At 32.0% G+C, this 106,259-nt stretch overlaps 11 protein-coding genes and 1 long non-coding RNA gene across 16 annotated transcripts; 6 read left to right on the top strand and 6 right to left on the bottom strand.

The window, feature by feature from the left end:
• Positions 1-5,030: 5,030 nt before the first annotated feature.
• On the top strand, positions 5,031-18,793 carry LOC101220442 (golgin candidate 6). The gene is made up of 20 exons (XM_004142735.3): positions 5,031-5,175; positions 5,318-5,433; positions 5,563-5,615; positions 5,727-5,854; positions 5,943-5,995; positions 6,262-6,408; positions 6,539-6,612; positions 6,707-6,776; positions 10,515-10,568; positions 12,703-12,798; positions 13,444-13,494; positions 13,581-13,667; positions 13,767-13,880; positions 13,966-14,037; positions 15,467-15,649; positions 15,787-15,890; positions 16,064-16,112; positions 16,260-16,325; positions 16,538-17,302; positions 18,040-18,793. Exons 2-20 carry the CDS (start codon positions 5,410-5,412, stop codon positions 18,583-18,585), a joined length of 2,736 nt encoding a protein of 911 aa, XP_004142783.1. The 5' UTR covers positions 5,031-5,175; positions 5,318-5,409; the 3' UTR covers positions 18,586-18,793.
• Positions 18,794-20,210: 1,417 nt separating this feature from the next.
• On the top strand, positions 20,211-23,657 carry LOC101220205 (glucuronokinase 1). The gene is made up of 6 exons (XM_004142734.3): positions 20,211-20,604; positions 21,011-21,160; positions 21,556-21,744; positions 21,824-21,940; positions 22,399-22,559; positions 23,191-23,657. Exons 1-6 carry the CDS (start codon positions 20,383-20,385, stop codon positions 23,432-23,434), a joined length of 1,083 nt encoding a protein of 360 aa, XP_004142782.1. The 5' UTR covers positions 20,211-20,382; the 3' UTR covers positions 23,435-23,657.
• A 1,269-nt stretch (positions 23,658-24,926) lies between these two features.
• Positions 24,927-29,383, top strand: LOC101215528. 3 transcript variants are annotated; one of them, XR_004216751.1, is made up of 10 exons: positions 24,927-26,038; positions 26,211-26,266; positions 26,362-26,444; positions 26,707-26,785; positions 26,918-27,014; positions 27,264-27,374; positions 27,771-27,880; positions 28,379-28,462; positions 28,621-28,658; positions 28,886-29,383. XR_004216751.1 is itself a non-coding variant. In XM_011657087.2 (9 exons), exons 1-9 carry the CDS (start codon positions 24,991-24,993, stop codon positions 28,954-28,956), a joined length of 1,680 nt encoding a protein of 559 aa, XP_011655389.2. In that variant the 5' UTR covers positions 24,940-24,990; the 3' UTR covers positions 28,957-29,383. The 3 variants fall into 3 exon arrangements, 2 of the variants coding, with proteins under 2 accessions (XP_031741429.1, XP_011655389.2); XM_011657087.2 differs by lacking the exon at positions 26,918-27,014 and having other exon boundaries at positions 24,940-26,038; XM_031885569.1 differs by lacking the exons at positions 26,362-26,444; positions 26,707-26,785; positions 26,918-27,014 and having other exon boundaries at positions 24,934-26,038.
• A 1,532-nt stretch (positions 29,384-30,915) lies between these two features.
• On the bottom strand, positions 30,916-35,645 carry LOC101219968. Its single transcript, XM_004142733.3, has 15 exons — positions 35,309-35,645; positions 34,792-34,966; positions 34,570-34,681; positions 34,303-34,455; positions 33,842-33,946; positions 32,763-32,846; positions 32,585-32,700; positions 32,378-32,479; positions 32,192-32,305; positions 32,015-32,071; positions 31,814-31,880; positions 31,674-31,727; positions 31,514-31,588; positions 31,407-31,442; positions 30,916-31,331 (listed from the first exon to the last, which is right to left on the bottom strand). Exons 2-15 carry the CDS (start codon positions 34,809-34,811, stop codon positions 31,218-31,220), a joined length of 1,209 nt encoding a protein of 402 aa, XP_004142781.1. The 5' UTR covers positions 34,812-34,966; positions 35,309-35,645; the 3' UTR covers positions 30,916-31,217.
• A 2,146-nt stretch (positions 35,646-37,791) lies between these two features.
• LOC101219725 (probable methyltransferase PMT9) lies at positions 37,792-42,392 on the bottom strand. Of its 2 annotated transcripts, XM_004142732.3 has the most exons (8): positions 41,949-42,391; positions 41,695-41,859; positions 41,407-41,589; positions 40,606-41,200; positions 40,287-40,399; positions 39,935-40,155; positions 38,880-39,213; positions 37,792-38,218 (listed from the first exon to the last, which is right to left on the bottom strand). In XM_004142732.3, exons 1-7 carry the CDS (start codon positions 42,186-42,188, stop codon positions 38,898-38,900), a joined length of 1,833 nt encoding a protein of 610 aa, XP_004142780.1. In that variant the 5' UTR covers positions 42,189-42,391; the 3' UTR covers positions 37,792-38,218; positions 38,880-38,897. The 2 variants fall into 2 exon arrangements, with proteins under 2 accessions (XP_004142780.1, XP_031741924.1); XM_031886064.1 differs by lacking the exon at positions 37,792-38,218 and having other exon boundaries at positions 38,879-39,213; positions 41,949-42,392.
• Positions 42,393-46,122: 3,730 nt separating this feature from the next.
• LOC116404057 lies at positions 46,123-48,515 on the top strand. The gene is made up of 2 exons (XR_004216984.1): positions 46,123-46,371; positions 48,150-48,515. It is a non-coding gene; the product is annotated as an uncharacterized LOC116404057 (long non-coding RNA).
• LOC101219488 (E3 ubiquitin-protein ligase RGLG2) lies at positions 47,232-53,321 on the bottom strand. Of its 2 annotated transcripts, none has more exons than XM_004142731.3 (12): positions 52,956-53,321; positions 52,024-52,286; positions 51,620-51,704; positions 51,388-51,528; positions 51,195-51,311; positions 51,013-51,110; positions 50,045-50,124; positions 49,835-49,940; positions 49,528-49,655; positions 49,022-49,229; positions 47,787-47,843; positions 47,232-47,672 (listed from the first exon to the last, which is right to left on the bottom strand). In XM_004142731.3, exons 2-12 carry the CDS (start codon positions 52,264-52,266, stop codon positions 47,592-47,594), a joined length of 1,344 nt encoding a protein of 447 aa, XP_004142779.1. In that variant the 5' UTR covers positions 52,267-52,286; positions 52,956-53,321; the 3' UTR covers positions 47,232-47,591. The 2 variants fall into 2 exon arrangements, with proteins under 2 accessions (XP_004142779.1, XP_011655385.1); XM_011657083.2 differs by lacking the exon at positions 52,956-53,321 and adding an exon at positions 52,416-52,573.
• Positions 53,322-60,996: 7,675 nt separating this feature from the next.
• LOC101214804 (metalloendoproteinase 1) lies at positions 60,997-61,884 on the top strand. Its single transcript, XM_004142795.3, has one exon. The coding sequence runs from the start codon at positions 60,997-60,999 to the stop codon at positions 61,882-61,884; it is 888 nt and encodes a 295-aa protein (XP_004142843.3).
• A 7,063-nt stretch (positions 61,885-68,947) lies between these two features.
• On the top strand, positions 68,948-69,654 carry LOC105435522. The gene has a single exon (XM_011657081.2). It carries the CDS (start codon positions 69,066-69,068, stop codon positions 69,528-69,530), a length of 465 nt encoding a protein of 154 aa, XP_011655383.1. The 5' UTR covers positions 68,948-69,065; the 3' UTR covers positions 69,531-69,654.
• A 4,297-nt stretch (positions 69,655-73,951) lies between these two features.
• On the bottom strand, positions 73,952-81,875 carry LOC101219009 (pre-rRNA-processing protein ESF2). Its single transcript, XM_031886163.1, has 9 exons — positions 81,846-81,875; positions 81,670-81,758; positions 77,049-77,667; positions 76,820-76,883; positions 76,590-76,657; positions 75,672-75,761; positions 75,454-75,584; positions 75,097-75,249; positions 73,952-74,232 (listed from the first exon to the last, which is right to left on the bottom strand). Exons 3-9 carry the CDS (start codon positions 77,665-77,667, stop codon positions 74,215-74,217), a joined length of 1,143 nt encoding a protein of 380 aa, XP_031742023.1. The 5' UTR covers positions 81,670-81,758; positions 81,846-81,875; the 3' UTR covers positions 73,952-74,214.
• Positions 81,876-85,148: 3,273 nt separating this feature from the next.
• LOC101215045 (cytochrome P450 724B1) lies at positions 85,149-89,706 on the bottom strand. Its single transcript, XM_011657080.2, has 9 exons — positions 89,395-89,706; positions 88,436-88,760; positions 87,485-87,637; positions 87,105-87,359; positions 86,703-86,789; positions 86,179-86,257; positions 85,936-86,042; positions 85,542-85,663; positions 85,149-85,462 (listed from the first exon to the last, which is right to left on the bottom strand). The coding sequence occupies exons 1-9, from the start codon at positions 89,625-89,627 to the stop codon at positions 85,363-85,365; spliced, it is 1,461 nt and encodes a 486-aa protein (XP_011655382.1). The 5' UTR covers positions 89,628-89,706; the 3' UTR covers positions 85,149-85,362.
• Positions 89,707-97,729: 8,023 nt separating this feature from the next.
• Positions 97,730-102,930, bottom strand: LOC101218780 (probable tRNA N6-adenosine threonylcarbamoyltransferase). Its single transcript, XM_004142729.3, has 4 exons — positions 102,585-102,930; positions 99,416-99,992; positions 98,624-98,779; positions 97,730-98,395 (listed from the first exon to the last, which is right to left on the bottom strand). Exons 2-4 carry the CDS (start codon positions 99,968-99,970, stop codon positions 98,048-98,050), a joined length of 1,059 nt encoding a protein of 352 aa, XP_004142777.1. The 5' UTR covers positions 99,971-99,992; positions 102,585-102,930; the 3' UTR covers positions 97,730-98,047.
• Between the last annotated feature and the right edge of the window lie 3,329 nt (positions 102,931-106,259).

Below are 106,259 nucleotides of genomic sequence, written 5' to 3'. Positions count from 1 at the left end.
TTATGATGGATTTGATAATAATCACATTTAAAAAAGCGTCCAAACCAAATAATGAAATTGTGAAGTCGTAGAACTCACAGCGTAAGAAATAAACGACTTGATTCTTTTTAACCGTATGTGTGGAAACCACACAAACAATTTAGACCTATAAAATAAAACATTAAATGAACCTTATAGTCAGAGATGGATCCACGTGGGACAAGCGCGCACTACTCACTTCAACTGATCCAAATTAAACTTGTTTGGTAGTTTTATAAAGATTTATTATAATTTTGTAATTTAATATTACTTAATTTTAATGTTATATATATCGGTGTATTTTATATTTATCCAAGTATAAAATTACAATATTAATCTCTAAATTTTTAGTCTAAGAACGACATTCTTCTATATTCAATTGTTGTAGGTCTGTTTCTTTTAGGTCACACATGTATTACTATAGGTGTTAGGTAGTTTTCATTTTGTCCGTCCATTTAAAATAATCAATTTTGTATTTCATACAATCAACAATGATTCAACATCAAATTTATAATAAGCAATAACCATAAGACTTGGAATATTATAAGACTTCTAAAACATAATCTAACTAATGGAAGGACCAATTTCCACTCAATATTTATATTTATTTTCCTTTAAATTTCAAACTAACTTTTCATTATAGATAAACATGTCTTCTTAGAAGCACAAAAGACCTAAAAATTATTTAATAAGCGAAAATCAGCTTAATTTATATATAATTGGCATGATTTTCTATTCCAGTAGTCGTATGCTCGATCTTCCACGTTCTTAATTGTTATAATTAAGAAATTATTTAATAAATTTTGTTGAAAGTTATATTAACGCATTTTTTTTTTTACTCAAAAAAGAGTCAAACTTCTCATCTTAAGGTTGGTAGTATAAGTACATATCAGTTGCGACTACTGAGTTACGTTTATGTCAATAAAACACTCTTTTATTGCTTTTATCTATGTTTCTTGATCGGTTTGTAACCAATCATTAAATATAAAAAAACGACATCATAAATTTAGATTTTTTAAAAAAAGAAAATAGAAAAAATTGACAAATTATTTACCCTCCATAGAACAAAATCATTAAAAAAACAAAATTTATTACACTTAATTTTTGTGTATGACGTACAAATTATTGTCAAATGTTATATTCTTCATTATTTCCTTTCAATATTTAATTTTACCCAAATTGAATTTGATAATCAAGTGTTGAACCTTTATTATTATTATTTTTAAAGTAACAACCATATACCATCTCACACCACTTATTTGTAATTATAAAAAAACTAAATAAGTTTTTCAAATTCTAGATAGATAGAATGAAAGAAAAAAATATCCAAAATTTACTTTTTCTTAGAAAAAAAAAATCAAATGTAATATAAACACAATTGAATTGGTATAGTGTTTGTATTATCAATTTAATTTTAGTTTTATATTATAGTTATCGAGATTTTTTAAGAATACAAATATGACCGAGTCATACAAACACCCATGTGACGTTGTATTGAATGATGTATATATAAAATTATTAGCTTAGCTCTATTTTAAAAGAGTCCAATAATATCTCTCATTTAATTATGAATATAGACAACCATATAAACTTGTCAAATACGTGGAGTCATTGTCTACTTGTCTCAATTAAATGAAACCATAGGATAAATTGAGATAAATTGATATTTTGTGGAAACTAATTTTTTCTATGCTCATCAAAGTTGACTTGTATAACATCTCCACGTACAAGTATACAACCTTTCAAGTCTTTAGAATTACAATTTAGAGAGTATGTTTGAATTGATTAATTTAATTATATATATATATATATATATATATATATAATTAAAAAAATGTAAAATTCATTGATGATAAAACAAAGTCCTAAAAGATATGATATTTATAAGTATTGAATGTAATGGATATAGATGCATATATTATATAATAATAATACAAGATGTCACTTATCAAAAATTTCTTTATCAATGACTAATTTTAATGAACATAGTAATCAATATAATAGGTCGAAAAGAGAACCATTTCTGAAGAAGAGAGAAGGGAATGAGTACAAAGAAAGAATTAGAATTGAGAGGGCAATATGAGTTTGGAATTGAATCATTAAATGGGGTGAAGGGGATTTGAGAGAGAAATTTAGAATAAACCAAATAGTATCTAACATTATACCTTCCCATAACCACACATATTTTAACTTTAGAATCTTGCATATCTATAAATGTGTAGTCGTGACAAGTGCATAGATAAGATTATCGATAACTTGGCTTTTTAGACACAATAATTGTGGAAATGAGATTTGAAGTTCGAACTTCTAAGGATGTAGGCCATGTTAATTATTATGGCTTATCGAAATTTACTTTAGCTATTTAGATTCATTATATTTTTAATTCTATTGATTAGTTATAATTATAAATAAAATATTATTGGATTTATATGTTCTCTCCTTACAATGTCGTCTATGTTGTTGTAATCAAGGGCTCCCTTACATATAGAGATATCCACAGGGTGGGGTCGGGGTCGGGGTCGGGGTCGCCATTCCCCATCCCCACTCCCCATTTCTTTTTTGGCACCATAAAATTCTCCATGGGGGCAGGGATTCCCGATAGGAAATTCTTAGAAATTTTTTCTCTTATTTTTCCGTTGAAATGACCAACTAATTTAAATCGTTAATGTAAAAAAATTGTTTGTTATCCTTCGTTTTATATCATAATTTGAATTTAAAGATAATTAGTCAAATTTTGACCTAGAAACTAATCAACTTTTTGGTAGAATTAGAAATGAACCTTAATCAAATTATTCACATAGGTCCAAATTTAAAAATTAAATTTAAACACACTCGTTATCTTGACCAATAAGTAATCAAACTTGAAATTTAAATCTATTATTTATATAATAATAACAACATAACCATTCATAACCATACTAAATAAATAAGTAAAGTGTAATCGGGGCGGGATTCTCCGTTCCCGTTTAGCTCATGAGAAATTTTTTTGCCCACTCCCTCCCCCCATTTCCCACTTAATCGAGGAACTCCCGCCCATTCGGGATAGGTTGCCGTGGAAAAATTAGACATCTGTTTACTTGCATATATGAACTATTATTGGCAGGTTTCTATCAACGACGATAATTTTGTATTAACTATTATAATTCTATCAAGGAATTATAATAGTTTATAATGGTGGCGCATTATCATCGATATTTTTATATTGCTAATATGATTCTACCAAAGAAATATAACAATTTTCTTATCAATGATAGTACACTGTCAATGATATACCTCTCTATCACCGATGTTTACTGGTAACTCATTTATAACACACTATCGATCGATAGACTTTTATAACTAATAAACTTCTACTAGTGAAAACCTATTATCTTGATTCACTGATGATAAAAATTGATAAACAATATAATGATTTTATCACTAATATAAATGTATCAATGATAGAGTTTATTATCGGTAAGCTTCTATTAGTGGTTGAAGTATATCCTTAAAACCATATTAGATCGATCCACGATTTTGTTGAGTTTCAACTATTGGTGGAAATTAGTCTCTAATGCTTCTATCTTTGATAGAAGTCTACCTATGATAAACGTTTATAATTGATAAGCTTATATCAAGAAAGAAAATAATCGAAAAGATATTAGAGTTGTTTATGGCTTTGTTTAACTTCTACTTCAATTATTGTTTGATAGAAGTAGATTAGTTATTTTCTTGATATGCACATTGGAGGAAAAAATCTTATGGTTTTTATACATATAGTAACTAGTGTTTGGACCCATTTTTTTAAATGTCTATAATTTGAAGTGAAAGAATTTGAACTCGAGACTTCTGGTTCTAAAAAACGTACAAATGTCAGTTAAGTTAAGTTAAGTTCATATTGACGTGTTTGGACCAAATTTTCAAATAATCTCATGGCCCGCACAAAACAAGTCACCTGGCTTTATAACAAATGGGTATCAAGGAAACTTGTATAAGATTAATTTATAGTAATTAAACACACATACATCAACTTTGTGGAGAGAAAGCCGACAATGATTATTATTTTAAGTTCTTTTAAATTTCTTTTTGTGCCATTGATTGATTGATTGTTTTTTTGTTTTTTCATTCCTAATGTTTGTAAAGTTTAAAATTGTTTAACTACTCAACATTCATAACTTTATGTAGTTGTGCAAGAAATGTTATCATGATCGTTTACCCTACAATGTCCTACATGTTCGTTTAGCTTTCTATAAGATCGTTCAACGTCTTACACAAATGTTTAGTTTTATATATGATCGTTTACCCTCTTGTGTGATTCTAATATGGGTTAATATGGATAGTCCGGAGGACCTAACGGAGTTGAATTACGAATTAGCGGCTCGATTGAGATGGAGGAGAGGTGCAAAGAATATTGCGTCACCGTAGGTAGGAGTCTTAAGTCCGGAACTTTATTTCTTACACAATTGAGTAACTTTTCTACAATTTTTTACCCTCTTACACAATCATTTAACTTTCTATACGATCATTTACTATCTTGTGCGATTGTTAAACTTTCTACCTTCAAATGATCGTTTACTTCTTACACGATTGGCTAACTTTCCATACGATCGTTTAATAAAATAATCATAATTTTAATTTTCTTAAATAAATAATAAATAATATAAATATAATAAAATAACTTTCCATACAATCCTTTAATTCGACTTGGATTGGATTGAGTTGAACCAAAATTTTGAATCCAATCCAACCAACATTTTAAACTAAACAATATAATATGAGTTGAATAGTTGAAGTTATGGAGTTATTGAGGTTGGATTTAGACGGGCGCAAACACTCTTTGTCTTTAAGAAACCTTTTATTGGGTCATTTGTGTTGTTAGCCCGAAAAAAACGTTTCTGTGTGTTTTATATGGGCCGGTGAGGTGTTTTTGTGGAGACCCAAAAACTCAATCACAGGCCTGAATACGTGGGCCTTGGTCGTGTCGTTCCTACCGAAGCACAGCTCTTCCGATCATAAATCCACAATATATAGCAAAAAAACAAAAAACAAATAAGTAGAGCTCCGAATTTCCGTTTTGGTCAAGCGGAGAGCTCGTGAAAGCAAGAACAATACACACTCAATCGCTGTCAACCGAAAATCGTCGGACCCCGAGATCAGCCACTCTGTTTCGAACTTAAGGTTCGTTCCTTTTCCTCTAATCGGATTTCTGTTCCCTTTTTGCCCGGCTATTTCTTCGTTTATTTCTGCCTAACGCTTCATTTCATATGAAATTTCATCTCTCTTGGATTTTCATTGATTGGATTACACCTCTCACTTTTAGGGATTGCGTGTATAACGTTTACAAGGTTTGGATTGGTTTCGGAACGATTGTGTTGGCTTCTGATTCTGGATTCTTGATATTCTTAGTCGAATATGGATTTGGTTTCTGGTTATAAGGTGATCTCTCTCTCTTCTCTGCACCCGAATATTCATGGATTATGAGATTTTGAATAGTAATGTGATGCTTGTTTGTAGTTGATTATACAATTTTTAGCATTGTTTTGTTTATCTGTGAGTTTCTTGCAGGGTGTGGTTGGGCTTGTTTTTGGCAATGAGAATTCTGCAGCCAATGAAGATAGGTAAGTAGATGTTGTGTCCTCGTAAACACGGAGATGGATAAATTGTATGGCATACTCTTGCCCATATATATATATAAATATTATGCTTAATCGTGTGGCCTATTTCCATAGCTATGTTGAACGTGTATTGGATCGCATTAGCAATGGCCAGATTGCGGAGGACAGGAGAGCTGCTATGGTAGAACTTCAGTCTGTTGTAGCAGAAAGTCGTGCTGCCCAGCTAGCTTTTGGTGCTATGGGTGTGTGCTTTGCTTGTCAATCTAACTTTAGTTATATGAATTCTATGAAATTTAGAAATAAAAATGTATGTTTGACTTGGTTTTGCAGGATTTCCTGTGCTCATGAGTGTTTTGAAGGAGGAACGAGATGATGTTGAAATGGTTGTAGTCTATCTGTTTTTTGTTTCCCTTTTATTGAGGAATTCAATCTTGCTTTAGGAGTCTACTTATTTCGGAGCAAAAATTAACGATAATATTATATATTGTAAGTCTAGGTTTGTTTTTAGGCGGAGAGATTTTTAGTTGATGGTATTATTCATTATTAGTTTTAGTTCAACTTTACCAGCTGTGGGAATACCCTGGAAAAAGAAAACTCATTTTAACATTTTTTAGTATGTATAGTAATATGTTTCTCCACTTGAGTTCAGGTTCGAGGGGCTCTTGAAACTCTTGTAAGTGCATTAACTCCTCTGGATCATGCAAAAGGGTCCAGGGATGAAGTCCAACCAGCTCTGATGAACTCTGATCTGCTTTCGAGGGAATCGGACAGCATCTCTCTTCTTTTGAGTCTTTTGGTCAGTTATTCCTCTTATGTTTAAATATATTTTAAATATTTATAGGTTTTGGGGCATGCATTTGCGTAACTCAGTTCTATATCTGATCACATTTCTCCTCCCTTCTTTGTCTTTCTTTTGTGCTTTTCAGTCAGAAGAGGATTTTTATGTTCGATATTATACTCTTCAACTGTTGACAGCTCTTCTTACAAGTTCTCCCACGAGGTATATTTATTTTCTCAGTTTGTTTATTTATTTTGTTTCTATTTCTGTATCTTTTACTATTCTCATTAGTTGAATTGCTGATTTTCCCCATAAGGTTGCAGGAAGCAATTCTCAGCATTCCTCGTGGTATAACTAGACTTATGGATATGCTTATGGATCGTGAGGTATACTTTGGCTACCTCCCAAATTGTTTCTTGGTGAATGTACATAAGAAATGACATTGAGTTACATGGAAACCCTAGTGCAGGGAGAAAAACCACGATAGACCTTTTCTTATTATTTTCTTATGAGTGAAAAAATACAAGGGAAAATAATTAATAGGCAACACGAGCCTTAACAAAAACGAAAGAAAAATAGGGTATGATAATTCACATAAATATAGTACCCTTGGGCTTTCAACATACAACAAGCTCTTACTTTCTGATACTCTCCCTCAAGTTATGGCGTAAATGTCAATAAAACCTCGTATGAGACTTGAAACTAGGTCTGAGAAGCCCTTTGGTGAGAATATCAGCAAAGATTTGAGGGAATGTAAAGAATGCATATGCTATCATTGTCCAGTCTTTCTTTAATAAATTGTCTATCAATTTCCACATGTTTAGTTCTATCATGTTGGATTGGGTTATTGGCGATGCTAATAGCGGCTTTATTATCACATAATAATTTCAGAGGCACCTCATAGTTCTAATGAAGATCAATTAAAACCTTTTGTAGCCAAATTTCCTCACATATCCCCATACTCATAGCCTTGTATTCAGCTTCACCACTGTTTTTGGCAGCAACAGACTCTGCCCAATTTGAATCAGTATAGGCCTTAGTACACCTTCTGTCAGTCTTTCGGAACATCAACCCTTTACTCAGAGTTATTTTCAAATACCTAAGAATTTGGTTAATTACCACCATATGTTTCTTGTAAGGAGCTTGCGTAAATTGACTAATAATACTTACTGCATAGGAGACATTTGGTCGAGTGTGAGATTAAGTAAATCAATTTCCTACCAGGGACTAATATTTTTCTTTGTCAACTGGAACTTTATCAACAAAATTCCCAGTTTAGCATTCAACACAATTGAGATATCAACAGGTCTGCATCCTATCATACATGTTTCCTTCAACAAGTCAAGAGTATACTTTCTTTGGGATACAAAGATACCTTCTTTTGATGTGGTTACCTCCATCCCAAGGAAGTACTTAAGATTCTCCAAGTCTTTAATCTCAAATTCATCTCTCATCCTTATTTCAATTGGACAATTTCAACAGTGTCATCCCCAGATTTTACAATATCATCAACATAGACGATCAATACAACAATCTTCCCAGACTTAGATACCTTCGTAAACAGAGTGTGGTCAGAGTGTCACTGTCTGTAATACCCTTGGGACTTAACAAAAGTGGTAAACATGTCAAACCATGCCCTTGTTGTTTGTTTTAGTCCATACAAGAATTTTTGAAGCTTGTACACTTGATGGTTAAACTAGGATTCATAGCTGGGGACTCATATAGACTTTTTCCTCCATATCTCTATATAAGAATGCATTCTTAACGTCTAGCTGATACAAAGGCCAATCTCTATTTAATGCAACAAACAAAAGGACTCTAATGGTATTTAACTTTGCAACAAAAGAAAAAGTCTCAAGGTAGTCGACCCCATAAGTCTGAGTAAATCCTTTTGCAACTAACTTGGGCTTGTGTCTGTCAAGAATTCCATCTGCTTTGTATTTGAGGGTAAACACTTAATTACATCCTATAGTTTTATGCCCCATAGGAAGGGCACAAAGTTCCCAAGTCTTGTTCTTCTCAAGGGTTCTCATTTCTTCCATGACTACAACTTTCCACTTAGGACACTCTAAGGCAAGATGAATATTCTTAGGTACAGTGGTAGACTCAAGACTAGCTGTAGCCTTTGAATTGAGGTGATAGGTTCTTGTAAAACACACAGTTACAAATGGAGTGCTTTGTGCGGGATTTGGTACCTTTGCTCCGTGCAATAGGATGTCAAGATAGATCATACTCATTAAGATTACTTGAATGATCTTGTTTGGTCTCATCAATTTCAGTTTCCGACACAACTTCATCGACACCGTCCCTTTTAATCTTATAAACACTACCCTGTTCACCCATATCTACTAGATTCAGTCATACCTTGATCTCGCAATGATTCAAAATCTTGGATCAGAGTCGGCTAAGCAGCAGCAGTAAGTAATAATGGTTTGCCAATTTGTGGCTTCATACTGTTGAGGACATGGTACTACGCTTGTTAGAAAGTCAAATTTGTAACGCCCCTCAAGAATCATTTTAACGAAATGAGACCAAGAAAAATAGTTTTAGCCATTAAGCTTCTCCCTTGTAAAGACTCCTGCAGACTGTTCTAGACACATAAGTAGAAGACAAATTAGAGAACAAAGTTACCGGATTCTTAGAATACATCGACAAGGTTGTAGGAATGATAAGACTGGGTGTGTATGTAAAAGCTCCAAAAGTTGCCTCAAATGCTGCAAGTTGATGTCGAAACATAGCCAATTGTTGTTGGGTGGTATCCCACACATTTGGTTTGGATTGGCCTGAGGACTCACCAACTTCAATTTCTGACTGGAGCATGGAGGTTATTGATATCAGGATGACAGTTGGATAGAGTTTCTGGTAGGGTATAATTTTAGGTTGGACAGTGGTGATGAAAGGTTTGGTTTGGCTGGCCTAGGGCTTGTGGTGGCAGTAGGGTTGGCTGGCCTAGGGTTTGCAGCGACATTGAAGGAGGCAAGACGGGTGAAGTTGACGGCTGGTTCACTAGGGTTTGGAGAGACTGGGTGCATACGGTGCTTGGCGGTGCATGTGGCTGGTTGAAGAACCTACTTGGCGGGACTTGCGGTTGAAGAATCATCCTGGCCGGCAGTGGAATAGTTGGTCCGTAGCAGTGGTGATCTCAGTGTCGACGATGGCTTGGACAGCGGTGCAGGCACCGGCTGCTGTCTTGCTGGCAGTGAGGTTCTTCTCTATTAGGGTTCCATTAAGATTCATGTCTAGGGTTTTGTCCTTATCTTGCTTTGATACCATATTAAAAGTGACAAAAAGAAATAACACCGACAAAAAGAAATAACACCGAGTTACGTGGAAACCCTAGTACATGAAGAAAAACCATGATAGAACTTTTCTTGTTATTTTCTCATGAATGAAAAAATATGATAGGGAAGAATTAATAGACAGCAGAAGCTTTAAATAAAAAGAAAAAAAATAGGTTAGGATAATTTACATAAATACCCTTGGGCTTTCAACATGCAACAAGGCCTTACTTTCTAACGTAACTTATATTTAGAACATTGACACTGTATTAGATTGAACAAATTTATCATTAATGCACAAATTATAGCAGCACAGAAAAACAATGTTAAATTGGCTCTTGATTTAAGAATTATTTTTTAAAATCAAAACAATGGAGGCACAATTGTAAATAGGGATAACATATGGTGTTAGCACGACTATGGGCTGTCTTAATGATTGTTGGGAAAGTAAAAAAGTGCATGAATTTTAGTGGACAAATTCAAATCTTGTGGACCTTTCTGGATATTAAAAAACCTACAAGTTTCTGGATAACCAAATATTGTAGTGTGCTGTGAGATTAGGTGAAATGCAAATAAGTTGGTTGGCATACTCGTGGATTTAAAAGAGTATCTAGAGTGTGAGGACTTGTACTCTTCCATTAGAAGAAAAGTTAAAAGGTGTTAGACTGTTTGGAAGCATATATTTTTTACCAGTCGACACACACTCTTTTGCTACTTGTATTCATAAGGATAATAGTTTTTGTCTAATTTCCTCTCTATTGAACTGTGTCACATCTAGAGTTACAACAAAAAAGATATTGCTTATATTAGAATTATTCATTAAAATATTTATTGTTTGCCTTTTAGGTTATACGAAATGAGGCTCTACTGTTGCTTACTTACTTGACTCGTGAAGCTGAGGTTTGATCTTTTCTCAGTTATATTGATCGTAATTATGTTTGCATTGAAATATAAAAAATTATAAGGATTAAACCACCAATTCATCCAAAAGCTTAAGCTGGTGGTTGAGGGCAAATTTAATTATATATCATGGTATCACCAACACTTCCCTTCACTTGTGGGTTTGGAATATTTGAAAGGTCCAACAAGTGGAAATCAATTTTAATCAGAGAGAAAATGACAATGCTTGAAAACAGGATCTCCTTGGACCACCTGCTCTGATACCATATTAAACCACCAATTCATCCGAAAGCTTAAGCTGGTGGTTAAGGGCAAATTTAATTATATATCATCAATAATAAGCATTTGGTTTTCTATAATTTTATTTAGCCGTTAGTAGCACAGTCTTATGTGAACTTTATTACAAAGTTAGATTTTTTTTCTTTGTTGACAACTGTCGGGTGAGAAAAATGAACCCTTGACTTCGAGTTTGTTAGCACATGCACTATGCTAGTTAAGCTTCATTTTAGCTATCACAGAGTTGAATTTATTTTCCTAATAGCACTTTCTTACTAAGATATCAGGCTTTCATTAAGAAATATGAATGAAAGAATATAAAAGGGCATGCAAGAAAACCAGTCCATAAAAGGAATCCACCATCACATTTCTTTTTTTTTGATAAGAGACAAGTATATTCATATAACAAAACAGAACATCCTAAGGGCGAGGGACAAGAGGGCCCTCCCCGGAAGAAGCTAAAGAGCTAGGACATAATGGCCTTCCAATTGTTGAAAATCATAGAAAGGCTATAATTACAAAAGTGTTTGGTGTAATTCGTACTCCACCAAGAGGCTGTGTGTTGAACCACAGTCCAAAAAGAATCAAAAGAATTAAATCTATCTTCAAAAATTCTGCTATTCCTTTGTTTCCAAATGCTCCACAAAAGGGAACGCGACGCACATTTCCATAAGATGTTTCCTTTAGGGCTGTAACCTCTAATATTAAGACCTTCAATCATCCATCTATCAATCCACCATCACATTTCAGAAATGATTTCAATCCAAAAGAATAGAACTAACTAACAATTACCAATAAATTGATTCGTTGAAGCCCCAAAGAAATATTAAACCTCACTACCTCCCAAACATCTTGTAAAGATCTCTCAATCCACTGAAGAGCCTGCTATTCCTCACAAGTCCCACCACTCACAAAACTGCAAAGCAACATGCCTATTAACTGCAAAGCAACATGCCTACCATAATACCATGCCCCTCTTGTAACTAAAATGGAGAGTACATTAAATCTCCTCAATCAAAGAGGGACGTTCCTTTTTACGCATCACCCATGCCATCCCAAATGAACTAAAGCACCGACTCCATAGAACAATATTTTGGACTTATGTTAAATTATTTAGTTAATCAACAATAAACTACTAGCCATTGAATAACATATTATTTTCGACAAACATTGTTTTAATATCATTTTATGTAAGAATAACCTTTTAAATTCACAATTCTACACTTTTAATTAAAAACGACAAACTTGCCGTTGTAATTTAGTACACCTTGTTTGAAATACTTAAATGGATTTTATAATAATAACTGTATTTAAAAGAACAATAATAGTAATAACTTGTCACAGAAATTGGTAGTTAAATTTAAAAAGAATGGCTATTCTAGACTAAATAATGCAGGAGTGCTGGAAAGAAAATCAATAATTTCTTCCCTTGAATCTCTAAATTCATTATACTACATTTTAATTAAAAGATGACAAACTTGTTGTAGCAATTTAGTTTACCTTATTTTAAAATACTTCAAATGTAGTATATAATAATGATGAATAATAATAATTGTTTTGTTTAAGAGAGTAACGATAGTAATAAGTAATAACATACAACGGCAATGGGTAGTTAAATTTAAAAAGAATAGCTAGTTTAGACTAAGTAACACAGGAGTTTAGCTAGTTTAGACTAAATAGCTAGTTTAGCTAGTTTAAATACAACGCATAGCTAGTTTAGACTAAGTAATACAGGAGTAAATCAGTGGACTCTCCCCTTAAATCTCTTTCTCATATATGATGGTTTAAAATTCATGTTGTACCAATGATGGTTTTGAAAGGTGACTTGGCCTTCTCTGATAAAACTATTCAATTTTAGGAAATTCAAAAAATTGTGGTATTTGAAGGTGCATTTGAGAAGGTGTTTAGCATCATCAAAGAGGAAGGAGGTTCTGATGGTGGTGTTGTTGTGCAGGTAGGTCATGATTGAAAACTTCATTTCTTAATTTATGCCACATGTGTGTTTTACTGTTCTGAGTTCACTTGTGAGATTTTTATCATTTTCGAATGTGGTACCTTTTTCTTTTCCCCTTTTCCTCTAAAAGTTCATGACCTTTCTTACACTTGGAAATGATAGATTGAAACTTCTGTTCCTACGAGGACCTGATTTCTGCTAGAAAATAATTATTTTATTTTATTGCTTCTTTTTGGAAATTAAGTTGAAATTTGTGTAAACGTTGCTATTTTAAACCATCTTGGATAAAATAAAAATTGGTAATGAAAATTAAAGAACCCATGGTTTTTTTTTCTATCTCTCCTTGCAGTGTTCCAAATCTCACATGCTATTCAATCTGGCAAACATTTGTCATAATTTGTATTTTTACATTTTAAATTTATAGGAAATTTAATTTATAGACACTGGTTGGTCCTCTTTCTCATTAGTTGGTCTATGAGAAGTTAATATCCTAGACACAATTTAGATTACTCATCTGCTCATTTCCTCAGATCAAAGTTTTCAATTATGTTTGCTGATGTGTTTGAGCCTTTTGATTTCCAATAATATCCTGCTGATGGAAATATATTGAGTTCGTTATGGTTTTAATGGGTAATTCTTAAACAGGATTGCCTAGAATTGTTGAACAACCTTCTTAGAAAAAATGCATCAAATCAGGTGAGCGGCTTCTATCTATTTTTATCTGTTAATACCTTGCCTTCTGTGTCTTAGTTTTTTTAAAGGCTTTAGAACGCTGTACTCAGGTATTGCTGAGGGAGACTATGGGACTTGATCCATTAATATCAATTCTGAGGTCAAGAGGAGGTAACTACAGTTTCACACAACAAAAGGTTAGATAGTTGTGCAATTGTACATCACATGAAGGCATGTTTAATATCATGTTAAAGAAGTCTTACCGGTGCCTTTTTCTGTGAACATCTTGCCAGTAGACAGTAAATCTACTCAGCGCATTGGAAACTATAAATTTACTGATAATGGGAGACCCCAAAGTTGATCCGGGAAAAGATGGAAATAAGCTGACTAATAAAACGACTTTGGTTCAGGTCTGCAATAGAAAACAGTTACTATGTTTTCTTAAATTGAAAGACTGGGTTCTCTGACGAAAATTTTGTCTTTGCCATTGCACAGAAAAAGGTTTTGGATTATCTTCTATTGTTAGGTGTTGAAAGCCAGTGGGCTCCTGTTCCAGTGCGTTGTGCGGTATGTAAGCTAAGCTTACTATTATCAGTCACGTACAAACACAAACACTGTCATCTTATGAACTTATTTTGATGGACTGAAACATGTCCAGAAGTTTGAATAATGTATATTCTTGAAGCTCCTTTGGTTTCTTACCCCAAAGATACTGATTACTATAGTTCTAAGTTCTAATTATTAAAATCTAAGAGTAATTTCACAGGAAATAATTTATTTCACTTCTAATAAACTTTTCAGGTGTCAATATTTATTTTTAGGGGATAATCATTGTAGTGCAGTTTTGCAAAAAAAAAACAAAAAAAAAAAAAACAAAAAAAAAAAAAATTCAATCATTTTCATGAACTAAGGGCTGAAGCCGGACAAATTCTCTCTTTCATGAACTTGAGCTAGATGAGCTATGTCTTATTTCTTGTCACTTTTATAATTCCTGTTTGTATCCATTCTTGCTGGTCAACTGGTATCATCTCATGTACATTATCGATATCATATGACAGTAAATATTTATGATGAGATCTGTTTGATATTTGTTTGGGATTTGGATATTTATATTTTTGTGTAGTTATAGTTTCCCAAAGCTTTTGTGCCTACAAATATGCGCTAGCATATAACTAGATGATGAACAAGATCTGTTCTATAAGTTCACATTTGTGTGTCCTTAAGTTCTGAGATGAAATTTTACTGTTGCCAGTCCTTCGATACATTACTGATTCAACTATATTGAATCTGATAGGCCTTAGCCTTAATTTATTTATCAACAAGTACAGGGAGAATCCGAGAGCTCCAATTCCTCTCCAAGATCTCATACAGAAAACAATTACGAAGTATTTTGGCAAAAAGATAATCTTCCTCCATTGCTCAAACCGTTTCCATACCTCACACCCAAGCCCCTTTAACTAACAATAGTCTCCACAATCTTTATATTTCTCTCACACGTATTACCACCCCCTCTCCCACCCCCTTCCGCACCCTCTCCGCACGCTTACGCACATACACTAGTAATTTGGGGCCCTTCATAATCATAGCACTGTTGTTTACTGCTTTGGTGTGTGTGTGGGCTGGTCACAGTTTTGATAATGGTTATGTGACAGAGGATCTGTTACCTTGTTAAGTATCAAAGTGATGTCAATTCAATAACCATACTATGTCCACTTACTGATGTATGGAACATGACGACACATGTTAAACTAGAGTAACTTTGAGATATTAAATTCAAAGCTGTAGTTGTGGGATTAACTAAGACTTGCATAAGCTGGGGCATGCGACCTAAGGTGTATAGATATGTATGTGCATATTTTTTTCCCCTTTTACTTTACCTAGTCAATGTCTTAGATGGTCCCATTTTCTTTTAGTTTGTTTGCATTTAGCTACCCCTGATTATGAATGGATACCTGCTAATACATTCAAAATGTACTTTTTCTTGCATTATTGTTAGGCACTACAATGCATTGGCAATCTGATCTCTGAGCATCCCAGAAATATTGATGCTATTGCAACTAAACGCCTTGGGGACAATGTGCAAGAACCTGCCCTGAATTCAATTCTTAGAATCATTTTGCGGACATCAAGTACCCAAGAGTTCTTTGCTGCCGATTATGTTTTTAAGTGCTTTTGTGAGGTTGTTTATGCCTTCAACTCACTACATTTTTTTTTCACAAACATATTAAGGACCTTCATCCATTTAATCTATTTATTTTTAATAGTTAAATTTCAAATTCAATTGTGTTGCTTTTTCAAACATGTTTTCTGAATCAGAAAAATTCTGACGGACAAACAATGTTGGCATCCACTTTAATTCCTCAACCACAGTCCATGATGTATGCACCACTTGAGGAGGATGTGAACATGTCATTTGGAAGGTCTATTCACAAATCCATCCTGCACTGTTCTTTTCATGCTTTTTTAAATGCACCCTTTTTTGGTTGCTAATGTAGAACATGGATTGAGATTCCATAAACTTGTAGTTTAAAAATGTTAACTCACAAATTCTTCTATTTGGTTAATGATAATATCTGATAATTTTTTCTTGCAGCATGCTGTTGCGTAGTCTTACTTTGAGTGAAAACAATGGTGATCTCGAGGTAATTTATGTTTTAATATGAAGGAACTGTTGAAGTATATGATGTGGTTTGACTGTCTGCACCACTAAGTATCATTAGCTGTCAAATGTCCCTGGAGGGACAAGTATCATGAATTCTATAATGACAATCTGGCTTATACGATCGCAGACATGTTGCAGAGCTGCCAGTGTTCTTTCTCATGTGATTAAGAACAACAATCAGTGCAAGGAAAGGGTATGTATCGAAATAGATTTCATTCTAATGTTTACTCTTCACAGTAAAACATTGGTTTTTTTAATTTGTTACTAATCTTGCATGCACGACCATCTTTTTCTTTGTTTCCCATATTTCTTTTTTGTAGACAAGAAAGAAGAAAAAACTATCTTGCATGAGTGAAAAGTATCTTGGGTAACTTAATTTTCATATTCTCCCTTTCTATGTTTCAGGTATTGAAAATAAAACTTGAAGCTCCCATGTCTTCCTTGGGGGATCCTGAACCTCTGATGCATCGAATGGTGAAATACTTGGCTGTTGCCTCTTCTATGAAAAATAGAAATGGGAAGTCGGCCTTGAACAACAACTCATATGTTCAACTAATAATATTGAAGTTGCTAATCATTTGGTTGGCTGATTGCCCTGGTGCAGTGCAATGCTTCTTAGATTCACGTCCCCACCTCACATATCTGCTTGAGTTGGTCGCAGATTCATCCGTAACTGTTTCCATGAGGGGTTTGGCAGCAGTTATCTTGGGGGAGTGTGTAATCTATAATAAATCAAGTGATCATGAGAAGGATGCTTTTAGCATTGTTGATACCATAAGTCAGAAGGTTGGGCTTACATCATACTTTCTGAAGTTTGATGAGCTGCAGAAGAGCATTCTTTTTGCCTCCAAGTCATCAGAACCGCGGAAAGTTCTGACAAGGTCTACAGCTGCTAGTATGGCTGAAATTGAAGATGTTGATGAGGACGATCCTTCTAGTCAGAAGGATGAGGAGCTTCCCATTCTCTCATCTGTTTTCGATTCTCATTTTATAAATACTGTTAAGAAATTGGAAGCAGATGTTAGAGAGAGTATTGTTGTGATATATAGTCAACCAAAGAGCAAGGTGGCTGTGGTGCCAGCTGAACTAGAGCAGAGGAAAGGGGAAACTGATGGTGAGTACATCAAGCGGCTTAAAGCATTTCTAGAGAAGCAATGCACTGAGATACAGGTAATCGTTTGCTACAATGCTTATATTCTTTGCCATTGATCCTTAAACAGCTAATAAAACTGGAATACTAAGTAGCATATTGCTAGTATTTTTTTCTATGTTTTTGGCAAACTTTTAGGAGCAATACTTTAGTTACGTAGACTGAAGAAGCACTACCAGCTTACTGTGTTTTCTCCTGTTTTTGGGTCAAATTTTGGGACAAATTTTGGGACTAAAATTTTAGTTAAGTTGGTGCTCTTTTTTTGGATGTGAGTGAATCTTTTTCTCCCTCCTGAACCAATTGTTGGGTGTAGACTCAATTCTATTTGACGTCTACAACTAAAATATAATTTTATCTTCCTATTGCACCATTATTTAAACATAGGAAACGATAAAGTTGTTTGGTAACCATTTCTTTTTTCTTTTTTGGTTTTTTAAAAGTAAGCATATTTCTCTCCATTTCTTAACATGATTTGCATTTTTGTGGAAGGGAAGAATTGAATTCTTAGCCAAATACCCCAACCAAAAAAATGTTATAGAAAACTAACTTTTTAAGATTCAAATTTTGGTTTGGTTTTTGAATATATTGGTAAAAAGTAGATGACGAAGCATGAAATTAGAGACGAGATGAGTGTTTATAAGCTTGTAAGCTTATTTTTAAAAGATGAAAAACAAAAAACGAAATAATTACCAACAAGGCAAACAAGGCCTTAGTAATTATAATTTGATTTTGATCCATTTACATTCTCCATTTCTAGGACCTTCTTGGTCGAAATGCAACTTTAGCTGAGGACCTCTCTAAGATTGGAGGGAACGACTCCTCGAGTGAGCAGAGAGCAAGTGGGCCATCAAACCGAGTCCAATTAGAGACACTTCAAAGAGATCTTCAAGAAACATCTAAACGGCTGGAACTTCTCAAGGAAGAGAAAGTGAAAATTGAATCTGATGCATCTTACTACAAAAACTTAGCTAGTAAGATGGAATCCGATCTTAAGAGCCTGTCGGATGCATACAACAGTCTTGAACAGGCAAACTACCATTTAGAAAAAGAGGCAAAAGCTTTGAAGAGTGGAGAACATTCCATTAGCCCTGATATCGAGGCGATAAAGGCAGAAGCAAGGGAAGAAGCTCAGAAGGAGAGTGAGACTGAACTGAATGACTTGCTTGTGTGTCTTGGGCAAGAACAAAGTAGAGTGGACAGATTAAGCGCGAGGTTAATCGAGTTAGGAGAGGATGTCGATAAACTTCTTGAAGGAATCGGAGACGACCTGGGGATGCCTGAAGACGATGAAGATGAAGATTGATATGCATTCTGTGATGTTCTTGTCCCTTTTCTCTTCCTCGTCATAGGTATGATTGATTATGTTTTATTCTCCATTTGTATATCTCTTGTTGAATTGTACAGTTTGAAACTTGTCTACTATACTCATTCTGGAGTAACAGGAGGGCTCATTTTAAATTATGATATATTTGAATCCAAATTCATTTGTAGTTTGCAACGTATGATACTTACCCACAATATACTTGAGTTTTATAAACAAAATTAATTCTTAAATTGTCTATTGTAGAGTCTGTTAAATGACTTCAGTGCAAAAGGAGCTTTTTCTAGTATTTAAAAACACGTTTATCCATTTTAGAGTTCACTTCAAAATCAATCGAAAATGGGCGATGTAGGCTGTGATGGTTAATTTTCATGAAATTTATCACACTAAAGATACATAGATTGAATTATAGCATATATTTTTTTCTCGTGTTTGGTAATAAATAAATAAATGTATTAACCTTGTAACTCACGAACAGGATTATAGTGTCAACATTGTTGTACATTACTAGGTGGTGTATATGTAGCTCAAAGGCAAATGAAAAAGAAGAAAAGAAAAACTACTACTTGGTTATGCTGAATCAACTATAATCTAACACCAAACTTCGAAAAATGAATGATTTTTTGTTAAAAGAATTTTGCCACCTTTTTTTTTCTTTTTAAAACTAAATACGTGAGTAGATATTATACACTTACACACAATTTTCCCATTTAACATGGTTACCACAAACAACAATTTTCTAATGAGTACAGGAGAGGTAAGAGGTCGATCACGAGCTGACTTAGTTTACTTTTCTTATTCTAATTTATCCCATATTTCTTCTTCACAAAAGTGCTAAATATTCGGAGAATCGTCAAAAATGGTAAAGTTGGCAAAAATATGTACAGTAGATTTTTGTACTTTTGTGAATTTTGGTCGTGAAGTATAAATAATTTACTTTTTTTAGAAGAAATTATCTTTTTAGCTTATAAGTTTTTAAATCTATTTTAAAAATTCAAGTGTTATTGTGAAAACTTAGAAACTAAATAGATCTATTTTTATAAGTTCAAAAGCTATAAATTTACATTTTTAAAAATCAAGGACCAACACACATTCGAATTTGGGACTAAAAAGATACTTTTTTTTTAAAAAAAAATTAAATCTTATTTTGATTCTTAAATTTCATATCTTGTTTTATTTTTGTTTTAAAACTTTTAAATACATATGTTTTAGTTCATGAACCTTTGAAAATAACATATTTTGGTCCTTCATGTGATGATTCTATTAACTCCTTAAGGAAATAAAAAGGTATAATTGCCATACATATTTTGAAAACGTATGTATTAGTGAACGAAAATCTCGAGGTTAAATCTCCCCACTTATGCGTTGTATTAAACTACCTTTCCAAAAAAAATATATAATAATAAGATAACGTGTGTATATATATATATATGAAAGAAAGAAAGAACCATATCTTAAATCATAGAAGTGTAGAAGGCAAAAAGGGGAAAGAAAGATATGAAACTGATAAAACTAATTGAGAATTTGTTGAAGAAGAGAAGAGATGTCTGCCAGTTCATACCTTACTGGGTCCCACTTATATTTATCTAAAAGAATTATTTAACCGAATTTTGTATAATCCATATTACGTCTTCTAAAGCCGACAAGTCGTAACAGAGTTCATTCCGAACGACTCTCGTCGGCTCAAGAAGACGTCGGCAGCGGCAGGAACTGTAATTCTCTAAGAATCAGACTGAGAATTGTCTTGTTTTGAAGAGAGAGAGAAAAAGAGGTATTGAAATGGATTCCAAAACATCCTCTTCTTCCTCTTCTGTGATTGAGCACAAGGCTTATGCCAGAGTGGGACTACTGGGAAATCCGAGCGATGTTTACCATGGTCGCACTATATCTTTTGCTTTTTCCAATTTCTGGGCCTCCGTGCAACTCCGCCCTTCCGATGAGCTTGTCATCACACCCCATCCCACCCACGATTTCGTCCACTTCAGATCCCTCGATCATCTGGTACCTCTTTCTTCACATCATATTGAAGTTGTTCATTCGTTATCATAGATCTGGTTTTATTTGGTCAGCTTAGTATCTCTGCAATGCACCTACATGGATTTACATATTACACATTGCATGATCGAGAATTCAATGAGCTGTTGCAATTTTAGAATGTCTATCAAATTGTGTTGTTCATATTATTCCTATATTTTCTTGTTCTTGTTGCAATTTCGTTTTTAGGGATCTAAAGAGGAAATCGATGTTGAATTGCATTATCGTATTGTGTTGATGCGTTGGAATTATTGAAAATTCATTGAATGAAATGTGAAGACTAATGTTAAGTTATGATCGTGAACTTTTTTAAGTTAGCCAATATGTCCAAGAATCATAGGGAGATTAAAGTTTGTTTTGTTCTGTTTTACAGATAAATCGATTGTCCAGTGAAGGCTACTATGGAGGGGTGCGATTGCTTATGGCAATTTGTAAAGTCTTTTATAGTTACTGCAGAGAAAAAGAGATTAATCTTCATACAAGGAATTTTACTTTGTCTTACGATACTAATATTCCTCGACAGGTATAGTGCATTGTAGATTCACAGTCATTTGTGGTCATTGAAATGGATGCTTTTCTTTTCATTTTGTTAGTTGATAAAATAGCAATGCATTAAGCTTATCAAACCTTTGGTTGTGTTGCCGGTATGGATTTGTGTTCTTTTAATGAGATTGAAAAGGGGTCCCTTCCTGAAATTTTGACTCAATCAATGATTCAATACTCAAATTTATACCAGCGTTCATGCTCAACTTTATTTGCCATAAATGAATGCTTAGATTGTGTCATAGTTCTTATTGATCTGTAATTTGCTCACTTATTTAATTGTGTTTGTGTTCATACTGATGATACCCTTCTTCTGCATCTTGACTTGTTGACAAAATATATCAAATGTCTTAAGTTATAATTTTGACATTCCAGGCAGGACTTTCAGGTTCCAGTGCTATTGTATGTGCTGCCCTGAGTTGCTTGCTAGACTTCTTTGATGTCAGGCACTTGATTAAGGTGGAGGTCAGACCTAAGCTTGTTCTTGCCGCAGAGAAAGAACTTGGCATTGTTGCTGGTCTTCAAGATCGTGTTGCACAGGTTTACGGTGGCCTTGTTCACATGGTATAACTCCAAAAAATGTTGTATTTATGAATATGGAAATAGGTTGAATTTTTAATGATGTTCATTTGTATTTCGGTAGGATTTTAGCCAAGAGCACATGGAGAAGCTTGGGCATGGCATATACACACCAATGGATATTAATCTTCTCCCTCCACTATATCTAATTTATGCAGATAATCCAAGTGATTCTGGAAAGGTTGATATCTTAATGAACTCCATCGTACATTTCCATTCTTAAAATATCCCATATCGTACATTTCCACATCTCCATCATACATTTCCATTCAAGACCACAATATCCAAGTGATGGTCTGCTGGCTTGTTTGTACTTGCATGAATTGTTTTTGACTGAATCATAATCTAATGCATATTACATCAGTAAAAGTACTGGAGAAACCCAATGGTATTCTTCTGTTTTTTCCCCTCTATAAGAGATATATTACCATGGACCTGTCCATTAAATGGCAATATAAATCACAACTTATCATTTTTTTTTTGTGTCAAACAACCTTTACGACACTGCTTTTGACCAAAGCTTGAGAAATTTTCACATTCTTCAAATCTTACAGTTCCTCTGTAGATGGATTGAACCTTATCATTGCTGGAACTGTGGTCTTGAATACTAATCACTGTCATTGATCAATGTGAATTCAGGTCCACAGTACAGTACGGCAGAGGTGGCTTGATGGTGACAAATTCATTATATCATCAATGCAAGAAGTAGCTAAGGTTGCAGAAGAAGGGAGGACAGCTTTACTCGAGAAGGATTATTCAAAACTTGCCATGCTTATGAACCGCAATTTTGATCTTCGCAGGTTAGTGTTTCTTTAGTCAACAAATTTAGAACATAAATTAGAACGACATATAAGCTCTTGAGTAAATCTTCAACTCCAGAACTAGTCGAAGTTGCGTGTATTTTTATTCCCTCGGAATAAGATACTCCGTCTATATGAGAATACTTTGTGCAAGTTCTGCATTATGGGCTACAACTGCTATGCAGTTCGGAAGTTTGTGGAATGGCCTAGTTAGTTATTTGAAATTTCCCTCCAGGATAGGATCACTTCTTAAACCATAAAATTTGGCTGGTTATTGCAAATGTTTGTTCTTAGATTTCGTCTAAGTTTACAAGAATAGTGTCTTCTGAAACACTTCTTTTTGAAGAAGCAACTGACTGCTTTCAAGTACATTTTTAAGAACACTTTCTACAGTCTAACAAAAAACTATGCTCACTCACCCTCACATTTAGACAGAAGATGAATTATTTACTCCTGTTTATGAGAACAAAAACACTTCTTTTATAAGAAGCAACTGATCGGGTGCTTTCTGTATGATTTCCAGTACATTTCTATGAACACTTTCAACAATTTAACCAAAAACTACACTCACTCACCGTAACATTTAGATAGCATATGAGTGTTATTTACTCCTTTTTTTCCCTTCTCACAGGAGTATGTTTGGAGATGATGTTCTGGGTGCTTTAAACATAGAAATGGTGGAAGTAGCCAGAAGAGTAGGTGCTGCTTCAAAGTTCACAGGCAGTGGAGGAGCTATTGTGGTATTTTGCCCTGATGGGCCTTCACAAGTGAAGCTTCTGAAGGAAAATTGCCAGAAAGCTGGTTTTGTTCTTCAACCAATCCAGGTTGCTCCTTCGTGCCTAAGTGAGGTTGATCTTAAAACTCTTTCTTGTTAATCTATGAGAGCTTGGATTGAGTTTAGGTTTGCTGAGGAAATACATGTTTTTTTTTCTTTTTGGACAGATTTATAGGAACTGGTAAACTTGGTAAATTGGTATTAGGTGTTCTGAAATCTCTGAGTTACATACGAACGTTTTTTGATCAACCAATAAATATTGTTCTCTTTCATTTATATTCGTTAATATTCAAATTTCTTAGGAGTTTGTAACATAATGGAAATGCAGTATTTATAATTTTTTTTAATCATAGGTTTTGTTTAAATTACTATACAAATGAACATTAATCTTCAGAATCAATTTGATGATGTTAAATTATAGTCGTTGTGTTCCTCTTTGATGATGTTTAAATTACTATATAAATTATTATTTTTATTTATCAAATGTTATAAATGTAATGTTCTCAATACTCATTGTTTCTTGCCAAATGTGTGCTTGGCTCGGTAGTGGCATTGTTTCTGGTTTATTTTACAAAGTTCAAATTTAAAAAAGAAAATTGTTTACTATCTTTTAGTTCCAACATTTTTAATTTAAAATTTATGATTCAAAATTGTTGTGTTATTGTTTTTTAATAATCTTGATGAGTATGCTTTATAGTGCAGAAAAGAGAGATCAAATCTTGTATCGTAAGAAACAATTGAAATAAGAACTCAAGGGTTGCATTGTAGCTTCTTTGTTTATTTTTGAAAAAAAATAACTAAAATGTGGGAGGACGTTTCTAAGAAGTTTACAAATGATAGGACAGGTTCTTTTTTAGAGTAGGAGATCCAATTTGTAGTGAAGGAGTGCATTCAATCATCAACATTTCATAAATAATAATGATATAATTTCGTACCTTCTTTTATTTTTACTAAACATACCAAAATCTATCCAATTTTATTTAGTACATTTTAGTTTTTTTTTTTTTATATCCAATTTTATTTAGTATATTTTAGTTTTTTTTTTAATATTTGATAAATAGTTCCATTAAAATTTTCATTTAAGGTTTTCTTTTTGCTATACCATTTCTCATAAATTAAAATTAAAATTGAGATTTTATGATTTTAAAAGTTTTACTTTATTCCTTATTATTAATAAGATTGTTACAATTAACTCCCACCTTTAGCATTATTTATATCAAACCATAGGCACTAATTAACTTTGTTCAAAGTAAACCAGGGAAAATCCTAAAAAGTTTGAAAATTAATGTTAAAACTAAAATATAGTAATTATGTTCTAATTCTCCGACGAGATTAATTTGAAGTTTGGTAAATTTTGATGAACAAAATAGGAGAATTTTGTGTTGATGACCTCTTTTGAAGGATTCAAATGAATTTTGGCCCAACTTTTGAAAATGTAAAGTATTATTTACATCATGCTTATATCATTTCTAGGTACAATTATAAAAAAAGAAGGAAGATAAAAGTAGTAATTTGATAGAGTGGTTATATAAAGATAACACCACTATTTCTACCCAATTTATTTTGCAAAGGGCTAATTTTCATTTTGGTCGATCTACAATTTTTGCACAAACATACATATCATATGTATATATATACATAAGTACATGACAATATATGTATATAAACATCTTGCTGCTCATCCATACAACTTCACTTCCAATGGCGAAATCACCTGCTCTGTTCCACGCTTCCCATTTCTTCATCCGCTCTACACTCATGCCTTCTTCCAAATCACTCTCTCTCTTCCTTCCACTCTCAAATCTCAACCATCTTCACAGGTTTGCCTTTCGTAATTCACTCTCTCCCCTATCCCTCCGCACATTCTCCACCACCACTCTATTCCCTCTCCAATACGAATTGATTATCAACCGACCGTCTTATCCTTCTCCGCCCCATCAGAATCCACGAACACCCGCCAGAGTCAGCTCCGACAACTCTCCCGAGCTCAACTCCTCCGAGGACCCCACTTCCGAATTGGGGTTCGACAGCTGGGTCGATCGGAAGCTTATATCCGAGGGTGGGACTGTTTCTGGTAAGGAAGGTGTAGTCATGGATAAGGCTATGAGAAAATACTATAATAAAAGAAGGAAGAGGATGTATGGGTCGGATTCTGATGAAGATAATAGGACGCAGGCTGAGGGATTTGTGGAATTAAAGCCTGAGGTGGTTGAATTTAACACATTGCATAAGAGAGAGGAGGAGTTGTTCTTTCATGACGCTTTTGCGTATCCATGGGAGAAAGATAAGCATTACAAAATGTTGTATCAATTGGAGAAGAAGTATTTTCCTGATGACGGTCTTGACAAAGCTTTTCTGGGACCTGGAGAGTCAAATGTGGAAGTGAATGAACAGACAAAGGGAAGGCAGGGGGTGAGAAAGGCAGGGAGGGTAAAGCCTGAGATGAATGTGGAGGTCGCCAATGGTATGGATGACAAACGGATGGTTTTCTTTGATGAGGGGAAACCAGAAAAGGAGAATAAAGGGTCTGTAGTAGATGTATCAGAGAAGAAGGTGGAGGAGTTCTTCAAGTGTTTGAAGAAAGGTCCTGCTAAAGATTCTAACATTGGTCAGGGGGAGCCATATCTTTTGACGAGGCATATGGAGCTCCCGGCTAAATGGGATAGTCCTTGTGGGACAGTCGTTTTGCTGAACAAACCTAAAGGTTAGTCTGTGGTTTCTGTAGTCCTTTCGAAGGAAATACCCTGTTTATAATCTTAGTGAAAGTTCTGTATCCATTTACATGTCTTCTAGTTTGCTTTGTTCCAGTTAGTAGTAAATTCCTCACTCCTTTTCTTTTTGACGTTTAAAGAGAACAACGTGATTGTTTAACGTAGGGTGGACTTCATTTACGGTATGTGGAAAACTTCGGCGCCTAGTCAAAGTGAAAAAGGTGCATTTTTCAGCTGTTTCATCTGCATTCGACTAAATTATTAGATTACCTGAGCTTCGCTAACTACAATGTTTTCCATTTATGTGCATTGATAGGTAGGTCATGCAGGTACTCTTGATCCTATGGCTACTGGTTTGTTGATAGTGTGTGTTGGTAAGGCAACGAAGTTGGTTGACAGGTGATGATTAAGTCAGCTGTGTAATTGCTACTTTTTTTTGTTTTTTCATTTACTCCCTTTTTATAAGTGAGATATACTTTCGTTAATAGAAAATAATAATAAAAATAAGAGGAAGAAGTAAAGAGTAAGAGAAGACATGATCCCAAGCCAAAGTTAAAAAAGATTTCCAAATCCCTTGTACTGTCATTGTTGAAATGCGAAGAGTAGTTACAGAAAACCTGAGGGTACAACTTTTCTAAGAGGTGGCATGTTTATCTTTTAGATATCAAGGCATGATTAAGAGCTACAGTGGAGTTTTCCGTTTAGGAGAGGCTACTTCAACTTGGGATGCTGATTCACCCGTGCGTGATTTTATCTCTCTAGTCAATTATGGTTTCTTACTTTTAACTGATATGCATCTGTGTATTATATCTGATGTGTTCTTTTGGTAAGTATTATCTCTTTACTATATCTACTGTTAATGGATCTGCCAGAGGAATCATTATTCTAGTCTTAAGGGAGAAGATTTATGGTTCCATATTTTAACCAATCAAATATTTGCCTCTTGCAAGCCCGGTCACAATAGGCATGGTAAGATTTTGGAATTATAATAAATATAAAGGGAGGCTTCATTTTACATGCACCCTATCCATTTTCTACATCATTAGCATAATGTTTCTCAACATTCTGTTAGTTGTTGAGTTATTAGGTTAATTGCAAGGTGAGGTTTTGACTTGTCTTACAGGTTAATTAAAAAAATTTCAAGTGGGTTTATGTTCCTGATGAAAAGTTATTTGTATATCATCCAAATAAAAATCATTTGTCCTAATTATTTTGCAGGTAATTCAGCGAGAGCCTTGGGAGCACATCAAAGATGATGACATACAAAAAGCTGCTGCCTCTTTTTGTGGGGAAATTTGGCAAGTTCCTCCCATGTTTTCTGCCATTAAAGTAAGCACTTCTTTCTATAATTATAACTTTGAACATTCTTTAAAAGGGAAAAATATATATATATATATATATATATAACTTAGAATAGTAGAAACAATGTTGTTAAAAATGCATGTTTCACATGACAAAGCAGACACATTATTCGTTTCATCTGTATGGAATTTTTACAACTTCGTTTAAAAACAAATTTGTTTCTGTGTCCAAAAATATGAAGTTGCAGTTATCTGATTGTGTAATGTTTTTTGCCGAGCCAGCCAATTAGAATGACAGTATTTCATGCTTCCTTCATTCATAAATTATGAGTTACTTTTCCTCTAAAGATATCAAATTGATGTTTCAGCAGATCTTGGATGCACGAGTCCATTTTTATTACACATTTCATTACCTTTTTTTTAGGTTGGAGGTGAAAGGATGTATGAGAAAGCAAGAAGGGGAGAAAGTATTGAGCTTTCCCCTAGACAGATATCAATTTTCAAATTTGATATTGAGCGTAGTTTAGATGACAGGTAGGTTCACTTCCAACTCACACTTCTGTTTCATCATTTCTGTAACCTGTAGCTAGGCCATATGCAAATGCACCGAGCACATGAAGATGTCCAATTTGTTGTTAACAGAAAGAGATTTATCTAGCAAAAATTATGTAATTTCACTATATAAGATAGATCTAGGTGATTAGGTGGCGGGTATAGACACTTCTGTTTTGATGTGAATCCAAGTCTTGAAAGAGTTACAGGAAAAGACTCCAATATCTAATGATTAAACTTGAAGGAAAATCACAAAGGTTCCAACTTTTCAAAAAGTTGGCTGTTAACAACTTGACTCGGTTGTTAGCTTGATGAGCACTGGCTGGTTTGTCGGACAGCTTAAATATACTTGTTAGTTATTTCAAAATTTCAGTCGAAAATGTTGTTTGTTGCACTACTACTATGTGTCAACTTCTTGATTTAGCGAATATGTTTTCTTTTAAAGAATTTAATGTGTACTACCTGATGGGACTGTGACAGGCAAAATTTGATTTTTCGAGTTACATGTTCTAAAGGAACATACATTCGGTCACTTTGTGCAGATCTTGGGAAGACTCTTGGCAGGTATTTATCTTCCCCCATCCAATCAGCCTTCATTTCTCTACTTTCTTAATCCCTTATTACCAAGAAATGCTCGAAAGAGAAAACCTGTGTCAAGCTTCCCGTTTGTTTTGATCCTTTCTAGTTTAATTTTGACAATGTAATATTCTTGTCTCGTGCAGTTGTGCTCATCTAACTGCTCTTCGAAGGGATTCAATAGGTCAGTTTAAGAGTCTTTATGTATCTATTTTTTTAATGAGGCTCAAATGTGATCGGAAAGTCTCAATGAGATTTTAAAGGACACCATCTACTTGGTTATATTCTTTCAATATCAAGTTCAGAAGAAAGAAAAAACTTTAACAAGCTCAGTTGATCATAACAAAGAATCACCTTCTTGAACTAAATATCCAAGACAATTTGATTTTGACATGAGCCTCCCCATTTCAGGGCAATATCTAGCAGATGATGCCTGGGAATTCAAAGAGTTGGAAGATGCTATTACCAAAGGTTATTTTTAGCTTTAACGATCTCAACATTTTTAGCTGGGGATCGGTATTAAGCACCCACTGACGTTTCTCGTGAGTTGTGTGAATCTTGCACCATCTTCTGATAAAGAAGCATTTTCAGAATGCCATGGAGAAGAGAAGAGGATGAACAGTCTGTTTAGGGGGAAGGAGTTGTTGGACAGAAAATGATTAGATAACATGATTAATTATCTATTTACAGATTAGTTAACCTCTTTGTCACACAATAACGTTTTGGTAAGGATTTTTTTGTTTTAATTTTTTTAAGTTTTGATAATGTCTCTTATCAAAAAAAAAGTTTTGATAATGTCATGTATACGTTGTTCAATTAAAAGGTGATTTGTTATTAGGAACTATAGACGACTTTTAAGAAATAATGAAATAACATCACCATTCTTTCGTAGAAGTGGGCTTACTTTAATGCCGATTCTCATTTGGAAATTGTTTTATGTTATTTTAGATTCTATTGTCACAGTTAAAACAGGTTCTTACATGAGTACTAAACTTACGGATTGTTGCCTACTTAACGACACCTCCTATCTCACCATCTCAAAGGTGAAAGGTTGCATCTTCCATTTCTTCGTACTAAAAAAAGTTTTCTAATTGTTGGATTGTCATGCACTTCCTTGTTTGTTGTTAAACATGTGCCTATTTATAGCGGTTATTGATTAATGAAAAATTGGACAAGTTAATCCGTGCTTGAACTTTATTATAGTATCATATGAGTTTCTTTAACTTTTTTTCAGTGTACGTCGACGGTGGCTAAATGTTCTTCAATTACTGAACCCCTTTCTCACTTGATTGTTATCAGTGTTCCAATCCAATCAATATCTTTTTGCACCATTTAGATAAAAACTACTTTTGAAGCAATGCAATGATTCTAGGTCTCACGATCAAAAACAAGTTAGGGTTCATTGATGGAACTCCTTTGCAGCCTCAGGAGTTCTTGAATCATGGATCATTTGCGACAGATGTAGTACGATTATATCGATTAAATATACTTAAGGAATTTTCTATAGAAGTATTATTATGATGTTGGATCCAATGTTTAAAATGTTGGAATTGATAAAATTATATCGATTTTAACTAGACCATGTTGATGGATACTTTTGAAAAAGAAAAATCAGAGTTTTTAAAACACATTTGAATGAGTAAATAAACCGATTCTAATTTTTAAACATTTTAGTGTCTTTAGTGATATTTTATTGTTCATATTTTGTACATTACGTGAACTTTTCTATGATAAAATGAAAAAGTCAATTTGATCTCCTATCTCATGTTAGTCCCATTGAAATGTGAAAATACCACAACATTGATGTAATTCTACTACCAACGGTTGGAACAAGTTTAAACTATCATCCTAATCATTTCTTTATGAAAAGCGTTTAGGAGAAGGCATGTACAGCATAGATAAGAAACAATTTATTGATCAATGAAAAAGAAGAAACCCACAAGAAAACATTTCTAACTGAGGACTAAATAAGGCAAGCTAATGTGATTAGAAAGATGCTTATTCTTGCACCAACAAAAAGCAATAGATAAAACTTTATCCCATAAATCGATTAAAAGAGGAAAGAAAGCAAGCTTAAATACACAATCGTTGCGCTCGCACCAAGAATCCAAAAGAAAGCATGTAGAAGAGCCAACCAAATCAATAATCTATTGTTACATCTTCTATGGATGATTTTTATGTTAGTCTTTATACTGTAAGTTACTTATATGAAATCCTTTGATTGAATATAAAAATCAAGGTGCCCACTAGTTCACGAGGCTACATACATGGTTTTATCAAAGAAGTTTTCTCCAGCAAAGTAAAACTACTGATGGTTGAAGAATATGTTCTTGTTTCTGTTTTTAAAAAAAAAGTTGGTCGAAGAATATCTTCTGGGGTTGTCAGGTTTGATGCAAAATAGTTCAGTTGAGCTAAATGGGAACCGGTCAACGTTTTAGAGATTTAGAAGGCATGGTTTCCATAAAGATCTGACATGTCTAAGCTAGCTCCTTTTTAAGGGAATTTGTGTATATATATAAACAGGAGATTTTATCCATTATATAGCTATGATCTAATCTAATCCATACTAGTCCATACGTAGACGTATTCTCTCTTACAGGAAGTATTTTAGGAGCTTCAAAAGATTGAGCATTAGTATTATTTCTCCTATAAAGTGTACTCAAGAGACAAATGAATTTACCAGTGCCTCTTCACACAAAGATTTCTTCCAGTAGAAAGGGAAAGAATAGTTTCAGCAGTTTTCCTACACTTCAGTTGAATTTGGTGGATCAATCCCCACACCATTGTAGTAAGCTTTCTCTGCGTCAGCCAACCGGCTCCGAAAAATTTCCCATTCTTTTCTACACCTCTCTCTCACCTGTGAATGTCCATATTAAAGTTTTTAATATTAATTCTAAATAAGGTGGGAAGTGAGGGGGTTTGGAATACTTACCCCTTCCCATGGTGCCCTCCCATTTTCTGCTTTTCCCTGTTGGAGTAGTGTGAGAATAAGATCTTTGTAATGAAACAGTAAGGGTAATATCGAAAGCATCAGATTACCTGGTTACCAAGAGAAGGAACACTTTGGTGCACAATCCACTGAGCATCTACGACCCCTATTTTCTCATGGGCGGGCTGTTTTAAAATACCAAGTAGTGAATTTAGGGAAGAAATGAACATGTGAAATATAACTCAGGAAATTGAGATGTTTCGTACTTACGTAAACACATTTTCTTAGTGCAAAATCGAGTCCCCAACCATGAACCAAGTCATTCTATAATATCCACGAGGGAAAAATATTTTAGAACTAGCTAAAACTAGGTCAAGGCAATAGATCAAACTAAGCGGAAGAATCCATACTTGAATCAAATGCCAAACACAGCGCCATGCATCCCGGGAAAATACAGTTGCCATGATTTCAACAAAACTACATGCATGTCAATGTAAAATAAAAACTTTAGTGTTCCTGTTAAGTGTTAAGTCCTACTGAAATAGTATGAATTAGAGAAAAAAGGTGAAACAAGTACAAAAACTAAATAGATAAGATCATTGGTTGCATACGCTGCACAAGGTGGAAGATGTGGATCAGTGCACCAACCAGGTTTCTCCTCTGTCTCCCTGCATTTAACCAAAGAGAATCAACGATGAATCATGGCGGTATTTCAATAAAACTTGGATGTTTAAATGAACCATAAACGTGGAAGTTTTTTTTCAATTAAAAAAATGTTTTCCCCTTACTTGTGAACTTCACTGTCGCCTCTTCTTTTAGTCATCTGCCATGTTAGCCCTTGATTTGGTTCCAACCCAGGTTGCGAGATCTCCAAACCATGTTTCCTCACAAGTTTTATATATCTGGAATGGCCAGGAGATTCTAACTTAGCTTGGTTTTTCTCAAAAAATTAGAGACTAAGGTTTCAAACATACTCTTCTGCGTTAAAATGTTCTACTCCAAGATCCTCGTCCCAAACAAATATGTAGTCATATGATGCCACAATATCAGGATGTAGAAAACGTTTAGCATACCACCTAGGAAAGGAGTGTGCATAGTTAAGATGAGATGTACCAAATATAATTTGTTGCTACCTTCTATGGAAGATTATTTTGGTAACTAGTAAGGAGCTTAAAACTGACCATTTAGTTTGCTTGTATACACTCACGTGGATAGCCCGCTTCGACCACTCAAGATCTTCCCACTCACTTGCTCGTCCATCATAGTGAAACAACAGGATCGTGAAGTTCTCTGAGAACTGTCAACATATGTCAGATATGGAGAAATAAATACAATAAGACGCACCCCTTTTCAACTAACCTTTTTAACTGCTGCATCAATATTCTTTTTCTGATCAAAACCAACTGTGAATGTTACCAGATACTTTGGTTTGATGGCCAAATCCTGTACGTGAGGCCAACAATAATGGAATAATGGATTCAGTTTGAAAACTAGAGTGGGAATTTCAATTAACAGATGAGTGAAATATTTCACCAGTTAGATAAGGTCACACATGACGTCGCTTTTTCCTATTGATCTGATAGATACGTAGATTAGTGCTAAGGGTAGTTGGTTATGTAGGCAGTTAGATGGTTATAAATAGGAAGCTAGGGAGGGAAGAAAAGGGAGGATTAGTTTTGTGGGTAGTTTTTCTAGACTCTTCCTTGAGAGAGAGGATAGGCAGAGAGGGGAGTCTTTTATGTGTTCTTATTCAATTGATATAAACTCACTAATCCTCCCTTTTCTTCCCTCCCCAGCTTCCTATTTATAACCATCTAACTGCCTACATAACTAACTACGCTTAGCCCTATACTAATCTAGGTATCTATCACGATCTTATTTAATCATAATGATATCGGATGTGATAATCTCAAGTCTCAAGTTAATGCAACAAACATCCTTGTCTAAAAAGGAAAACATGCTGATCTTTTGTATTCCAAGAAATGCATACGCCAAACAGGAAACAGAGAAAAATATAATTCAAATTTTATTATTTAGGGGAAAAACTTATTGGGGGTCAACAATACTCTTTGATGAAATTTCCAGTCATTTCTACCATTGCAAAACACACGTTCACTAAACAAGTAGTGTTGCAGTTAAAAAAAGGTAGATTCGTGAATGGTGTCAAGCAGCATTCCACACACACACACACACGTATATAAATAGTAAGTAAATCCAGACCAAATTGGTCACTGTTTTGGCACCAATGAGCAACTCAGTCCTATGCCATAGTTCTCCAGTCTTTGTCAAATCTACATTTGGACTATCAATTCATTGGTCGAGTTTAAACCATGTAAGCTAATACAAGCGAACTACATTAAAGCTGTTCATGAGTTTCACACAGAAGATTATTGGGCAGGTAAGAGTTGCAAAGCTTTTGTAGTGTAGGGAACTAGTACCTCGCTTGGCATACCCCACAGACGCCGAAGGTTAAAATCAGATTCAGGCTCAACAATACCAGGTGGTAATCTTTCAGCTCCTCGGGGATTTGTAGGAACCCATATCTGCATCGTCGTCAATATTTCAATAGCCAGTTCTACCAGAAGAAATCAGAAAATATATACAAAAAGTTCTCAATAATGTCATCTCATGTCAAAGTAAATAAAGATATCCACAGTTATCCAATTTCCTTACCTTACAAGAAATCTTAATTTCTTCTCTAAATTTCAAAAAAAATAAATTAGTCAGTGTACCCCCATAGTTAACATCTTGTCAGTTTTACATCAATAATACATTTTTTATAGAACACAGACCATTAAACTTTTTCTGTGAAACAAATCAGAAAAATCTGATAAGTAAACTAACGAAAAAAATCATGCTTGCATTCTACAAGAAAACAATGTTTAGGTAAAAGATGCACCTTTGTTTCGTTCAGTGAAAATTGTGAGGAGATGCCTCTATTACCCTTCAAAGAAGACCAAGCATTCAAGAATGCTTCAGTGGAGAGGCCTGAGTACTTGTCCTCAATGTAAGTGAGATCAATAGAAGGAATCAGGCTGGATGGGAAATTTAGCTAACAAAATAAAAAATACAAATAATAAGGTTTCTTGTCCTTCAATAATATGCAAGCCAAATAATTATGAATGAAATTGAATGTATACCTAACACCGAAAATAAAATGTTCTACCTGGGATAATGAGAGCGTGGGAAAGGATACTCCTAAAAAGAAACCAAAAACACCTCCAACAAATGTTGTAACTAGAATCCTCATTATCTCATTAGGTTTTCTCATGTTTCCACTGCACAACATTACAAGTTGAAATAAATATTCTAAATGGGAGGAAAAAAATGTGTAAACCATCAATAACTACAATAAAAAACGAATATAAGAGCTTAGTTATAATCTAACCCGCGTATTGGGTTCACCATGATGTTCAAAAGCTTCAAGTTTCAAGCTAAATAAGAATATCTCTCTGAAACCTATTTAGTGTAGAAACAAAGAATGACATCCAGTATTAAATTTTGCAACTTCCAGAACTCCAAGCTTGGATCGGATGTCAACACCTTTATTAAAAGAAGCAAGTCTGAAAAGATAAACAAAGAGGGAAACTAACGAAATGAGCCAAAAAAAGCCAAATAATTAAACAACAAAAAGTTCGCAACAAAGCATCAAATTCACTTGCACCGCCAAACATTAAAAAAAAAAACTAAGATTAACTTCCAAACCGAAAAACGCAACAACAAAACCAGAAATAATCAACATACACTACCAAAGACATTAAAACTAATTCGGACGATGAACAAATCGGGGTCATCTGGGCAAGAAAAGCAGGAATTGACAAGCTCCATAATTAGAAATGAGAAAACATGGGCGAAATGATCAGTTTCTACAAAAAGAAGAAGTAAAGCAGGAAGAAGTGGGTTACCTGAAAATGGCGATCTACGTCGAGGAACAGGAGAAAGAGCGATCTGAATCTTGAAAAATCTAGAAAGCCATGAAAGGAGTGAGTTGTCGGTGAGAGAATTACAGGGAGGGGATGCAAATTTAGGAAATGATATGTTTAGAAAGGGAATTGAGAGAAATTATAGGTTTAATCTCCGAAGGAATCGAAGAGAATAGAGCTGAGAGACACTGTGGGAAGAAGTTTGAATTCGTCTTTTTTGTTTGCCTTAAAAATAAAATTTAGTTTTTGTTTTTATGTAACTCTTTACGTTAGCTGAGCTGTTGGAGGAGACGATGCCTTTCCATATCAATTCTCATATTCATAATAACTATATATTTTTGTTTACTCCTTTCAGGTTTCTATAAATTTGATGAACCCTCAACATGTAACTAACTATTTTAATTTGAAAATGAGAGAGTAAAAAATGATGAACGTAAAACACTAAAATTTGTACCAAATAATAAATATCGTAGCCTGTAGGTAGTTATTATAGGTTTAAATAATATTAAATGTTTGCTTTGTACAAAACTATGAAAATAGTACACCGAGAAAAGCATATATAGTTGAAAGAGAAATATAAACAAAAACAGAAACCTCTAACCACAATAAATGGAGTGATGAGAGGAGAGTTAGTGTAAGACCCCAATTCATAAATTGTGATAAGTAGGTATGAGTAAAAAGAGAAGTTATTCAATAATTGTCCAAAACTTTAACATTGTTTACCATTGAAATTAGTTGTTTATACTAACTTATGAAGTCTGTGGGTTAGCTTCAACTTTTTTTCAATTACAACTATCGAAATGTGGATCGAGTCTTCAACCTTTGGAGAGAAAATGTTATACTCTTATTACTTTCCTCCATCAATTTTCAGATGTAACATAATATGTTTTTAAGTTTTTTTGGACTAAATTATTAATTTAAAAGATGACCTTAATTAAACTTTGTACATAGTCTAAGATATCCCCAAGTTTTCAAAACTTTTAAAAATATCTTTAAATTTTTAGAAAGAATTTGATATCTTTACCATTAGTATCGAAACAATTTTCATCCAGAGTAATTTTTAAAAAATTTAATAATATTTTTGAAACTTTTAACGAAGGAGAAAAAGGGGTATTTTGAATAATTTAGCAAGCTTTTAAATTTTTAATCAAGTTTATAAAGTTTTTAAGTTATTAACTTTTAATAAATCTTAAAATTAATTGTTTGTACCTAATTTTTGTTTAAAAAATAATTTAGTCCCTACCACCCTTTCCTCAATTGAGGAATATATTTACTTGGTGTGTTTTTCCAAATAGAAACTATTGTTATTATTTTATCAACGTCCACAAAAATTGACTTCAAAGTTTCATTCCAACAAATAAGTTATAATTTTAAGAAATATCAAAAAACTCATAATAATAATAATAATGGTATATATAAAAGAGATGATAATAATAATGAAATTGTTTGATCAAGAACATTGATTTCATTGAATGAGAAGTAAAACCGTAGAATTGACTTTCTTGAAAGATAGAGACTGCATAGAAAAGCATTAAAGCTTAAGAACAAGTTAAATACCTATTTCAAACTTACGGAGTATCAAATTTTTATTCTCCTTAATAATTTATTCATTTTCTGTTTTTAGTAACTAATTCACTCTTTTTTTTTTAACAGTAAATTTGTTTTCTAAATTTTGAAGGAAAACTTAAAAAAAAAAGAGTCAAGTTACCAAAGGTGAAGTTAGCAATTGACATTTTAGGTGTTGCTTCAATCTTTTGCTCATTCTGTATTTTGAACCACCAGCTTTCTAATTCAAGCTGCCCAATCAATTTTGCTAATTTAGGAGATCTATAGATTTCTTTATTTCACCGTAGATTACAACCTCATAAAATATCCTTATTTAACCATAAATGATAATTTATTACAAACCTTCCAGTTGATATAATATTAGATTTTAGTTGGACCAAATAGATTTTCATTATATTAGTAATGACGTTAATTTTTAAGTTTATTTCTTTTTATTATCTACTATTGTTTCTATCAATCTTGGGTTAAAAAAATATTGAGTTCTTGACCAAATTCCAAATAAATAAAAAAAGCTAATTTTTTCAGTATTAGAGTTTTGACTTGATTTCTGAAAACTTTATTAAAAAATAGATAACAAATTAAAGATTTTGAGATAGAATAAATGTTTATCAAGAAATCGAACTGAGGTAGTTAGATTATCATTTACAAACTTCCCTAACAAGAATATACCAAGAAAGTTGTATGCGAATATTTACTCATGGATTGTGCAAGTTCTATTTTGGTTCATGATTTATTGTAATTATATGGTTCACCTGATGAAGAGATCAACTTCAAGAAACAGTAAATGGTCCTTTCAATGCACATAATAGTTTCGTTTATAATCATCACTGTAGGAATTAAGTTTAAGCTTTCTCAATATGTTCTTATCAATAGTCTTCTGACCTATATGAAGACTTTAGTTCGTTCAATAAACTCCAACCTCTATTTATAAATATTTATTACCCTATATGTTGTTTATTTTGTGCAATGACAAAATAGTGATGTAGTTGATCCTAAAAAAATTGGGGAAAAAAAACTTCCAGCCCACTCTATAAAAAGTTATTTGGTAAAAAGTGAAATTTCACATTAATCTTCTTGCATGACGAAAAAAAGAAAGTTATTGTCAATGTATCTCATTGATTTCGTGCATTCTGTCAAAAATGACTATCTTCATGGCAGTTGTATCGTTCCATCTTCATCTTCAGCAACGATCACCGGGGAAAGTCAATGGGAAAATGGCCACCGCAGCAAATATAAATATATTATCTGTAGATCGAAGCTTCCCAATCTTCATTTTCAACTGGGAGCCAAGGACTATAAAAGTATGTAATACTTGGTTTGGTTTTCCTACAAGGGTAAAAGTTACGTTTTACAGACCAGGTAAACAACCTTCAACTATAAATCCTCAGTAACCAAAAAGAAATCCAACTAATGAGGGAGAAAAAAAGAATAAATAGATTCAAGTTGAAGTGTTTTCCTTGAACCCCACCTCAATAAAAGTGTCTTTCATCTAAATAAAGAAACAAAATTTCTAGATGCGAAAGAAGCTAGAGAAGTGTAACTGTGAGAAACCTACTTAGAGAAATAGTAGGATTATTAGTAGAATACTAGGAAGATTATTAGAAGGGGCATGTTGGTAAATAGTTAGAAAGTTTGTTAGAGCTCTTAGTTATAAATAGAGGGAATGGGTTTGGGAGTAAGGTGTATAAAATTTTGTGGAATTTCCTCTGAGAAATGTAGGAGAGACTAGCCATCTTGAAAAGCTAGGTTATCTTGTTACTTTTCTTATGATATCATACCATATTTTCAGATATTTTAGTATTCAAGTGTTTGATCAATGTTTGTTCTTGAGTGTGTTCTTGTTAGGAATCTTAAAGTCTCTAAAGTGAAGAAAAAAAAAACAATTCTAGATTTGAAGTATAGGCCAATAAACTAAGAATGAGACTTGAGTCAATGCAATAAGATATGAGATGCTTCATTCACAAAAGGGAAATAAATTTACACCTACCTGAAAAATGCAGCAAAATCAAACAGTTGCTAATTCTTTCTCCCACAACTTCTTTCTTGCAATTAGAACTCTTTCTTCTACTTTGGAAAGAGCATCAACCCTAGGTTCCACTTCGGATAACCATCCATCCCATCTTAGGGCTGTAAAATACTTCCGTATGTAGTTTATGACAGAAGGAACATCTCGTATAATGACAAAGCCATCTGGCCTTAGAATCCGATCCATTTCAATTAATAGATCCTCCATACTGCATCCACGAACATTAATATCCGAAAATACAGCCCAAGCATGAAGAAGATCGTAGGTGCGAGGATATGTGGAAAATGCTTCACACCTGTAAAACAAAACCAAGGAATCTGGGTAAGCGAAGAACACAAACAGGATGGTAGCAAATATAAAGCAAAGTCGAATTACAAGTGAATACAACTTCCCAAATATTAAAACGTGAGGCCTGATGACTACAGACATTTTCAAATTAAGGAATAAGTGGATGCAACTACTTAAACAATGAAATGTAAAGCCTGATGATTGCACACACGTACATAAATCAGCTTTATCCAGGTGTTTCTCTTAAATTAGATGCTTGGCATATGTATTGTGCTTGCCTTAACTTGCTTTTCTAACGGTGTATTTCGGGTAAGGAGTAAAATTGTGAGGAGTAGTGAGTTATGTAGTCTAGGGATTTGTGAACTCATGGACCCACAATGTAAGAAGTTGATAAGATATAAAATTGATAATTTTTAGTAGCGGGATCCACCAACTCCTTGGGCCAGTTCACAATTTCTACCTCTTAACTTATTAGACCAAACACAATGTCAAGTGCAAGAAAAATCCAACAATTTTCAGCATTTAAAAATAATCAGGTTTGTAATTATGCTATAGTATGACAAGATCAAATCAGTCAAAATAACATATCGACTGGCAATGGGAGATACCATTATTTTAAATAATCAAGAAAAAGTTTAACACTACTAAATCCAACTAATATCATGGAAAAAGAAGTAAGAAGGAAAATATCAAAGTCAATTTTGAGAATGAGCGGGTAAAGTGCATACCAGTCATGAACAGTTCCTAATAAGCCTCTATCATAAACGATCTTCAACTTTGCAGATGAATTGATAGGAGCAACATTCATCACCCAGACATCTTTATTAATCAGTGCAGCAGCAAACCCCCCAAGATTGGAATTCATATCCATCACATTTCTGATGGAGTCCCTCTGTATGACTAATCTCATTTCTTTCCAATATTCTGCCACTCTAAGCTGCCAAACAGTCTGCATAAATTGAATCTTTCCATTAGGTTTCTAAAATATGAGGAAAAAAGTAAATAATGAAACATCATTTGTTGCTGCTAATGCTTAGAAACCATAGATGAGTTGACAAATGACATCTACAAAAAACTTACACTGTCTTCTTTGAATTCTTCTGCACTGACACCAACTTCTTCAAGACGTGGTGGAGCTGAAGTAAGTCTCTGTGGCCAAGGAACTAGTCCACTTCCTTTTTGCTTGTGCATCTCTGTTCCATTGATATGTTAAAAAAAGAATAATGTGAAAGAACGTCCAGGTGCACACAAGAAGTGAGCGAGAAGCTTGCAAAAAGAAAAGTGAAATAGACATACTAAGTTTATAGAAAAATTAAGGCAGAATATGGGAGGATCATTTAATGAGAAAACTCTTCAAAGAAAGACTAAAAGAGTGTGGCTAGAAAGCATTTGCACTCACTTGCAGAATATCGGGATATGCATGCTTGCATTGACACATTCCAAGTCAAATCTGAATCATCATCCAAATTACACAAGGGTGGAAGAGTTCCTGGATCTCTTTTCAAGTAACAGCTATTACTCATTGGCTTTCCCCATATGACAGTTTGATCTTTTTTGGCAACAACTTTCCAGCACATCCTTTTCAGGATATCATGCATAGCCATTCCAATCCTTCTATTTTCTTGATCATGTGCATAAGCTTCAGGAGAGGAGTACGCAAAATAACCTCCAGGTCTCAGTAACCTGTCAAGTTCTAATAACAGGATTCCATCTCTCTGTAGCCAATCAATTCGACAACGAGAGCAATGAGCCAACTCAAATGATCTACTTGGATAGGGGAGTCTCTTTGTTCCCAAAACACCAAGAGTTGATGGAATCCCTCTCTCAAGTGCAAATTGTATTTGGTTCTCGTGCACGTCATTAGGAGCCAGTGACATAGCAACAATATCATGTGAAAGAAGATATGCTCCAAAACTTGCAACCCCACAACCAACATCTAGGACATTCCGCAAATTTCCACCATTGTTGAGCTTATCACCAGGAAACTTAAGCATCTGACAATACTCACAACAAGAATTTAAGCATGAATCCATGTCCACACATTATTCATTTACTTGCAGAAAGAAGACTAAGCATAGAAATAAATTTTGACAGTTGGGAAGCTATCAAAATACTCGAATTTGAGACTACATTGAACTGTATTTGTCACTCTCTCTTTCAGTACAATACATCAAGGATTGACAACAGAGAAACAACTCACCCTTGCAAGTGCAATGATATACTTATCAGCTCCATAATGAAAATGAGTTCCACCTCCAGGAAAATTGATCTTATCCCCATTCACAACCATCCAGTTCTGGTCTGATTTTTCTTGTGCAAGGTGTGTATGAGGTATGTTAGCCTTCCACACTTCATCCCTGCTATTTGGCCATCTTATTGGGATCTGAAACTCTAGTTATAATTTTGTCGGGATCAAAATTCAAAATAAGCTTAAAACCCATCAATAAAAGCACCAAAATTTCTTCCCCTAAGTACATAAATAACCAACCTTATAACCAGTAGGAGGAGGAATAAGACAATTATAGCGGCGTTCAGGAGGAGGGCAATGCCGTTCATAATGCTCCATCAAACTCAAATTGAGCTTCAATTTCAATTGGTAAATAAGGTTTCTATCTAAACAAGGTATCAACTCCGAAAACCTTTCATCGCAGATCTAAATTAACAAAACAAGAATAATATCAAGCAAACAAACTTCTAAACTAAAAAAAAAAAAAAACAACCCACAAAACTAGTGATACTTACAGGTATAGACTGAGGGACTTGAAGACTCAGGTCTCGATGAGGTTCATGCAAATCATCGAAATCATGATTGGAAAGGTCACCAGCAAAAAGAGGATCAGAATCTTCCCCATCAGATCTGCGGGAGCTGGGAGCGAAAGAGGATCCATAATAGAGGCAAAGGAGGGCGAGAAGGATGATGAATCCGAGAAGGAGGAGTTTGAGTAAACGAGTGGAGGAAAGGGAGTGGGTTTTGTGCTTCATCACTGCAACAACAATGGGGGAATCAATAAGAGTGAAGATTCAGAGAAATGGAAGAAGAAAAAGGTGAAGAGATTCAGATTGGGGAAGAGATTGGGTATCAGCTAAAGAAGATTAAGAAGAAAGTTAATTCATAGTGTCCATCGTATTTTCGGCATCGCCAGAGGGCCCAGAACTGTTAATTACGTCAAACTTTTCATTAATTTCTTCTTCTTCTTTCTTACCATATCATTATATAAATTCAAAGTACGGATCTATTAGTGGCAACCACATGTCATATCTCAAATTCGGCTACTCACACCATCTATGCTAATCTCTTCCACAACTCTTTATGTAGTTCCTATCTTTCTTCATTTTTACTACTAACTTAATTCATCATTGTTGAACTACATTTCTTTTGATTAAGTTTTTCTTTTTAATTTTTAAATTATTTATTTGAGATTGTCGCATATTTAACAATTAGATTCAAAATAATTAACTATAGATCAACATTTTAAAAATTTTATAAATATAACAAAATTTACCAAATTCTATCCATCATAAAGTCTATTTATTATTTACTTCTTAAACTAAAATAGTTTACTTCTCATATATATATTATTATAACTTAAACTAAAATAATCTACGTACAAAATTGTTGTAACCTACCATTATAATAATCAACATTTTGCCCCTAAACACTCTCTCCGTGTTTATTTTGATCTGTACTTTTGATAAAAAGTAATGTTTTGATTCCTTAAAATGATACAAAAAAATTGAAAAAAAAAATACTTTTAAAAAGTAGAAAGAGCAAAATACTTAAAGTTGAGGATCCAAATTAACCTTTTGAATATATATATACACACATATATACATCCAATCAATCAGTTTAACAATTTACCTAAAAATTTCATTAAATTTTAATAATATTATTTACCATATATACTAATAAATTACCATAAATGGTAAAATAGTTAATGGTTGTATTTAAAAGTATAAGAATTAAATAGTTTAAAGACTAAATTAATTGTTACTATGATTAGTTTAGGCACACAAAATTATTTTTTGTTGACCCTCTGATGAAGTACATTGAAGCTACACCCACCCAACATTCTCTTGATTGATGATAAACATTTAGATTAGTTGAGTTGAAAGTAGTTTTAGTTTTTAGTCCAATTATAAAAAATCAAGGAAACATCGTGTTTCCAAAGGAGAAAATACTACTCTAAATATTTTATTTAGTAAATAGCATGTAGTCTAAATGACTAGAACACTTATAAACCTAAATGTTGTAAGATTAGGTAGATTGTTTGTATGCGTAAGTTCAACCTAAATTTATAGACATAAAAAGAAAAATGGAGTGTAGTCCTTCCCTGAACTCAATTTAGTGTACTCTAACCAAAACATGAATAAAGTTTAATTAAATTAGAGTGATTATTGGTTGAATCATAAGTTTGTTCATAAATTTTAAGGGTAAAAAATACCTAACCAATCTCTATCAAATAAGTTTTCAAGCTTTCCTCAATCTGAGGATAACATTATTATCTCAACCTCCATCCAAATGGTAGAAGTCTTAATTTTAATCTCCACTCATTATTAGAACTAAAAAAACCAAAATGGTGTTTAACATATATTTAGCATACTCAATAACTTTTAAAAACAATAAATCTTATTAAATATAGTTGTGACAAAAAAACTTATACTACATTATTATTGTAAATATTTCATAAATTATGGATCAACCGAATTCTCCAGTTTGATCTCACTTTTTGAGTTCACTTGTGTAAACATTACTTACACTTGTATTGTCATCTCGAAGCAACTCCTCGTTAGGTGTCAGACGATGGCATGAAGTAGATGGACATCATCCTCCTCTAACGACACTTGATGACTCTGCTTACCCTGCTCTTTAAATTAACGTTAAACAAAAATATATAACCTGCTGGATCAATAAAAATGTAGTATATTCTAAGACATGCAACATCAGACTCAACCTATAGACAAATTGGATTATTAAATATGATATAAACATGTAAAATTCGGAGAAGACGACAATACCAAAACTACTACATACAATCTTAGCTCACTTAGTTATTTACTAGTCTATTGCAAACCACAACTTTCTTAGCTCTTCACTGTCTTAATCAAAGACCGAATACATGAATGGAAATGAATATACACAAAATAATTCAAATTTCTAGTAGAGTAGACAAGATGTAGTTAGGCACTAGAACCACGATCTCCACTTGAAAAAGAGAAACATATTGAAAAAGTGAGCTATAAAGTTCCATACCTTTAAAAACAAAACTTGCATATAAATCATCGTGTAATAGATAAACTTAGCAAAACATTTTAAGTTTCTCAAACTTGTTTCTTAAACTTCTCTTTTCTTTTCTTCCTATACTCTAACTACCTTCATGATGATAACAACTCTAGGCATCACAATGCCTTATCTTGTTATAATTTATCTGAGATATGGGAAATCTAGACGTCCATAGGGCCCTCATCTCTATCTAGTCTAGGTGATAGAAACTCTAGGCATCAACTGGACACCCTCATCACAAGACCTCTATGCATAGGACAAACTCCCCCATAGAGTTACTATAATTCCAGAATATCTTAGAAATAGACTAAAACATACTCAACAGTCTCGCACATGAATGACTATACTAAACTAGAATAGCATGTTTATATAAATCTTTTACGTTAAGCAAGTTTCAAATTTGTAAAACTAGTTTTGCTAGCTAAAAGATATCTTTTAACTCTTTGAAACTTATTATAACATGTTGGCTTATAAATTCATTAGTAAACTCATGCTTTAGAAAATAATCATATAAATCAAATATAGCTTAAACATTTATTTCAAAGCATGTTCTATACATCAACTTCGAAAAACGCGTTTAGAACTTAAATTGAAATTCATTTTTGTCACTCATAAACTGATAGCTAAATCCTTGGTCTACATATTCACTTGATTTCTTCTTGGCCTGTAAGTTCAAATCACAACCAAGTAGTCAACTTTCTAGTTTTTGTTAAATAAAAAATATCTTTATGCAAGAAAATCAAACTATGCGATATAGCTATGATTTAAACGCTAATTCTTTATGTAATGCGAGAAAACTAAGTTATGCGATATAGCTATGTTTTCAACGCTATGTAAATAAAAACTTAAGAGTCCTTCGTGCTTTAGCTTTTCAACTATGTAATATTGATCATGACTATGTGATAACATGAGTTGTGCGAGATAGCCATACGAAAGGTTATAACATCTCACCGTATATATTAACATCCTAGACGAGATGGTCAAATATGATGAGAAATATTAAAGTCATGATTTTTATCACATGATTAAAAGAATCAAACATTTTATTATTGTTTAGCATTTAATAAGTCAACATAACCCCTCCATAAATAAAATAAAAAAAAGGTTATAAATTAATTTCTCAAAATTAATTTTCAATTGATTTCCTCCCAATATATATACTTTCCTCATTCTTTCATTGGGTACGCGCGCGAGAAATTTTCATAACCAATAAAAAATTATCTCTAAAACTTATTCTTTGAGTTTACCGAGCATTAGTAAGTGTTTATTTGAGTATTGAGATTTCAATTGATTTCTATGCAAAATCTATTGGAGAACAAAATATTGTTTTATCCTAGAAACCGATGGGGCTATAATTTTGTTTGCACAAAAGAGGAGAGCCGTAAATATTTTAAAGACAGTGATATGCGACTCAGCCATCTTCTAATCAATTTCTGTTTTTGAAGCTTTACGATCACTAGGCGTTTTGTCAACTTGGCAAGATAATCAATACGCGATTTGATCACATGAGGAACGGTACATTAAGCGAGTTAAAGGACAAAGTGCAACAACAGTTTTCCCCGTTCATTCTATGATGAACGTTAATGGCATACATAAGATGTCATCTCAAATTCTAACTTTGAGGGAAATCTTCCATTTAGGTTTTACTTCCAGATTAAACCTCCAACAACAAAAATTCATAACTCACTCAATACTTGACCAAATCGAGTGAAATTTGTGGCAAACTCTTTGTTTTTAAATTCTTTACAACTCATCTGAAGTTATGAAAACCTAAAAGCGATGGATTTTTCCAAAATTTCCTAAAAACAGAGACTGCTCCCAATTCTGATTCCTCTTCTTTGGTTCAAACAGGGAACTTCTCCAAATTCGTGTATAAAACCAGTGGTATGTCTTTCCCTTTAATTTTCATCACTTTCTCATCAGATTCAACTTAAGATTCCTTCATAAACTTTGTTATTAAATTGTAACATCTTTCTAACCTGATAAATTTCGACTTCTAACTCCTCTTCTATAGCTCAGAAGCATAAAAAAGATAGACTGGTATTGGAGGATCTAAGCTTTTGTTGTGTTTGCTAATTTTTCACAAATTGCTTCAGCTTCCCGAGCACCAATCCTCAAGGCAACTTAGAACCACCTTCTTCAAGCTATTTCCTCCATTTTCTCCAAAGAAATCAAATGAAAAAGAAAAAGATGTGAAAAAGAGTCAAATGAATGCCCTAAAGTTTCTGCTCTTTTTCTTCTCTTTTCTCCTTTCTTCCTTTCTCTTCTTTTTTATTTCCTCTTTTCTTTTCTTTTCTTTTAAACATCCATGCCTTGTGATTCTCCTTTCCTTTTATTTTTATTTTTCGGAAGAAAAATCAGAGTTTTCCTTTGAAACTTACTGATGTGATACTGAGTTAGCCATTAGTGCAAAGAGTGTACAATTCCAACTTAGATCAGAACTCTTCTTCCAAACCCACTTCCCCTTGAGATTGTCAAATCCTAGGTTAACATTTTGTCCTCTTAATCATGCAAATTGACAAAATATTTCAAAGAGAAAAAAAAAACTATAGTTATTGTTACATGTCAATTTTTAGTTCTATCTATAATGCTCTAAATTTCCAAATTTATTTGCATTATGTCTCACAGTCCATTTAAAGATTCAATTTCACCTCTATATAAAGAAAAACTTAGCATCCTAGACGAAAGAGGCACACTTCCAAATTGAAACCACAATTGAACACAGCCGAATTATAGAAAACAAATAACAAAATAGAAATTGCTCCCATTGTGTTAGCCTGTACACGTTTATACTAAAAGAAAACTTTGTACCCATAATTTTTAAAGCTTATTTGGATGGACGACTTCCTAAGGACTTAAAAAAATGCTCTAGAAAAACAAGTTTTTTAAACACTTAGAAGGTCAGAAGATCAGTAAGATGCAGATCAGTAAGATTGCATCGTGACGTCAAATTTGGAACTAGAGTTCTTCAAATTACTCAACTATGCAATTCAAGGGCCAACTCAGATGGTATATTTGAAGAACATAACCCAAACATCTATGGACAAATGGATTCAGACTGGACATATCAATTAAGGAATAAATTACAAAGAATTTTAGCGACTTCAGTAGAGCTTTATCCTGGTGTGAATGGTGCTCCTGCATATCGGACATGTCTGGAGATCTTGTCCACATTCACAACACGTCTGTAATGAAAAACAAGCACATGAACATTCAGTATTCAAAGCATTCAAACTTGGATTTGTTGATTCATGTTGTCTGTCCATAATAGTTAAAAGAAATTGCCATATAGATCTCACCTGGTGTCCACAGCCAAAAGCCATGTCCTTTGGATTGGTCAGGCAAATGGGGCAGACCTGTTCAAGATCAGTATAATGTTAGCCATTTCACAGCGGAAGGGTTTTTGTTGGCAACTTATCGACTGCTATTGTTGGACTTGCACATATTCAGAAGAAAATGAGAATGAAATTGCATTAAAATATCAAAAGAGAACTATTAAAAGTCATAACCATTCTAGAGTCTTCCCTCCAGTCAAGAGACTAAACCATGTTTAACCAATTGAGCTATCTTCGGGTTAACATTTGAGAGAGTTTTCTATTTTGTCTCTATGATATTGATAATTTTTCTAGTTTTCCTGATCTTAACAGTATCCTTAAATTCAGGGGATGAAGGGTCAGAGAAGGAATCAAGCGGTAGCACGACCACAGCTGATCGTGCTGAACTTGGTTGAGGAAACAAGTTCAGAAATCTAATGTGGGGAAGCCAGGCTACGGCTTTCATTAGTTGGATTGAATGATGGGTAGACAAACTTCATGCATAGTTTAACATCTAATTTAGATTTTTAGAAGCATGCCTACTAGATCACTCTGATGGAGTAGTTTGGCTCTCCATCTCAACTTTTCAAGATAAAGATTTTAATCAAGCTAGTTATTGTTGCTGTTTTTTTTTTATATAGGAGTTAATTTTGCTATTCTGTGGAACTATTGGTTGCAAAAAAACGAATGAATACATTCTAACGTCTCTCTTTACATGGGTGTTAGTTCTTTGTACAGTTTCGTCACCCTTCATAGACAACTGCTTTTTTCTTCATATACATATACACACACACTACTCTGAATCAAAAAATAAAATTAAAAAAATAATTGCCAGAAGGCCCAGAACACAAACACCTTTTACACGTTAACAATTATGCTATATCTAAACCACAAAATCTAGAAACTAAAAGGAGGAAAAAGAAATATACCCGATGATGGGAACTTATGCATATAAATGTCTTGAACATGATATTAAATAACATCACAAAAGTTTCTTGCAAAAACAAATATACTTAACACCAAAAACAGTAAATTGTTGCACAAGGCGAAGCAACAAGAATGCACAATTTGAATTGAAGTTGAAGTGCAATTAGTATTCTTTTCGCACTATTCACTTTTCACGAAAACGTCCTTTTCTTTCAAGCTAGAAATTACCCCCACTATGAAACAACTATTGCATTATAAGCTAACATGTCAGGCAAGATTAAAATTTAACCGACCTGATTGTCATAAGTTGAGCTTGCTACAGGAGGTGCGGTACTAGTAGGAGTAGGGTTTCTGTTTACAGAGAAAGAAGGCACACTTGGCTCATAACTGGAAGACCAGGTAGGCTTTGAATTACTAAAAGATTTTGAACTATTAAGAGAAGCTGCACCGTAGACTGGTGGAGGAAGTGCAACTCTCTGAGGAGATACACCCTTGCGACCACTGTTCCAGTAAACAAAAACGTTATTAATGGAAAAGAACGAGAAACATAAAGAACATTTCTGAGACCCATTTCTAAAACATTCATAAATAGGGTCAAAACTGTCTCCATCTAGTTTTATATCTGCTAAGGAAAGATAATTTGTAATTCTGTATTTATCACTTCTTTTCATTTCATTAAAATAAAATTCTCTTCTCATAAATTTGAGTCAAAATATTAGAAGATATCAAAAACCTATTGACGAAAAAATAGCTTCGGATGAGCCAAAAAAAAGAAAGAAAAGAGGAAGTAGGCCCTTACCCCAAAATATCAAGTTCTATTGTAGCTTTGTACTGGGAAGGAATCTCCATTAATGCTGCAAGAGCAAACTCGGTTTCTTTCCGAGACGTGGGTATATTCTTTGACATAATTTCTGTGAAATTTACAAACTAGACACACAGAGAGAGAAATGATAAAATGAAACAGAACCTTGATAAGAGAGGAAGACATATCTGCAATGTAAGCATCCATGAATACGAGTGTATGTATACATATATCATTTGCATATGTGGGCACACACAAATAGGTATATCTGTATGCTATGATGGATCCAAGTAATCGTACTAACCTGAAAATTATCAAATGCACGTGATGGGATATTGTCATCAAATTCTCTCATCATATCCCAGGGGCCATCTCCAACTCCAACTAAAACAATTGAGAGAGGGAACTTGCTGCAGTGAAATGAATGCATATATTATTATCATCAATCGAACACAAGTGAATAGAGCTATAGAGTAACTAGGGGAGCAGAGGAATGCAAGAACATCATTTTCACCTTGCTTCAACAATGGCATCAACAGTCTTCTGTTCCTGTGGACTAAGCCTCCCACGTTCTGTATCTACACTTCTAGTCACCTGAGCATATGGGAACACATTAAGAAGACATGAAGAAGCAAACAGATGATCTAATCCAATGGCTTAAACACAAGTCTAAGCAACAGTTAGACGAGGCAAGAGCATAGAGATTATTGGGTAACACTAGGATTCTTTTTCCCTTTTTCCTTGCATGTCTGCTAGAAAGACGGAAATCAAAGAACCGTTCCCTTGACATTCTACAAAGATGGGGTAGAGCTGGTCCAAAGGCTCGCATTAGCATGTTCACCACCAATGTAAGAAGAAAATTATGAAAGGCATCTATAATCTCAAACTCGTGAAGAGATAGGTAGTTCTATTTGGCTCACAGGCGAGCTTGTGTAAATTGACCTAAAAAATGTGGATTTAAAATGCAAGTTTGCTCAGTCTAAGGTATGGTTACTTAATCTTATAGGTTACACAGACTCAAGTTTAAGATATCCACCCTTTATGGTACACACTAGTTCACAAACGCACAAACCAGACACAGGGTTAACTTATTACGTGAAAGACTCAAGACATTTCCGACTTAAGCATAGTAGACTTCATAAGCAAAACATCCCAAGAATGTTGTCGTTCTATTAATTTTTATTATCATAGAGCTCTGTACATGCTGACAGGGACAACACCATATTCTTTTGGCTCTAGGGACGTCCCTCTACATTTCATTTTCCACCCTACATTTTCCTTATAGAAACTACAGAGTAGCAGCAGCCAGTAGTGATAGTAGTAGGAGTAGAAGAAGAAGAAGAAGAAGAGAAGAAGAAGAAGAAGAAGAAGAAGAAGAAGAAGAAGAAGAAGAGAAGAAGAAAAAAAGGTGCTCGTTTAACCCCTGCTGTCCTAATACCTAACCAGCATATCAGAAGCAGGGAATCGGACATTCAGACCTACCTGTCCATCTGCAATTATTAGCAAAACATGGTACTGGCCACCACTCTGCTCGACAATGGTCATGGCCATTTCAATAACAGGTGCAAATGAAGTTGGACCTATCACAAAACCCGGATTAAATTCCATATAAAAGAGAGAGGTCCTCAAATATAAGAAAGACGCGATAGATGTTCACAACAAACCTGCAAGTCGTAGATGTGGGGCAATTTCTTGATAACGATTTAATACTTCTTCAAATCCATTGCAAAACCTCTCCTCTTCTGGGAAGAAACTGAAGACGTCTTGATCATGAGTTGACGCTGCCAATTCAGAAAAGTGAACACCAAAGTTCTTTAATGATAAAAGAGCTTTGCAAAGAAAAGAAAAGATACCAACCATCTCCAAACCCAAAGCAGGGAATTAAGTTATCATCATCAAAAGCAGCTAATGTCTTTCCAATAATTGATATTGCCTGTTGATAAGGATTTGGCTGGTCTCCAATGTGATGTAGACTTCGTCTATTAAACGACCTTGCGCCTATTTGAAAATATAAAGGTCAAACTAGAATGTCCCACCGCAAATAATAGGTCATATTTTGCAATTTTGGGCACAAAAATTAATACTTCACCTGTCCACTCATTGCTCTTGGTGAAATCAATGCCAACAATAAGATTGGAAGACTCAAGGCCAGCACGCGCAAGAGCTTCTGTTACCTGAAAGGACAGAAGATTAGAGGTGGGCTCAGTACGATGACGCCTTTATTTCTAAAAATTAAACTTTTTTTTTTTATCAGTATCTCCTATTCAAGGAATACTTTTGAAATCTGAGCTCCAGAAGATGAAAAACAGGTTTCTCGAAACTTGTTTTTTATTCAGTTTTGAAATTTGGCTCGAAGTACAAAGCTAGTAAAGGAGAACAAAAAACCAAAAGCACAAAGCTTTCCCTTTCCCCCAAAAAATCCTATGCAAATCCATCATTCTCCATTCCATAGAGGTAAAATATGTATCAAACCCTAAACCATTTAGAAATTACCTCTTCTAAAGAATTGTAATTATCAGCAATCCGCGAGTATCTTCTATCCAACCTCCTGCCATTATCAACATTCCCATAGCACTCTTGAGACGATGTATAATACTGCTGAGAAGGATAGGATTGCTGAGGCACATAACTTGGCGTCTCATGTCCATATGACGATTGAGCATACCCACCACCACCCCACGAGGAAGAAGAAGTTGAACGATACGGCGAGGCCTCTTTTGAACTTTTGGCCCCCATCAAGCAGAATAAAGAAGTTTCTGCAAAAGAACCCAACAAAACCCTTCTCTATGAATATCAATGCAAAAATATAAAAAGAAATTGTATGCAAATTAAAAAATTCGATCTGCAATAAATTGTTACAAGTTACAGAAGAAGAAAAGGTATACATCTCCACTGCAGACGCGTGTAGGAATTGAAGGAAATGTCTGGGGAAAAATTGAATTGGAAAGAACGTATTCAAAAATCAAAACAAATGGCGGCACCTATGACTTGTTCACGCAAAACCGTGAAGCCAAGCCGACTCAAAAGATAGACTTATCTGTTAAGTTTCTTCAATACCAAAGTCTATAGTCTGCAGACAACTCAGCCATATCCCTTAGTTTACCAACAACGAAAACAGCCAAACATAGAAAGTAAATAAACACAAAATTCACTCACCACGAGCGCAGCACAACCTAAACAAAAGTAAAGAAACCCCCCAAAAAATCATTAGTGGGCTTGTCTAATTTTTCATCAAAATTGAGCTTTTCTCCCAGCATTGCAAATTTTCAATCACTTCAAGCCTATAAACATTAGATAATCGAACCCCAAATCCCAAATTCTAAATAGTTGCAAAAAAAAAAAAATGGAAAAAAAAAGAAAGATGCATTACAATAAACACCTTATGGGCGATTTCTCAGATTCGATACAAAACATAACAAGAATACCTCAGCAAGAAGGAGATGGAAATAGAAGCATCTTGAAAGAGAATAAAATGGTTGAAGGGGTTGAAGAGCTGGGTTTCAATGGCGGATTTGAAGCAAAACAGTGGAGTTTTGTGGGGGTTTCGGTTTAAGCGGAGCACATGATTGATTGTTGAATGTTGCGTCTAAAAATTAAAGAAAAATAAATAAAGAATTAGGCATTATTGAAGACATCCGACGGCTTTATAATAAAAAGTTGAGAAACTTTAGCGCAATTTTAGCTTCGTTGAAGTGGGTATTACCCCATTCAACATGCTTGCCACCATGAGATCTGCTGATTAGGACACTTTGGTCCTATCAAAGTCTTCCTTCCTTTGGAGATACCCTCCCAACAATATTTATCTTGACAGGGAATCTTAAAAGATTGATATCCAAATATCATTCTTAAATTGTTTTCTTTTTTCCAAAACCTTTTCATTCTTTAACTTAAATTTTCATATAAAAAGTGTATTTAAAAGTATAAATTAAATATTAAAAATGTGTTTAAAATTATTTTATAGTTATTAAAATCACTCAATCTTTTACTCAAAACACACGTGAGTCATTATTTATATCCGATACATTTTTTCTGTTTATAACATGTCGATCGTTTTATTTTGTGACAACAATGATGCAGTTGTAAAATTTATAGTTTAGATATTTTCTTTAAAGAAGAAAAACACTTCTCTTCCATTAAAGACTAATTCATTAAATTTTGAAAATAAGAGTTTGACTAATTTCGACCCATCACGAAATGTCACTTCATTTTTTAAATTAATGACGATGTTAGAAATCATTAAATTTGAGACTGATTTTAGGTTGATATGTGTTCCAAAATAAAATCGAAAACAATAATTTGTTGGATATTCTAATAATGTAAATTGTCTTCACCACAACCATGGGATTAATTAACAAGCTAAGTTCGGTTCGTAATTGGTACCCTCAAGTTTAGATAGTTCAAGGGTTTGATGATTCAAATATTACTAGATTTCAACAAATTGATCATCTCTTCACAACCTACAAGCAAGAGGTTGATTCAAGCCGGTCAACATAGATAAATCCAAGTTGATCAAAAAGTCGTATTTTGATTCAAGTCAACAACCCTCATGATTGTATTTTATGCATAATATGGAAGAAATCAAAGGATAATTTTTTTTTATATTACACGTCAATAAAATTAAGTTCATTTTCACAAATTAAATTTGATTGTCGAAGTCTCGTGTATATTTCTAATTAGTTAGAAAGGGTTGAAGTCAAATTTGAAAAAGGCATTTGACTTTCATATGACAACTATAGTAAATTTGTAATTTGGAAAAAACACCACTCACAAGATAAAAAAATGGCCAGATGAATGAGATTCTTATCACACAGGTGTTGCCACGTTCCCGAAACGACACGGAGCGGCCGATGTCCTTAAAATGGTTAGTTTTAAAACAAAACAGAAGTTGTCATCAATCTTTTTTACCGTGTGATTGAACACCAAAATAAAGTAAACAATTTTTGAGAACATACGGTCTGCGAAAACTAGAGATGAGTTCGGGAGTCATTTGTGTATGAAAAAGATATTAGCACCCCCACAACACCTGTTTAGAAAATGGTAGCCAAATTTTAAATCTTGAATTGAATTGAAAATATTCTTTAATTTCTTTATAAAAAAATCTTTAAAAAAAATCAATCTCTTGTTTTACTATTCATTACTCCAATATTTGAAGCAACGATCTCATCAAATAAGTGGAGAGCATTACATCAATTGGATTATATCGAAGAAAATTTTCTCACATCAAGAAAGTGAAAAATTATTACAATTTTCCGTCGTAATTTTAAAAACAAGATTCTTGTTTTAAAAAACGAAAAAGTGATACGTGTACCAAACACACCCATTTTTTAAAAAATTAATTTAAAAAAAAAAAACAGAAAACAAATTAGTTACCAAACATTCCCCTAAAATTTGGCTTGGCATTTAGGTCATCATTATGGATAATTTACAAATGAAGAAATTCGGGAGGAGAAAGCCGTGTCTATAGCTTAATTTTCAAAAACAAAAACAAAAATTAAGCATATATATATATATCTCAAGAATCGATTCAGATGTGATAATAAAAATATTGAGCAGAAACATTATGGATGGGTCAATTTTAAATTTATATCCATAAACTTTATAAACAAATATTAAAATTTGAATAGTCTACTTGAATTAGAGTATTTTTAAAAGAAAAATATACATATTATTTAAATATTTTCCAAATAATATTTTCTCTAATTGGTCATTTTCATTTATTTCAAATGTAATATTCAATGTCCTGAGAAAAAAAAAAGACAATAAAGATTAATTAGTGTAATGAACACTCAAGATCATGAATAGTCTTCAAAGACTTAATAAAATAAGACTAAACCCAATCAAAGGGAAAATAATATATATCATTTTATTTTATTGGGTAAATTACAAAAAAGAAGAAAAAAAATGCCTCCAAACCAGTTGCAATTACATGCTTAAACTATTTACGGTAAAAGTTGGATCCTTACATATTTTTTTCAAAGTGTTAAGTAAAATTAAACCGTTTGAATAAGAAGTTTGGGACTAATCACAAATTATCATGTTATTTACTAAATTTATGACAAAAAATCAAATAATTAAATTTGGGACTAAATAAAAGTTGACATGTGTCCCAAACTAAAAATGAAGACATAAATTGATCAATTTTAATGATGTCACATGTTTTCATTATGACCATTGGATCATATTAATTATTTTGGTTCAATTAAATATTGTTTTCTTAGGCTAAAGTTTAGTTTGTGCAAAAAAAAAAAAAAAAAAAAGCTTTCATTTAGTCCAAATGCTAAATAACTCAAATTCATGTGGTTGAACTCATTTATTTGATCCATGGACCAAATAAGTACAAGCTCACAAAGTCTACCAAATAACTTTATAAATATAAGAGTTTACCGAAAGTTTTTACTCTAGAAAGTTTGAGAAAATTCTCCTAAGAGCCAGAAGACTTCCTAACTCCTAAAATGAATTGCCCTCGAAGGTTGAAATTCCTTTAAAGATACAAGAACATCACATGTTTTGTTTTCTCAAATCAAGCGTAAGCATCTAATCGAAAGAGAATCGGATAATCAAATTCTAGAGATTGAACCACATCACATCAAATCAACATAAATATAACATCAATACAAGTTCTACTCTACGAATTAAATTTATCCAGAAATCTCGTATGAACATAGACCTTTAAACTTACATAATTATATTAATTGTAATATTTGTATAAGTTCGTGAGTTTAGTTTTATCATTGATGAGTCCAATTTCTACGATTATTGTAAGTTTAAGGTTCAATTTTTACAAACTAGGTGAAATTATAACTACCAACATGCTTGAGGAGTGAATTTTACAACTTATCAACTTTAAATGATAAAGTTATGTCAATTACTATTTTATAACTATGTTTGTTTTAACTTTAAAATAATAGATAAGATCATATTGATAAACAATAAGTTAATGAGAAAACAATTCTAAATATACATACATACTAGTATATAACCATATGAATGGGGAGAAACTTTTTGTTTCCAATTTTGTAATATTTTAGTTCATTTAGTCGCTTTTCTATTTTGGTTTTATTGTAATTTATATTTTAACTTTATTTTTAAATTTGAAATTACTTATTAATAATTACTAAACTTATTGTTTTATCTTTCAATTTTGTAAATTTCATTTTTAGGGTTCACACAATTTAATTATTAGTGACAATTTTAAATCTACCTACAATTTGTCATTACCTAAATTACCTACAATTTGTTGCAATTTTCTTTTAATTTAGTTTTTTTTCTTTCTTTTATCATTTACGTTTTATTAATAAAAATGATTTCTAATTATTAATTATCCTATTATCGTTAAATATAATCAAATGGGGAGAAAGTATAATATCAAATGTTTTTATCTATTTATTTTTAAAAAGAAAACCACTATAGAATTTATGATTTTATCTTCCATTACAATTGGAACTTTAGTAATTTTGCAATATATTTTCTAAAATTTGTTTCCTCTTGATCTTTTTTTTACACAACCTGTTGCTTTCAAAATTTATTTTTTAATTTAAAGAAGGATAGATAAGATTTTCATATAGAACTCATTAAAATCTTAGGTTTTAAATACAAAACAAAAATCTTTAACATTCTCATATTTCCCCTTTTTCTTTTTATGTTTAGAATTATTTTCAATGTTTATTAATTCGTAGTAAAAATTTATTACTTTTATAATAGGAAAACTAAAACTAATTAAAATTCTCACTCCTGCAACTAATTACTATATATATAATAAAAGCAATTGTGTTTTATTTATTTTTCCTTATGTTGAGGTTATGTTTATTTTTTTTTTCCTCATTGTATTTTTTCTTCTATATTCAATGATATAGAAACAAATCTTTAATAATTAATCTACCTTTCTTATATCCATTCTATTATTTTAGCATTTTCTTTTTACTTCTTTTATTATCTTTGCCTAAATTTTCAAAGAGAATCTAAAATAATAATAATAATAATAATTGAGAGATGAATGTGACAAATGATGACAGTAGAAAAAAAGTTTGAAATATCATGTATCACATGCATGTGTTAAGTACTAGTATATATTTGCTAGTTAGTTCCTAATATTTTATTTAATTGGTTTTTCAATTTTGTTTTATTATTTGAAAAGTTTACATTTTCAATTATATTGTCACACACTCATGGGTGAAATGTTAAAGTTGGCTTTATCATAAGCTTTTATTATATGGTTTTTGGTGTTTCCAAAAATCTGTGTATAAAAAGTTTATGTATGTCAAAATTAAAGAAGAAGAGTAAAAAATTCTACCAACTATTTAAAATGTTTCTCCAAACATACTCTTAACACTTTACATTTTAAGTTTGAATTTCTTTTGAAAATTATCTATATAATAATTCATTTTTTACGATCTAACATTGAATAATGGACAGAGTTTCCGCCAACGGGAGGATCACATGCAACTGATTTCTTCAGTACAACAGTTTCCAAAGTATCACCATCAGCATTGACTACCACGATCTCAATATCAGTAACATCTCTTGAAACCAAATAGGAAGCATCCACATACACCCCACAAACACGTTCAGGAATCCCAAACACAACAGAAATATAAAGTTGAATGTTTTTAAATTGCTAATGATACAATATTCTTGAAATCTAAAAATATAAAGTGCTATTAAAAATAAAATAAAGAAATAATACATAAAACTAAAAAACATTGCAAGTTCATCTACACATTTGCAATTTTCGAGTCAGCCGAATGGATGGCCCAAAACTTGGGGAAAATGCAGAATTACCAGTGTTTTTGAAAAAAATTGTCGAATAACTCATTGGTTGACATCAAATTTAAATAAAATTACCAAAATACATTTGTACACACAAAAAAAGTAGTCTCACTATAGCCCGTCTAACTTGCTTTCACCCTTCTTGCTCATCTCTCTCAATCTCGAAGGGTTGGGTGTTGCTCTTGCTAGATCTCTCAATCTAGTAGAGTTAATGTCGCACCTCTCTAAGCCTAGTTTGGTTGGTGTTGCTTTCATCCATCTCCGATTGGGTCTCTAGTATGAAAAACGGTTGGTGTTGCTTTCATCCATCTCCGGTTGGGTCTCTAGTATGAAAAACCTAAACTTTGAAATTAGAAGCTTAATTGGTGAACTCCTAATATTAAATTCTAAAACCTCCGTCAAATTGACAACAATGTTGGTTTTTTGGTCCTCACTCTCAAATTAATTAATTAATATTCCGATGATAACAAACTTGAATAATTAATTAAGTAATTAATGTCTTGATGATAACAAACTTAAATTTATTTCTTAATAATTTTAGTGTTTCGAAGTGTCTATCATGTAGAGCTCGAAACAACAAATTCAAAGCAATATGGATTATAAACAGAAAAATATCAAGCCCGTAAAAACATAATTATCTAAATCGACCCAATCAAAGAGTTACATTTGGAGCTGAAGTGTGATACTTGATTAAATTTGGTTGGTTTTAAAAGTATTTTTTTGGAATTTAATTGGTTTTATTAAAAAAATGAATTGAAAAAGAAAATATAAATCTAATATTATTTTATGTTTGTGTCTCGATGCTAGTTTTTTTTTACTAAATTAATTTTGATTTCAAAATCTTCTGATCTCTCTAATTAGCTTATCAATGATAAACTCGTATTCTAGTCCATCAGTGATAGACTCTATCTTTTATCAATTTTATGAGTGTAACATTAGAATGATAACTGTACATTATTTTTTTAAAAATAAATTCATAATTATGATTAATCAATGTTACAAGTGTAACAATACCTCTAGTTTGCAAGCTTGAAGCAGGGCTACAAAAACAAATAAAAAAATTGATTGATGAGAAGGAAAGTAACTGATCAAAATGTAGTTATTGTCGTCATGCTGGTCACAATAGTAGAAATTGCACACTTCCACTATTTTTCAATGATGTGACATGTTGTTGTTGATAAGAATTATTTTGCTAAAAGAGTGACTTTATTAAGTAATAATGTAAAGCAATGGAGTTTAAATTTTAAGAGATAGTTTCTATCAACACTAAGTAACATCACATAAAAAAACTACACATTAAACTAAAACATCTACTAACAATTCAACACAAACAAGTTAAACATTCTTCAAGTTGATAGAAACGTATCACTAATAGACCTTAAACAATAACATATAAAAAATGTACATTAAATTAAAGTATCTACTAACATTTCTAATGCAAACAAAATTAAACATCCTTCAAGTCTATCGGTGATAGAAACATATCACTAATACACCCTAAGCAACATCCCACAAAAAGTGCACATTAAACTAAAGCTTCTACTAACTTTGCAAGTCAAACAAGCTAAACATCTCCTAAATCTCTATCAGGGATTGAAACATATCACCAATAGACCCTATGCAACAACTGATAAAAGATGCACATTAAACTAAAACATCTAATAACAATTCAACACATATCACAGTGATAAACAATGTGGACGATGAAACGAATGTATTAGAAGACCAAATAAAAGTGGAAGATGGAAGGAAAACGTAAAGCGACGGAAGCGTGAATGCATCAAAATTGGGAGAAGAAGAAATCGTAGAAAGTCTATTTTAAAATCGGAATACGAAGTGGTGGAAGAGTGAAATGGATCTTCTTCTCCTCGTTCTAGGGACATTTTGGTCTTTTATCTTGAGTTGTATTTATTAAGATTTGCCATATTTGCAATTTTTTTAAACTTTTACTATATCGTTGATTAATTTAGATAAAAATGTTATATCCTCCCGTCTTTTTTTTTATACTCTCAATCTAACCTATGAATATTTTTTTTTAGTACTTATTCATATAGGAAATTCAAAATGCAGATAATTTAATCTAACAAAACTGGTTTTCGTATAGGAAAGTAACTTCGCATTTATATGTGAAAACATTAAAATAAAAATTGCTGGATATATTATCTATACTTCCATTAACAAATTCAAAATATGGTTAATTTTACTTAATATAGCACAATTTGGCTAAATAAGTAAACAAAATCTCAATAAATTATTGATGATCTCATATAAAAAAAAAAAAAACGTATTTTATCAATCTTAATTTATAAGTTCATGGTGAAAAAAAATGGTAGAATATTTATTTAATTTACACATATCTTAATTATCTATAACCCACTATTATTATATTTTTCATTAAATAAGAGATTTTATTTCTCTTTTACAAGAATATCGCTCAACTAAATTTAACCGAAAAGTTAAGTTTTTGTTTCAAAAAAGGTATGGTTTTTTTCTCCAAAAAAGGAAGAAAAAACAAAGAAAATAAACGTAATTTATTTATCCCACAAAAAGGAAAGAGTAGGTTTTACCGAATTCCAATTTCCATGCAATGCTCAATATAATTTTGTTCCTTTTCTTCTTCATGCAGAAGTTCTCTATAAAAAAAAAACCCTAAAGTTCTTTTCCTTCCACATCAATACAATTTCTAAATTTTTCTTAGCAATGGCGTTCAAGTCTCTCCAACTTCTCTTCCTTGTTCTTGTCACCATTGCATCTCACGTAAGCTCCAAACACAACCCAATTCTATCTCCTCAACGTCTCTATGGATGTCGTAAAGGCGACAACGTAGAAGGAATCCATAGCATTAAAAAATACCTTCAACGTTATGGTTACTTATCACACAACACAAGTATTGATTCCCATATTATTGAACTCAATAGCAACAAGTTCGACGACTCCTTAGAATCTGCCATTAAATTATACCAAAAATGGTCTCACCTCAACGTAAGTGGGATTCTAGACCAAGAAACATTAGATCAAATGTTCAAACCACGATGTGGAGTACGAGATGTCTTCAAATTTAACTCAAATAAGAATCTTGAGGATGATCTTGAAATGTCATCCCATTATACTTTATTCCCCGGCAACCTAAAATGGCCAGATTACAAACGCCATCTAACCTACGTATTTACCAACAATTTTCCAATTGACTTTATGCCATCAGTGACTGAGGCTATGGCTCGATGGGCAGCCCAATCACTATTCACATTCTCAGAAGCTTCGGATGCCCAAAGTGCTGACATTAATATCAGCTTTCAGATAAAGGATCATGCAGATGGATTGCCTTTTGATGGACCTGGAGGAGTTGTGGGTCATGCTTTTGCACCAACTGATGGGAGATTGCACTTAGATGGCGACGATACTTGGTCGGCAGGAATGGAAGTTCAGAAGGTTAATGTGATGAATGCGGCACTTCATGAGCTTGGACATATTCTTGGTCTTGCCCATAGCACCCTTCCACAAGCTGTCATGTGGCCCTATATTGATTCCAATGCTTTAAAGAACTTGAATGATGATGATATTGCCGGACTTCATGCTTTGTACCCTTGAAAACACTCGTCGTTACTTAGAGACACATCTTGGACTGTGTTCCAATATCGACAACTCTCTGAAGAGATTTCTTTTTTCTAAAAAATTATATTTTCTTTTAATATTTTGTTTCCTTTGTTAATGAAGTTTGGATTGTAATTGAGTATTACTTTATTTTATGCAATTTTAGAACTTTTAGAATGAAAGATTTAGAGAAAAGAACTAAATATACTATTAAATTTGACTAATGTTCTAAATTAAGATTTATTTATTTTATTAGGTTTTTCTATATTTTTTTTAGACAATTATAACTTTATCTTAATTATTTAATTATATAGAATTTTTAAAATTAAAATTAAATTATTTTTTTATTTACATTAATCTACTATTTTTAAAAATTTTCCTAATTACTTAAATATAACTTTCTTATGTTATTAAGTAATGTATAACTTGATTATGAAAATTATTTGGAAATAGTTTATTAATTAAATATAAAATGAAATCTATTCTAATATGGAATAATTTAATAATTTAATAATATAACTTTATATCATTAAAGGTTAAGAATACCTATTTGAAAAAATGATTAATTAAAAAATTAAGAAAAGAAAACATAAAGTCCACTTTTCTCTTCTTCTCCACGATATTCCCATCTCACATTTTCCATCTGCACAAAAAACTATCCTAAAACCACGGTAGCCATGGCCACGACGACTGATGTGACCTTCGACGACGATCGACGTCTGACGATGACCCACGAAGCGAATAGATTAGCTACAATCGAATAGCTCCACTTGAACGGCTCCACTCGAACGTCTGACGATGACCTACTTCAACGAGGCTCGTGAGCAGTGGCCATGGCTTTCCTGTTTTTGATTTTGAGACATTGCTCCATCAACAATCTACTTGAAGAATTCGAGTACGATTCCACACATCCTATCAATTTGGGGATTGGATTCAAGGAGGATGAAATCCCTAATTTTATTGGATCCTTCTATTCCAAGACGAAAGCTATGGTGAGCTACTGATTTTCATTGCTTCATTGTTGTTTTGTTGTTTCCCCCCTTTTGTTTAATTTTTATTTTCAAATACTTGAAGTTGTATGTTTTTAGTTGCATTGTGGAAATTTGAGTTTAGATCTGTAAGACCAGAGTGAATGGTTTTGTTTAGCAATTGAAATCAGTCATTGTTTTGATTGATATTTGGGATTATTGTAAAAAGAATCACAATTATTTGCTCGGCGTGGAGTAATTTCCCATGGTCGATACATGTAGAGGAATACGAGCAATTCCCATTTCATGATCAATGGGAGCTTCTCGTTTTTATCTCAGATTGATAAACTACCCTTCAAACTTTAATCAATCAATAAAGCAAATGTGATCCCGTGCCGCCTCATCTTTCTTTTATTTATAGTTTTATCTTCTCAATGATTATACAATTTTCCCTATTCAGCTCGTTTAAAATCAACCACTTTTGCTGATTTTTCTATTAGGAAAATAGACGCAAAGAAGTTTCATGGGGTTCTATAACTTTGATTAATATTTTTGAATTCCTTGGCTTTTGGGTGTAGATTTTGATTTTTCTATTTATTTTTTCCAATCCTCAAACAAGTAAGACGAATTTGAGCTTCGAAAATGGTTGCTGCCCGCTTTGGACAGTGGAATTTTCTTTTAAACCATCCTGGGAGAAAGATTGCATATGGTAACCACGAAAGAGAGATTGAAAAAGAGACGAACACAATTTAAAAAGTAGGTAGATCGAATAAGAAGGGGCCGCCGACGTTTTTTGGGATTATAGTCGATGGTGGCGGTGCACGGTGGCTCGACAGTGACGATGTACAGTCTGCCAAATGGAGACATCACTTGGTTGTTATTCATATTTGTGAAGATTTAGGTATTGGTTTGTTTTGACAATGCTACATTGCATGCAGAGCAATTGCTTGACTTAATTTCTGAATGAGTGATAATTCTTGGGTGGTCTGATTTTTTCATTTCAATTGTCCTCTTTAGAAGATGGTCTAAAGTTCAGCGAAAGTTTTCCTGTAATGAAAACATGAGTTGCCAGTACAGCCTCTGACCGAGGTGTAAGTTGTTTGTTGTTTATTTGTGTGCTGGAAACACAGTATAACTATGTTGGTGTTTTTTTTATTAGTTGAGTAATTGAATATGTATGTTTCAGAACGAAATTAGGGGTTCAAATTCAGGGGAAACCTTTGCCCAGAAATTGATTAAGAGACTAGCTAAGCGGAGAGGAATGGTTATGATGTTAGAATTTGATCCGATTGGTCCACTCGGGTAGGTCAAGCTACGAACTTCACCATTTTAGCAAGTTGGTTTGGATTTTGCCTAACTTTACTTTGGAAATTATCATCCAGCAATTAGGTCTCACTTGCCAAATATTATTTCAATCAACTACCTGCAACTAGTATCACATGACTATTGGAGGTTGGTAACAAGTATGTTATTATTATTAGTATTCTCTGGACATCTTATCTTCTTTTATATATATATATTAGACTTTTATTATGTTGTTTTAAACTTTTATTTGGTGTCTTCATAAATTAGTTTTGAATTTAATTAAATTGTTTCCTAATATTTCAATTAATTATGGTATATTGTACTACTAGAATATCATCATTTTACTAACGGCATATATTACATATACTCATCATAAAGTTGCATCATCCATGTTTCTGTAAACAATTTATCGTAAACCTTTAGTTCTACCATATACACTTTATATTATTTTACATATACTCCAGAATCAGAGACACCTTTTTCTCCAAATTAACACATACATTTGAAACAACTTTCATTGTTTTCAATTCTCCGTAACTTAGAAAAGCTCGTTATTCTCTCAAAACTCTCCATTTTTGTTTTATCTTCTTCTTGAGAGAGATTTTATATTGTGATGATTAGTTTGTTAAAGTGTAATTAAGTTACCACTCGAGATAGTTTTTCTCATATTGTTCCTCATCTTAATTCCTAAAAAAACATTTGTTTGTGAGTCTTTGATCTTGATCCATGGAAACGATTGAGTTTGCTTTCGTGAAACTTGTAAAAATAGTGGTGTATTAGTAGTTGGTCTCTAATCCATGGAAAAATCAGTTGAAAGTTTTAATGTTATGCCAAACCACTGTAAAATTACTAGTGTCAATTCCTATTTAGTTTTACAATTAATTTGTTGATATAGTTCATTGCATAAAATTAATTGTTACAATTTGTGCTTGAATTTGTTTGTCACTTTATAAGGCATTTTGATCGTGTGAATGCATTTGTATAAAATTCTTATCTAATTTATACATCTTAGAAAAAAAATTATTAATTTGCTTAATCGGTTCTTCTTGATAAAATGTTTTCATTTATTTGTAAAAATCATATTCACCCCATCTAGAATTGCTATATCAGTCCAACAAACAACTCAAGAGAATGTATTAGATTTCAATTACTCCTTTGATCGAATACCAAAAGATAAAGAGAATTAATTTCTCACTTCAAGTTCGAAAACTCCACAAGCAAGATGATCAAACTTACTTAATGTTCTTGGCATACTACCCTGAATCAAGAATTGCGAAATGATGGCCGCGATGAGACCTTGTCATTTACCAGAAAATTTTCATTGATAGAAAATCCTAAATTTCAAAAACATCAAATCTAATGTGTTAGTATTTTGTTTTCCTACTTTAAAAAATATGGTATGTTTTTGCAAAAATAAAACAAATTACTCAGTTAAATTGATTTTATTGATGTACTCCTACCAATAATATAATTAATGACTAACAACCTTTGGAAACTGGATCTAAATTTTGCTACATGTGTTGAATATATATAATTAAATTTACCTTTACCTTCTAACTTTAATTTTTGTGTCAATCATTGATTTAAATATGATATATAATTAAATTTAGGTTTAAACCCTATTTTAGTCATAAAGATTATATGTTACTATTTTGGTTTATAAACTTTTAAGAATATATGTTTTAGCCTTGAACTTTGCCATTAAGATTTTGTTAACCTTTTCGAGTGAATGATATTATGACTTCTATATTTAGATGACTAGACTCTAGATCTATCATATTAATCAATTTGATTCATCGTGAGAATATTTATATGCAATTTCTTCAAGTTTGTTTTGTATATGAGTTGTTTTTATTTTATTTCATTTTTTCAGACTAGAACAACATATAAGAATCAAAATAATAAAATTTATGATATGTTTTTACATTATGTTATGTGTGAAGGCATGAGTTTGATGAAAGAAATAAAGAGGAATCATGATTAGGTTAATGGGAATTTGCCATTTTATGTGGCCATCACACAAACTTCGAGGAAGATAGAATATAAAATTGCCAAAGATTTTCCGAATACTTCCATTTTCTAGAGGGATCTACGTATGGCGTCAGCAGATCTAAACCTTATTAACCTTATTATCATTTGTCACTGCCCAAATGCAATTTCAAGATATTAATACCTAATTGTCCATTATCTCAACAAAATTTGTTTCTCCAAAAATTGATGCATTCATTTTTTCTTTTTAAATTTAATTCTTTTTAATTTTAGACCTTATATGCACATGCCTACACGAAAAATAATTTGAATTTTGAAACATATAAAATGGATTTAATTAGGTATATTAAATTTATAGTGAGAAACCTTCAAATTAGATGTTGTTTTCTGTGTACAGATTTAAGATATATGGGAAATTAATTTGTTTTCCTAAAAAAAGGAAAATTAAATTTGTTAATTCAGAAAAATCGTTCAATTTTTCAAATTGTTTTATTTTATTCGAACCTCTAAATAATAACATGTTTTTTTTATTTGTAGTATCCCACTTCACATTGAAAGAGTTATCTCATTTTTGTCATATTCAGTTGATCATTTCAACAACTATCTAAGAGTTTTGTTAGATTCAAGTAATTAAAATAAGTTTGTCGTTGTATCTTACTGATGCAATTTTTATAGTCTCTTTGCAATTCGTAAAGAGAATAATTGTTCTTGAGATAATACTTATCAAAGTGTATTTCGATTATTAGACGTCTTTCCAATATTTTGAGATTTTTAGTTATTTTAATGATAAACCCTCCTTGTACAATTATTTGGATTATTGTTTTTAAAATTCTTTTTTGTTTAAAACGTTGTCATTGCATACAGTGTGTATATTGTATCGAGGTATAATTAATTTGAGTAAATCAAATTCATATACATTATTTTACCGAACAATTATCATTATTATTGTTACTTGGTCCAAAATGATCTTATATGGATAATTATCATTATTTCAGTTCATTTCGTGTAGAGTGAATACAATGCTTCAAATAATTTATTTCAATATTTATGTTCATTTTCAGCCTAAATTCAATTTCCCATTTTTTACTTTTAATTTGCAAAAGAAAAAACTTGGTTAACATATATATATTATTAAATTTTTTAAAGAAAAAATGACATTGTTATTTATATTTTTTTTAGAAATATAATGCTATTTTTTATTCTAATTTTTTTAAAAAAACATATCCATATTTTTCATTTTATTTTTCGATTTTGCATATATATATATATATAACACTAAGATATCATGGATATCAACTTCAAATGTGTTTATAGACGTAAGGTTAATTAAGTTACTTTTTACATTTTTTTAGATTATTTTTTACTAGACTATAATGTCCTTTATTAACAAAATCAAACCTCACATATGAAATTAAATAGCATGCAAAATTTGTTTAATACGTAGGAAATCATTCTACTATACTCCATCAGAAAATAATATTAACGAGTTCATGATATTTAAGAAAATATGAATTCTAAAAAACTTATGGTTGTATATATAAAATTTACTCATACGAGTACGAGGGTATTAATATATAGTTGATGTTAGGGTTCCAAAAAGAAACATTATACATATATGTGTTGGTGTGAATGTTAATGCATGGTTGCATTACTTCATTAATATATATCAAAAACAAAGCTAGTACATTTTTTTTAAAAAAAATAAGACGTGTATTGTTATTATTAAGTAATAAGACATGTAACATTGTTGTCAATGAAACATATTTACTCGAAAGTTTCAATCAAGAAGTAATTAGGACTTGTGTTTATATCATGAAAGTGAGTTTTTTTGGAAAGTAATTGATTTTGATTTTTCATCCTAACGTGGAAACTATTATTAAACCAATTAATGCATTTTCTAATACAAAAATTGAAGGGTTAAGAGATTGGAGTATCCACCTCTAAATAGAAAAAGTCAATTACGGTTTATTTAAACTTTGCCTTCACTATTAATTAACCAATTTATGAACTTATTATGTGTTTGATATTTTGTAAAATTATTATTTTATAGTATTATGTAAATTATAAAACATTATATTTTTTTTATTATTTAATATAATTTTATGTTTTAAAATTTTAAATTCAAAACATAGATAGACAATAAAATATTATTATTGTTGAAATCCAATTCTCGAAAGATTTAAGGTTTTTTAATTTACGATCAAGAAAAGAAAATTCCATTTTTATTTTGTATATATAAATTATCGTTAGTGAAAATTTTAGTATAAGTTATGCTTAATAATTTAGATGGATATCATAAACCCATTACCAACAATACATTTCTAATCAACTATTAACTATACACGTTCATAAACACGAATAGACAGGTATGGAATCAAAGCAATTTACCCTCCTCCCACTATAAATTCTTAACCCCATACTCACCCTAATCTACTTTACTTTTAAGTAGTAGTCTACTGATGCATTAAGTTGAAATATAACTCTCTTTTATTTTCTATATTTAATAAGAAATGAGATAAGGAGGGACAAAATTCAAGCCCATCACAATCAACAAAGTCATATCCTAAACTAAACCCTACCTATGTAGTTAGGGACACATTTTAATTAGTATTAATTCTCATCATCAACAAGTTTTCACAAACAATAAATTCATATATACTTCTAAAAAAACAATAATTGAGCACAACCATAATATTGATATGAACATGAATAATCAAAACAAATAAACTTTACTTTATTTTTTTTTTCTCTCACAACAAATGCATGTGAATTTATTTTTGCATTAATAGAAAAAGCAAAATCCCAACTTCCCATTTCCCAGAATCATTAATGACCTAAACCCTAAATTTCTCAACTTCTCTCACTCTTCCTTTTTAAAATGCACTGTCAACTCTCTGTTTCCTTCTAAAACCCGCCATGGCGGACCTCGAAACCGCATCGGCTGGGAAATTCCGGTACCGGAGACTGAGGTACAGCGAGGAGTTTGAGGAGGCGTTTGGTCGATCTAGAGAAGGAGGAGGAGAAGGGATTAGGAAGAGATGGAGGCGGCGGCGGTGGTGGTTCAGAATGAGAATGAGAAAGGGTTCTTCTTCTTTGTCGATTGGGAGGAGGTTGAAGAAACTGAGAATCCCAAGCTTGAGGAAGCTGTTGAGGAGGAAATGGCGACTGGTGAATGCGATGAGAGGATCGATTGCGAAGGTAGTGAAGAGATTTAGAGATGGAGAAGCGTATTTGGGAGATCTTTTTGCTGGAAATTACTTGTTTCTTCAGGTTAATCCAAGCTCTATGAAATGCTTGAAGAATCATCATCATCATCAACAACAACATGGATTTGATGTTCGGAATTTCCCTCAAACTTATTCACTTCCAAGCTTTATCTAATTAGTAATCAGTATAGTTTGGTTTTCTTCTTAATTTCTCTTATAATTGTTGTGTTTTATGTGATTCCTCACTCCCTTTCGAAATTTGAATGTTAATTAATAATCAACCACTGATGAACTGACCATATATATATATATATATATATATATCTTCACTCATATTTTCTAAAAAAGTTATAAATTTCTTCTTATTCTTTTTAGACTTCGATTCTATTTCTAACTTCTATAGCTCAACCCTGACTTAAAAGTTCTTCGAAAAAAGAAAAGGAAAAGAAAAGACTCAACTCATATGCACTTATCAACCTCTAAGTTCTTTATTCCTTTGAAATTTCGAGAGTTTTGTTATTTACCATAATTTTATATATATATAAAATGTATAATTTTTTTAATGTTTAAGATTAGAGTGATATTTAAGTAAAATGAAAATGTTAATACAGAAAACATACAAATTCAATAGAACTTTGTAGTCCTAGTTTGGATACTAAAAATAAAATATAAATATATGAATATAAAAGTTATGAAAATAAGAATTCATTGTTAGGTCCATGAGAGTTGGGAAGAAATAAATGTAATATTTTTTTGTTGCAAAAATGTGAATCAATTAAAGGGTTTTCTTTCATTTTTAATGTGTGGATAAAGAAGAAAGAAGAAGGTGGTTGGTTTTTGTGAACTCAAATTTCTCATGCATGTCTTTGTGTTAATTTTGTGTAGGGCACTCACATCATTTAAAATCATTTAATGCCCAACTTCACAACTTCATGTTAATGATCTTTTGACTTCTTTTTTTACTATGTTTTAAAATATAAGTATAATCTTTTGTTTTGTTATTATATATATCTACTTATTTATAACTTATAAATAAAAGAGATACAACTCATTATTTTTCAAAATTTTCATTTTCATATCATTGTTCTCATTATTATTTTACAAATGAAAAGAAGAAAAGAAAAGAAAAGAAGAATATGGTTAGATGAAAGAGAAAACATTAAAAAGAAATGGACAAAGAAATAGGTATGTGGTTGGAGTTTGAAAGTGGACTTTAATATGTGTTGTCTATATGACTCTCAACCATCCAATTAATGCAAAAATAAGACATCCTATTAAATACAAAGTAGTTTGGTTGAATTATGGCATCCATTTGCTGTCCTCATATCAATTCACTCATCAACATTTCTTTTTAAAATTGATTCTAACATACAAAATTCTAAGTTAACATTTTTATTACTCAATAAATTAATTTAAATCGGTTCAAATGCTACTAAAATTCTACATCGAGTAGATAAAAAATGATCATGGATACATAAGCAAACATACCAATCTTCATTGGTTCATTGGTTTGGTATGGTATGTTTTTAGACTAAAACCAAAAGCTAAACAAAGTATTAAATTAATTTACATCAAAACAATATATATTTAAAAACTTATTCCTATCAAAATCAATATATTATCGATATTTTCATCAAAATTTCCTCGATTGATATTTTTAATCTTTTATTTTACTTGATTTTTAAATAAAATGTTTATCTAATATATATTTAATATTTAATATTTGAAGACTTTTGACACAATTCTTTTTTAAAATAATAAACCTACTTTTTAAAAGGACATTGTTTGTTGAAGTTCCAAGTATCTCATGGGTGTTATCAACCCACAAAAAGTGAATCAAACTTGGTTTTGATTTAAATAAATAATAAAAGTGAAGTATAAATGGAAATTTAAAAATAATTGTTACATTAAAATGATGATGCATTTGCACAAACCAATAGAGCATAGATGGTCTATTTTTAGTGATGTTTTTATTACTTTTATCCCACACAAAGCTTTAGGGGTAGCTTTATTAATAAATAAACTATATGGGAATTGGGAAATAATAACTCTACTTAATGGAATAAGAAACACTCTATAGTCTATTCATACATCTTTAATTTTCATGGGCATCATCCTAAAGTTTCTATTTTTAAATTTGTATGCAAGCATTAAATGTCTTTTCAAAAAAAAAAAAAAGCTCCATTAACATAGATTATTTTTTCTCCTCCTACTTTCAAGTTTGTTTAGTTTTAATCTAATATATTTTCAATTTTCTAATTTTATTCTCTATACTTTTCATAAATCTTAAACTTTCTTAAATTTGAAGTAATTTTCTTAAATTTAGTCTTCAATGTTTGTTGGGTGATTTTTGAAATTCTTTTTAATATCACTTATCATTTTGTTTCAAATTTCAATAAAAGATACACACGCTATATATATATATATATATATATATATTCATTTTTTAATAAATTGGGAAAGAAAATTAATTTTGATAAACTAAATTTAAAATTGATTTAAGTTACGAAAACTAAAATTAGACGGTTGAAAATCTAACGACTAAAATTGAACCAAGTTCAAAGGATGATAATTACTTCAATAAAAATGATATTTTAATTAAACAAAATTTAAAGGAAAATCTAAGCTAAAACTTTTTTTTGGTTAAACTATTATTTTGGTTAATGTGCTTTAACGTTTCGTGATTTATTTTCAATTATCTAATTTTAATAATGTATTTTGAATCAATTTTGAACTTTTTACCTTGAAGGTTTTTATAACTTGATTAAATAATAACTATAATTTTCATAGAAATACAATATGTGGATACATTTACAAAATTTATAGTAAAAATACTTGATAAAAAAAAAAAGCCGTTTTTAAAAATAAGATCGACTAACTAATAATGAAGACTAAATTTAAGATTTATTAAAAGTATAGAGACTAAAGTTGAACAAAGTTCAAAATATAGAGCTCAAAATTATATTTTAACTTCTATATTCACTATTGTTGCATGAATTTAAAAATCTTGTTTTGTAGTTGGTGTTCAGATTTCATATATGCATTGTTATTGTTGCAGGCCCCTCCTCGAGCTTGACTTTTAACCTACTTTTCTTGATTTGGTCTCATTTCCAAGCTTACTCTTCCTTTTAGGGTGATCAAACGAGACTATTGATAGACCCGTCTTCCAACAAAGTTCTATGATTATTGGTTACAAATAATGTAAATGATTATCCAGATTGTTTTCTAAAACTCGAGATTACAGGGAACTAGAATAGGTATTGTAGCTCAACCATTAATTTCTCGATTCGACCAAGCGACCAAAAACTCGTGACAATAACTTTTGTCATTTGGGACACATGTTTTCCTAAGTATACGCTTACAAAAAAAATGTATACTCGGTCCAAGCGTATTTAAATGAAATCGCGAACTTGATAAGTGATAGCACAAAAATTGTAACATCTTGCTACTTAATCCAATTTTGTTTCTAGGTTTTATGTGTTTATTTTATGATTTTGTAGGTTTTGATTACTTGAGATAGAGTTGGACATTAATGATAAAATAGAATTAAAGCGAAGCTCAATTGCATCAATGGGAAAAGGAGTCAAATTGACTCTGATGGCATGGTGCCACTACGCTGCATGCCTGATGCCATGTAGACTTATGAGATTTTGATAGTCTTATCAGAAAGACCATGCATTTTCTTTAGATTTTTTTTCTGTTGAATGTTTATGGTTGTATCTATTCTCGAGGGCGTGTGATCATTAGTTAGGTATATAATTGTAGTTTGATTTAAGAGTAACAAAATTTTAGTTAGACTTGTGATTTATTATCTATGATAAAAAAACATTGTTCTATCCACTTGAGAAGAATCATGTTAAATATGTCATCAATAGACTTTTTCTATTAGATATTCATCTTAGCATAATACCAAAATCTGAATGTGATTGGTTTGCATCTCATCTAATTAAGTTGGCTAATTTAATAATTTGGACTTTCACCTAGCATTTGTAGGTGAGTTGGTTGAATAAGACAATACATGAATTATTTTGATGAATTTATGATCAAGTTGCAAGTTGAGGAATAACTCGAAACTTAAGCTAGCTAAATATTTTAATCAATTGAATTTCATCTCTGTTTACTTTTCTTTGATTTATATTCTTGCAATCAAAATTTATCTAAAAACCTCATTAGCAATCTCATTGGTTATTACTATTTTGTTGATGAACCCATCCTATTGAAATAAATGTAATACAATAAATAAATGAGAAATGAAAATTTTAGTATATTTAATTAGGAAAAAACAGACATACATTACAAAAAAAAAAAAAAGAGAGGAGACCTTAAACACGAGAATTCAGAAAATTCATATTTCAAAAGCTTAAAAAACTCTTAGGATGTTGGAGAATCTCCAAATATGTAGACATCTTACATTGTCGCAAAACAAACACAGTAATCAAAATGTTGATCTATGAAAAAACAAAGAAAAACAAAGAGTCAAACTTATTTGTAGTATGGGTTAACGGACAAAACCTAATTAATTTCTTTAAGATTGTTCATTTGGTGATGTAATTCCATCAAACTCGTTTGTGCCCATTTTGTTAAAACAAATATAAATATAAGAAAAATCCAAAACTTTTTCTTGATTTATTATTCACTACTTGGCCATGCTTTCTGCCAGAATTATCAAATACAAAAAGTTCGATTTAAGTAAACAAATATCAAAGCTACAACTATTCCTTCTACACATTTTCTGTTGTGTAATGAGATAAATAAGTTGAAAGTCAAAGATTGCTTGGCTCTGTCTACAAAAAGCCCGTCTATAAAGCAAATCACTTGTCTTAAATCTCTTTAATTAGTAGGAGTCGGGAAATAGACGACTAGGAGCTTCCAAACACCTGCAGAAGAGGGGATGAAATCCAAGACCTTGATTATAACATGTATAAATAATATGTCACAATGCAACAATCCAATCAAATTTTATGAACAAAAGATGTATTGCAGATAGCCAAGGTCATCATTTATTGAGTTTGAAACGCTTTTAGATAAAATACTTTTGAACAAAGAACTTGTATACTAGGAAGGATATATTGCAAATATTAGTAGGATAGTTATAATCTAGTTAGTAGTGTCTACCAAAGAAAAGGTTAGTAGTGCCTTCGTAATAAATTAGAAAGGTTGGGCACTTTGGAGGGATGTGTAGTTTTGGTATTGTCCTGCCCGCTCCAAAGGCCATTGGTATTGTCTACAGAGGCCATTGGTATTGTAATTTCAGTCGACTGATATTGCAATATTGTTCTCTACGAGTTTTGTTCCTACGAGAATCCTAATGCAGTTGTTGAAACTAAGGGGTTTTGCTCACAGTTTATAGCTCTGAAGGTATTTTAGTATTTTACTTTACTCTAAGTTTATTTTCATTTTTGTATTAAGGCTTGCTAGAGCCTTTAAAGTTGTCTTCTCTCACAATTTTCATTGTGTGTGCAAACAATAAAAAAAGACTCTATCGTGGTTTTTTCTCCCCATTCTAGGATTTTCCACCTAAACCTTGTGTTCTCTTCTCTGCCATTCAACAACATTATTTGCTAAAAATTTCAAAATCACACATTCACACATGTAACTATCCAAAGCTAAAAATCACTTTTTACCATTTTAATAATCATACCGAACTCAACCTAAGGATAAAAATTTACAAGCTAAAATCTAGTTACTAAGGGTAAATCATGAGATGAAGTTTTGATTGTAAATGAAACGTTATTACTTACCCCAGCCAAGACATTTGTAGATAGTCTCGGTTTGTTTTGTACGGCAAAATCTGCAACTGGTTGTGTTTGTGGAAAGCTGCGGATCAACTTTGGAAGTTTCTGACTATCATCAAGTGTAGAATTCATCTCTGAATCTTCTCTCATCTTCTGCTTCTGTAAGCCATATAAAAAAAGGGTAAATTTTATATTTCCAAAACGGGGACAACACATACAAGTACAACAATATGATGAAAAAAATCAACCGCAGTTAAATTTCCAAATCAAATCAATATTTGAGCATATATGTGGATCCCCAAAAACGCCCAAATACATACTGAGACAGTGTAGTGATGTAAGCCAGTAAGGCTCTTCGATTACCTTCTTTAGTCGTTCTTCAATGGAATTCAATGCACGTGATTTATCAACTTTAGCAAGATAGAAATCCCTTTCCCTCTTGGCAGCAGAAATTTCTAAAGCCAGTTTCTGCTCCCGAATGGCGTGCTTGTAAGCTGCAAAATGTAAAATGTTCAATATCAGTAAAAGAGATGTAACTTGTAAGCAAAAATAGGGTAAGACCAAGTTTTTGAGGTGTGTACCAGTTTCTTCCGTGAGATCATCCCACTTGAATTTACTCAAATACTTGATGTTCCAGAGATCGTAATAGAAAGATGACCTCTTCCTTCCTCCTAAACCCATGCACAACAGGTAGAGAAACACAACTTTTATTGAGAAAAAAAATGAAGGACTACAAGCAGATACAAAACCAAGCCCATAAAAGAAGGAGATCCTTCGCAGAAAGGGACTCCAACTATGCAAGGTAGTGTCTGTAGAATAGTCACATAAGGTTTCGAAGTTGAAGTCCATATATAAATATCCTCACTAAGGTTTCTTTCCACCTCCAAATGTCCTACTATCCCCCACCCCCAATTGCCATAAAAATTGACCATTCTCCCAAAAAGAATGATGAACTTCCCAATCATGCTGTCAATGACCCGCCCATGGAAAATACCAAACATCTGGATAAAATAGTCCCAAAAGAAGTTTGAAAGAAGCTCCCAAACTCACGACAACAGAGAATATGGTCCAGATCTTCCTCTACCTTCCTACAAAGGATACACCAAAAAGAACCAATAAGTGATGACAACTTCCTCACAAGTTGATCCATCATATTGCTGAGGGCATGTAAAACTTGCCTTTTTTCTAGGATCTTAATCCTTCAAAGACTGACTTGCCTAGGAGAAGGAAAGGGTCACGCATATTTTGGAAGAGCTGACTTACACAAGAATCCCACCAGTGGATTGAGACTACAAACTGTCACATCCCTTCTCCCACACCTACTACGATGGCCCTCAAGTAAATAGGCCATGTCTATCAATTCCCTATTTGACAAAGAGGGATGAAACCCGAAAGACCAGCCATATGCAATGATTTCCAACATCTCCCAAAGAGAGTAAAAATCATGAATCGAACCAGGATATCAGATACAAAACATGTATACTTAAATAAAAGTTTACCTATTGGTTCGCCATTTAACATATTAGCCACCCTCTTGGCAACTCTTTTATCAGTAAATTCAACCCATCTGCAGAGTACATATACGGACAATACAAATCAGTAACTAAAACCAAGTCATTTGAAAAGCCAAGCAACGTTCTTTATTACTTTATTATTATAATTTGTCACTTGAAGGTTGGAACACAAACAATTAAAACATAAAAAAAATTAGCTGGGCATGTGAGTTTACCCTTCTGAAAAAAACTGTCCTCGAAATCCCCCTGCACGCTTTCGTTGCACTTGACTGGCAGCATCTGAACACGAAAGCATAAATTACCTTGAAAAAGTAAACTAGAAAAAAATAGATTCTAAACAAATTGACAGCAATGGAACAAATGGGAGAACAAATAGGCAAGTAAGATTTTGAAGCAACAGAAACTAAATAGAAAAAATAAATATTATGCATAATTATTCATTACCCTCGGGTGCAAGATAAATTCTTTGTATTTCCCCATGTTGTGAGAGGATCTGACGAAGTTTCAAAGGATCCATGTGTGGAGGAACTCGACTCAAGTAACAAATACCACGCATATCTGCATTAGCTGCTTCCTTTAAGAGCTGCTTCTTCCTCTTAATTTTCCTTTGATTTTTTCCATTGTCAGACTCCAGAATCTTCCCATCAGAGTTTTCTCTAAGTATACTGTCAGTCCTTTCATTCTCAGCATCTTCCAATGCAATTTTCCTCTTCTCGAAAAAAATTTCACTTCCACTATTAGAGACAGGACTAGCCTCTTTCATAAAAGTCTCTGCTCTATTTTCATATTCTCCAGCCTCATCCTTGATAAAGCTCTCCTCTACACGTTGTTGAGTACTCTTCTTTCTCTTTTTCTTCTTTTTCTTCTTTTTCACTTTGTCACTATCAGTGTTCATGTTGCTTTCACCCAGCTGAACAGATCCTACATCTTTCATTTCCATGACATCTACACCTTTTATCAATAACTGTTTCCTTTTGTTTTTTCTACTTTTTGCTCTTTTCTTTCTAGATTCTGGGCTGCAGTCAGTTTTTAAATTAACTTCAGAACTCTCCTCATTGGACATCTTCCTACAAGATACAATTAACAACTTCAAATGACAATAAAAAAAATATATATATATATATTGCCGCTATAAGAAAAATAAGAATAACATCAGGGTTCTATCGCTGTAAGCATGAATTATATACACTGTACAAACAAACTTCATTAAATCACTTCTGAATTTCTTAATCCAACGTTCTCTAAAAACAATTCTTAATCGAACAGATGATCAGTAAGGAGTTCAATTCTACTTCCATATTTATTTACTGAGCACAAGCCTAGCAGAACATGAATAGATAGAGGTTTCAAAACTTAGAGAGAGATTCAGACAATAAAAAAATTTGTGAAATTGACAACTGAAAGCAGGATGTACTGGAACAATATATATACTTGGTTTTAGCATATATGAGGTTGTCTTGGCAATGAATTGTACTTCTTCCTCGAGTCCCCTAATATTAGACTTTCTAGACACATGCTCACCACACCAGTCTTTGACCGTTTTGATCCAAAGCCTTAATCCAAGAAAAGAAGCTTCGGAAGAAAGGGTATCCAATCAAGAAAGATGTTACATAGAGAATAATTACAAAAAAGCTTCAAAACTGAATCCCAAAATGAAACAGGAAACCTCACTAAGAACCAAAACTCACTTGGGTCCTTTTCTAAACCTCTAAAACACCCTATTGTTCCTCTACACCTAAACATCTCACAATAAAGCACACACCCCCTAAACCTCACTAAGGGACTGATAGAACACCAAGTAGTGTGTTCTACTAATTTATTTATCAGCCAAACTTTTACAGAAAACAGTACTAACACAGTCTTGAAAACAAAGTACAACACAAGACCTAATACAAAGATAAACCAAGTTCAACATAAAACAACAAAACAGTGAAGGACTTCACTATAATGGAAATAACTTGCTACAGACTACAGAAACTGAACACTTTCTGCATTCCCTGCTCTCCAGGAAATTACAGCCCTCCACTTCCAGAAACTGACTAACCACCCCTCCCATCCCTTCCTTCTTTCCCTTTTAACTCTCTCCCATGTAACTAACCGTGGTCCCCACCAAGGTGGTTTCCACTTCTTTCTTCATTTCCCTTCTCTTGTTCACGTGCAACTGCTCCCTTTTTCCTCCTACTATATTGTAAAATAATTGGTGGTCTATCACAAGTCTTGCCTTCCTTTCATTTAGACAACTCAGGGCCCCAAACAGTTCTATGCTATCTCCAACCAATATTCTACATTCCTGGGATTAGTCTTTTATGAAAAATATTGTTGCTCTCAAAGCCTTCAAACACTTAACTTTGAAGTTCTTCGTGGGATTATCTTGCATAACTCTCATACCGACGACAATTTCTTGAGCCGAACAAGGCATCATCCGCTCATCAAAGTTCTTCTCAACACGGTTGGCTTCAACTTCAAATTCGTTAGTCCCACGTCTAAACTAACAAGAGCATCACAAGTTCGGTCGTAGACCACAATGAGCATGTTTCCAAGCAACTTACTCATGCTAACTATCTAATGCAAAACCTCTAGATTTCCAAACTCTTGCTCATAACCCTTAGGTTTCCCAAAACCATTCTTTGATACCAAATCTGTCACACCACATTGTAGATTTTTCCCTCATGAAGGTTCTACTCAAAGCACTTGTCAAATATCCTTATAAAAATTTCGACAAAGTCTCCCCTAAGAATGGGCTAACCACACCTAGAATGGAAAGAAAAGGAGAACACACTTCTAACGTTTACAATTTCAAACAAGTTCCAAGTCTCTCACCACACACTCATCAAAATCATCCAAATACCAAACAAAATTTCATGTATAAACTTGATAAAACAACTCTAAAATAAATTACAGTCCAAAAGTAAAGGTATTTAAAACAAACATCCTATGACATTCACTAAAAAATTCAACCTATCATAATAGTACTCTTCAAATACATGTAGTATGATGTCGCAGATGTCTAACAGAAATGAGTGGCATTTGATGGCTTAATAGGCACCTAGAACTTAATCACTACCTAAGAGAAAAACATTTGAAAATGTGAGCTAACGCCCAGTGAGTGGTAAGCTAATAAAAAAACAAGGCATGTTTAAAAAAAAACAAGGCATGTAAAAACATACTTTCATTAAGTAATCATTATACATAGTTTTGCTATTTAAAATAGGAAAGTTTTTTAAACACATTATTATAAAACTGTAACAAGCCTGTCTAGAAATATATTAACCAGTTCATATCCAAGTCGAACACAATGAGCTATGGCAAATACGCGGCAAAGCATAACACGGGCGTGCCAATGTCAACAATGAAACATAAGGCCATACCGAGCTCACATGTATTTACCATGAACCCTGTGTCATATCCGAGTCCACCACAGTAAAGAAAAACACTGAATATACGGCAGAGAATAGCTCACACATGATCCAAAGGGAACATGCAGCCAGACTGAACTCACGCATATTCACAGTCAAATCTGTCCTTATCTCCGTCTACCACAACAAAATAAACTGAATATACAGTCAAGAAGCTAACGCATGTTCCATATCAACAAGAAAACATGAGTCCAAACTGAGCTCACACATATTCAGTACCTGCAACAGTTGCAACTTAATCACAGTTTCGACATCATCGATAACTAGGCTCCTATATGCACATAGAGCTACCCTCCAAGGGTCAATCAAGGCCCGAAGCCAATGCCACAATCTCCATTCACCTCCTCACTTAGATTCAGGTTCCTAGATCTCTACGTTACAACCTCTCTCAACCCTAGAATCCCCTGACAACCGTAGGTGGCGTTATGAAAACACATTCACGTAGCCTATGGGTAAAATCACCATGATACACCAGTGTTGTGCTTCGAAAACAAAACTTCACATTCCTCCATAAACCATCATCTATAAATACATTTCATACCCAATCATTTCATGCAATCCAAAGCTAAAGTAAAGTTTTTCTTAATAAGCAAAACAGAAGCATTCTCATCGATAAATCCAAACTAAATATTTTAACACAAATTTCAAGAACTCAAAATATTAGAAAAACCAAAGCTACTTATCTCAGCTTCCAAATAATTCATCAAATTCATTATAAAATCACATTTGGATCATAACTCACGTAAATTGTAATTAAATCAAACCCTGTTCAAAGACAGATATTACAAATTCACATAACAGAGAATTCATGAAAAACTAGAAACTTTCATTAAAGATCATCATTGATAATACAATTATGTCAAAAAAAAGTTATGCCAAACACTTATTCACAAACCAAATTCAACCATACGTCTAAAATAAATTTTCATATCAAATATTTGAAAGTAACCGCTAACAATCAATAGCTCGATCCTCTAGAATAATACGCTCTCCCCAATTTGGTTCAGAATAGTTATATGAATAATAAGTTATTCCATATGTCAAGGTGACTCAACCATGCTCAACACACCTCATAGGGTCAACTCAAGCTCGTTTATGCTTCCAATGACCATAATCCCCACTTCCTAGATTTAACTCGAATCATTCTCAAATGCCTTAATTTTGTCTAAAACTCCATTTTCAATTTGTTAAACTTGAAATCTAAAATCTTAATACAATGAATATCCAAACTTAATTGGGTCTCTCATGTCAATACGCTCTTATACCTAATATCAATACTTTAGAGATTCAGATCCATTAACAATCTCAATATCAACCTAACAGATCAATAACTTAAGAATTTACCCAAACTTGTCCAAACAGAACTTAGATGTGTTGATCAATGCTTCAAAGTTCTCCAAGTCTTCAATCTTTCATATTAAACAATAAGGGTAACTCAAGTTCATGCCAAAACTAAATGAGTATTAAACAAATTCCAAGAAAACTCATTGAAAGTATCCAAAAGCTTGTCAAAATCATCCTAACTTCGCTAGACAGCACAATAAGGCTTTCTAAACTCGAATTTAGCATTAAAATCATGGGTAAATAAATTCTTACAACAAACCTCTAATGGGTATTCAAGACCTATCCAAGATAACCGAGATTCTCACCAAAAATTTATCTAAATGCCCAATTTCGAGTTCGCTATCAGCTGGGCAGCGGCTCAATCTCTTCCAAGAATTCAAGTCTAACGTCGAAACTTGATGGAAAATGTTTAATTCAAGCCAAAACTTAGTGGGTGTTCGAAAGTTTACAAGAAACCCAACTAAAATATATTAGTTCTTACCCGAAAGCCAAAATTTAGCGAGAACGGCACGTGGTGTTCAAAGCTGCGGCACAAGACAAATATGAGACAATGACGCGAGCAAACAACTAAGCTACTGCCAGATTCGTGGGTTTGGTGTGACGGCGGCGAACGGTGGCGTGCAAGCTAAAACTCCTGAGCGCGGCGTCTCCTGCACACGAAGCTGCAGCGGTCGAGTCGTGCGCGGTAGCTGGGCAGTGACCTGTCGGCGAGGTTGTGTTCGAAGGGGTGGGACGGTTGTGTTCTCTTGGAGAAGATAATTTCTTTCTTTCTTTCCATTTTTTCTATTAAAGAGTACAGTGAAAAGACTAGTGTGCCCTTCATCTTTTAAAAAAAATACACAATTTGCCCATCCTAACTTTTACTTAATTCTTCGGGGACATTTGCGGAAATGGCTTATTTATATAGGGTTAGTGTTACAATAATTCTAGTATTATAATAATGTTCGTATTATGATAGTATATGTTTAGGTCAAGATTTATTATAGGTATTGTTATTATAGTATGCACGTTTGGAAAAGGATTATGGTAGGAGTGTTACGATATTTTGTAATCCAATACACAAATTTCATAAATTTATTTTATTAAATAATTTTACTAGTCGATTTTGGGAAGTACAAATTTTTAGGGAAAATTGCATTATATGACAAATTTTTTTAAAAAAAACAGCTCATAACACCTCTTTTTTGCATATTGCAAAATTGGCAAATATGTCGATAATCTGTTATTAAATTTGCTATTTTTACAATTTTAAAAATATAAGTGATAAATACTCTATTATCATTTTTTTTCCTATTTTTGCAAACTCTCCAAATTTTGCATTCATCATGACGTTTCATGTTTTTTTTTTTCATGCATATATTATTTTGCACGCTCAATTAAAGAAGCTTCCTTAATTAAACGTTCATATTAATCATTTAAGTTGCGATCTTGTGTTCGCACTTTTTTTTTTTCATGCATGTATATTTTTTTTGTACACATGTAGTGGAAAACATATAAAAGCAAAACAACTATTATTAAAATTGCTTACATAAGATTCTTTCTTCATTAAATTTCGGTCTATCTCGACATAATGCTTACATCGATATACTAGTTTAAGCATACATGGCTACTTTTCGTAACTTTGGTACTAAAGCAATGCAAAAGACATTTCAAATTAGCATTTTCACGTTGATCATCCTCCTTAATTATAGCCAAGATAGTTTCTTAAAAACGAGTAAAAAGTGTCTAGGTTTAATTGCTTATGCTCTAGTGGTAAATATTTTTAACGTTTCAAATTTTTTAATGAGTATTAATGTAACTTTAAAAATATCTTTTTTAAAAAAATAAAGTAAGTACTAACTTTTATGTATAAAAAAAAAAAAAACAATATAATCCAATATAGTTTTCTATAATCTAGTTAGACAGCAAGACGGTTATTAGCTTAAATTAAAATATTTGAATATGATAGATAGGAACTCAAAATTGATATGTTGATTTTAGGTTTAATCTTAATTTAATAATGTAATTTCTTGAATGATTTGTTTCATATCCAACCATTGTTTAAGTTGAACTGAAAGAAGAATGTATTAAAATAGTACTTAATTTTAATTTATTCCTGTTTGCAAAAGAAAAAAAAAAACTCTCTTATTATAGATTAATTTAATTGAAGAAGAAGAAGAAAAGAGGGATGAATTAAAGGTTTTTTCAACATTTTATTTATTTATTTATTGGGTGATTATGGGAAGGAGTTTGTGTAAGTAAATGGGGTTATGGGAGATTATGGGTAGGAGTTTGTTTGGGGGATTATGGGTAAGTCGAGAGTTATGGAAACCCTAAAACTAGGTTTTCCATAATATAGGTCCATAACTCACTCTAGTCATCCTTAAATACTCATCGCAAACATTCTCTAATTTTTCACCCACGTCAAATTTATTCTAAGCTTTCTTCTTCGAGTAATTCAACTACAGAGAATAAAAATGCATTCCAAACTTATTTCTTCGTACCTTAAGAAACAATAGAATAACTAAAAAGAGAATGGAATAAGAGCTCACGGGTAGTGGAAGCAAAAACATTGATTTGGTATTTCCACCATAGCAAGGTTTTGAGGTAATAGCGAGAAAGACCAAATTTTTTCGGTAAAGGTGATATGAAAATGAGATTGACAATGTTAGTTATCAAGAACAATTTTGAGTTGCGGGTTAGGAAATCAAGTAAAAACTTGTAGTGTATGATGAGTACACTTGACATGTAAATAGATTGTTCGTGAAACCAAATTGATTTCCTTTTTCTTCTTCATGCATGCTCCACAATTATATATACACACACATCATTTTCTTTATTAGTTATCCAAGAAATAAAATTTCAAACCCAACCATAAAAAATAATTTCAATTTCCTCAAATTAGATTAAATTTATGTAGGTTATCATTAATCCTTAATTTAAATTGAATTCTATCTTCAATGTGTTCAATTTAAAACATCTAAAATTCAACGTACAGATCCAAATAATTGATTTCAATAAATAGAAAAACACCAGAAAATTGAAGAGATATAAAAAACAAGACCAACTTTGATGATCCATACCCGGTATCTATGATTTGTGAGAATGTAAATAAACCCTAATTGCAACCTTATCTTTTTACTTATGTTCCATGACTGTTAAAATATATTATTGTAGGGTTGTTAATTATATTAATAGCTGTATTTGATCTACTTTTAAGTCCAATAGTTATAAATGGAATGGATACAAAAAAACAAAAACTTGCTAAGAACTTGGGAAAGGTGTGTGCAGAAGAATGATGGTAAATAAGTTAACATAAATATAAATACAGTATAGGTAACAGATAGGTTTATTATTTGAAAATAATATATTTGTTTATTTGTTTATTTTCTTATTTTCTTATTTTTCTAAAAGAATATTAATCCGAAACCACATTTTATCGATACTTCCATCTAAAATTTCATAATATTAATACTTTGGATATTTCAAACTTGAAATTGTGAGTAATTGATTGAAATGAAAAACCTCTTTTCCATGATGATGGGTTCGTCTTTTACTATCGTTGATAATACAAACTTTGTGCCCATTGAAGTATATTGTTCTCTCAACATATTTTACTATTTTTAAATGAAAACAAAGGAAGAAGATAAAATAATCACAAATGCTAAATTACGTATCAACCCATCTTCAAATATTTTTTGCAACATTTTTGTACGGTAAGTTTCAAGATTTAAGATTTTAGGATTTTATCGCATAGGCGTAAGATTAGAACTTCTTAATCAAGAATATACATTTTATGCTCATATTAGTCAAAACAAACATTAATTTGACATATATATATATATGTATATTCCAATATTTAAGACATAAACAATGCCAATAAGGTACACGATATAATGGTCGGGGGTCGGGGGTCGAGGGTCGAGGGTCGAGGGTCGAGAGAGTAGATATACAATATAATATTCCCTTAATCAGTCTTTGGACTAGTACATAGATATCACACAACACACAAATGTTGTTCATTTGAGTAGCTGCAAGGGCTCAATCTCAAGCATCAAGTCTCTTTTAAATTTAACATATGGGTAAGCTAGTGGACATTCATCATCTCTTGTCTTCCACCTAAAAACTCACAAAATTTAATAGAATACAAATTAAATAAATTAATGATTCTGGATATAGTAAAATGTAGAGAACTAACCTATAATTAAGGACAAAATGATGAACGAAAAAAGCAATCTCTAGTTTGGCAAGCTCAATCCCTGGACAAAGTCTTGGCCCTCCACCAAATGGTGTCACTTTTTTGTTCATTTCCTTATCATCCTAATGTCAAATAGTACAAAACAAACAATGGCCAAATTGATAAGAAAGAAAGAAAGGGAATTATTAAAGAGAAATTGGATTTATATAAAATTTTGAAATACTATTTTGGTTGAGTGTATCTCAAGTTTGACTCCATTTTAGCTATCATATAGGAATGAACTAAAATATATCACAAGTTGAAAGAGATGGGTAATTTAATAGTCTTTCTCGAAAATATTTTGTTATATTTAAAAATAGTTCTGAAAACTTTTTTATGAAGGTAAATTACATACACTCCATCTGGAAGGATTAAATTGTTGTGGATTTGGATGAAGGGTTGGATCAAGATGAATTGCTGAGAAAACTGGATGAACTTTCCACCCACTGGGTATGACAATATCTGTCCCACAAATCAAATCCAAATTAGAAAAAGAAGAAGAAAAAGCTATCATTTTTATTTGTTTATTTCTAGAGATTAATTATATTATTAGTGATTAGAACAAAAGAAAAGAGTAGAAATGAAAAGGGATAATTACCTTTGAATTTGACATCTGTAATAGCTTCCCTATGTAAAAACTTCACCACATTCCCACATCTCATGGCTTCATATGCCACCTAAAATATATACATATAAAATATTTCAGCCAAAAATATAACAATAGGGTTAAAACACTTAATAATCATATGGAGTTTTTTAGTTCATATAATCATGGATTTTTTAGTTCAGATATGACAATGTAAAGAATTGCAAGCTTTTGACACATCATCGTGATCAATAATTACTGTTTTGTAACATGACAGTTCGATTATATATTAACATGATAGTTGGGTTATACACTTAATGTGAGCATATCTCTACTATATTAAATATATACTTTAATCTTAAACTAAAAAATAATGGTTTAAATTAACTAAGTGTTAATTAATATATTAGCATTTTATTTCTAATGATCTCTATACCTTAAAAATATTATTTTCAAACTTCAATCTCAAATTTTAAAGCTAAAAACAAGATTATAATTATTTTCAATTATATATATATATGGTGTTGTCTTTTTACATTGAATGTGAACTCCATTCGCTTGTAATCTTCCAAATTGAGACATTCTCCCTTTCTTTTTCCATTTCTTATTGCTTGATGTTCTTCCTGCAACAATAATTTCAAATTAAGTAACAACAATTTGGTTAAAAATATAAAGCACTAGAACCTATATATTTTATAAAAGTTATAATTATAAATTAATTCATGGTTAGAGATAATTATTAAATAGTTTCTTAACAATAAAACTGAAAAATAATAAGGGTGTTATAAGAATGAAACATGGCATTCAACTTAATTATAAGACTGCAACGCGATGAAAAACATTTCATTAAAAAGAAAAGTAGTATATATATCGTCATATACGTTGGAAAGACTAGTGGGTATGATAAATATAAGAATGAACGTACAGTCTTATCATACCTTCAATTTTGCAAGAATATTAGGAGGTGAATGAGCAAGAAAATAGACAATCAATCCCAAGAGAGTAGCTGTTGTCTCGTAACTTCCAAGCATTATGTCCAAAACAACACTCACAATTTCTTCATCACTAAGCTTCCAATTATTTGACATTAACACTTGTAGAAAATCATCATCATTATTATTCCCTCCAACTAATCCTCTCTTTCTTCTCTCCCTTATCATCTCTTTCACAATCGTAGAAAGTCTTCCTCTAGCCTGAATCAATAGCATATATAATAACTCATTCCTGATATAATTAATAAAAAAATATAGTAAAATTTTAAAATCTATTGATAGAAGTTTTGTGAGTTAATCATCTCTTTCACACTAATAAGAATTACCTTGACAGCCTTAAAGTAAGGAGTTCCTGGGAAATTTAAAGGCAAAGAAACAAAGCCTATCATAAAGGTTTCAAACTCTTCAAATATCTTTGTCCCTATCAACTCCTTTGCTTCGATGCCAAATACTTCCTTCACCATAAGGCTTAAAGCAAACTACAAATTACAAAACACAACATTATAAGGGTTATTTAGAACATAAAATAACCGATAATTCAACAATATAATCAAACCTGTAAATTGAATAGGGAGAGATGAATTTAAGATTAGAATATGATTTTGATCTCTATATTTTAAATCTTAAATTAGTCTTTAATGTTAGTTTATTGTTCATTTTCTTTTTTAAAAAATTAGTTATCTACAACATTTTTACTAAAAAAATTAAAATATGTTTACATATTATTTGATCAATTTTAATAAAAATATATTTGAGGTACTAAATTTAAAATTTAATGAAAGTAGACCTAACTAAAAATTGCACAAATTAGAAGTATGCATGGGACTGTTAAATTAACCAACTTCAACGATTGAAGAACAATATGATATTTTACCCTAAATTTAATTATATCAATACTTCAACAACAATATGATATTTTACCCTAAATTTAATTATATCAATACTTCAACAATCAAAGAAAAATAAAAAGAAGAAGAAAGTGTTTGCAAATTAACAATCATGACATATATAGAGTAATACTTTAGTGCAACTTACTATATACACCTTTTTTTTCCTTTTTGTATCCCTCAAACGTTGTCTATTGAGGGATGCAAAAAAGGAAAAATATAGAATATTTAATTTTTAAATATAGCAAAATATCAAAGTTTATCTAGTTTTATCATGGCAGACAATCTTTGTCTATTGACAAATATATTAGATTGTGATAATTTGCTAAATATTTTCAAAAGTTTTTGTTATTAAAGAAATTTGTCGAGTGATAATTTGTGATTACATACCATCTTCATTTCTTTGATAAAGGAGACATGGGTTTGGGATCTCCAAGAGTCCGTTAAAGAGACAGATAAATTGTGGAGGGAGTGAAGAAAATTGGGTCTGGTTTTGCACCTGGTGATGAAGCTAACAATGACACTTCGAAGTTTCCGGTGAGTGTCGCCGGCGCTAATAAGCAAAGAATTGGTACCTAGAATATTATGCATTGCTTTTGGATAGCTTACTTTGAAAAGCTTATCGTCGTTTTGAAGAACGAAGTAGTTAAGCTCTCTATCACATGACACTATGGCCGGCCTACCGAATAGACGAGATTTGAAAATCTTCCCATACCTGCAAAACCAAATCCACCACTCATTTTTAAAGCATTGGCAAAAAATATATATATATGCATGGACCAAAATTTAGATTCATTTTCGAGTTGTATGCACTTTTTTTTTATTAATAATAGTGTCTATCGTTAATAAATTTTTATATATTTACAATTCTTTTAAAATATTATTAGAAACACAGTAATTTAATGCTTAGGAGAACTTTTTATCCTAAAGTCATAGATATGGAAAGATTAGTGCCTGATGATTTGTTGTGTAAGTGAACACAAATCTAAACATATATGGAAATTAATTAGGGAGTTAAAATAGGAAAAATAAAAAATCATAAAGGAAAGAAAAAAAATGGAAGCATAAAGTTGAAAAGAAGGAAGATAACAATATGTGCAAGTTTCATAGATGCATGCATCACAGGTATGTGTTATTATTGTTATTTTTGTGTATGATATATATTTTTAGATTTGTTCACACAAAGATACAATTTTTCCGTTTTACCAACATGATTGTATTTAAACAAACTTCCAACTTTAACTAAAGAAAAACAAGAAAAAGAGAAATCTTTGTGAGTTAAAATGAAAGCTTTGAAAGTCTGAGGATATATAGAGTTGAGACCATAATGGTGTGGTGAAAAGTTTTACCTTGAGAAATGGTGTTGAAGGAAGGTACCAATTGAGTTGGAATGATGAGGGTTGAGGAAGCTAAGAGTTTCACCAACAAAGGGTAAGCCCATGGAGCCAGGAGGCAAATTAGGGTTTTTTTTTGAAGTAACTAGAAAGAGTTTAAGAAGAAGGTGAAAGATGATTGATATTGCAAAGCTTAATGCTAATACAATAATAATCATAGGGCTCAAATTTGTACCAATTACTTCCATGGCTTTTTTACTTTTGGTTTTATTTTCTCCCCCTCACTTTGTTTCACTCTTCTTTGATCCCCTTCTTTATTTATATAGAAAAAGGGAACATACCCTCTCACCTATTAACATTATATACTTTGTGTCTATGAGTATGTTTCTTTTTTTTTTTTTAAACTTTCTGTATGCTATTATTACTTTCCACACTAATAATGTTAGAAAAAAAAAACCAAGATCTTTTCGGTAAAAATACATATTATTTGTACGTGAAAATTGACTGACATAATTATGTTCACGTGCTTATATATATTAAAGGAATTGTGAGAAAACAAGCATATTTTTTAAAGAGCAATAATCCGTAGGTGTAACTTTGCGCCTTGGTGCTCATCCTTTCTTCTACACACAAGAAAATATTTCTTTAAAAAATTAATCTTCACACTGCAATTTTCAATTGGGATTGGAGCAGTACACGTTGTACAACTAATAAATGGGTTTACATGTTCTACAACTAATAAATGGGTGCAACCCAGACTACACCTAAGTTTTTATTAAAAAAATGAAATAATTACCCAACATGGTATAAGATCTCATTTGAATTATAGTTTTATTGATTAAATTTATATGTTATGCTATCTATTTAATTTCTACCATTGTTTTTGAAAACGATTGACAATTGAAAAATAAATTAAATACTTGTTTTCTTTTTTACCTTTTGTCTTACAATTTCAACGTGTCATAGAGAAAAGTGAAAAGTATCATAGTATAAGAAAATCGAGAGAAAACAAGTATAAATTTAAAAACTAAAATGGTTCTCCAAATCGGTCTAACGTCCCTAATGCATTAATGTATGTTATCCTTTGGGCAAAAAAAATATATAATATGGTATTTTGGGGATAGGTTTTGATTTTAATTTTCACTTTATTTTGTCTATGTTTGGTTAGCTTTCAAAAAGAAAAAAGAAAAATGTGATGGACAATATAATTTTAGGAAGACACGTAACATCTGTCGATGCATATAAAATACAAAAGGGAAACCAGCTAATATTTCCAATGTGATTTAATTATGGAAGGGAAATAAATAACATTTGGACACTTCTAGGAAGACACATAAGCCACAACTTAATCCCCATGCATAAAATACAAAAGGAAACATAATCTTTCCAATGTGATTTAATTAAGAAAGGAAATAAATAACATTATTTCGACTCTTAGCTTTTGGGAAGATACACAAGTGCAAAAAAATACTGATAAGGAAACCTAATTAATATGGTTGATGTTAAAAATGTACTCCACCTTTACATTGAAAAGATCTACACAATAAGTGTGACGTTTGTCAAACAATTTCTAATGCTTAAGTAAAAGATGTATGTATATAAAAATTCAGTAGAGAGTTCGAGTATTAGAATGGACTTCCTTTAAGGTCTTAAAATGATGTATATTTATAATGGAATTCTACTAAGGGAAGATAATGTCCCTATTTGGTTTCCTAATCATATTAGGTAATATAAATAGATAGCAATTTAAAAAATAATAATTAAATATATATCGACATTTAAAAAAAAATGCAAATGTGACAAAATTTATAAGTGATAGATTTTTATCATTAATAGACTCTTATGATTTATCAGTAATAAAACAATATTTACAACATGGTTTATCAATGGCAGACTCCTATCAATTAATCAACTTAAAGTATTTTTCTATATTTGTTATTTTTTCAAATGTTGCTATATATATGCCTAATTATTTTGAATCTAATTGTTATATTTACAATTATCCGTAATATAATCTCTCGAGCTAAATGGGTTAAGACATGCATTTAGCATGACTCGTTCTACAAGTTTCAAGACTCGACCTAGACCTCATCATTGACCAAAATCAATCTTCCCTCCTCAGCCCAAAGTCTAAATTAACCCTTTTAAACCTAAAAATTACCCATAAATAACTATTATTTACTTTATTTTATAACCTTTTCGTTTCTTATTTTTAATCTTTTTTTAATATAACATATAAATATATATATATATATATGTGTGTGTGTGTGTGGGTCTGTGATTATATGATTATAAAAACATAGTCTACCTAACTCAATCCAATAAAAAGCATCTCCAAACTTGTTTTCATGAACAAATTACATTTATCCAAACTTTTAAAAGTTTGATTAAAACACTTTGGGTGAATTATTATATATTTTGTTTTGATTGTATTTGTAGCTAAAAGGGGATGAATTAAAGAAGAAACGGTGAAGTGTTCCCTAAAGAAAGAACATCTACCCCTTAAATTTCAACCACTTTTCTTTCTTTTTTAAAAACAATTTTCAATCACTTTTGGATGCATGCTTCAAAATGAGGGATTAAATTACATCTCTTTACGTGTTTGGAACTTAGGTGTAAATTTGTAAACTTAATTATGAAAAATTATTTTAAATAGCAATATTTTTAAAATATTTACTGATACAGTAAAATATCACGGTATATTTTTTTATAAACGATGATAGACTAATATTTGTTTATCATGATACAAATAAACATAGATAATAGATGGTGATATTTTTTAACTTTATTTAAAATAGTTGTTCACTTCTTAAACATTTAAACTTTTAAAATTATGTTACCTACACAAAATTGAAATTTGATAGTTTCATCAACATAAATGAATGAATTATTTTATAAATATAGTAGAAATGACTCAACTTATTGACAAATATAAAAAAAAATGACACTAAGTATAAGTGATGGTTATGGATAGAGAACGATCTATATTTGAAAATATTTTCACCAATTTATCGTTTAAAATCAATTAACATTAAAGTTTTCACTTCTTTAAAGGACATTTTTACTAAATTAAATTCTTGTTTTATACACATTTTTCATCATTATTGTGTTTTGAAATGCATTGTTTAACGATCATCCAACTTTTATTAAAATGTCACCCATATTTTATTAGAAAAAGAAACAACCTTTGATTAAGCTTTGAAAAACGATCCCCCAACAATTATTAAAGATCGCTCAACATTTTATAAACGATCTCCTAAATTTTATTTAAGGATTGCATAGGAAATACTAAGGAATTGCTTAATAAATACTAAGAGATTGCGTACACTGATATCAACAATGGTCATATAATTTTTTTCACAAATGAAAATTTTATTTTTGTCATGATTTTACCTATACAACGTGGTTTTAACTAAATGATCCTTCACTTTTATAGGAGTTTTTGCGTTCTTTTCGACCATATAGGCACAATGTTAAAACATCTTTAGTTAGAAATGTGTTTGAATTTTTGTTTTGTTGTGATTGGAGGGGAAGAGCAAGAGGGACGTAGAAAATGCACAAGAAAAAAGAATATTGAATATTGAATATAAAAATGATATTTCACATGTCAAAAAAAACGAATCATAAACAAGTTAATTTGTAAAAACATGCAAGTCATATGGAAAACTTTTTAGTTTTTACTTATAGGTTATTTTGTACAATTTCATTTTTCACTTTTAAACATGTATATATTAAACATAAAATCAAATAATTCAAAGCCAAATTTCCCTTCTCAACTCACATATCTTGTTCGTCTTTGAGAACTCTCCTTTTTGTTCCATCTTTCCCCAAATATTCTTGAATGAAAGGAATAGAATAACGGGATGAAACATATAATGTCATGAAAATAAAAAAAATCTACAGTAAAAAAATAGCTTAAAAGATATATAATCATTTAAAAAATAGCTTAGAATAACCATTTGTTAGTTATATTTATAGGCACATAGGTAATAGTTTACTATTAGAGAGAATGGTTTATATTATATAACACAGAATCACCTCTAATATATAGAGAATTTATATCGCACTTCTCTGAACATTTGCACTCGATTGTTTAAAGTGTTAGATAACAAACTCAAAGACCTACCAACATACACAAAACCCTAGTTCTTTCACGGGTTGAGTTAGCTTTTATTTGTTATTTAAAAAGAGAAAAGAAGGAAAAAAGGAAGTTGATTTGTTTAGAAGTTTTTATGATTAAATTAGGGTTTTGAGATGTGGTGTGTTGGTGATGGAGATGTTTGCATTTGGCAATCGGACACAAATGCATAATTAAAATCCTCTTCTTTTTAAGACAACAAAGAGACACATGATACGCACGTGCGATGGGTTTTGGGACCCTCTCCTTTAACTCTTTTTTATTTTTTCTTCCTTACATACTTTTTAGTTATTTGATCCAAATTGGTATTTTTCTTTTGTTTCAAAGTTGTGATTAGCTGGACATCAATTTTGTCATTGCAATCATTTCTTATGTTTCATATTCCGTTTTCATCTTCTTCCACTTTATTAAATTACATATATGCTTTCTTCTATTACTATTATCTTACTTTTATAGAATATGCTACTTTCATTAAACATATAATTTTTTATCGGTCTAAATTTCGTTCTTATTTTACATTTTAATATATCTTATTTTCACGAGTAAATGTTATCATTTTGATCGATAATATGTTTATAGGTCAAATGTGATATAATATGGAAAGCTATATGATAAATTAGATCACTTGAGAGAAAGGGTAAAGTTTCTAATTCCTTATCTAATCTCTAATAAACTTAAAAAATGTTTGATATGTTATACGCGTAATCTAACCTAATATACTTTCATGTTTAAACTTCTATCGGATTACAAATTTGTCATCAATTAATTTTAACACTAAGCCAATAAAAATTGGATAATTGAAAAAAGAAAAAATGAGCGTGAAAAATCTTGAAAAATGACTAGTTCTAAACTAAAATTTTTTTTTGGTTTTTCAAAAAAAAAAATTCTTTTTCAAATACGAGTTTCTCTAGGTGCAATCATACCCACCACTAATACATCTGATCGCATCATAACTGGTATGCAGTTAAACGTTCTTTGAACGAAAGTGATGCTAAGTTGGATGCACATTTGAAAAGTCTAGCTAGGTATTAACCCTCCTTTTTAAAAAGTTCTTCTAACATCTTTTACATTTTTCAACTTTTATATTGAGAGCGTCCCACGTAGTGATGTTACATAAATACTTCTCCCGTAAAAAAACAAGCGAATAATATTTGAGTTTCTTTCCTCTTAGCCCTTTTTAACCTAAACATTTGATCCACACAATTTTAGCTTAATTTTGGTTCATCTTGGTCGTCCTTTATTTTTTAAAAGTCACCATTTTGGTTTTTTCATTTTTAAGAGATCAAGATAGGTAAAGTTTGAAATTGAAAGTTAGATTGAATACGAGTTGAAAGTAAAATAGTTGAAATGAATATTTTAAAAGTATAATTAATGACTCAAATAAACATTTTTAAAATACATGCATCAAACTAAACTTTTCTCAAAATAATAAAGACTAAAATAAATCAAACTAAAAAATATAAAGACTAAAGTAATATTTAAATCTGATTTTATTTTAATTTTAACAAAGAGTTTCGAGTATGTGTAGTAATAAGTTAATATTAATATAAAATATAAAGACAAATTAAATAAGTTAGAGAGAAGCATGAGGATAAGTGGACTTTAAGAGGAAGCCAAAATGACTATTTTTTCTTCTTAAAATGAAGTAAAGATAACATTTAGAGAGTTAAGTAAATCAAACTAAGACTAAAATAAGATAATTAAAATAAGCATATAAGTTTGAACCACCTCTTTTGTGTGTCTAACCTTAGACATTTATCTTTAAATTTAGGGTTGGTTTGGATTAATATAGATCAAATAAAATTGACCTAAAAAAAAAGCTAACTTAATCCAAATTCAAACCGAATTTACTCGACCTCGACCAAGGCCAGGACTAAGCCAATCATACCATATATCACAAACTTGTCCATGAGCTTAGAAATCACTAAGACCTCATACTAAAAAAATCTTGGTTGCTCATGACTTAAACTCAAGGTGTGTTTAATTTGATGATGTGCAATTTTAATTCCTAACCAAATGATCTTCTAGAAGCACTTTGCATGTTCAAATTTTGGCATCAACAAATCAAATAGATTTATATACTCCATCATATCATCACCAAATTTGTAACCCTATCAAACTTAGACTTCGGCGTTCCTAACTTCGAAATTAATCATATAAACCTAACATTTGAATCTAATACCAAATTGTCTTCCTAAGGCATAAGTGTGTCCCCTAGGTAGGGCAATCCATAGATAAGAAAAAACCCTAAAGTTGAGAAAGATGTTGCCATATTATATATATATATATATATATACCATTATTGAAGGGTGTATCACTTTTTATTTTTGAAATGTGTGACAGCATTTCTTGATGTTTTTGTTAATCATAATTCATATTGCACGTAAGGAAGAAGAATCATGATTTCTCTTGTCTCTTCTTTTAGTTTATAATCATGCCATGCCTTAAAAAACTTTTTTCTTTTCTTTTTTATGAAGTTGGGCTATAATATTTATTTAAATTTCATTATGTTGTTGATTTGTCCATATGTATATAAGGGGCCTATATAATTATAACAATTTATGATCACCAATTATGATCACCAATTTATGATCATCAATGCTTAATTTGAAGACAGCTAAAAACATAAAACTCTTTATTTCAATTGTGGATAAAAGTTATTTTGTTTTCCTATTGATTATAATCATTCAAGGTGGGGAACCAAACATAAACAAAAGTTTCGATTTAAACTTAATCTTATTTCTATTTTAGTTTCAAAAATTAAAGAAAATAACTGTAATAAATAAGTTTTACAAATAAGTTTACTAAAATAAACAAAAATATTTATAAATATAGCAAAATATCTGAAGACAACTATTATCTATTATTGATAGAGATTAATAGACGTTTATAAGTTTTTATCCGTATCTATCACTTATAAATATGACATTTTGTGATATTTGTACATATATTTAGGAGAGATTTTGAATTTAAAACAAATACGATAAATTAAAGAGCAAGAAAAAAGTTTTTTTTTTTTTTTCTTTATGGTCAAATGGGTAGAATTATGAAGGAAAATTGTTTTAATTTAAAAAAGTTGTTAAAAATATCTATGATATATAGTAAAATATTGTAGTCTATCTATATGGATTTATATTTTGATATAAATAATAGTCTATTGTATTTGAAATTTGTTGAACACAAGCATGAGGGCGTGATAGAGTGCAAAAATTATGCACCTTTGTTTTAAAATTTGGGTAAAACATTTTTATTTTTGAAGAACGGAACAAAGAACAATCCAACCAACTGCTCTCCTACTTCATCACCACGGATGAGATGGAGAATACAAATAAGAAAAACATCTTTTTAGAATTAAGAACGGCCCTAAACGATGTCGAAGTTACTACGGCACGAGCAGTTTTGTTCTCCTCTTTAAGGATGTTGCAACATCATTGCTAATGCAGAGCGGCGGGAGTCCCTCCCCTATCGAATCTCTCTTCAAGGTGTGTAAATGCTTGGACTTACCATTAATCATATTGGGGTGAAATTCTGTTTTACTCACTGACGGTCGAATGACATGGCTCTTCCAATGGTCATAATTGATGATTTTTCTTGTTTCCATTTTTCCCACTCTTCCAATGATCATAATTGATGATTTTTCTCGTTTCCATTTTTCCCACCATTCCAGATCAATGGCACTGATACCAAAATGATAGACTTCAACCTATAATTTTATTTATCGATAACCAGGGTAAAGACTTCGAGAGCTTCCCCAATCTCTTCCAATACTAAAATAGAGTCGAGTACAAAATATTGGTCAAAAGATCCTTTTCCCCATTAGCAACACAAGCATTTAAAGAAGCAAAGAGTTAAACCATCTAATTCCTCCCTTAATTACCCTTAAGCCTTCTAGAATATACTTTCAGGCTTGGGTCCTATCATACTATTAAAAGAATTGAGAGATGCCATTAAACAGTTGGTCAAACAAAATGAATTTGCGAGAGACACTTTTTTTTCTACCTAATCAGCCCATAAAAGATGTTCTTTTTCTTTCATCTCATTCAGTTGAATTTATCCTTTGCAATTTTATTTCCATACTTAGGTTGAGTTGGTACACTCTTCACCTTTTTGTTATGACAGTTAAATTATGTGTGCTTTTTTTCTTTCTTACTTGGGAAAGTAGATGTGTATGCACTTCAATATACAGCAGCATCCTGGGTTGAAATCAGAACATGAGCATTATATATACACATACATATATCTTTTGAAACAAATGTGAACGTATTTAAGTGAATGTACACCCTACTTCTCAATTTATAATAAATACATTTGTTCATTCCATTGACCATCAAGATTTCAAGGACAAACGGATCAATAAAGAGTACAAGTTATATTCTAAAGACCATTTGGCTAAATTTTTCGTTAGTGCTGCTTATCTATAAAACTCCAGCCATCATGAAAAATGGAAATAGAATTATACCAGATACACTAAGCTTACAAAACATCTCATTGCCATACTAAGTATCACCTTTTGAAGAGAACAAAGATGCCTTAGACATCTTCTTCCATAAGCTCCTTTCCGTTAGTCAAAGCCTTTTCTCTCCAGATTGCATGTACTTCATCAGTTCGAAACCGTTGGGTGAATGTTACTTCCTCCAATGGTGTCGAATCACCATGTGCCCAAGCAAGAAGACCAGTATATGCGATCATTGCCCCATTATCAATACAGTAACGGTCATCAGTTGCAAATAGCCTTCCACCTCTCTCAGAGCACATTATTCTCATCATCTCTTGCAAGCGCTCATTACAACCTACACCACCGACTATAAGAACATCTTTCTTGTCACAGTGAGCCATGGCTCTTTCTGTTATTTCCACAAGCATAGCAAACAAAGTCTCCTACAACACGAGCAGGAAGTGAAAAGTCAATGGAATATCAATTGCAAGACATTTAACAGAAGAATAAGTGTACGTAGCAGCTCTACAAGTTGGATGGAAGTTTGTGACCATCTATAAAAGAGTACAACCCAACTCAGAAAACAGCTTAGTTACCGAATGGTCCAAGCTTTTCAACCCATTTCAGAAATGGTGACAAAATCCGTTTTTATCATAGTAAACAAAGATTACCTGCAGAGAGTAGCACAAGTCAGCAGGAGTACACTCATTACTTTTTAGCTTCTCCTCAGCAGTTGATTCGATGTAGCTCAATATCCCACTGAATGATACATCCATCCCTTTGACAACATATGGAAGTTCAATAAAAAGTTTTCCTTTCTTTGCAAGCTGTGGACAAGAAAAAATCAAAAGTATGAGACACAAAGCATTTTCTTACACATTACTTGAGCTCAAAACCTTGTTGGGATTGAGGAAAGAGAAAAAAAATGGTTTCAAGCTAAAACACATTTTGAATCATTATACCATGATAAGTAAAGAACAACAATCAACTTATAAGGACCGCATGCAAATCATACAAATTGTTGAAAACCTTGGAACCATTTGAAACATAAAACTAACAAGCAGGGAAACGTGAAGACATCGGCCTCCTTCAATGTGATATTTAAACCAATGAAACCATGCTTTAATACAATAGTCAATAGAAAGTGTAGAAAAACGAATTGTTAAACGAAAAGCAGATTCAATGAATGAACCGTACAATACATTCATCAACTTCAATGATAAAAGAAGATTTTCATATGTTCAACGTCCTCCTACAATGAAGTGATTACTGCAGACCACTTGAAACTCTGTTAGATAAGATAAATCTGAATAGATCAAGTAACAGTTGTCACACAAACACAAATAAGTTGGCCCTTCCTTCTTCCTTCTTTAGATATCACGTATCAAGTACAAATAAAAGACACACGACGCAAGGAATAATGGATTAAAAAAAAACTATATTATCGTTTTCCTGTAACACACCTGTTCAATATTGTATCCAGGACTTGGGTCATTGGATAGTGTTAGGACTCTTGCAAACCGGTCCAAGCAATTTCCAACAGCAATATCAATAGTCTCCCCAAAGATTCTATACCTTCCTTCACTATAAGCAATCACCTGAGTATTCCCACCACTAACATACAAGACAACAGGATCATCTGCACCAGTTACAACCCTTCCCATCTCAATATGTGCAACACAATGATTAACAGCAACAATAGGCTTATTCCAAATCTGAGAAAGAACCCTCACAGCAACAGCAGAAACCTGAAGAGGAGCTCCCATGCCAGGCCCTTTGGTGTAACAAAGGCAGTCAATATCCTTTGGGGTAATTTTTGCAGTTTCCAGAGCAGACTTAACCAATGGAAGAATGTGGTGGAGATGGTGTTGTGCAGTTTCACGAGGAAGGAAGCCATGACCAGGAGGTGTAATGTAGGTGTGACGTGGGTTTGACAAAATGTTGCCATCTAAAGTTACAACCCCAACACCGATCTTGTTTGCTGAACCCTCAAAACCCAAAGCTGTCATTTTCTTCATTTTCCAATTGATTCAAGGGACCCTATAGAAAATTGGAAAAGAAAAAAAAACAATTCTAAAGAACATGAAGGCCATACAGATAACAATAAACCACAATGTGTTTTAACTGACAAAATACAAGAGTTTCTGAAAATGTAGCACATGAAATTTCAAGCATGTATGATAATCAAAATGCAAAACCCCCTATACTAAGCAAAAAGAAAAACTTCGCTAAAATTTATTTTTACTGAGATGCATATCAATCAGTCAAACTAGAAAATGGTTACAAATAAATACAAGAGAGAAAGTAAAACTAACAAAAAAAAGGGGGTGAGACCCTTTCTTCGACTTGATTCTTTATACTGTATCTGGTTTCCTCATCCCCCAGATATATCCAAGGCAACGTTACTAAACTAGGTCGTCGACTCTAGCTTACTTTGAACCATCAACCAACCGAACAAACTCCAATTTGTCAGAACAATTTTCTGATTAGTTTGGTTGTCTATGGTTTGAGCACGTTGGGAGTGGAGGGAGTATGATTGTGGGGAAATTTTTGAAAAATAACATCTTTTTTGTTTTATATTTTAAAAGTAGCATAATTTTAGAAAACTCGTAATTTTGTTTTTTTGGATTGATCTCGGCCGAAATCGATCTCGAGATAGTGCATTTTTTATTAAAAATTTGGAAGTGAGGAAAATCGTTATATTTGAAGTTTTCACGATCATTTACATTGAACTACATGATCGTTTACCTATGTCAATACGATCCTTTACTACATTCAACACGATCGTTTACGATGGTTAACACGATCGTCTAATGTATATTATTTCACTGCAGGATTCGCCTATCCTTGCATTGTGTTTAATGATTATCATTTTTTAATTTTTATTCTTTTATTCAATGATAGATATATATCTATGTTTATCTATTTCTTTCTATCACTATTGAATACTTAATTTATCTTTTTACAAAATCCTATTTTCTTTTTACATAATACAATGTCTATTCCTATAGTTATTTTTTATGGAGGTCAATGGAATGGATACAATGTCTATGAAAATTCCTCCGTTGTTGGAATTTTGGTAGATGTCCAAATCAACTTTAATTGTTTAGTTGGTTTAATATATGAAGAGATTCAATTGGACGGGTTGGTAGAATTATCCGTTTTACTGGATTTTGGTAAGAGCAATGTTCAAACATTTGATCATCTAAATGCTTCAATCTCTCTATTCCTTCACTCAACAAAGTTTTTAAGTGTCCATACAAAGGTAAGGATTGTGTAAAGCTTTATAGATATACCAAAGAATATTTAATTGTATTTTTCCATTAGGAAATCATTATATCAAACAAAGTAGGAGGATTCAAGCAAGAATTCTAAGTGTTCATACAAAGTTGGCAAAAAAGGCCCTTTCTATACACATAAATTTATGCAAGCAAGATTTGAAACTACTTCAAAAGTTTGGTTCATACAACATATTTTAATGTTGGAAAGATAATGTATTTATACTTTTAATCAACTTATAAAATGTCTAACTATTGAATTATATATATATTTGAACATCTCCACATAAACAAAATCAACTTCTTCAAATCTCCACATAATAAATATAAACTTCTTCAACAAATACTCAAAGCAAATAAATATTCTCCACATAAACAAAATCAAACCTAAAAGATAAATAGGGCAAATTGATACTTTAGAAGTATTAAGTTGGTCTATGATACAAGGTGGTGAGACTGGGCTTTCCTTGGAGGGAAGGCAGCTAAAATACAAACAGAGAATTGGTGTTCATGAGTGTCGTTTAATCAAATAAGAATTAGGCCCTATCTATTTCCAATCTATGAATTGCCCATAGAATGCTGCCGACCCATGGATCGATACTTTATGGTTAACTCTTTAGGGTTCTCCTATTACTAGTATCATTGTGCTCTTTGGGCAAATATTTTCAAACTCTTCAAAAGAAGATATAAAGAACAGGGTAGAAATTTATGTACCGAAATGTGTCCGACTTGGTTTCTAAGTACTAGTGAGATGATCTTCTAACCAAAATGTACAATCACAACAAATACTATAGCAATGTAAATTATAACTATTATCCCTCCTAAGTTTTTTTAAAGGTGAAAAATGTTAGCATGCCTTCAAATATCTAACCAAACTCTACCAAAAACAACAGCAACGGAAAAACAACATAACATAGAAAGAGCAGTAAGATAAAATGAAAGCAACATGCAGTTACTTCCTAATTCATTTGAACAAAATCTAGGAAAAAAAAATATCACAACCACGTTAATTAATTGCCTACATTATAGATACCACCACATAGATAAGGATTCTTAACAACAAGAAAGTAAGATATATTTATAGTCTAAATTCTACTTAACTTCACCTCTAAGACCTCTAAGACCTCTAAATGACCCTGATCAATATAAGAAAAGCAAACTCCTTATGGTAGGATCATACGACAGACGCATACAACTCAACAGCCAGAAACCCGCAATTGAGGAAGGAAACAGACTCTTGCCGCTTCAGAGTAGGATCATACGACCAAATGGGAAGAAGGCGTGCATAAAAACGAAACATTTAAGAAGCCCTATTAATAACTGGAGTTGGAAAATGAGGTAGGAGAAGACTAACCTTGAATCGTTAGCTACAAGGGTCTAATAGCAGTAGAAATCAGACGAGCTGGTAGACTAAGAACCCTAAGCGAAACCCTTGTAGACGATGGTGCGTTCTATTGTAGACAACAATGGTGCCAGAGCTTCAGCGTTAGCGATTGGACAGAGACGACGTCGTCCGTTGAACGGCAGTCGTGTGAGACAGGACGTGGGTGGGTATCGCAACAAAAGAGATGAAAGCGTCGTCTTTCGTCGTTTCAGTTGACGTTGGGTGGTCTGCGTGAGCAAAAGAGATGAAAGCATGAAAGGCTCCAAAGAGGAAAAATATATTGGGCGGGATAACTTTTTCTGTTTTCCACTCTCTTTTTTTTCCCCTTAATTGGCTATTAGAAACCCAATTTCTTGCAGTGAAAAATAAATCTTAGGACATCAACAATTTTACAAATTAGGATTTTAGGACCAAATTTAAATCTAGCTTAAATAAATTACACACCGTAAGAGATAGAGGCGACAACGGTGACGACAACACCGAAGGACAAGGGAGGCACTCAAAGAGAGCAACGAGGACAACGGTGGTGGCTTTCAACACGTTTTTTATTTCAATCCCATTTTCCTTCTTGGCAAATTTGTGAAATACAAATCCTGACGCCTCTCAACATGCGTGGGGAGTTATCCTAAAATTCCTGACACTTTATTTAAAGTATCAACAGTTCATTCTCAACTTCTGACGACGCTTTATTAATGGCGTTGGGAGTTCTCTTCTACATAGTTCATTCTCAACTTCTGACGACGCTTTATTAATGGCGTTGGGAGTTCTCTTCTACATTTTATAGTACCATTTTTAAATGTTTTCTTCTCACCAGACGCCTCATGGTAGGCATAGCAAGTTTGTCCTATCTCCCGACACCATGTTGTGTAGGCGTCGGGAGATGTGAACTAGCCTACACACAGTTCAAGCGTTGGAAGATATTGCATTTCTTGATTCGTCAATTGTTGTGTCGAGATATGCCTTATTGTTCTACGGTGTAAAACAATGTCAGAAGATCTAGAATTTCTTGTAGTGTTAAAACATTTAGTGCATTTAATTGAAAAGACATGTCTCACTTGAATCCAACAATAACTTCAAGAGTAAAGTTTAATTGGATTTTTGTGAGTAAATAAATATCTATTATTTTATAATCATGATATTTACGTCAATGACAAATCTCTACTAAGTTGAGTTTTATAAATTGAAATGAAATTTGATCATGTTAAAAAAAAATGTTATAGAAGTCCGAAATTGAAAAGACTTGAAATTCATTTAAGTTGAACTTCATTTGGAAAATAAAATTGAAATGAAAATAAAAATACAATTGACATATATGAGTGAAGTAAAATCCATTTGAGAACCAATTATTGAAATAGAATCAATTACGTTTATTTTTCTGAGTTCCAACCAAATGGATACTCATATTGGGACGTGGTGGAGGACACTCTGGAATAGTGTTTTGATGTTGTTATCCCAATAACCGGTGGACACATTTGCTTTTCCAAACTTAAATTTGGGGTTTATTGTGAAAATAAGTCACAACGTTAAGAAAATACAATATAAAATTAAGGTTGGATTTAACCAATATAAACATACCTAACTTGACGAGACTCAGACCTAAAGAAAATTAAGGTTAAATTTAATTCATGAAAGGTAATTGACCAAACTTCAAGCTTGGCGACCTGACAAGCTGGTGTGATTTAACCAACGAATAATGAGTACTGGGGAAGTGGGGATACTGCATCGAATGCATTATCTACTGCGTTAAACAATTCTTTATCTTTTTATCTTTTTTATATCTTGTTCTTTAAAAAATGATCAATACCTCGATCACCATCTTTCTTTTGCACTCTCCAGAAACTTGAGTTGAGTTCAACCATTTATCTTCAACTAAACTGTCTTTGCCCCAATATGAGAGACCCCTTTTTGGTCCAATTTCAAAACTCTTAACACTTCACTATTTTTGCTGAACTTTCGAGATTTGACTCTTCTGCACAGATTTTACTGAAAGTTTTGAAATTCTAACCAGGCTGCATCAACATTCAACCTCCAACTACCCACCTTCGATGAAGACCAACAAGGACAAATGTTGCAGGGAGGAGATTAACGGGGGAGACACTGTAAAGAAGAAGACGAAGAAACAACTTTGAAGACAGACTTTAGATGCTTTACTGGGTGAGATTTTAAAGTTTTGATAAATATGCTACACAATTGATTAATCAAACCTGAACTTGTTTCTTGTTCTAGGCTCAGAGGTTAAAGGGAGTGTCATGATCAATTCTATGCTTTATAATTGAATAACACAGGCATCTCATACTAAGAACTTTATCATATTCTTTAGAGGTGTCCATTTACCAAGAAGAGGTGTCCATTAGCGGATATATGGATGGTTTTGGTCCCAAGCTGTGAGTCTTGTTGTTCTGTTAAGGGTGGGTTTGTATTGATTTAAGAAAAAAAGTTTCAAAAAATTTATTTTTATTTAAACTATTTTGATAAAAACGGTTTAAAATATAATTTCAAAACCATCTCGAGTAATGGTGAAATATTCTAATTTTTTAAAAAAAAACTTATGTTTTAAATTAAAATTTGAGAATGTATTCTAAACACGTCCAAACTAAATTAGCAAGTTATTTTTCTTTTGACAATGGAAAGCTTATGTTGAAAAGTATTATAACTTAAACAGAACCAATAAAAATTTCCTAAAAATATATATTAAATCTCACACATTTCAAATAGAAAGTCGTGTCAATTACCATTGAACTAAATTTATTTTAGCTTTTAAAAGTTCTACTTGCTAAACCATAAATTCATCCGTGAATTTGGTTGAAAATATTGTGTCAAGAGTCCTTTATGTCATGGTTGTTTGATTTTTATAATCTATATTGTTATTAAACTTTAGCGTTAAAAGTTGTATGGGTCTTAATTACCAATTCTTATGGTTATTAGCAAGAAATTACTTGGGTAGCTTACATATAATTTTGAAGAATATGATTAACTTGCTATAATTTTTTATCTAGTCAATTCAAACTTTTTCTTTGAATATAGTTTTTTTGTTGGTTCGAGTAGTAACTTTCAATTCCTTTAAGCATTTCTTAACTATACTTTCCTATATACTTAGATCATTCTCTTTCAAATGTGATCTCAGTTCATTCATGCTACTCTGAAACACAGAGTTTACACATAAAAAATGTTATTGTGCATACACATCTTTGTACCATCGCTATATTTTAGTGTTTTTGTATTACCATTACCGTTCTTATTCACTATTATCTCATTGGATTATTTATTAATAAATGGTTTTAATTTGTGCTTTGGATTTGGTTCCTTATGGCTTGGCTGATATAATTATATGTTGAACTTTTAATGTGGGGTCTTGGCTGCCTGGCATATCACATCCATCCTTTAGAAGATCCATGTGATTAGCTTGACCAAAGAAATTGTTGGCACATGAAATCTGCTATTAGATCTTTTGTTGGCTTTTACTTGTTGGCTGCTTTTTATAATTGTCAATTGTGATTAGCATTCTTACTTTCAAAGTATTGTTAGGATGGATAGACTCAAATAATATAGATAATTAACAAATTTATTTTCGTTATTGATAATCATATAGTCAACTGTCTTACTTGAAACTAATAATTAAAGGAAGGAGTTACTCAGCCTACGTAT

Source organism: Cucumis sativus, chromosome 5, assembly GCF_000004075.3.
Source record: "Cucumis sativus cultivar 9930 chromosome 5, Cucumber_9930_V3, whole genome shotgun sequence".
Taxonomy (NCBI): domain Eukaryota; kingdom Viridiplantae; phylum Streptophyta; class Magnoliopsida; order Cucurbitales; family Cucurbitaceae; genus Cucumis; species Cucumis sativus.
The sequence above is the reverse complement of the archived record's forward strand: the minus strand, read 5'-3'. Positions and strand labels throughout refer to the sequence as shown.

What these genes read in the sequence shown, in the direction of transcription:
- LOC101220442 (XM_004142735.3), top strand. Translation starts at nt 5,410, where the DNA reads ATGGATTTGGTTTCTGGTTATAAG. An exon ending in ATGGTGGTGTTGTTGTGCAG is followed by an intron (nt 12,799 to 13,443) that starts GTAGGTCATGAT and finishes ATTCTTAAACAG; the next exon opens with GATTGCCTAGAATTGTTGAA. An exon ending in AAAACAATGGTGATCTCGAG is followed by an intron (nt 16,113 to 16,259) that starts GTAATTTATGTT and finishes ATACGATCGCAG; the next exon opens with ACATGTTGCAGAGCTGCCAG.
- LOC101220205 (XM_004142734.3), top strand. Translation starts at nt 20,383, where the DNA reads ATGGATTCCAAAACATCCTCTTCTTCCTCTTCTGTGATTGAGCACAAG. An exon ending in ATCCAAGTGATTCTGGAAAG is followed by an intron (nt 21,941 to 22,398) that starts GTTGATATCTTA and finishes ATGTGAATTCAG; the next exon opens with GTCCACAGTACAGTACGGCA. An exon ending in CGCAATTTTGATCTTCGCAG is followed by an intron (nt 22,560 to 23,190) that starts GTTAGTGTTTCT and finishes CCCTTCTCACAG; the next exon opens with GAGTATGTTTGGAGATGATG.
- LOC101215528 (XM_011657087.2), top strand. Translation starts at nt 24,991, where the DNA reads ATGTATATAAACATCTTGCTGCTCATCCATACAACTTCACTTCCAATG. An exon ending in CTTGGGATGCTGATTCACCC is followed by an intron (nt 26,786 to 27,263) that starts GTGCGTGATTTT and finishes ATTATTTTGCAG; the next exon opens with GTAATTCAGCGAGAGCCTTG. An exon ending in GAGCGTAGTTTAGATGACAG is followed by an intron (nt 27,881 to 28,378) that starts GTAGGTTCACTT and finishes GGACTGTGACAG; the next exon opens with GCAAAATTTGATTTTTCGAG.
- LOC101219968 (XM_004142733.3), bottom strand. Translation starts at nt 34,811, where the DNA reads ATGGTGAACCCAATACGCGG. An exon ending in CCACGCTCTCATTATCCCAG is followed by an intron (nt 34,456 to 34,569) that starts GTAGAACATTTT and finishes TTATTTTGTTAG; the next exon opens with CTAAATTTCCCATCCAGCCT. An exon ending in GGCGACAGTGAAGTTCACAA is followed by an intron (nt 32,072 to 32,191) that starts GTAAGGGGAAAA and finishes GGTTAAATGCAG; the next exon opens with GGAGACAGAGGAGAAACCTG.
- LOC101219725 (XM_031886064.1), bottom strand. Translation starts at nt 42,188, where the DNA reads ATGAAGCACAAAACCCACTCCCTTTCCTCCACTCGTTTACTCAAACTC. An exon ending in AAGTCCCTCAGTCTATACCT is followed by an intron (nt 41,860 to 41,948) that starts GTAAGTATCACT and finishes TTGTTAATTTAG; the next exon opens with ATCTGCGATGAAAGGTTTTC. An exon ending in AAGAATTCAAAGAAGACAGT is followed by an intron (nt 40,156 to 40,286) that starts GTAAGTTTTTTG and finishes CAATTTATGCAG; the next exon opens with ACTGTTTGGCAGCTTAGAGT.
- LOC101219488 (XM_004142731.3), bottom strand. Translation starts at nt 52,266, where the DNA reads ATGGGGGCCAAAAGTTCAAAAGAGGCCTCGCCGTATCGTTCAACTTCT. An exon ending in ATAGAACTTGATATTTTGGG is followed by an intron (nt 49,230 to 49,527) that starts GTAAGGGCCTAC and finishes TTACTGGAACAG; the next exon opens with TGGTCGCAAGGGTGTATCTC. An exon ending in GCTCAACTTATGACAATCAG is followed by an intron (nt 47,844 to 49,021) that starts GTCGGTTAAATT and finishes GATCTTGAACAG; the next exon opens with GTCTGCCCCATTTGCCTGAC.
- LOC101214804 (XM_004142795.3), top strand. Translation starts at nt 60,997, where the DNA reads ATGGCGTTCAAGTCTCTCCAACTTCTCTTCCTTGTTCTTGTCACCATT.
- LOC105435522 (XM_011657081.2), top strand. Translation starts at nt 69,066, where the DNA reads ATGGCGGACCTCGAAACCGCATCGGCTGGGAAATTCCGGTACCGGAGA.
- LOC101219009 (XM_031886163.1), bottom strand. Translation starts at nt 77,667, where the DNA reads ATGTCCAATGAGGAGAGTTCTGAAGTTAATTTAAAAACTGACTGCAGC. An exon ending in GTTAAATGGCGAACCAATAG is followed by an intron (nt 75,762 to 76,589) that starts GTAAACTTTTAT and finishes GCATGGGTTTAG; the next exon opens with GAGGAAGGAAGAGGTCATCT. An exon ending in TGATCTCACGGAAGAAACTG is followed by an intron (nt 75,585 to 75,671) that starts GTACACACCTCA and finishes TACATTTTGCAG; the next exon opens with CTTACAAGCACGCCATTCGG.
- LOC101215045 (XM_011657080.2), bottom strand. Translation starts at nt 89,627, where the DNA reads ATGGAAGTAATTGGTACAAATTTGAGCCCTATGATTATTATTGTATTA. An exon ending in CTTCAACACCATTTCTCAAG is followed by an intron (nt 88,761 to 89,394) that starts GTAAAACTTTTC and finishes TTGGTTTTGCAG; the next exon opens with GTATGGGAAGATTTTCAAAT. An exon ending in ATATTCTTGCAAAATTGAAG is followed by an intron (nt 86,790 to 87,104) that starts GTATGATAAGAC and finishes TTATTGTTGCAG; the next exon opens with GAAGAACATCAAGCAATAAG.
- LOC101218780 (XM_004142729.3), bottom strand. Translation starts at nt 99,970, where the DNA reads ATGAAGAAAATGACAGCTTTGGGTTTTGAGGGTTCAGCAAACAAGATC. An exon ending in CTGGATACAATATTGAACAG is followed by an intron (nt 98,780 to 99,415) that starts GTGTGTTACAGG and finishes TCTTGTCCACAG; the next exon opens with CTTGCAAAGAAAGGAAAACT. An exon ending in ACTTGTGCTACTCTCTGCAG is followed by an intron (nt 98,396 to 98,623) that starts GTAATCTTTGTT and finishes CTCGTGTTGTAG; the next exon opens with GAGACTTTGTTTGCTATGCT.